The 141053-nt window shown below is 42.6% G+C and overlaps 3 long non-coding RNA genes and 2 other non-coding genes across 5 annotated transcripts; 2 read left to right on the forward strand and 3 right to left on the reverse strand.

Annotated features, from left to right (window-relative positions):
- Window positions 1-1856: 1856 nt before the first annotated feature.
- On the reverse strand, window positions 1857-1963 carry LOC133253574 (U6 spliceosomal RNA). The gene has a single exon (XR_009738349.1). It is a non-coding gene; the product is annotated as a U6 spliceosomal RNA (small nuclear RNA).
- A 9160-nt stretch (window positions 1964-11123) lies between these two features.
- Window positions 11124-25431, reverse strand: LOC133252893 (uncharacterized). Its single transcript, XR_009738119.1, has 2 exons — window positions 23842-25431; window positions 11124-16537 (listed from the first exon to the last, which is right to left on the reverse strand). It is a non-coding gene; the product is annotated as an uncharacterized LOC133252893 (long non-coding RNA).
- Window positions 25432-26354: 923 nt separating this feature from the next.
- Window positions 26355-33572, reverse strand: LOC133252892 (uncharacterized). Its single transcript, XR_009738118.1, has 4 exons — window positions 33237-33572; window positions 32083-32205; window positions 29655-29794; window positions 26355-26497 (listed from the first exon to the last, which is right to left on the reverse strand). It is a non-coding gene; the product is annotated as an uncharacterized LOC133252892 (long non-coding RNA).
- Window positions 33573-39910: 6338 nt separating this feature from the next.
- LOC133252894 (uncharacterized) lies at window positions 39911-46417 on the forward strand. Its single transcript, XR_009738120.1, has 3 exons — window positions 39911-41191; window positions 44542-44702; window positions 44782-46417. It is a non-coding gene; the product is annotated as an uncharacterized LOC133252894 (long non-coding RNA).
- TRNAW-CCA (transfer RNA tryptophan (anticodon CCA)) lies at window positions 40362-40433 on the forward strand. Its single transcript has one exon. It is a non-coding gene; the product is annotated as a tRNA-Trp (tRNA).
- Window positions 46418-141053: the final 94636 nt, after the last annotated feature.

Raw genomic sequence — 141053 nt, forward strand, 5'->3', positions numbered from 1 at the left:
GCTCTCTATATGCCTGACTTGCCAAACAACAGAGAAGGACCCCAGGCAAGGGAGCCCTCTAAGTGCCTGAACAGGCGGAGGTACAGAGAAAGACTGGCCAAAGAGGCCTTCTGATCGCCAGCAAGAAGAGGCTCGAAAAAAGACTCTCATAGGGCCGTAACACCTACATAGCATATTAAAAAGCAGAGACATTACTTTGCCAAAAAAGGTCTGTCTAGTTAAGGCTATGGTTTTTCCACTAGTCATGTATGGATGTGAGAGTTGGACTATAAAGAAAGCTGAGTGCCAAAGAATTGATGCTTTTGAACTGTGGTGTTAGAGAAGACTTTTGAGAGTCCCTTGGACTGCAAGGAGATCCAACCAGTCCATCCTAAAGGAGGTCAGTCCTGAATGTTCCTTGGAAGGACTGATGTTGAAGCTGAAACTCCAATACTTTGGCTACCTGATGAGAAGAGCTGACTCATTGGAAAAGACCCTGGTGCTGGGAAAGATTGAAGGCGGGAGGAGAAGGGGGCGACAGAGGATGAGATGGTTGGATGGCATTACTGACTCAATGGACATGAGTTTGGGTAAACTCCGGGAGTTGGTGATAGACAGAGAGGTCTGGCATGCTGCAGTTCATGGGGTTGCAAAGAGTCAGACATGACTGAGTGACTGAATTGAACTGAACTGAAGGGTCATAATTCCTGCGGTGGAGGCAGTCTGTGTCCCTGCACACTTGGCACTGCCAGGGTCCCCGCAAGCCAAGCAGCTGCACCACCTTCATGCTCAATTCTCACTGGGGCAGAGCTGCCACAGGCAAAAAAAGTCTTGCATCTGCGTGTGCAGGGTCGCTTTGGTAGTGTCTGACTCTGCAACCCTATAGACTGTGGCCTGCCAGGCTTCTCTGTCAGGGAGAAGGGTTCTCCAGGCAACAATACTGGAGTATATTGGCCTATACTGGTTGCCATACCCTTCTAGAGCACTATATTTCCTGCTGCCCTAGCCACCAACTCCCCTGAGTACCTGGTGCTGCCAGAACCCCTGCGACCCAGCAGCTGCACCACCTCCACACCTGGCCCTCACAGGGGCAAACCCAAGTCCTCCATGGCAGCATGGGGAGCAAACCCCAGTGGATGACCCACATGCAGAGGTGGAAATAAAACCACAATTGAAACCCAGGGGCAGTGTGGCTAAGGAAGACCCAAAACCTTCTCATCAGCTGTACAGGTTGCAGATTAAATCCACACAATCAACTAGGCAGACTCTGTGTCTATGGAATATTTAAAAGGTCATTGAGAGCTCCCACAAAGGAAAACACACTAGTTTTGATAGCTGTGGACATTGGAGGCAAGAACACATAGAAGCAGGACCAGATTAGATACTGAGCTGCCCCCAGAGCAGGTTCAGAGATCAGCACAGTGTTGGAAGGCATCCTAGGGAGGTGAGGTGGACGGTGACTCCCAGCGAGGGAAAGGACTCTGACAGCAGTGACTCAAGAAAAACATTTATTATTCTTATGTTTTGACTTGTTCTGTAGATTCTTTTGGATTTTTTTCTTTTTTCCCCCTTCTGCTGTAGTTGTCAATTTTATTGTCAATATGAAATCTAATTAAACTTTTGAGCTTTTTTTTCCTTTCTTTTTCTCAGTCACATTTTTAATTGTTGTTATAAATCTCTGCCTCTACATTGGGCTTTTGCAGTTCTCTGGAGTTTTCCTTTTTTTTCTCTCTTTTTTTTAATTTCATTTTTTTAATTTTTTAAACCTATTATTATTTTTTTTTCACTTTCATCAAGAGGGTCTTTATTTTTTTATTTTTTTTAATTTTTTTTAAATTTTATTTTATTTTTAAACTTTACATAATTGTATTAGTTTTAAAAATATGGAACGCTTCACAAATTTGCGTGTCATCCTTGCACAGGGGCCATGCTAATCTTCTTTGTATCGTTCCAATTTTAGTATATGTGCTGCCGAAGCGAGCACTAAACCTATTATTATTTTTTACATTTATTCCTTTGTTTGCTTTTCCTACTGTTCTTTTCCCCCTTGCAGTTAATTTTAATGTATATAAATCTTTTTATCTACTTCTATTTAACTTTGCACATCTATTCTTTCTTTCCTTTCCTCTCAACATTTTGTTAGTTTTATTTTCATTGCTTTATTCCCCACTTGGCACCTTGCTTTAGTTTTGTTTTCCAGTTTGTGCTTTAGTTAGTTTTTTCTTAACTGGTAAGTATAATTTTTGATTTCCTTTGTTCACCGGGTCAATCTAGTGCATTTTATTTTGTTAGACTGTTTTGACTTTGCTCATGTGTGTATATGTATATGTGTATACTATATTATTTTAATTATTATTTGTCTGATTTTGTAACTGCCATTTGTCTGGGATTCATCTTTGGTTTCTTGTTTTTGGATATTTGTTTTAATCTCACTTAATACCATAACAAACCACTTGTGGAATCTTCGTTCCTGGCCAGAGATCAACCCCTGAGCCTTTGGAGTGGGAACACTGACTCCAAGACCCTAGACTACCAGAGAACTAACCCTGCTGCTGCTGCTAAGTCACTTCAGTCGTGTCCAACTCTGTGTGACCCCATAGACGGCAGCCCACCAGGCTCCCCGTCCCTGGGATTCTCCAGGCAAGAACACTGGAGTGGGTTGCCATTTCCTTCTCCAATGTATGAAAGTGAAAAGTGAAAGTGAAGTTGCTCAGTTGTGTCAGACCCCCAGCGACCCCATGGACTGCAGCCTTCCAGGCTCCTCCATCCATGGGGATTTTCCAGGCAAGAGTACTGGCGTGGGGCGCCATTGCCTTCTCCAGAGAACTAACCCTGCTGCTGCTAAGTCGCTTCAGTCATATCCGACTCTGTGCGACCCCATAGACGGCAGCCCACCAGGCTCCCCCGTCCCTGGGATTCTCCAGGCAAGAACACTTGAGTGGGTTGCCATTTCCTTCTCCAATGCATGAAAGTGAAAAGTGAAAGTGAAGTCGCTCAGTCGTGTCCGACTCCTAGCGACCCCATGGACTGCAGCCTACCAGGCCCCTCCGTCCATGGGATTTTCCAGGCAAGAGTACTGGAGTGGGTTGCCACTGCCTTTTCCGAACTAACCCTAGGCAGTATCAAATAGTGAGAACTCACACAAAGGAAAGCATTTGAATACAAGACCCAGCATCACCCAACTACCAGTAGCACCCTGTGCAAGACGCCTCATCTAAACAACAAACAAAACAAAAACATAACCCAGTCTTCAGCAGACAGGATCACCACCTCACTCAGCCTTGCTCATCAAAGGAAAAACAAGCAAACAAACAAAAACTGAACACAAATCTCACACTATATGAAGCTTACACAAACCACTGGGCCAACCTTAGAAGGGCAGAAACCAAAAGGAAGAAAGAGCTCAACCATGAAGCCTGGGAAAAGGAGACCTCAAACACAATAAATTAAAAAATAATAATAATGAAAAGGCAGAGAAATACTACACAAATGAAGGAACAAACTAGGAACCCAGCAGTCCAAATAAATGAAGAGGAAATAGGCAAACTACCTGAAAAAGAATTCAGAATAATGATAGTAAAGATGATAAAAAACCTTGAAAACAAAATGGAGAAAATGCAAGAATCAATTAACAAAGACCTAGAAGAATTAAAGAATAAACATACAGAGACAAACAACACAATTACTTAAATTAAAAATACCCTAGAAGGAATCAGTAGCAGCATATATGAAGCAGAAGAACAACTCAGTGAGCTGAAAGATAAAATGGTGGAAATAACTTCTGAAGAGCAGAATAAAGTAAAAAGAATGAAAAGAACTGGGGATAGTTTCAGAGACCTCTGGAACAATATCAAATGCACCAACATTCAAATTATAGGGGTCCCAGAAGAAGAAGAGAAAAAGAAATGGTATGAGAAAATTTTTGAAGAGATTATAGTTGAAAATTTCCCCAACATGGAAAACGAAATAGTCAATCAAGTCCAAGAGGCACAAAGAGTCCCATACAGGGTAAACCCAAGGAGAAACACATCAAGACACATACTAATCAAACAAACAAAGGCTAAACACAAAGAAAGAATATTAAAAACAGCAAGGGAGAAGCAACAAGTAACATATAAGGGAAACCCCATATGCTTAACAGCTTATCTTTCAGCAGAAACTCTGTGGGCCAGAAGGAAATGGCAAGATATATTTAAAGTACTGAAAGGGAAAAATCTACAACCAAGATTACTGTACCCGGCAAGGAGTTCATTCAAAATTGATGGAGAAATAAGCTTTTCAGACAAGCAAAATTTAAGAGAATTCAGTACCACCAAACCAGCTTTACAACAAATGTTAAAGGAACTAATATAGTCAAGAAATACAAAAGAAGAAGAAAGATTTACAAAATCAACCCCAAACAATTAAGAAAATGGCAATAGGAACATATATTTCAATAATTACTTTAAATGTAAATGGATTAAATGCTCCAACCAAAAGACACAGACTGGATGAATGGATACAAAAACAAGACCCATACATATGCTGTCTACAAGAAACCTACTTCAGACCTCAAGACACATATAGACTGAAAGTGAAAAGATGGAAAAATATATTCCTTGCAAATGGGAAGCAAAAGAAAGCTGGAGTAGCAATTCTCATATCAGACAAAATAGACCTTAAAAAAGATTACAAGAGATAAGGAAGGATGCTACATAATGATCAAGGGATCAATCTAAGAGAAAGACATAACAATTGTAAATATCTCTGCACCCAACATAGGAGCACCTCAATACATAAGACAAACACTAACAGACATAAAAGGAGAAATTGACAGTGACACAATAATAGGAGACTTTAACACCCACTCACACCAATGGACAGATCATCAAAACAGAAAACTAATAAGGAAACACAAGTCTTAAATGATACATTAGATGAGATGGATCTCATTGACATCTTCAGGACATTCCATCCAAATGGAGAAGAATACACCTTCTTCTCAAGCGCACATGGAACATTCTCCAGGATAGACCACATCTTGGGTCACAAATCAAATCTCAGTAAATTTAAGAAAATTGAAATTGTATCAAGCATCTTCTCCAACCACAAATCTATGAGACTAGATATCAATTACAAGAAAAATGCTGTATGAAACAGAAACACATGGAGATTGAACAACATGTTTCTAAATAACCAACAGGTTACTTAAGAAATCAAAATAGAAATCAAAATATTTCTAGAAACAAATGACAATGAAAACACGACAACTCAAAACCTATGGGATTTAGCAAAAGTAGTTCTAAGGGGGAAGTTTATAGCAATACAATCCTACCTCAAGAAACAAACAAAAAAAAACATCAAATAGACAATCTAGCTTTACACCTAAAACAACTGGAAAAAGAAGAACAAAAAAACCCCAAAATTAGTAGAAGGAAAGAAATCATAAAGATCCAAGAAGAAATAAATGAAAAAGAAATGAAAGAAACAATCAGATCAGATCAGTTGCTCAGTCGTGTCCTACTCTTTGCGACCCCGTGAATCACAGCACGCCATAAATAGTAAAGAGAAACAATAGTAAAGATTAATAAAACTAAAAGATGGTTCTTTGAGAAGATAAACAAAATTGACAAGCCTTTAGCCAGACTCATCAAGAAAAAAAGAGAATAATCAAATCAACAAAATTAGAAATGAAAAAGGAGAGGTTACAACAGGCAATGCAGAAATACAAAGGATTATAAGAGATTCTTATGAACAACAGGCAATACATGGCAATAAAATGGATAACCTGGAAGAAATGGACAGATTCTTAAAAAAGGTCAGTCTTTCAAGACTGAACCAGGAAGAATTAGAAATTATGAACAACCCAATCACAAGCACTGAAATTGAAGCTGTGATCAAAAACATCCCAAAAAACAAAAGCCCAGGACCAGATGACTTCACAGGGGAATTCTATCAAACATTTAGAGAAGAGCTAATGCCAATCCTTCTAAAACTCTTTCAAAATATTGCAGAGGAAGGAACACTTCCAAATTCATTTTACAAGGCCACCATCACCCTGATAACTAAACCAGACAAAGACAACACAAAAAAAGAAAACTACAGACCAATATCACTGATGAACATAGATGCAAAAGTCCTCAACAAAATTTTAGCAAACAGAGTTCAGCAACATCAAAAAGCTCATACACCATAATCAAGTTGAGTTTATTCCAAGAATGCAAGGATTCTTCAATACTCACAAATCAATCAATGTGATACACCATGTTAACAAATTGAAAGATAAAAACCATATGATAATCTCAATAGATGCAGAAAAAGCCTTTGACAAAATTCAGCACCCATTTATGATTAAAACTCTTCAAAAAAAAATGGGCATAGAAGGAACCTACCTCAACATGGTAAAGGTCATATATGATAAGCCTACAGCAAACATTATTCTCAATGGTAAAAAACTGAAAACATTCCCCTTAAGATCAGGAACAAGACAAGGGTGTCCACTTTCACCACTACTATTCAACATAATTCTGGAAGTACTAACTACAGCAATCAGAGGAGAAAACAGAAATAAAAGGAATCCAGATTGGAAAAGAAGAAGTAAAGCTCTCACTGTTTGCAGATGACATAATACTGTATACAGAAAATCCTAAACATAGTATCAGAAAATTACTAGAGCCAATCAGTGAATTTAGAAAAGTTGCAGGATACAGAATCTATACACAGAAATCACTTGCATTTCTATATACTAACAGTGAAAAATCAGAAAGAGAAATTAAGGAATCAATCCCATTCACCATTGCAACAAAAACAAATATCTAGGAATAAACTTATCTAAGGAGACAAAAGAACTATACACAGAAAATTATAAGACACTAATGAAAGAAATCAAAGATGACATAAACAGATGGAGAGATATTCCATGCTCTTGGGTAGGAAAAATCAATATTGTGAAAATGACTATACTACCAAACGCAATCTACAGATCCAACGCAATCCCTATCAAATTACCAATGGCATTTTTCACAGAACTAAAACAAAAACTTTCACAATTCATATGGAAACACAAAAGACCCCAAATAGCCTTGAGAAAGTCTTGAGAAAGAAGAATAGAGCTGGAGGAATCAACCTTCCTGACTTCAGATTATACTACAAAGCTACAGTCATCAAGACAGTATGGTACTGGCCCAAAAACAGAAATACAGGCCAATTGAACTAGCTAGAAAGCCCTTGTTTTTGACAAAGGAGGCAAGAATATACAATGGAGCAAAGACAGCCTCTTCAATAAATGGTGCTGGGAAAACTGGACAGCTACATGGAAAAGAATGAAATTAGAACACTTCCTAACACCTTATACAAAGATAAACTCAAAATGGATTAAAGACCTAAATGTAAGACCAGAAACTATAAAACTCTTAGAGGAAAACATGGGCAGAACACTCGATGACATAAATCAAAGCAAGATGCTCTGTGACCAACCTCCTAGTGTAATGGAAATAAAAACAAAAGTAAACAAGTGGGACCTGATTAAACTTAAAAGCTTTTGCACAGAAAAGGAAACTATAAGCAAGGTGAAAAGACAACCCTTAGAATGGGAAAAACTAATAGCAAATGAAACAACTGACAAAGGATTAATTTCTAAAATATACAAGCGACTCATACAACTCAATGCCAGAAAAACAAACAACCCAATCAAAAAGTAGGAAAAAGACCTAAACAGATATTTTTCCAAAGAAGACAAAACAGATGGCTAAAAAACACATGAAAAGATGCTCAACATCACTCGTTATTAGAGAAATGCAAATCAAAACTACAATGAGATATCACCTCACACTAATCAGAATGGCCATCATCAAAAAGTCTACAAACAATAAATGCTGGAGAGGGTGTGGAGAAAAGGGAACTCTCTTGCACTGTTGGTGGGAATGTAAATTGATACAGCCACTATGGAAGATAGTATGGAGATTACTTTAAAAACTAGGAATAAAAACACCATATGACCCAGCAATCCCACTCCTAGGCATATACCCTGAGGAAACCAATATTGAAAAAGACATGTATCCCACTGTTCATTGCAACACTATTTACAATAGCTAAAACATGGAAGCCACCTAGATGTCCAAAGACAGATGAATGGATAAAGAAGTCGTGATACATATACACAATGGAATATTACCCAGCCATAAAAAGGAATGCATTTGAGTCAGTTCTGATGAGGTGGATGAACCTAGAACCTATTATACAGAGTGAAGTGAGTCAGAATGAAAAAGATTAATATAAGATTCTAATGCATATTTACCAAATCTAGAAAAATGGTACTGAAGAATTTATTTATAGGAGAGTAATGGAAAAACAGACATAGAGAATAGACTTATGGACATCAGGAGAGGGGAGAAGAGGGTGAGATGTAGGGAAAGAGTAACATGGAAACTTACATTACCATGTGTAAAATAGCTAGCCAATGGGAATTTGCTGTATGGCTCAGGAAACTCAAACAGGGGATCTGTATCAATCTAGAGGGATGGGATGGGGCGGGAGATGGAAGGGAGGTTCAAAAGAGAGGGCATATATTTATACCTATGGCTGATTCATGTCGAGGTTTGACAGAAAACAACAAAATTCTATAAAGCAATTATCCTTCAATAAAAAAAATAAATTAAAAAAAAATCTGAAGTCTACTGCAAGAAATTTGTATGCCTAAAACAAGCACACTAAGTACCCTTAACCAGGCTAGGAGGTATAGAGGGCTGTCATCTCCCCCACCCTGTCCTAGGGATGAAGCCCTTCATGATTTCCATGTTAGGGTCCCCAGGGTACCTGGGGGTACTAACAACTTGAATCCAATGTCCGACTCTTTGTGCCCCATGGACTGTAGCCAGCAAGACTACTCTGTCTATGGGATTCTCCAGGTAAGAATACTGGAGTGAGTTGCCATTTCCTTCTCTAGTGAATCTTCCTGACCCAGTGATCAAACCCAAGTCTCCTGCATTGGCAGGTGGATTCTTTACCACTAGCACCACCTGGGAAGCATTTAATGCCTTGACTTATTATTTCATTATTAACTCACATTGCTGGACATGTCCACTCCATGGTGTCAATGGAAAACATAATTGTAACTGATATGACTGGGAAATACTGTATATGTTGCACAAAAAAACCTCACTAATGAATTCATTGTTATGTAATTGAGGCTTCAGAATGCTTTATTTTTTCCAAAAATTCTTAGGTTTTTATGCTCAGAGAATTATAGTGTTTTCTTTTTAATTTTCAGGGAAAAAAAAAAGATAGTTTTAAGTGAAGCATTATCATTTTTTCCACTTAAAAAAAAATGTTTCCCACTCATCAAAAAAATCTCATTTAGCACATTTTCAGGAAAGAGTGAGTTTTAGATATCATCAAGGAATGATTATTTCAATGGGAAGTTAGAACTAGGTCAGCATTCCTACCCAGTGGCATTTTCCTGTCCCTGCTTTAAAAAAATATATTTCTTATTTTATATCAGAGTATATATAGCCAGTAAACAATGTTGTGATATGATAGTTTCTGGTGGACAGCAAAGGGACTCAACCATAGGTATACATGTATCCATTCTCCCCTAAACCCTCCTCCCATCCAAGCTGCCACATAATATTGAGCAGAGTTCCTGAGCTACACAGTAGGTCCTTGTTTGCTATCCATTTTAAATACAGCAATGTCCATCCCAAACTCCCTAACTATCCCTTCCCCACAACTTTGGCCAATAACCGTAAGTTCATTCTCCAAGTCTGTGAGTTTGCTTCTGTTTTGTAAATACGTTCATTTGCATCATTTCTTTTCGGATTCCCTGTACAAAGGACGTCATATGATATTTCTTCTGTTCCCATCCCTTCTGGATCTGCTCTGCTCTCCTCTCCCTTTCTGGCCATTGCAGGTGGATGGGCCCCTGTTGTTATCTCTGTAATACCTTGGAACTCTGGGGCTATGTTACTGTCAACCTTTTCTCTAATGACTGACCCCAGTGGCTAATGTTACTTCCAGGGGAGGCATTTGCAGGCCAAGTATGAGTAATAATAATGTCAGCCGGCAGACTGCACAGTGAAGAATTGATGCAAAGCAAAGACTGGGTCACTGCTTGTAGGAAAGGGCAAGGCACCCCTGCACTTGACCCACCTCTTCTTCCCTCCCTCTCTCCCTTCCCCACCTCTCTATCACACACACACACACACACACACACACACATGCACACGCACACGTGCCTTTCATGCTACAAACTGCAGCATAAGGAGTTAAATAACATCAAAGAAACCAATCCATTTCCCCCTTTTCACATCCTCGAGACCTGGCAGCTGGTAAAGATTGCTCTCACAAGCATCATGTGTCAGTGATAACTCAAATGATCTCATTATTTCCTCATCAAAATAGCATTTTCTAACCTCACTATTGGCAGAAACAGGCTTTTAAAAAAAAAGGGCGGTGGGGGTGGGGGGGAATTGTACAAATCCAACAGTATCTGATTTATTTCTTTTAATCAAATAGCCTGGCTTAGACCAAAAGTGATTACAGCTTTTTGCATCCCCTTTCTCCTCCACCCCCAAATCCTGCCATCTTCTTTTTGATAAATTAGGGAGGTAGTAAACTGCACTTGTTTCTATATAGAATATTTATAGTTACTTGTTAACCCAGGGATTGGCAAAGACAGGTCAAATTCAGTCCACTGACTGATTTTGTACAACCTGTAAGCTAAAAATAGTTTTTCATTTAAAAAAAATTTTCTGGGGGACTTCCTTGGGGGTCCAGGGGTTAAGACACCACACGGCCACTGCAGGGGGTGAGGGTTCAATCCCTGGTCTGGGAACTAAGATCCTACCTGCCTAGTGGCACAGCAAAAAATAAGGAAAAAGAAAGATTCTGGGAAAAAAATTTTTTTAATGTCTTGTGACATGTAAATTGTGTAAAATTCTGATTTTGAAAAAAAAATTCAGATTTTGATGTCTATATGTAACATTTCATACAAACAGCCATGCTTACGACATATTGTTTATGGCTGTTTCTGCACAACAAGAGCAAAATTGAATAGTTGACTGAAATCGAGCAGCCTGTAAAGCCTAAAATATTTACAGTCTGGTCCTTAGAAAAACTCTTCTATCTCCTATGTTAGCCCATTAAAACAAACAAACCAAAAAAAAAAGTATTGTTTGAATGATAGTATTAGGATATATGACATTATTAGGACAGTAACTGCATACTGCAGAACATAAACAATCTTAAATCAAGAATCCAGGGAACTTAGCCATAAAAAGGAATGAAATTGAGTCAGTTTTAGTGATGTGGATGAACTCAGAGTCTGCCACACTGAGTGAAGTAAGTCCATTAATATCATGTATTAATGCACACATATGGAATCTAGGAAAATGGTACTGATGAACCCATTTGCAGGGCAGGACTAGGGATGCAGACGTAGCGAATGGATGTGTGGACACAGTGGGGGAAGGAGAGAGTAGGGCAAATTGGAGATTAGCACTGACATATATATACAGTGCTGCTGCTGCTAAGTCACTTCGGCCGTGTCCAACTCTGTGCGACCCCAGAGACGGCAGCCCACCAGGCTCCTCCATCCCTGGGATTCTCCAGGCAAGAACATTGGAGTGGGTTGTGATTTCCTTCTCCAACGCATGAAAGTGAAAAGTGAAAGTGAAGTTGCTCAGTCGTGTCCAACTATTAGCAACCCCAGGGACTGCAGCCTAGCAGGCTTCTCCATCCAGGGGATTTTCCAGGCAAGAGTACTGGAGTGGGGTGCCATTGCCTTCTCCAATATATACACTACCATGTGTAAAATAGACAGCTAGTGGGAAGCTGCTGGATAGCACAGGGAGCTCAGCTTGGTGCTCTGTGATGACCTAGAGGGGTGGGTTGGGGGGTTATTTCTCTTTTGAAATAACCTGAGTTCTCTCTACCTTGGGTTTATGTGTTAAAATGCGAGCCCAACTCCCCAGACACAGAGGGAGCTTTTAAAATTCAGAAAATAAACATTTTTTCTCTCTCCACAAAGCCTGGCTTTGAAAACTGTAATTTCAATATAGAATCAACAAAGTCAGCTTTTGAAAATCAATGTCCATCAATGACCTTTTTATTCCAGACACTTCCTACCCTCACCTGTCCTGGAGTTTACAGCTTAGCATTCATAGTTCAATACTGGGAGAGGGGACATGATTGACAGGGGTATGAAAAACATATCAACTTGATATTTCAAAATAGTATTCCTGTTACCTTTGCTAAGTGAAAATCCTTGGTAAATAGTTTTATTCTTTTAAAAACAATTAAAGGGACTTCCTTGGAGGTCCAGGGGTTAAGACTCCATGCTCCCAATGCGGGGGACACGGGTTTGATTCCAGGCTAGGGAACTAAGAACCCACATGTCACACAGCACAGCCAAAAAAATATTAAAGAAATCATACTACACCTCAGTAGAATGCTTTGAACTCAGCTGTTGCATTAGTTTGGTCAGGCTACCATAACAAAATACCCTAGTCTGGGTGGCTTAAAGAACACAGATTTATTTCCTAACAACCCTGGAGGTTGGAAGTCAAAGATGTGGGCAGGGTTGGCATCTCCCGAGGCCTCTCTGACAGAGATATGATTCTGGGATGTGGCCAGCGTCTCGGAGAAGTTCTTGCAGAAGGCCACCCTGTGTCCTCACATGGCCTTCCTTCTGTGTGCGCTTATATCTGTGTCTCAATCTCCTGTCATAAAGTAGCCTGTCACAGTGGATTTAGGACCCACCCTAGTGACTTTGTTTTAATCTAGTTTTCGTATTTAAAGGCCTCATCTCTAAACACAGTCACACTGGGGGTCAGGGCTTCAACATATGAACGGAGACCAGGGTTGGGGTTAGGACTGGGGCAGCGGGGTGCAGGGGCAATTCCATCCATAACAGTTGTCAAAGCCAGTATCTCTACTCACCATAGTCTTCCCAGACCTTCTTTTCTTTCTTTTCTTTTTTTTTTTTTTTGCTATGAAGATCTTATATCCCTGACCGGGAATCAAACCCGGGCCCTTAGCTGTGAAAGCACAGAGTCCTAACCATTGGACTGGCCAGGAAATTTACAGACCTCCTTTTCTGAGCCCCTGTGACCAATCCACACTCCATTGTTCTTCTGAGAAAACATCCACCAGCCTGCATTGCCATCTTTTGTTTGCTCGTCCATCTCTCATGTGAGACTGCAGACTCCTGGCCAGAGATCTTAGTCATCTTTGTTGGCATTGGTTCCAGGCACAGAGCTAGAAAGCAGCTGAGTGATGGAATACTGGCATGAGGAGGAAATGTTAGGATTGCATTGTCCGTGGGTCACATTATATTCTTCTCATTCAGAGTGCAACAGCAGACATCTCCAAGGCTGCTTCACATCATATATATATAATGACTCCTTGGGGCTTGGCCAAACCTTCAGATATACGGGCTCCTGATATTGAGCTTTTTACTTTTCTGACATCTTTATTATTTATTTATTTGGCTGTGTCAGGCCTTAGTTGCAGCACTTGGGATCTTTTTGTTGCGGTGTGTGGACTCTCTAGTTGTGGTGCCTAGTCTCGGTAGTTGCCCTGCAATCATAATGCTTTAACTTGGGAATAAAAAGAAATGTAAAATATAATAAAATAAAATGTATTTCAACATGTGAATGTTTGCACATAATTACATTAGAAAGCATATAATAAGGTGTCAAATGCTTGCAGCCATGTTCAATGTTACAAATGCAGACTGAGGCATATAAATTTTATTTACGATTCAAATACCATGCATGGCCTCATCTCCGGTGATGGTAATGAAGTCACTCAGTTGTGTCCAACTCTTAGGGATCCCATGGACTGCAGCCCACCAGGCTCCTCCATCCATGGGATTTTCCAGGCAAGAGTACTGGAGTGGGGTGCCATTGCCTTCTCTGATGAAGTAACTAGAACAGGTGAATTCACTGAGACAGAAAGTAGATTAGAGGTTATTAAGGGCTGGGGCATGGGCTTCCCAGGTGGCTCAGTGGTAAAGAATCTGCCTGCTAAATGCAGGAGATGTGGGTTCAATCCGTGGGTCAGGAAGATCCCCTGGAGAAGGAGATGGGAAGCCACTCCAGTGTCCTTGTCTGGGGAAATCCCATGGACAGAAGAGCCTGGTGGGCTATAGTCCATGGGGTCACAAACAGTCAGACACAATTTAGCGACTAAACAACAACAAAAAGGTCTGGGGGCAGGGAAAAGAGGGAACAATTGGTTAATGGTAAGAGAGCTTCCATTTAGGGTTTTGGAAAAGGTTTGGAATTATACTGTAGCCACCTTGCATGACATTGCAAATGTACTAGAATTGTGTCCTTTAAAAATGGTTAAAATGGTAAATTTTATGTTGTGTCTATCTTACCACAATAATTTTTTTTTCGGTCTTACAAACAAGAGCATTTTGTTTATACACAAACTGGGCTAGATGCTGGTTCAGCTAATTAAGGATAAATGGCCTTTCCTAACATGTATGTCCTGTGGGACATCTGAAAGTCATGCCACACAGTTCTTTGTTGTTCAGGACTGTTCCACACTTTGAAGGGCATCTGGCATCACTGGCAAACCCACTAAATGCCAGCAGGGCTCCCCTAAATGCTCCCACCACATTGCAATAGCCCCTCATGAGAACCACTGAGATTTGGGCAGTGAAATCCAGGTAGTTGGTCTGGGTTGGGGCTCAGCTGGCAACTGCAGTCCTCGTGGGCACTAGAAGCCAACAGAAATCCAGTTGTTTGGTGGACCAACCTGGAGCACCGGGAGCGAGGGGAAGAAGGAGGCGGGAACGTTCTGCTGTTCTCCTCAGGGTTCTGCACACCGGCTCCCGGTTGCTCCCGCAGCAGAAAGATTGCAGTTCCCTCCCAGACCAGGTAGAGAAAGAACCTGGAGCGTCAAGGTCCAGGGTTAAGGTGGGCGCGGGGTCGCGCAGGGCTGAATCAGCCATCCTCGGATGATGCGCAGAGCTGCTGACTGCGAACGCGGCGGTGACAGCTACTATTTATTGAATAGTTAGCAAGTTCGTGACTATACTTTTCAGGTGACTGTAACAATCTCTTTGTTAAGACGAGAAAACAAGCTCCCACAGCCGCAAGGCGCTCAGGAAGTCGAGAGTTGTTGAAACGGGGCAGAGACACTGTCGCGGAGATTACTACCGGGCAGACCCAAACCTGCTTGTTCCGAGTCTCCCAGGCAGACCTCCAAGCCAGGCTGCTGCCAAACTCCATCTCCCTTCCTTTCGCCTGGCTGGGACTTGTTCCCAGCGGGCAGAGGGCCATAGTGCCCTCTTCTCCCCGATTTCTCTAAGCAGGTGATCTGAGTGACGGAGGGGCGCTTAGCCCACCTGCCACCAAGTGTGATGCCATCTCCAGGGTGTAAAGACCTGGGAAGCAGTGCCTTCTCCTAAGACGTACGGAGATCCTAGCGCTGAAAAGATTGTGGTTGATGGACAAGCTGCGTATGGAGCCAGCTTCTTTCCCGGAATGGATGCCAGCCTGTTTGCCAGCAAAGGCTCCTCCCCACGGTCCAGTTTGGGATCTGGGACACAGACGAAGGACTGAATGTCCCTATTGTTACCCCTACCACCACCCCTCTACAGGGAGCCAGAAGAGCCCTCTAATGTCAGTTGCTCATCCACAGAGGATCCTTTGATGTGAACCCTTAACTTCAGCCCTCTCTCTGCCATCTTCCCCGACCCCAGCACTTAGCAAATGGGACTGGCCTGTCCAGTAGGGCCAGTCTTCCATGTTTTGTTCTTTAAGATAGATTTTTTTTAAATTTATCTGTTTATTTATTTTTGGTTGTGCTGGGTCTTTATTCCTGCACGGGCTTTTCTCTAGTTGCTGTGCACAGGGCTTCCATTTCAATGGCTCCTCTTGTTGCAGAGCAGGGGGCTCTAGGACATATGGGCTCAGTAGCTGCATCTCCTGAGCTCTAAAGCACAGGCTCAATAGTTGTGGTGCAGGGGTTGAGTTGCCCCCAGGCACGTGGGATCTTCCCAAGTCAGGGATGGAACCCGTGTCGCCTGCATTGGCAGGCAGATTCTTTACCACTGAACCACCAGGGAAGCCCTTCTGTGTTCTTTTAACCCTAACCCATGCTCCATTGTAATTCATAAAATCATTAGTTACACAGCACTAATAATTCGGGCAACTGTCTCTTTTTTCTTTTTCTTTTTTTTTTAACATTTTCACACACCTGATTTGATCCTCACAACAAACCTTTTTAGGAGGTGTTGTTGTTATTCCCATTCTACAGATGAGGAAATGTGAGGCCCAAGTCACTCGCCTGGAATGTGGCAGAACTGGTCTTGAGTCAAGTCCTCTCATGGTAAAGCCAGTGCCCTCAACAAGGGTTCATGCACCTGCTGGCAGGTCCTCTCAGTGAGTCTCTGGAGAAGTCATTCTGCTTGAGAGCACAGTGGCCAAAGTTCTTCAGCAGCTCCTCCATAAAGTAGCAGGATTTGTTCTTTCTTTGAAACCGTTTAACTAACTTCACCGCCATGAACCTGTTGGAGGCTCTAGAATTTCCGTAAGACTCACAGAGCGGGTATGATGTTCTCTGTTTCCTGAGGCAAAAGCAGAGAGGACCATCATTATCCACAAGTCAGTGATATCGTGGTTATAACAAGCAATATATATATTTGACCTTTGACCCATTTCTAGCACCAAGCTCCTAGTAATGCAAGCCCTAAAAGTTTCTTTCATTATATTAATGAGGTGGCTTTTAGAGAGCCTTGGCTTCCTACTGAAGCGACAGAACATACACACGTAACCTAACCTAAGGGTGGGGACTGGTCGACAGGGGAGCCAGCCACATGATTAGAGGATTAGAGGGTTGGAACCTTTGGTCCCACCCTCTGATTTCCAAGGAGGAAAGAGGGACTGGAGGTTGAGTCAGTTACCAATGACCGCTGATATAATCAATCATGTCTATATAATGAATCCTCAAAAACAAACAAACAAAAAAAAAACCCAAAAGAACAGGGTTCAAAGAGCATCCAGGCTGGTGAACATCTGGCATTGTGGGAAGAATGGCCTCAGAAAGAGCATGGAAGTTCACATCCCTTCTCACATACCTTGCCCTGGGCTGTTCCTGTGTGATGCTCTTTCATAATAAACCAGTGAGCTCAGGAGTCAAAGGGTTTCCCGAGTTCTGCGAGCTTCTGTAGCAAAACTTGGGCTTGTAGTAATCAAGCCCAAGGAGGAGGCCAGGTTTCCAGGTGGCACTAGTGGTAAAGAATCCACCTGCCAATGCAGGAGACATAAGAGACTCAGGTTTGATCCCTGGGTCTGGAAGATCCCCTGGAGGAGGGCATGGCAACCCACCCCAGTATTCTTGCCTGGAGAATCCCATGGTGAGAGGAGCCTAGCGGGCTACAGACCAGGGGTTGCAAAGAGTCAGACACAGAATGAGTAACATATATATTTATATCTATAGGACTTCCTCGAGTCAGGGGCCTCAATTTAGGAGTTAGGCTCCAGGTGGATGGAATTCAGTGTTCTCAGGATCCAAGCCAGCTTGGCTCCCCATCCTGCTATTCAGGTCTTGTTGTGTCAAAATAGAGGGACAAGACCATCAGCTTCATCCCTGAGAGCAATGTACCTAGCTGGGAGAAAGGTTACAATGAACCATGAATCCACAGGGGCAGGTAGGCAAAAAAACCCAAATGAAGGCCAACCAAAGGGGAAGCAGAGTCAGTTCTTCATGGGGTAAGGCCTTGATAACCAGCCTTGTGGGTCAGTAGTTTTTGTAGCTGACAGATTGGAGCACGACACACTACAAATAGCCGTGAGCACCCACAGAAGAGCTCTAATTTCTTGACAACCAGCCAGATTGCTCTTCTCTATTAGACCCCCTCCAGTTGCAGTCAGAGGACCTTTTTTTAATATTTATTTATTTGACTGTGTCTGGTCTTTCTTGTGTCATGTGACATCTTTGTTGCTTGTGGGCTTAGTTGCTCAGAAATTGAACCAGGGTCCCCTGCAATGGCTATTTCCCTGGTGGCTTAGTTGGTAAAGGGTCTGCCTGCAATGCGGGAAACCTGGGTTCAATCCCTGGATCCAATCCCTGGTTTGGGAAGGGAGGAGGAAGTTCCTCCCTAGAAGAGGAAATGGCAACCTGCTCCAGTATTCTTGCCTGGAGAATTCCATGGACAGAGGAGCCTGGTAGGCTACAGTCCATGGGTCACAAAGAATCCCTTGCATTGGAAGGTGGATTCTTAACCACTGGACCACCAGGGAAGTCCCAGAAGACCCAGAGGATTGTGAGGGAGGCAACTATCAGAATGTTCATGTTCTGATTGGTCTCTAGTGTTTCCTCTTGAAATGTTATTATTGTTCCTCCTGAAATCACGGGATTACACCTTGCCAGTATAGATAAGAAAGCTTTTCAGACAGCTTCTAGAATTTCAAGCAGGAAATGCCCCCAGGGAGGAGATTGGTAAAGTTGAGCTACTCTTCTGAAGCTTATATGAAAATTGAGGTATGTACAAAGCATATCTCAAAGTGGGATCCAGCATTGTATTCATTTTTTCTAATAACTTATCTTTTTAGGCTGCACCTTGAGGCATATGGGATCTTAGTTCCAACCAGGGACTGAACCCATGTCCTCTGCATTTCAAGCACAGAGTCTTAACCACTGGACCACCAGGGAAGTCCCCACAATGGTTATTCTTTATCAAATAAATGACATTAGTGATAAATTAATGGAACACTGAGTACAGAAAAAAAAAAACGCACCTACCCTATTCACACTCCAAGTTGAATTGGTTTTCATTTGTTCAAGTTTCTTTTCTATTCATTTCATAGGCATGTATCATTTTTATGGAGCTGAAATCATAGTAGTGGGTATTCTTTTTATCACTTAAAATTAAATCATAAGCACATTTTTTATGTTGTTACAGAGTCTTCATAATTGTTATTGGCTCTGCATAACTCACAAGAGGTTACACTCTATCACTTATCCAATTATCCCTCTACTACTGTTTTTTCAGATTACTTTCAGCTTTTCACTATTATGCCTAATATTGTGTGTGTGCTCAGTCGTGTCAGACTCTTTGCAACCCCATGGACTGTAACACACCAGGCTCCTCTGTCCACGGGATTTTTTTAAGGCAAGAATACTGGAGTGGGTTGCCATTTCTTCCTCCAGGGGATCTTCCCGACCCAGGGATGGAAGCCGTGTTTCCCACATGTCCTGCACTGGCAGCAGGATTCTTTACCACTAGTGCTGCCTGGAAAGCCCAATACCTAATATTACAATGAACATGTAAGTGTGTTACTCAGAGCCTAAGGGAAGATTGTGGGTGAGGTGCAGGGAAATTTTCAGGCAACTCTTAGTAAGAGATGACATGCAATGCAGAGCAGGCCTGCATTGGCCTAGAGGGGAGAGATGGAGAGTCAAGAAAATGGAAAATGAGTGTTTATTTTCTTCTTTTGAAAAGAGGAGGTGAAGAGAAAACTGTCTTATTAATTTTTTAATGTTTATTTAATTGGCTGCACTGGGCCTAAAACAAAGGGCCACCCTCCCATGGTCTGCAGGCTGAGGACTTCCACAACAAGCATGAGCAGAACAGAAGCACATCTGGTCCTTAGCATGCTCGAGCCCCTTGCAGGGGACTCTGAGACCTGATTCGCCGGCTCTAAGCCAAAGACTTAAGGTCACCCAGTTCTGCATGTGGGCCAGGATGCCAAGGACCACAGACATCGCTATGAATGGATCCCTGTCTGTACCCACAGGCCTGAGAGGCTGGGAAAAGTCAAGGGGTTTAGATATTTTTTCTTTTGGATTATTTTCCTAGGAGAGCTTTCTAGAAGTAGGATGACTGGGTCAAAGGGCACCAAAGCTTTTTTCCCTGTGGGATTCCCAGAGCCAGTTCCCAGACCCAGCTGCCATGTTCTTCTTTTCCATCCCGCCTCAGTCCCAAGGACTCAGGGACTCATTTTTGCTTCGTGCCCCTACTCCACTCTACCCCATGGAGCTGCTCCTCGTCCAAGACCTCCCCCAACCCCCACACCCCCCACATACATCTTCCTCCTTTCTCATTGCCTCTGAAGACAAACTCCTGGGGCCATCTCATTTTCATCTAGGGACTCCCTAGTGGTCCTGTAGTTGAGACTTTGCCTTCCAACCCAGGGGGTGCAGGTTTGATCCCTGGTCAAGGAGCTAAGATCCCATATGCCTCGTGGCCAAAAATAAAATAAAATAGAAGCAATATTGTAACAAATTCAATAAAGACTTTAAAAAAAAATGGTCCACATCAAAAAAATTTGTAGGGACTTCCTGTTGGCCCAGTGGCTAAGACTTCACCCTCCCAATGCAGAAGGCCCCAGTTTGATCCCTGGTGGAGGAACGAGATGCCACATGCCACAGATAAGAGCTCTCATAGCACAACTAGGACCCGGCAGAGCCAGATAAATAAATAAAAATAATTTTTAAAAAATCTTTAAAAAAGAAAAAGCGTCTAATGGAAGAATATGGTAAGGGAACAACCAAGACATTCAAACAGGCCAAAGGGTATAAAAACTTGTTTGGATAGTCATAAATTCTCACTTATAATCCTTGATTCTTTGTTAATTACTAGATATCTATTTAAGACATCAGATACTCTTTTTTTTGGTTTATTTTATTGAAGTAGAGTTGATTTATGATGTGTTAATTTTGCTATACAACAGTGATTCAGTTTTACACATATATCCATTCTTTTTCATATTCTTTTCCATTATGGTTAATCACAGAATATTGAATATAGTTCCCTGTGCTATTACAGAAGGACCTTGTTGTTTGCTAAACTCAAACTCCCACTCCCACCCTACCCCACACAGCACCCCCCTTGGCAACCACCAGTCTTTTCTCTGTTTCTGATTTTGTTTGTTTCATGCTATGCTGTGCTTAGTCACTCAGTCATAGCCGACTCTCTGCAACACCATGGACGGTAGCCCACCAGGCTCCTCTGTCCACGAGGATTCTCCAGGCAAGAATACTGGAGTAGGTTGCCATGCCCTCTTCCAGGGGATCTTTCCAACCCAGGGATTGAACCCAAGTCTCCAGCATTGCAGGAGGATTCTTTACTGTCTGAGCCAGAGGCATTCTGGGTATTTATAGTTCTGTCCCTGAGTATATGGTTTAAAGACCTCAAATCTGCACTGTCCTTGGAAAGACCAGCCCCCAAGCCTGCAGCAGCCTGGGAAACTGAGTCCTTCCTCCCTGCATCTGAACTTGGGTGAAAGGACAGTGGAGAGATACCCAGAGAGAATCTTTAAAGCTTTAAAAAAACAAACAGGCTTTGTATCAGTTCACTGGTTACTTCCACACGTAAATGGATTGCCAGCTAAGGGATCAAGTAGCCAAGCAGCAGTACTTTCCTCCTTGTGAATCAGAGACTGGTTACCTATAACTCATCACTGACTCAACAGCCATGAATTTGAGCAAACTCTGGGAGACAGTGAAGGACAGGGAAGCCTGGCGGGCTGCAGTGCATGGGGTCTCAAAGAGTCACTGAACGGATGAACAACAACCTATAACGCAGTTGTCAGACTTGGAGGTTGGGTAGAGTCATCCAGGAAATTCACGGGGCACTGAGGATTCCTCGGGCTGGATTCTGATGCTGTGAGTTGTTTTTTTTTTTCTAACTTCCTGGACTTGTAGGCTCCTCACCTAATCACTCAAAATCAGATTGGGGGGAGCATGCTGGTGGCTAGAGGGTAAAGAAGCTGCCTGCAACCTAGGAGACCCAGGTTTTCTCTAGTTGCGGTAAGTAGGGGCTTCTCATTTGGTGGCTTCTCTTGTTGCGGAGCATGGGCTATAGGGCATCCAGGCTTTAGTAGTTGCAGCCCATGGGTCTAGATGCTCCTTGGCATGTGGGATCTTTTGGACCAGGGATAGAACCTGTGTCCCTTGCATTGGCAGGATGATTTTTATCCACTGTGTCACCAGGGATATCAGTCCTTGTGTTTTGGGGTGTTCTAAATATTTCTCTGCTGGACAATGATCAATAAAGTTAGATAAACCCCATTGACCCTGGTGGATTAATTTCAAATGTGTTTAGTGTTCTTTATGTGAGACAGCCTGGAAGATTAGAAATGACATGGGCTTTGGAGTTGAACAGACCTGATTTGGAATCTTTTTTTTTTTTTTGGAATCTTTTTTTTTAAGGGCTTTATTTATTTATTCTAACTTACAGTGAAGGAAGATCCAGTGCAGCCAAAAATAAATTAATTAATTTAAAATGAAACACACATACACACACAAGAAATCCCACAGTACTAAGAGACTGGAAGTCCAAGGTCAAGGTGTCAGCAGGGTTATTTTCTTCTGAGGACCATGAAGGAAGGATCTGCTCCAGACCTCTTTCCCTGGTTGGTACATGGTCATCTTCTTCCTGTGTCTTCTCATCGCCTTCCCTATGTACCATGTCTGTGTCCAAATGTCCTCCTCTGAAGACACCAGTCACACTGGACCTCGTTTTAACCTAATTGCCTCCTTAAAGATCCTATTTCCAAATGCAGTCCCATCATGAATCCCAGGAATTAGGATTTCAACATATGAATTTTGGGAGGACATGATTCAGCCTGGAACAAGTATCGGGGGAATGATGGGGCATTACGTGAGCAATGTACTCTCAGATGGTTCAGGGAAAACAAGTTCTCTGTATTTCCAACTCTTCTGTAAACTTGTTTTTGTTTAAAATAAAGGGGAAAGAAATGTACCTAAAGGCTGTTCTTATATTCTTTCTATAATATTTTATATGACAACATATTTTTAGCAGAACCCAGGATGTGGGTGTGCTCAGCTTCTCAGTCATGTCTGACTCTTTACAACCCTATGGACTGTAGCCCACCAGGTTTCTCTGCCCAAGGAATTTTCCAGTCAAGAAGACTGGAGTGGGTTGCCATTTTCTCCTCCAGGAGATCTTCCCGACCCAGGGATCGAACCCATGTCTTCTGCACTGGCAGGTGGATTCTTTACTTTATTCTGCACCAACAGTCTAACACAAAATGAAGATAAGAGAGTGATCATGTTTTATAAAGATTCTAATAAAAGAAAAATGTTAATTTTATCCCTGACATGATAACCTTCAGTTATTTTGAAAATGTGCTTCACTGGAAAACTTCATGCCTTGGAGACACCGGATATGTGACATATGGTAAAACAGATCTACATTAATGCCAAACAACACAGTCACAATGGACACGTCTGTTTTGGGTCTCTGCTGGATCTCTTTTACAGAGTTAAGCTCAGGCATTTTGCAGGATCAATGTGTTTATTTCTGGAGTGGCTTCTTACATCATTTTATGGCTCCTTCCACAGGCTACCAGCTGTGTGAGCCTCCCACAGAACCGCAAAGACTATTAACTAGGAACAGAAGGAAAGGGAAGAGATGGGGCAGGGTAAAGGAGAGTTTAATTTCATTTTAACTGGCTTTTGCCAAATTATAACATCATGCCATATGGTGCGTGTGTGATGGTACTGGATCTGGAAAAAGCAGGTGGACTTAAAGGAAGAAGATGGGAGAGGACACAAATGGAAGACTGGCACAAAAAGCAATCAGGGAGAAATGCAGCCCATGGGGGAAACCAGGATGGGATGTAGAGTTGGGATTTCTCTGATGGTACAGTGGTTAAGACTTCACATTCCAATGCAGGGGGTGTGAGTTCAATTCCCTAGTCGGGGAGTTAATATTCCACAAGCCTTGTAGCTCCCAAACCCCAAAACAGAAAAAAATAGAAGCAGTAATACAACAAATTCAATAAAGACAAAAGAGAAAGATGTAGAGCCATCAATGGCTCCACAGGCCTTGGTCTGCAGCCTCTCATCCCTGCTCCCCAAACACACATCCCTAGACAGAAATCCTCTTCAGTGCTCACTTACCGGCTGTGATTCTGTGCTCCAACAAGGTTCCTTGGTCAAAAGCATGTTCCTTATAAGCACCTTGCTCAGATAAACTGTAAAAAAGCAATCCCAATAAGTAAATCATTGGGTTTTTAAAGTTTTTCCTTTCAAGATGTAGCTACACATTCGGCCCTCCAGGTCTGTGGGCTCCACAACGCAGGTTCAAACAAACTAATTTTTTTTAAAAGTTATGTATTCATTTTTGGCCGCGCTGGGTCCTCGTTGCTGCGAGCTGGATTCTCTAGTCGCGGGCCGGGGCGGGGGTCAGGGCGCGGCGGCTACTCTTTGCTATGGTGCGAGGGCTTCTCACTGCGGTGCCTTCTCTATTACAGCGCACAGGCGCTTCAATAGCTGTATTGCGTGGGCTCAGTAATTGCAGGGTGCAGGCACGGGCTTAGCTGCTCCATGGCATGTGGAATCCTCCTGGCCCAGGGATCGAACCTGTGTCCCCTGTATTGGCAGGCAGATTCCTATTCACTGGGAGAAGTCTCAGCCAAACTTACTTTGGTCTGTGGTTGGTTGAATCCAAGGATGCAGAACCCGAGGATACAGAACCCGAGGATACAGAAAGTTGGCTGTACCACACCCTTTACTACAAGAGAGTGGAGCATTCTCTGATTTTGGTATCCGAGGGAGGTCCTGGAACCAACCTCTCATGAACCGAGGGACCAGTGTATTTCAGGAAGAGCAGTGAATTAAGACTTTCTCTTAAGTCTGCAGGGGAGTTGCCTGAAATCAATTAAGTCTGAGAGAAAATGGAAGGGAAAAGGAATCCCGTTTAATAAGAGCAGAGACTGGTTCAGGTGTCCATTCTTTCCTGTTCTCTCAGTGGCTATGGTCTCCCTCACACCAATGGTCAGGGAGGTGGGATTAGGCACCGTTTCACCAGGATCCTCTGTGTGTTCCAGATTTCCATCCTGGATTTCCATCCTGCTCACAATCCCCAATTCAGCTAAGATTTTTATCTGCCCTTTAAAATCCAACTAAAATGTAATTGGATCTATGAAGTCCTCTGCCATCCTCCCAGGTTAACCTCCTTTCTTCTCTCCTCTGTCAGCACCTGATTCTGGCATTTATCTATGTATTTGTCAGATTACATAAGCAGATTGCAAACTCCTTTAGGGCAGACACCTCTTTCTCCTCTTCCATTTCTGACTCCTACTACACTGCCTGGATCACACCCCTTTAACAAACATTTGCTGGATTAAATAGACACAGAGTTAATGAGACTTTTGATTTTCCAGGGGCCTATTTACACATTCTCTTCACACTCCATGTAGGAAGGCATCAAACCAAAAATGCATGGGAACAAACCTCTTCGTGCAGTAAAATAAGTCCCCAAAGTGTGAATTAAAAAGCACTTCCCATTAAAAGGAAAGCACAGATTTAAGAGTAGTAGCTCCAGCCTCACATACCTAGTTAAAATGCCTCTGCCTTTGTGCCCTGGATTTGAAAGTCATGAACTTGAAAATCAGTTCCCCTTTGCTTTGTGAGCTCTGAATTGTGTTTCCTTCCCATTTGATTAACATCAGTGACACCCAGAACAAAGGCAGGAAGGGCTCTGGAGGTGCCCGTGATGTTATCAGTGGCAGCAGGGGGACCAACTTGGGAGCCTGAGCTGGGGCCTGACCAGAAAAGAAAGCACAGTTCGGAGGACTGACTGTATCATTCTTATTTGTCATTTGAATCCAGCTCTGAAAGGTTTGTTTCTGTACTGAAGAGATTTTCAAATCCATACAGTAGAATTTACAAATCCAAATGAGCCCTCTCCCCCGCTATAGCACAGATAATAAGGAATCTGCCCACAGTGCAGAAGACCGGGGTTCGATCCCTGGGTTCGGAAGATTTCCTGGAGAAGCGAATGACTACCCACTGCAGTATTCTATTCTTGCCTGGAGAATTCCATGGACAGAGGAGACTGGTGGGCTACAGTCCATGGGGTCACAAAGAGTCAGACACAACTGAGTGACTAACACTCTGCTCCCTGAGATCCATAGGCTTATTTCCCTGACGTTGTCTTTGTTGATAATGTATTTGGAATTTCTCCCTGGGAATTGCCTCTGATTTGAGTCATTTAAGACTTGCTTTTGAATCTAAAATGGCATTCTCAAGTTGGGTCATTTACTTCCTTTTATCAGACTTCACTCCACATGATTTGGAGCTGGTTTCAAAAATGAAATCTGGGGGTTCCCCTGGTGGTCCAGTGAAGAATCCACCCTGCAATGCAGAGGACTCGGGCTCAAGTCCTGTTCGGGGAACTAAGATCCCACAGGCCTCAAGGCCAATAAGGCGGTACACCACAACGCCTGAGCTTCCGCGCCACAGCTAGAATGTCCATGAGCCACAGCAACACAAGAAGATCCTGCAAGCCACAGCTAAGACCTGACACAGCCAAATAAATAATTAAAAAAAAAAAAAAAACAACTGAAATCTGCTCTAAAATGACAGTGTTATGACCACTGAGGATGTACAAGGAACGCGCCTCTGACACTGACACCCGCAAACAGTTGCCTTTGGAACGAGCCTGGAGAGTGCCACGCTGATGCCACAAGAGGATGCTCATTCAGACACATCAAATCTGGCAGGTTTATTTAAAGGGCAGGTTCCTTGCCTTTATCCGTGATGATGAGCCTATCTGTAGAAAAAGAACAATGATTTGCAGGGGGAAAACAGTAATTATGTGAGATGATGGAGGTGATAACTAATCTTATTGCAGTCATCATTTCACAATATATAGGCGTATCGTATCATCAGGTGTACACCTTAAATTTATACACTGCTATGTACCAATTATATCTCAGTAAAGTTAGGGAAAAAGCAATGTAGGCTATTTTTTAAAAACAAAAGGAAGAAAGGAAGAGAAAGAGGGAAATTCAGGTTCAATTCATAAGAAAAATTTTAGCTATGAATGTATGACCAAAGAAAAAGAAAGATCTTTTTTTTTAACAATATATGAATGGACCCAAGAGCAGGCAACTGAGCCACTCTTGCAACATTAGAAAAATATATTGATTATCAGTGTTTCCTATGGAAAGATTTTCAATTAAGAGGGGAAAATGATGGAAGAAAATTTCACATACTGAGGTATGGGGAAGTCATTCTGGGTTATACAGGATTTAATTTGAAGTTTAGGGTAACCAAAACAATTTACAAGATGTGGAAAGAAACCTAAATATTCATTAACAGGTGACTGGAATAAGAAGATGAGGTATTCATATACAATGGCATATTACTCAGCCGTAAAAAGGAATGAAATTTGGCCATTTGCAGCAACATGGATGGGCTTGTAGAGTATTATGCTAACTGAAATAAGTCAAACAGAGAAAGGCAAATATTGTATGATATCACTTGTACCTGGAATCTAAAAACTACAACAAACTAGTGAATATAACAAAAAGAAGACTCACAGACATAGAGAACAAACTAGTGGTTGCCAGTGGGGAGGGGGACGCAGAGGTAGGGGATTAGGAGTTACAAGCTATTATATATAAAATAAACTACAAGTCTTTGTCATACAAAACAGGGAATATAGCCAATATTATATGATAACTATAAATAGAATATAACCTTTAACATTGTAAGCCACTATGTTGTATGCCTCTAACTTATATAATATTGTACACCAACTCTACTTCAATAAATAGAGTAAAAAAAAAAAAACAGATGCTAAAAGATGACCAAGCATAGGCATAGGAAAGTTTATTGAAGGATTAAAAGTAAAATAAGATATGTTTTGGCACAAATATTTACTATTGAAATTCTGTTTACAGTCATCACTAAGACTTTTAATCACTTGTCTAATAGATATTTTTAAGTTTATAAGAAAGAAGTTGCATCATCATTATTCCTTAATTTCACAGCATTATAAGAAAAGTTCACAAAATACAATTCTGAAAATCGGATATATAAGTAATCATTGCCTATTTTAAAAAAGTGGGAAAGCATGCACAGAGGAGCCATGGGAGCTCATAGGAAGGACGCTGACCCTGGAAGTGTCCTGTTATGTGTGGGGGATGGGCCAAGAGGAGCAGAATGAAGCATGTGGAGAAAGGAAAACTCGTTTTGTAAATATGACAGGTAGCTTGCTTTAAGGCAGATCACACTGCAACATCCTCATCCAACGTAAAATATATTCTAACACTCCAGAAAGACCATATAGCTTCCCAGGTGGCGCAGGTGGTAAAGAACCTGCCTGCCAATGCAGGAGACATGAGATATGGGTTTGATCCTTGGGTCTGGAAGATCCCCTGGAAGAGGAAATGGCAACCCACTCCAGTATTCTTGCCTGGGAAATGCCATGAACAGAGGAGCCTTGAGGACTATAGTCTGTGGGGTTGCAAAGAGTCAGACACGACTGCATGCACATGCACACACTAAGTCTATACATTTTTAAAGACCTTTACGGAAAATGAATCCTCGATGTTTCTTTGTGGCCTACACTGACACAGCAGAGAGAACCTGTAAAGCTAGTTAACTGAATCACTTTAGTCAGTACAAACTGAACTAACTTTGCATTTCCTCAGTGAGGACTAGGCAAAATCAAAGCCGGAGCTGCAAAGTGCTATTTGCACAGACCCTTCTTTTTCCCACATGGCTGTCGTTGAGTTCACATCGCTGTTTATTCCTGGTCATTTATTTCTCCCTGAGCACTTCGACTTGGATTCATTTTCGTAAACTTAAAGCTGCCATTTGGGGGACTTGCTTTTGTTAGTCCAAATGGATGCAGTTCGAAGTGGACTACACTTGGCTGCATCTTTCTAAAAGGAGAGTGACCATTTATCTTGATTGAGCCTAAGTGCAGTACTCTCTGAGTGGAGGGGGTTGGGCTGCAGAGTTTAAGGAGGCTCTTCAAAGCCCAGAATTCTGTGATTCCTTTCTCTAATTTTACATCCCATTCCTCATGTATTTCCAACGCGTTCAGAGACCTATGTGTTCAGTTGCTCAGTTGTGTCTGACTCTTTACGACCCCACAGACCATAGTCCACCAGGCTCCTCTGTCCATTGGATTTCCCAGGCAAGAATACTGGAGTGGGTTGCCATTTCATCCTCCAGGGGATCTCCTCCACCCAAGAATTGAACCTGAGGGTCCTGCGTGCGCCACCTGGAAAGCCCTCAAAGGCACAGAGAATAGAATGTCTGTGCTTAGTCGCTCAGTTGTGTCTGACTCTTTGTAACCCTATGGACTCTAGCCTGTCCGTGGAATTCTCCAGGCAAGAATACTAAGAAAGAAAAAAAGAGAGGGAGGGAGGGAGAGAGGAAGAGGGAGGGAGGAAAAGGAAGAAAAAGGAAAAGAGAGTTAAAAAAAAAAGAAAAGAAACCTCTGATTTTTCTTCTTTCTCATTCCTCACTACTTCCTATCCCTTATTCATTTAAAAAAAAAAAAAAGATGGAGGTGGGGGGATTGAAGTTGTGAGGCCAGGAGGTCCTGGCAGCAAAATGAGAATCCTGTTTTCAGGCTTAGGAGGCTAGATTCTATTCAAATTTGCCCCTAATGGACAAGTCACAACAATTTGGTCTGTTCTCCCAGCTATAAAATGGGATAATAATCTCGGTAAACCCTTTCTTCCATTCTTAGATTGCCCCAAAGATGAATTTTAATCCTATAAAAATCTACTTTGAACACCAAAGTGGAAAGAGCTGCACAGACAAAACGACATAATTACAGAGCTGCTTGGTGAAACAGCTCTTGCCTTCTGACTACCGTGAACCCAGACGACAAATTTTATTGGATTTTCCCGCTTTGTTTCACCACCACTTAATATATGATGCATCCGGTTTCCCACTGAAAGGACCTCGAACTCCTTGGAGAAGTCTGATGTCCTATCTGGGGCTTCCCTGGTGGTCCAGCGGCTGAGACTCCGCGTTCCCAATGCAGGAGGCCCGGGTTCCATCCCTGGTTGGGGAACTAGATCCCACAGGCCAAAACTAAGACCTGTTAAAACCAAGTAAGTGAATAAATAAAAATATAAATATTCTTTTAAAAGACAGCAAAGAAATTAACAAAGACAATAAGGACATTTCAAAAGGACCACGGGAGCTTCAAATAAGCTCCCATTGTTAAAAAATGGGACCGTCTTAGCTTCAAAAAGAATATTAATGAAAACAGTCAAAAATATCAACATTTAAATTTATCAGCTTATAAAATACTTTAAAAGCCTGATTCATGAGTAATATGTTCATTTTCATAAATCTGACAGTTTCACAGGTATATACATTTGAGAAAACCCATCAAGGTAAACACTTTAATATATGTAGTTTATGTCAATTATTTTGTTTGTTGCTGTTATTTAGTCACCAAGTTATGTCTGCTCTTTGGTGACCCCATGGACTGTAGCCCACCAGTCTCCTCTGTCCATGGGATTTCCCAGACAAGAATACTAGAGTGAGTTGCCATTTCCTTCTCCAGGGGATCTTCCTGATCCAGGTAGCAAACCCACATCTCCTGCATTGCATGTGGGCTCCTTACACCTCAATATTAATATATTAAATAATCAAATTGTATACTGTTGGATGATGCTAAAAACCAACTCATTATTTTGAAAATTAGTAAACAAAGGGAGAAAATCAGCATTTTTCTTTCCAATGCAAACTGTACTGAGAATAACCAAATAGTGGATGAAGTTCCTCCCTATACATTCCCATTAATAAATAATGAAGGGATCCCTAATACACTAATGACTGTAGACATAAATCATCAACAACTGCTAACATCACAAAAGACAACCAGACACTATCTGTCTTTTGATGGGTGAAAACATCATCACCTTTAAGCTTGTCAAATCAAATCCAGTTCTGATGTAGGCCTCTAGGTCCAACTATCATTTATAGGAAGAACAGAAGAAAACAGAAGAGACAGTGGGAATTCCACAGGACAAAGCCTGATTTCTTTATACGTATTTATAATCTTATCTATTTATCTTTTATATTTATTTTTGGTTGTGCTGGGTCTTCCTTGATGTGCAGGCTTTTCTCTAGTTGTGGCAAGCGGGGCTACTCTGCAGTTGCAGTGCACAGACTTCTCACTGCAGTGAGCGCTCTTGTTGTGGAGCACAGGCTCTAGGGGTTGGGGGCTTCAGCAGTTGCGCTCCTGGGCTCTAGAGCACGGGCTCAATAGTTGTGGCTTATGGGCTCAGTTGCTTCGAGGCATATGGGGTCTTCCCAGATCAGTGATCAAACCCATATCTCCTGCATTGGCAGATGGATTCTACACCATTGAGCCACCAGGGAAGCTCCAAAGTCTGATTTCTTTACCAAATAAATTACAAGAGAGACGAACCTGTACATTTAAAAGAAATGTAAAAGACATACCAGGGACTTCTCTGGTCTTCCAGTGGTTAAGTCTCTGTGCTTCCAGGGCAGTGGGTATGAGTTCAGTCCCTGGTGGGAGAACTAAGGTCCCACATGCCACATGTCAAGTGGTACGGCAAAGAGCAAATAAATTAACAACAAAATAGAGGCAAATCACCCAACATAGTATGTGAGCCATTTTTAGATCTGAACTCAAAGTCACAAAATTTATGAAATTTATAGAACAATTGAAAATTAAAAATGGATTGGGAATTCCCTGGTGGTCCAGAGGTTAGGAGTCCGCACTTCCACTGCAGGGGGCGTGAGTTCAATCCCTGGTCAGGGAACTAAGATCCCACATGCCATGTGGTAAGGCCAAAAATATAATAAAAAATAAAATTTTTAAAAATGGATTAAATACTTGGTAGTAGGAAATTATTGTTTATTGTCTATGGTGTAATACTGTTATCATGGTTATGGGTTTTTTTTTTTGCACAATCCTTATCTTTTGGAGATGAAATATTTATGATGAAAATGTATGGTACCTGAGGTTTGCATCAATATGACATGGAAAGTAGAAATGGGTAAGGTTGGCCATCAATTCATGGTTAAATAGTAAGTACATTGACATTCATTGTAGTATTCTCCTTATTTCTCTGTTCAAAATATTTTATAATAAAAATATTTTTGAAAAATAGTAATCATCTCTACATCCCCTTGCCATGTTAGCTAACTCTCCATCATACCATCACCCAGCAGAGAAATGGACCCCGTAACATTAACCCCCTGGGGCAATTCACGCCTGTTAATATTTAGAAAATACTTTGAAGCTTAAAGATGAAAGATACCAGATAATTGTAAGGTATTATTACTGTATTAAAATTAAATAAAAGACTCTGTAAATTTGAAAACCCAAATATGATCACTACCTACCTTAAGGTTTGGCTCACATGGAGAATGAGCTTCCTGAGAAATGCCCATAAAAAGCCAATGATCAAAGGTTGCTTCTAACAGCATTCTTTTCCACAGGCAACACTGCCCCTAGGCAGAGCAAATCTGAAGCAAAATTATTAAGGAAATTGAGTTCCCCTCAGTGTTCCCCCATCTTCCTGTTCAGCATACATCTTGGGCTACTCCTATTCCCTCCTCTCTGCCACTAATGAACCCATGCTACACCTGAGCCCTCAGAAGTACCCTGCCAATCAAAACTTCATCCATGTTATTGAACAAACATTGATTGTCTATTCTGTGCCGGCAACACAGATATGAATTAAGTTCATATGGTATGGACAAAGTGCCAGCAGAAGAGAGGGAATAACTAACTCTCTATGGGAGGATCTGGAAGAGTGTCACCAGGCCAGTGACATTTATCCTGCCTTATGAAGGATACGGAGCCTTCAGGTGGAGTCAAAGGAGAAAGGTACTCACGGTGTATGAGCTAGGTTCTCTAGAATCTGAACCAGTAGGATGTAGAGAGATAGGTGTGTGCATGCTCAGTCATGTCTGACTCTTTATGACCCCATGACTGTAGCCCACCAGGCTCCTCTGTCCTTGGGATTTCCCAGGCAAGAATACTGGAGTAGGTTGCCATCTCCTCCTCCAGGGGATCTTCCCAATCTGGGGATTGAACCCATATCTCCTGCATCGACAGAAGGCTTCTTTACCAGTGAGCCACCTGGAAAGCCCATAGAGATACATGGAAAAGGAAACTGATTCTAGGAATTGGCTCATGTGGTTATGGAAGCCCAGAAGTCCCACCATCTGCCCTCTGCAAGCTGGAGGCCCAGGAGAGCCAGGGGTGTAATTCAGGCCAAGTCTTGAAGCTCCAGAACAGGTACAGGAGGACATGGAGGTCCCAGCTCATCAGGGAGAGTGAATTCGCCTCATTTTGCTCTGTTCGAGCTCTCAGCAGATTAGAGGCTGAGATACTAGTCTCTTCCAGAAACATCTCACAGACATGCCCAGAAATAATATTTTACCACCTTTCGAGGCATCCCTTAGCCTGGTCAAATTGGTACCTAAAATAAACCATCGCACAAAGCAAAGACAGTAACACAAAAACATCATAAGATGTGGAGACAGCTTACTTGCAGATGGAGGAGATGCTTTTGGAAAGCTGGGTGGATCAGGTCTTGAAAAGCCGTACAGGGACTTCCCCAGCGGTCCATTGGTTAGGACTCCAAGCTTCCACTGCAGGGTTTGATCCCTGGTCAGAGAACTAATATCCAACAAGCCATGTAGTGTAGCCAAAACAAAGCAAAAGAAAAGAAAGAAAAAGAAAAGTTCCGTACACTGTGCTGAAAACTTTATCCTGAGGGCCCCTGGAAGCTTTTTAAAGGAAAAAAAAATGCTTTGTTGGAATCTGTGTTAGGCTGAACATTTACTCGTCTTTGGAACCTGTGAGATTATAAATTTCTTGCCTGGGCTTGTTCTCTCTTGTAACCCCAGTTCCCAGGACAAAGTCTGACTCTTACAAGGGTCAGACTTAAAGTCAGTCATTTCCCTTTTTTTTTTTTAAAGACACAATAGCTACAAACAATGCTTTGGAAAGGAGCCTGAGGGAGAAAACAATAAAAGAGGCCTCTTTCCCTTAAAATAATTCTAACCTAGCAACAGGAGTTAGTGTGACATTCATTCCCACTTTAGGATGCTGGGATGTCTCTTCTCTAAAGTGTCCCTTAGAAGAAACTGAAAAGGGACTTAGAGGTCAGAGGTCACATCACCAAGCGTAAGTATTAAGGTTCTTGTACAAAGGGGAAGAGAAAAATGTAGAGACTTTCCCAGTGATTCAGTGGTTAAGGCCCTCCCAATGCAGGGAGGGTCCATCCCTGGTCAGGGTACTAGACCCTGCATGCCAGCACAGCCAAGTAAATGAAAACTTTTAAAAAGAAGAAGATCCTGCGTCCTCCCTGGGAAATTAGGTCAGAGGAGGTGCATCACTGGTGCAGCTCAGAGCAGTATTTTCCAAGGAAGTTAGTTTCAGTCTGTGGCAAACTGGGGTGGTTAGACATCTGAAAGGGCTTTCCTGGTGGCTCAGTGGTAAAGAATCTGCCTGCAGTGCAGGAGACCCAGGAGACGAAGGTTCAATCCCTGGATTGGAAAGATCCCCTGGAGGAGGGCATGGCAAGCCACTCCAGTATTCTTGTCTAGAAAATTCCATGGACAGAGGAGCCTGGTGGGCTACCATCCATGGGGTCACAGAGTCGGACCTGACTGAAGCAACTGACCACAGCACACAGTCCACAAACATCTGAAACATCAAGAGTACCACTGGGAATGTGGAAAGAGTTGTTAACTCTCAGAGAGCTCAGGGGTTTCGACTGTCCATAGACCACAGGGAGGAAGTCTCGGTTGGAGGTCCCAAGTTTTGTTTCTCCAAGATAATCTACTTAGGTCCCTTGACGTAACTTGATTCCTATTTTCTGCATTTTTATCCTCCTTATTCACAGACATTTTGAGAACTTTTGTGATGTTATTAATTTATTAGAAATTACTAGCCATGGATAATTCTTTTTTTTTTCCCTATTGTTCCACCATTGACAGCCTGTCATCTGCAGCAACTATAGTTTAGTGACTATGGTGTGTTTGACCAACTTGGACTTTTTCATTGGTTGAATCTGTTTGTGGTTCAGTTGATCTAAACATTGATCATGATGCACAATTGGCATGGTAATCTCTCATAAGTTACAGTCACGCTACACAAAGTTTATAGCACCTTTACTAATTCTGTTGCAAATATACTGGAGTATCTATTGTATTTGTCTGTGCTTGTTTTTTAAATTTTTAATTTAGAAGTCCAGGACTTCCATGGTGGGCCAGTGGTTGAGAGTCTGCCTGCCAAGGCAGGGGACATGGATTCGATCCCTGGTCCGGGAAGATCCCATATGTCACAGGGCAACTAAGCCCACCGGCCACAACTACTGAGCCCACGCACCCTAGAGAGCCTGTGCTCTGCAACCAGAGAAGCCACCACAATGAGAAGCCCACACAACACAAAAAAAAGTTGCCCCCGCTCACTGCAACTAGAGAAAGCCTGCGTGCAGCAACAAAGACTCAGTGCAGCCAAAAATAAAATAAATAAATAACTTTTAAAAAAAAATAAAATAAAAGTCAAAAGTACTGCTCAAATAGTAAAGCAATGGTTTGTTTTTCCTCCTCATTTGAGGAGGAGGAAAGTGAAATAGGAGAAGCCTCCACTTGCCTGCCAGCATCCCCCCCAAACTTGCCCAGATAGCAGCCTGTATCAAGCTTTGGCCCCATGACATCTGATCGCCGCCTCTCAGCCTGTCAGTTTACTCTCCTGCCTTCCCTCCCCACACACCTCGTTTACGTCTGTTTCCATGGTGCTCCAGTCCCCAACTCCCGTGCCACTACAGCTCCAGAGCCCATCCTGACAGAGCCAAAAGGGACAAAGAAGACTTTTGTGGCTGCAGCAGCACAAAGAATACCTCCTATTATGTGGGTTGGTAGTGTTTCAGGGCTAAGGAAAAGTGAAAGTGAAAATCGATCAGTTATGTTTGACTCTTTGCAACCCTGTGGGCTACACAGTGCATGGAATTCTCCAGGCCAGAATATAAAGCCCCGGCTAAGGAAGATCCAAATCATACCTTCTGGTGATGGCTTTCATCCTGCATCTGAATTCTCATGATGCTGTGCTCCCCACTTCCACCCCTGGTTCCTACCTAAGCACCCAGACCTATTAGATCAAGCAACGCTTTGCTGCTCCAGGTCTCCAGCCAGGGCGTGGGCTCTTGCTGAGCGTCCTGGAGGGACATGTGCTAGATCCCCCTGTACTGCCCATCTGCTTAATTTTCAAGCGGAGTCTGCTTCCTGAATCCCCCAGGGCAGCTTGGAACAGCTTGCTTGGGACTTCCTATGTCCACTACTGGGCCACACTGCCTACTCCTGTCCCTGGACAGACGTCCTCAGGTTCCTTATCTAACCCTCTGCCAAGCCTTCCAACATGGGCCCCCAAAGAATCACAAATGAAGACTGTTCCCTCCCCAGGACTTCCCTGGTGGTCCAGTGGTTAAGAATCTGCCTTGCAATGCAGAGGATGCGGGTTCAATCCTAGGTTGGGGAACTAAGATTCTGCATGCTGTGGGGCAAACCACAGCTGGAGTCCGGGCAGTTCACAACAGAAGATGCCAGGTGCCACAACTAAGACCCAAGGCAGTCAAGTAAATAACTATTAAAAAATAAAGTAAAAAGACTGTGTCCTTCCCTTGGTGGGAATGTAAAATAGTGCAGCCATACAGAAAACAATATGGAGGTTCCTCCCAAAATTAAAAATAGAACTACTTTCTGATTCAACAATCTCACTTCTGGGGATATATTCAAAAGAAGCTATGCCACTATCTCAAAGAGATATCTGAACTCTCATGTTCATGGCAATATTGTTTACAATAGCTGAGGCATACAAACAACCTGAGTGTTCATCACTGGGTGAATGGACAAAGAAAATGTGGTCTAGACATAAAAAGCTTCCCTGATGGCTCAGTGGTAAAGGATCAGCCTGCCAATGCAGGAGATGCAAGTCTGATCCTGGGTCAGGAAGATCCCCTGGAGAAGGAAATGGCAACCCACTCCAGTATTCTTGCCTGGGAAATCCCATGGGCAGAGAAGCCTGGTTGGCTACAGTCCATAGGGTTGCAAAGAGTCTGACACAACTGAGCATGCAGCACATACACACAATAGAATATTGTTCTGCCTTTAAAAAGATGGAAATCCTACCATTTGTGACAACATGGATCCTGGGGGACGTATGTTAATTAAACAAAATTAAGAAAAATACTGCATGAACTAGAGGGTAGACAGGAAGTTTTCTCATCACTCACACGTAAATAACTATGTGAAGTGATGGATATGTTAATTAACTTAAGTGTGGCAATTATTTTACAATGTACAGGTATTTCAAAACATCCAGGGAATTACCCAGCAACCCAGTGGTTAGGACTCCATGCCCTCACTGCCAAGAGCCTGGGTTCCATCCCTGGTTGGGAAACTAAAGTCCCACAAGCTGCATAATGCAGAAAAAAAAAATCCAATTATATGCCTTAAATATATACAATTTTTCTCAATTGTACCTCAATAAAGCCAGGGGGAAAATACAATTTTCTTGTTCTAATTGCTTTCCTCCCTTCTAGTCCAAACCTACCCATGTTCCCTTGACTGTCCCCTACCATGAAAATCTCTCCTTCCCTCAAGTCCTCCTATGCTGAAAAGCAGAACTACAGTTTAGTACATAATTATGTCCTTCCTTTATTTGCTCCCTGCCTTGTGTGTGTCACCTCTCACCAACTAATTTGTAAACGCATTAAGTGCAGAGACCAAGCCTCTCTGTCTCGTTCCTATTAGGCTGACTTATTCATTAATTCATCAGATATCTTAGGAGTTACTCGGTCCCAGGCACTGTCGTTCTAGATACTGAGATGCAGGAGGCAAGGTGGCAAAATATACAGGATTCCTGCTCTCAGGATGAAAAGACAGACAACCAAATACTTACACAAATCAATGTAAAATTATGCCAGAGAGCCACTGTGAAAAACAGTATGGCAGTTCCTCAAAATATTAATAAGCGAATTATCAGATGACCCAGCAATTGCACCTCTAGGTGCTTTGTCAGAAGAACTGAAAGTGGGGCTCAAAAACATATTGGTACACCCATGTTCACAGCAGCATTACTCACAGTGACCTAAAGGTGGAAGCGATCCAGGTGTCTGTCAACAGACGAATGCATAAACAAAACGTGGTCTGTCTATACAATGCAATATCGTTATTCAACCTCAAAAAGGAAGGAAATTCTGACACATGCAACAACATGGATGAATCCTGAGGACATTGTACTAAGTGAAATGAGCTGGTTGGACCATAAAGAAAGCTGAGCATTGAAGAATTGATGCTTTTGAACTGAGGTGTTGGAGAAGACTCTTGAGAGTCCCTTGGACTGCAAGGAGATCCAACCAGTCCATCCTAAAGGAAATCAGCCCTGAATATTCATTGGAAGGACTGATGGTGAAGCTGAAACTCCAATACTTTGTCTATCTGATACAAAGACCTGGCTTATTGGAAAAGACCCTGATGCTGGGAAAGATTGAGGGCAGGAGGAGAAGGGGATGACAGAGGATGAGATGGTTGGATGGCATCACTGACTCAATGGACATGAGTTTGAGCAAGCTCTGGGAGTTGGTGATGGACAGGGAAGTCTGTCGTGCTTCAGTCCATGGGGTCACAAAGAGTCAGACACGACTGAGCGACAGAACAACAGTTGTCAAACTCACAAAGACAATGTAGAATGGTGGTTGCCAAGAGCTGAGGGGAGATGAAGTGGAGATCTGCTTTGTGAATGAAAGATTTGAGATGAAAAGAATTCTGGAGCTGGATGGAGGTGACGGTTGCACAACCACGTGAATGTACTAACACTACTGAATCCTGCACTTGAAACTGGTTCAGACAGTCAATTGTATGTTATGTATATTTTGGCACAATTAAAAATCATTTTTTAAATGACCAAACCAAAAACCTTACAATCAGACACGAGAGCAACAAAAGCAAGACCAGGATGCCCTGAGGAAGTGATGCCAGAACTGAGTTATATGTGGAATCTAAAAACAGGATACAAATGAACTTATACACTAAACAGAAATAGAGTTACAGATATAACAAACAAGCTTATGGTTACCAAGGTGTCAGGGGGGTGAGGAGGAGGAAGATTGGGATTGACATACACACATTGTGTGCTCAGTCTCTCAGACATGTCCTACTCTTTTCGACGCCATGAACTGCAGCTCTGCCAGGCTCCTCTGTCCATGGGATTTTCCAGGCAAGAATACTAGAGTGGGTTGCCATTTGCTACTTTAGGGGAACTTCCCAACCCAGGGATCGAACCGGAGTCTCCTACAAGTCACCTGCAGTGGCAGGTGGATACTTTACCACTGCGCCACCTAGGAAGCATGTCATATATACACTGCTGCTGCTGCTGCTAAGTCGCTTCAGTCGTGTCCGACTCTGTGCGACCCCATAGATGGCAGCCCACCAGGCTCCCCCGTCCCTGGGATTCTCCAGGCAAGAACACTGGAGTGGGTTGCCATTTCCTTCTCGAATGCAGGAAAGTGAAAAGTGAAAGTGAAGTCGCTCGGTCGTGTCCGACTCTTAGTGACCCCATGGACTGCAGCCTACCAGCCTCCTCCGTCCATGGGATTTTCCAGGCAAGAGTACTGTATATGAAATAAAAATTAATAAGGGCCTACTATATAGCACAGAAAATTCTCTACCCAATACCCTATAGTGACCTATGTGGGAAAATAATATAAAAAAGAGTGGATATATGTAAATGTATGGGCTTCCCAGGTGGTGCTAGTGGTAAAGAACCCGTTTGCCAGTGCTTCGATCCCAGATTGGGAAGATCCCCTGGAAGAGGGCATGTCAACCCATTCCAATATTCTTGCCTTGAGAATCTCATGGACAGAGGGGCCTGGCGGGCTACAGTTCATGGGGTTGCAAAGAGTCGGAAACAACTGAAGCGATATAGCATGTATGCATGTAAATATATAACTGATTCACTTAGCTGCACACCTGAAACTAACAGAACATTGTAAAGCAACTCTACTCCAATAAAATTTTAAAAAATAAATTAATAATAATAATAAATTAAAACAACAACAGCAAAGTGCAGTGCCTCTGCTGAGATGGGAGATAAGGTTAGCTCGGTAAGATTGCCAAAGTGAGACCTGGCTTTTAGCTTGTCAAGGCTATGGTTTTTCCAGTGGTCATGTATGGATGTGAGAGTTGGACTGTGACGAAAGCTGAGCACTGAAGAATTGATGCTTTTGAACTGTGGTGTTGGAGAAGACTCTTGAGAGTCCCTTGGACTGCAAGGAGATCCAACCAGTCCATTCTGAAGGAGATCAGCCCTGAGATTTCTTTGGAAGGAATGATGCTAAAGCTGAAAGTCCAGTACTTTGGCCACCTCATGCGAAGAGTTGACTCATTGGAAAAGACTCTGATGCTGGGAGGGATTGGGGGCAGGAGGAGAAGGGGATGACAGAGGATGAGATGGCTGGATGGCATCACTGCCTTGATGGACGTGAGTCTGAGTGAACTCTGGGAGTTGGTGATGGACAGGGAGGCCTGGTGTGCTGCGATTCATGAGGTCGCAAAGAGTCGGACACGAATGAGCGACTGAACTGAACTGAGCTAACTGCCCAAAGGGTTCCTTGGTGGCTCAGAGGTTAAAGCGTCTGCCTCCAATGCAGGAGGCCCAGGTTCGATCCCTGGGTCGGGAAGATCCCCTGGAGGAGGAAATGGCAACCCACTCCAGTATTCTTGCCTGGAGAATCCCATGGACCGAGGAGCCTGGTAGGCTACAGTCCACGGGGTCACAAAGAGTCGGCCACAACTGAGCGACTTCACTTTCACTTTCACTTTAACTGCCCAAGGGAAGACGAAGCCTTTGTTATGGTAATAAACGGGGAGTCCTCTGCAGGAATCCGAACTCCACCCGACGCTGGGCACCCCGGCCATAAGAAAGGGCAGGGCGGGAGGCTGAGTTCCCTCCCTAGCTCTGTAGGTGGCAGTGCGCTTGCATCCTTGAGGCGGGATGCAGGCGTGGCCACCCCGGCGCCTTGCTCCAGCCGAGACCAGATCTACCCCCGTCCGCGCTCCAGGAGAAAACGGATCTCTGCAACCATCTCGTACGCTTTCCAGCCGCCCATCCACCGGCCTCTCCTCCTTCAGTCAGCCTGCAAACCTAGAGGCCCGTTTGCAAAAAAAAAAAAAAAATACAGCGTGGAAAAGCCTCCACCGAGTTCGTACAAAGCCCTAGCTCTCTGAATGGATTCTTTGGTTTGTTTTTACTTTAACTGATTTCAGCCTTGAGTCCTGCGCAAACCGCTCTGCTGCTGAGAGATTTAAAGGAAAGGTTCTGCGCCTTTAAGAACTCAATTCAGCTGCTCCACTGACTGAAGCACGCCAAGCCTCCCTGTCCTTCACCATCTCCCGGAGCTTGCTCGGACTCCTGTCCATTGAACCTTAAGGACTCCAGGTCAGGCTAATTCTTCCTCAGCATGTTTGTCATTCAAGCTGAAGTCTCTTTTTGGCTCATGCCACCTGACCCCATCCCCCCAACCAGATGATTTGAGGCTTAGTGGTGACTTGTGCTCTCAGGGTCACTCCATGAGTTATCTCCAGTTGTTCAGTCTCTCAGTCATGTCCCACTCTTTGAGACCCCATAGACTGCAGCACGCCAGGCTTCCCTGTCCTTCAGTATCATCGGGAGTTTGTTCAAACTCATCTCCATTAAATTGGTGATGCCATCCACCCATCTCATACTTTGTCACCCCCTCCTCCTGCCTTCAATCTTTCCCAGCGTCAGGGTCTTTTCTGATGAGTCAGCGCTTTGCATCAGGTGGCCAAAGTATTGGAGCTTCAGCATCAGTCCCGTTCCAATGAATATTCAGGGTTGATTTCCTTTGGGGTTGACTGGTTTGATCTCCTTGCTGCCTGGCCCTTCTGAAAAGGAGTTAGTTCAGAGGCTTAGGGTCCCAGCTGCCTTTGAAGAAGGTAGAGTGTCCTGCTCCTCAGTTAGACACTGGTTCCACAAAACCAAGCTGTTGCCTGAAGTCTTATGAAAAGAAGCACAGAGAGTTGGGGTTCTGGGCTCAAGTTCCCTCTCTACCATTTACCAGAATAAATGCTGTGCTCTTTTGAGTTACAGTCTGCAATGTGGCCCTTCCCCAGGGGTATAATGAGAGGATAGCAGTGCCAGACCCAAACCAAAGAAAAAAATCACTAACCCGGATATCTTGTCTTTATGTAAAATCTTGATATTTTTTCTTTATGCACCACCCCCGCCCCCCCCCCTTTTTTTTTTAAGATCTTTTTGGCCACTCTGTATAGTATGTAAGATCTAGTTCCCTGACCAGGGATCAAACCCAAACCATCTGCATTGGGCGCTCAGAGTCTTAGGCACTAGACCACCAGGGAGGTCCACTCAGAGGGTGATTTTTATTTGTTTTTTATTTATTTTAATTGAATGAAAAATTCTTTAAAGTTTATAGTGCTTTACAATTCTCAATAGTTGCACACACATGATGTCATCTAATCCCATAGTAACCCTTTTTTTTTGGCCCCTGCCCCAAGGTTGTGCCTCCTCCTACCCTCTCCCCACTGACAACCACTAATTTGTTCTCCATATCTATGAGTCTGCTTCTTGTTTGTTTTATTCACTAGTTTGTTGTATTTGTTAGATTCCACATATAAGTGATATCAAACAGTACTTGTCTTCCTCTGTCTGACTTTATTTCACTTAGCCTTATGCCCAAAGAGCAGTTTTAACATGAGTTCTGTGCATATAGATGGTGGAAGAAAGAAAGAAAATGAAACAACATGTGAGAAGAGCATGAGCGTGTAGGTGGAAGAATGATCCCATTTCTTCTTTCCTTTTGGCCCAGGATGAAGCACAGTAGCATCATCACTTCTGTTTCCATCAGTTATTAATGACAGTTTCTGTGTAGGGTGGGAGAAACACAGAAGGGAAAAACAGCTATGTGTCTTCTCCAGAATGAAAGAGAGGAGAGCAATGGCAATTTGCCCCCCTTAAACCTCACACCTCCCTTTCCACCTTTGTGTTAGAATTCTAGTTTTTAGCTGAATACATACTGCCCACCCTAGAGGCTTCATTTTCCAGATTGTCTTACAGAGGTGTGGCTGTGTGTCTAATTTCCCACTGAAGAAATGTGGGACTTTTTAAAAGGGAGAGGATGTTCTTATCTTCTCCCTATTCTTCCATCTTGCTGCCTGGAATATGGATGTGATGACTGGAGCATTAGCAGCCACTGTAGAGCAAGAGGCCACCCTACAGGTAGAGATGGAAGGGGCATGGGTCTCTGATGGTTTTGTGAAGCTGTCCCAGAAGTCCTAGAATGCCTAACTCTATTCTTTTACATGAAAAAGAAATGTTATCTTATTGAAGACTAAATTAGAGGAGGGGGGTGAGGAGTCTTTGTACTTTATGCAAGTGAACCTAATCCTAACTGATAAGATAATTTATGTCAAAACAACATAATCCTATTTTGCTGGGAACTTTCTTTTCTCAATGTACAGCAAGAGACCATGGCCAGAACTAAAAAAGTTCTAGGATGTATCTAACCTTTCCTGCATTATTAAAATGTCACATTCATTCCAGAGACCAGAGCAACTGATAATGTGCCAGGCCTGGAAAAGACCCCACCCAGGGAAGTCTTCCTCTTCCTGTTTCACAGTAACTGAATGAACCAAGTTGTGGTATCAACATTTGAGAAGCTCCCCCATTGCCTCCCCAGCAATGCAACAGAGAAGTAAAATAATCAACTGTCACAGCGCTGATTGGGGGGTGGGGGAGCATGTTAAGTGACATTAGTTTGTGCCAAGTTTTCATGTCCTCACCCTCTTTTAACTTTATGTCAACCTGGTAATAGGTATTATTGTCCTCTGTTGATACATGTGTAAACTGAAATGCACAGAGATGGACCTTCTGACCCTTAGACAGTGAATACTTGGGATCCTGCTCCACAAATTCATGTTGAAAGAATGAATGAAAGCCCATGATTTATTCATTACCTTGCTGAGCATAGATGTAAAAGACAGATGTAAAAAAAAATTCTGATGAATAACATCCTCCTTCCTAATGTATCTTTGAATGCCTGAATGAGAATGACTGTGGGTGGCATCCCAATCCCTGGGTCAGGAAGATGCCCTGGAGAAGGAAATGGCAACCCACTCCAGTTTTCTTGCCTGGAGAATCCCATGGTCGGATGGGCCTGGCAGGCTAAAGTGCATGGGATCTCAGAGTCAGACACCTCTGAAGTGATTTAATACGTACAGTGGTATGGTGAATGTATAGCATGCTATCCAGTCCCTGGAGTCCCTGATTTGGAGACGTGAAAGCACTCCAGCCTGGATCACCACCCATCAGCACCACCTTCCTGTTGGATTTCTGTTCATCTTTCAGCTTCTGAATCTCCTGGTGTCACAGGGCGGTACCTTCTCCAAGTGCCCTCCTGCTCTTGAAAGTTAGTGGTATCCCCAGAGTGGCTCCTTTCCAGGTCCCTGGCACTTCCTAGACCATGAGAGCTCAGGAAGAGGGGATCCAACTCCTGCTCAGAGCTAGAGTCCCCTTTTCTTGTCCAGCTCCCGCAAACTATCATGGTTTCTATGCATGAGACGGTTGGATGGCATCACCAACTCAATGGACATGAGTTCGAGGAAACTCTGGGAGATAGTGACAGTCAGGGAAGCCTGGCATGTTGCAGTCCATCAGATCATAAAGAGTCGGACACGACTGAGCGACTGAATAACAACAGCCAGTCCTCACTCCCCAAAAGCCTAATTTTACTTCTGTTTTTCAAATGATAGGTTTCCATGGCCTATAGCAGAAGATGTTAGGACAGAATCCAAACCCTCAGTAACACGACACGGAAAATACAGATTTGAGAAACAGATGGTCTTACTTCCCAATAAGGGGGAAAAAAATGATTTTACGCAGGTTGGAGTGGAACCAGCGAAGACTTGCCACTGTAGGTAACATTCCAACAAAACTTTGAGGCTATGAGTTATTCTCAGATAAGAAGCAACTTCTAACATTTTTATTTTTAGCAATTCCAGCACTATGTGCCAGTCACATACTTTACAGTGAAGCACTTGAACCCTCCCTCCAACAACCCTACCATGGAATCTACTATTAACTGCACTTGATAGATTTGAAAACAGTCACGTGGGCTTTCTGGGGGCTCAGTGGTAAAGAATCCACCTGCCAATGCAGGAGACACGGGTTCAATCCCTGGTCCAGGAAGATCCCACATGCCATGGGACAGCTAAGCCAGTGTGCTACGGCTACTGAGCCTGAGCTCTGGAGCCAGCAAGCCACAACTGCTGAGCCCGCAGGCCCTAGAGCCTGTGTGCCACGAGAAAAGCCACTGAGATGAGAAGCCTGAGCACTGCAACCAGAGAGTAACCGCCCTACCACGAGAAAAGCCATTGAAATGAGAAGCCTGAGCACTGCAACTACAGAGTAACCGCCCTGCTCGCTGCGACTAGAGAAAAGCCTGCTTGCAGCAACGAAGACCCAGCACAGCCATAAATAAATAAATAAAACTATATTTTTAAAAAAGAAAACCGAGTCAAGTAACTTTCCCAAGATTGAGTCCCACCATTTTGACTCCAGGGCCCCCACTTCTAATCATTATTGTAGATTAGATTATGAAACTTTTATCTGTTGCTATGAGGATTCAACCAGGTGCTCTTTCCTCTATTTATTTATTTTTTCCCTCTGTTTACAATGCCCTCCAGCAACCCAGTGGTCTAACCAGCCCCTACTTACTCAGGGGCCCAGGGCTCAGGTTTAGTCTACTTTGGCTGCTGTAACAAAATACCATAGACTCAGTGGGCTGAACAGCAGAGAGCTATGTTCTCACAGTTCTGGAGGCTGGAAGTTCATGATCAAGGTGCTGGCAGGGTTGGCTCTCCTTGGCTTCCGGAAAGCTGCCTTCCCACTATGTCCTCATGTGGGCTTTCCTCTATGTCCACATTCCCCTGGAGCTTCACTGGTGTCTCAAACAGTAAAGAATCTGCCTGCAATGCAGGAAACTCAGGTTTGATCCCTGGGTCAGGAAGATCCCCTGGAGAAGGGAATGGCAACCCACTCCAATATTCTTGCCTGGAAAATCCCATGGACAGAGGAGCCTGGCGGGCTACAGTCCATGGGGTCACAAACAGCTGGACAGGACTGAGTGACTATCACTTTAATTTTCACTTTTTTAACATCACCCTCAACTAAAAACACTTGCCTTCCCACACTCCCTGGTACCTGGGAGTTGGGTTCTCTGCTGCTTGCAGCCTAGAGGCATTTCTAAGTGCTTTATCTAAACAATCACTACGGGAAACTGAAAGCCACTGCCTCTGGGGATAGCAGATAAGCACTAGGGAAGGAGAAAACATTCACAAAGAAGTGAACCTGGATGCCCACAAGTCATCTTAACTGAGTGTTAAAACCTCAGTTTTCAGGAATCAGAAAAACTGTAAAAACCAGAAATATGGGATTTCCCTGGTGATCCATTGGTTAAGATTTTGCCTTCCAGTGAAGGATATGTGGGTTCAACTCCTGGTTGAGAAGCTAAGATCCAACATTGCCTCAAGGCCAAAAAAACCAAAGCATAAAACAAAAGCAAAGTTGTAACAAATTCAATAAAGACTTAAAAAACGGCTGACTTCAAATTAAAAAAAAAAAAAAACACCTTTATATAAAGGGTGAGATAGAAGTTGGAATTTGCAATATTAAACTAAGGGAAATAAATGTTTTATGCCTCATACTATTATATAGCCAAGGCAAATGTATACATTGAGTCCAAACCAAAATACAAAACCAATGTATTCAGTGGCTCAGTCATGTCTGACTCTGCAACCCCATGGACTGCAACACAACAGTCTTCCCTGTCCTTCACCATCTCCCAGAGTTTGCCCAAGTTCATGCCCATTGAGTAGGTAATGCCATCCAACCATCTCATCCTCTGTTCCCATTTTCCTCCTGCCTTCCATCTTTCTCAGAATCAGGGTCTTTTCTAATGAGTCAGCTCTTCGCATCAGGTTGCCAAAGTATTGGAGCTTCAGTTAGAGCAACAGTCCTTGCAATGAATATTCAGGACTAATTTCCTTTAGGATTGACTGGTTTGATCTCCTTGTTGTCCAAGGGACTCTCGAGAGTCTTCTCCAGCACCATAATTCAAATGCATCAAGTCTTTGGCGCTCAGCCTTCTTTGGGGTCAAACTCTCACATCCATACATGCCTACTGGAAAAACCATAGTTTTGACTGTACAGACCTTGGTCTGCAAAGTGATGTCTCTGCTTTTTAATATGCTGTCTAGGTTTTAGTACTTAAATTAACACCATCATTTTAATATGCTAGATCGTGTTTTACAAGATTAACTCACACTTGTTAATATTAAGGCCCCGTAGCCTCAGGTCCTGCTCTGTATTTCAAATATTCTGTATTTTGTCTTTGGTGAGGCAGAGAACATCTATTTGTGTAATAGGTTGCATGAAATGGCATTAATAATTTCCAAGCTTTGTTTCAAGAGAATCTGACTCCATGGCTTCACACTCAAAAGTTGCCAGTGGGCCACCTTCACTGCCAGTTTAATGTAGTGTCATTTGATGGCTACAAAGCAATTTTGTCCCTTTGAACGGGAAGTTAACATTGTGACTTTATTGAAATATGCACTAAATAAGTATCTAATACAATTATGACTGGAATTGGTTACAGAAAATTTCTTCGTGGTGCATTTACAATTACACATATAGCCAATGATCTCCCACCAAGCTGGCATGGCCTGCCTGACACAGGCCGCACACAGAACATGTGACCACTCTGCCAATACACGACTGATATCCAAGCCCCTGGCTTGTGGAGGGCACAGGTGATGGTTTAGGCTACTCACTTTCCCTGACTGAACTCCCCAAAGATGTTCAGTTATGTCCTATACTGTGACATTAGTTGAGGCAGTCCAGAGAGCATTGAACAACACAGGTCTGAACTGCACAAGTCCACTGATTCAGGAGTTTCTTCTACTAAACACAGTACCTGCGTTTTCATTTTACAGATTTTATTTATTTATTTTTTAAACATCTGCTTTCTTTATATGTATTTATTTTTGGCTGTGCTGGTCTTCGTTGCTGCAAGGGCTTTTTTCTAGCTGTGGTGAGCAGGGTCTACTCTCCAGTTGTGGTGCTCAGGCTTCTCATTATGGTGGCTTCTCTTGTTGCCGAGCACAGGGTCCTGATGTGTGGGTTTCAGTCATTGTAGCACGTGGGCTCTAGAGCACAGGCTCAATAGTTGCTGTGCATGGGCTTAGTTGCTCCTTGGCTGGTGAAATCTCTCCAGACCAGGGATCAAACCTGTGTCTCCTGCATTGCAGGCAGATTCTTTACCACTTGCGCCACCGGGGAAACCTGTTTGGCCTTTACTTGACCTGAATTCAATCTTAAACACAGATTCAAACGTGGACAGTTCTGATGACTGCAGTCCAATGCCAGCATCTTCCCGGGCCTTTCCTTATATATTCACTCCTGTATTGCATAGAATCAACCACTCTCCTCTGCGTCCAACTGTGCCCTGTGCCACCTTCTATCACTGAAGAGGTAAAGGTTGAAAGCTTTCTTCCATCACTCTCCATCAGCTAAACCACAGGTTCCTATTGTCACTGGTGAATCCTGGTTAGTCTTTGTATCCTAGGATCTGGTACAATGTGCAGGAGGGTTGTTGTGGAAAGTTTCTGAAAGAGAAGAAAGAAAGAGGAATAGAAGGGGAAAGAAGAAGAGGGGAAGAAGGAGAAGGAAGAAGGGGAGGAAGAAGAGAAGAACATACTCTCAGCTTTTTCAGAGAGACTTATATTTTGAAGGGAGTTCTAGTCTTATAAATAAGACCCTGATCATGGACTCAGAGCTGCATCTGGCAGGAAGGGGTGTCTGGGGGTGGAGTGGGCGCAGCAGGTGGCGTGTCCTGGAGCCTGTCCACAGTCTGGCTCCCAAGAGGCCACTGTACACAACTCTTCCCAACTCATTTCCCTTTGGGAAACTTGAAAATCTTCCATTTATGCTGCTGAAACTTTCTCAAGAGCCAACTTTCCCAGCACACCATGGGCAACAAGATTTCTCTGTGACTGAAAGCAATGAAGTTTTATATCCCGAGGGACAGAAGACTGTGTGGGGTGCAGAGGGACTCTGGAAGCGGAGCCACGGTCAACCTACCAGGTTCAGGCCAGCCCTGGATGAGTACCACCCATCTGCACATGCTCAGCATCGAAGCCCTGGCCCCAGGATGCCTCTGGAGACACATCTTTACCACCTTTTATCAAAGTCATCATGGAAGCATTCAGGGAGATTTTTGTCTTCTTTTTCGTTCCTGCTTCTGTTAGAAGCAGGCTGATAATAAAATTCACCATGTTAATGACTTACCAGTCCTAACAGCAAACAATCGAACGGTCTCTTTGCTTAATATTTTCATGAGAGAATGTGCACGTGACCTTGAGCTTGGTGCCAGTTACATTTCTATTTACGTGGAGACTGGGGACAATTAGGACATTTATCTCACTTCATCACTAGTCACCCTTTCTCCCAGATTTCCCCTCCCTCTTCCCCAAAGAAATGAAAAAACGTTTTCATTATAAACTGCTATCTGTTGGTGAAAGCAGCTATTTTTAAAAAATGATGTCATAGCATCTAGAATGCTACATTGTTCTGGTTTCAGAAAACGCTCAATGGATTCTTTAGTTCTAGCTGTTTTCACATGTTAAGTGAACACCAAGTAACCTCCCTTCCTTATCTCCTATCTTCTTTTATTCATTTTCAGAACTGTCATCTGGGGCCTAGAGAAACTTCTGTAAGTTTATGTATTTTCCTACCCTTAAAATAATATCCATTTTCATATATTGTAAGGATATAACCATTCTTTGTAGGATTTTAAATTACCATCTTTATAATTCCAACTTAGAAGAACTTTCCTGTTACATCAGCATATATTTAGGCAGCTTTCACTTGTTTTACAAAACCTAAATAAGTCCCACTGAATTATTTTCTATAGGAAATCTTCAGGAATAGAAAGTGCATTTTTAAAAAATTTTTACAAAAAGAAATACAATAACCTCTCCAACCAAAAAAAAACCCAACCACACAGCCACAAATGTTTATTATCTATCTGTACAAAATTGGAGCATTGTCTTTAGAGATCTGTTTTCTAGCTATATTCTTTCCAACAACATGAGGAATCAATTGCACTTTTGCAGGAACAATATTTTATGTGTGAAAAATAAAGAAACTTCAAGCTTAATTTTAACTCAGAAAATAATCTTAGGGTCTTCAATGAGTGTGACCCAAATGCCATGTTTAACATACAGAGTCTCTGTGTTTGTGAGACTGCAGCTACGTGCATATGATAGGCATGAACTAGTGATAAATTGAATTAGTGCTGTGACAAGCTCTGGAGGGACAGCCTGGAAAACTCATGAGCCAGGCAATTAACCTTGCCTGAATCCTCCTCCGTGTGCTTCAGGTTTAATTCACCACACTTCCTCCCCGGTCCTCCAGCATGCGTGCACACACTCATGCTAGCACACACCCCTCTACTCCCTTTCTTTCCAAAGCATTTACTGTACCTCTCAGCATCCACATGTCATGGTTAACATACTTTCCTACATTTATGCCCTTAGCCTCTTGCTTGAGTTGATCCCCAATTCTTCTTGGCTTTAGGTATTGGGTTGGCTAAAAAGTTCATCAGGGCTTTCCATAAGAGCTTACAGAAAACTCAAATGAACTTTTTGGCCAACCCAATATCACCTAGCTATCTCTGAATCTTTCCTAAGTGCAGGGCTCACACTGTCACACCACGAGGACCTGAAATCCAGAGAAAGTCTAGAATTCTCTTCACTAGCTTGTGTTGCTTTCAGATCATGAATCCCCCACTTTTGTGTAAAGATTCCTGCTCATGCCATCTGCCCCCACTCACTGACAACAACTTCCCTCATCCCTTGCTCATTCAAGAGCTATCCTGTGCTATATGGTTATTTTTTATTAATTTTTCTTTCTCTCCGTCTCTCTCTCTCTTGTTTTTTTTTTTGGGGGGGGGGGACATACCACACAGCATGTGGGACCTTAGTTCCCCGACCAGGGATCGAACCTGTGCTCCCTGCAGTGGAAGCATGACGTCTTAACCACTAGACACACCAGGTTAGTCCCATAGTCCTTGTCTTTAAATTGAGTTCGGCCTTTATTTGGATAATTTCAGTGCCTAATTAGATAACCTGGCCAACACCTCAGTTTCTTGGAATTCTCAGCCTCAGTGTCCACCCTTCTCATCCCCTCAGGTATCCATTGCCATGAACCCCCAACTGTTCCATCTCTGAAGTCTGACACGCAAGCATACTCTTATCCTTATTATCCTCCTAGTTGTGAGTGACTATATCTATGGCAGCAAAACCAATTACCTGAAAATGAGTAGCTTAAAACAACACAAATTTATTACTGTACCAGTTTCTAAGAGTCAGGAACCCAGGAGCAGCTTAGCGGGGTGGTCCTGGCTTAAAGTCTCTCTGGAGGCTACAGCCAAGGTGCTCAGCAGAAGTGGAAGCATCTACCTCCTAGGTAAATCACTTCCTTACCAGGCAGGCTCATTCATGTGGGTGGTTGGCAGGGACCTCTGTTCCTAACCACATGGCCCTCTCCATAGGAATTCTTTATTCTTTTTCCTTTTTTAAAATATTTTAGTCTGCCAAGCAGCATGTGGGATCTTAGTTCAACCGGGGATGGAACCCACAACCCCTGCAGTGGAAGCTCCGAGTGTTAACCACCAGACCTCCAAGGGAAGTCCCTCTTTTTGTTTTTGTTTTTCAGTAGGATTCTTGAGTGTCCTTAAGACATGGCAACTCAGTTGCACAAAGCAAGCTTGCCAAGAGAGGGCAAAACACAAGAAAGATACAGCACCTTTTGTAATTTAGTATCTTCTGCTTTTTTTCTATCTGTTAGAAGAGAAACATTAGGTCCAGTCCATGCTCAAGGAAAGGATTCCCTGGTGGTTCAGACAGTAAAGCGTCTGCCCACAATGCGGGAGACCCGGGTTCGATCCCTGGGTTGGGAAGATCCCCTGGAGAAGGAAATGGCAACCCACTCCAGTGCTCTTGCCTAGAAAATTCCATGGATGGAGGAGCCTGGTGGGCTATAGTCCATGGGGTTGCAAAGAGTTGGACACGACTACTCTTGCCTGGAAAATCCCATGGATGGAGGAGCCTGGTAGGCTGCAGTCCCTGGGGTCGCTAAGAGTCGGACATGACTGAGCAGCTTCACTTTCCCTTTTCACTTTCATGCATTGGAGAAGGAAATGGCAACTCACTCCAGTGTTCTTGCCTGGAGAATCCCAAGGACGGGGGAGCCTGGTGGGCTGCCGTCTATGGTGTTGCACAGAGTCGGACATGACTGAAGCAACTTAGCAGTAGCAACCATCCACCTGACCATCACTCAGGCAGCCGAGTGCTGCTGACGATTACCACCAAACAGGAGCAACCTGGTGTTCTGACATGGCCCCTCGGCACATCCAGCGTTCCTTCTGCTTTCCAGTCACCACAGAGGCTGTTTCAACCCTTACCCGGGTCCCTCACACCTCCTTCAACACTAGGGATCAGTCATTCTCAGTTCCTCCCTTCCCATGCCTTGCATGGTGCCTTCATCCTCCTCCCCATTCATCTGAAACCTCCCCACGCAGTCACAGTGGAAGAAGTGAAGAGGTATGTTATCCAAGACCCAGCCCTCCATGGGGGCTTCCCTGGTGGCTCAGACATTAAAGAATCCACCTGCAACGTGGGAGACCTGGATTCAGTCCCTGGGTTGGGAAGATCCCCTGGAGAAGGAAATGGCAACCCACTCCAGTATTCTGGCCTGGTGAATCCCATGGAGAGAGGAGACTGACAGGCTACAGTCCATGGGGTCACAAAGAGTCGGACATGACTGAGTGACTAAACACACACACAACTCTCCATGGAGTAGACACTCAAGGAATATGTCTTTTCAAAAAGGACCTGACTTTCCCTGGTGATCCAGTGGTGCAGTGGAAGACCTCACCTTCCAAAGCAGGTGATCCCTGGTCAGGGAGCTAAGATCCCATGTGGCGGTCAGCCCAGAAACCAAAACAAAAGCAATATTGTAACAAATTCAAGAAAGACTTTTAAAATGTCCACATTTTTAAAAATCTTAAACTTTTTATAAAAAATTAAAAAGGACTTGAACCCTGGATCAGACCTGCCCACCTCTCAAGCATCTTTCTTCCCTGTCTTCAGCTTCCCTTTAACTCCTTCCCACCAGCTTTCCCACAGGCTCAAATCTCCTCTCCCAGAAAAAGCCACCCCTTCCAGCCCACATCCTCCTCAGGTGAACAAGCTGCCACTCTTCATACTGAGAGTTCTAGAACCAGTGACAGAGGTCTCTGCCCTCCCCTCCTCACTCCCCTTCACTTCCGGAGCCCTCTCAGCACCGCTGACTCCCCTCTTGCCAAGGTCGCCTCCACGCTGCTGGTCATCTCCTCATCTTCCTCAAGGTCCTCCCAGCATGGACACCGGAGGCCACTCACACGTAAGAAGTCTCCCCTCAGCTTTCCACGTCCAGCCCTGCTGCAGCCAGGCTCTTGGTCCACCAGTCTGTGGCTGTTTGGGCTTCCTCAGAGTTCTGCCCACAGCCCTCTTTTTTTCTTAGTCTGCATGGCTTAGTCACCTTTGTGGCTTTAAATATCATCCCTAAGCTGAGACATCAGTGTTTGTATTTCCAGCTCCTATTTCTCACCTGAGCTTCGATCTTAGACACACTGTCTTAGGACCTCGTAGGTCCTGAATCTTTAACATGGAGGCAGTCTAGTCAGTGAATCAAAGCAAGGGCTCTGCCATAGTTCTAGTGTTAACTATGCTGCTGCTGAACTGTGGGAATTGGGTATATTATTTAATCTCTCTGTAAGTCAGTCTCCTCAGGGGTAAAGTGGGGGATAATAACAACCCAACTGTTAAGGTAACTGTGAGTAAGTCAGTTCATGCAAAGCCCTTGGCATGGTGCCTGGTGTATGGTACCAGGGCTCAGAAATGGGAGTTATTGGGACTTCCCTCATAGGCTCATGGTTAAGACTCTGCAGGGGGCCTGTGTTCAATCCCTAGTCAGAGAAATAAGATCCCACACGCCACAAGGACCTACTGTACAGCACAAGAAACTGCACTCAATATGTTGTAATAACCTATAATAGATGAGAGTGTAAAAAAAATATATATATATATTTTACTGTGTACCTGAAACTAACAAAACATTGTAAATCAACTATATGTCAATAAAATTTTTTTCTTTTAAATTAGGACCAACCAACTTAAGTATCTATGCCCTGACAAAATAATAAATATATATTAAGAGAAAATAATTTTAATTTTTTTAATTAAAAAAATAGGAGTTATTACTGTGACGATTAAATGAGACAATACAGGTACAGCCTGTGGCTCACAGAAGTGCTAAAGAAAGACTACCTGGTATTATTACAGGCGATGGCACCCCACTCCAGTACTCTTGCCTGGAAAATCCCATGGACAGAGGAGCCTGGTGGGCTGCAGTCCATGGGTTCTCGAAGAGTTGGACATGACTGAGCGACTTCACTTTCACTTTTCACTTTCATGCATTGGAGAAGGAAATGGCAACCCACTTCAGTGTTCTTGCCTGGAGAATCCCAGGGATGGGGGAGCCTGGTGGGCTGCCGTCTATGGGGTCGCACAGAGTTGGACATGACTGAAGGGACTTAGCAGCAGCAGCTGAATGTCTCTCTCCCGCCCTTTCAGTCTCACTCTGACAAGCCTGCCCCTCCTCTAGCATTTCCTCCTTCAGTTAACAGGCCTTAATCTCCATTTCTCTCTCCTCCATCCAAGCAATCACCAAGTTCTATCTGTTGCACCATATTACTCACTAACTGCTCTCTAATCAGTGCACTTCTTCCACCCTGTCCCATCCCATCAGTGTCTCTTCCCCAGATGACTGCAAAGCCTCCCCACCTAGTCTTCTGGCCTCTGGCCCTGCCCCTAGCCAATCCATTCTCCACACTGCAGCCAGAGCCATCAGTCCAAGATGCACGTCCAATCAGGTAATTTCCCTGAGGGCTTTGCATTGCCCTCAGGCTAAAGTCCAACACTCTTAATTAGATTACAAAGTCATTTAGGGTATGAACAGAGTCAATTCCCAAGCTTGGTGACTTTTAGTTTCTCTGCTTTCTCTAGCCTCTGTGTCCTGTACATTCCTCTAAAACCATCTCACCTGGCCAATCCTCTCACACTTGTCCTTTAGTTCTTAACTTGGATCACACCTCCTCCAGGAAGTGTACCCAACTGTCCCCAAGCTAGATTAGGTATTTGCTCCAATTTGCTCTCTCAGAACCATAGTCTCTTCATGTTACAATGATCCTACTGTTAGAATTGCCTGTTTATTTTCTCCCCACCTTTAGCCCACACAGATCACCACATAATGGTTGAATGCATTTTTGAGCAACAAACGAACAGCTGTCCTTCACCCTGAATGGCCTGTGACACTGTTGATGACTCTTACCACAATGTGGGTGGCCCTTTTCCAACCTCTCCCTGACAGCATCTGTGCAATGCATTGGACAGTACAGGTGGGAAGTTGGAAGACTTGAGTGTATGTCCTTTCTGCCATTGACTAGCTGTGCAATCTTGGGTATCAGTTTCCTCATTTAAAAAAAAAATGGAATTGGAGGCTTCCCTGGTGTCTCAGTGGTGGAGAAGTTCCTCTGACAATGCTGGAAGACACAGGTTCAATCTCTGGTCTGGGGATAAGATCTCACATGCCTCGGGCAGCTGGGCATATTGCTCCTCAACTACTGAGACTGTGCTCTGGAGCCTAGGAGCCATGGCTGCTGAGCCAACTTGACATGACTACGGAAGGCTGACCACCCTAGAGCCCATGCTCCACGACAAGAGAAGCTCATGCAATGCAAGTAGAGAGTGGCCCCCGGCTCACTGAAACAGGGGGGAAGCCCTTGAAGCAACAAAGACCCAGAACAGCCAAAAATAGAAATAAAAATAGATAAATAATGGAGTGGGAGATGGAGGGGGCAGTTCAGGAGGGAGGGGACATATGTATACCTGTGGCCAATTCATGTTGCTGTGTGGCAGAGGCTGACACAATATGGTAGAGCACTTGTCCTCCAATCATCGCATTTTGTTCTATACTTCTCAATATAGTACAATTATAATCTTTGATAATTATTCATTACTCAAAAAAAAATTAACATTGAAAACAAATTTTTTTAAGTGAGATCACAACTTCTCTGGTGGTCTAGTGGTTAAGACTCCATGCTTTTGCTGCAAGGGCGCTGGTTCCATCCCTGGTCAGGGAACTGTATCCCATATTCAGTGCCGCAGCTCAGGCCCCCCATCCCCCGCCCCAAACAAAAACAAAAACCCTAGAGATGAAAATCTTTAAAAATAAATGAAAGAAACTACTCTGATGGTCCTGGAAAAGGCAATGGCACCCCACTCCAGTACTCTTGCCTGGAAAATCCCATGGACGGAGGAGTCTGGTGGGCTGCAGTCCATGGGGTCGCTAAGAGACGGACACGACGAGCAACTTCCCTTTCACTTTTCACTTTCATGCACTGGAGAAGGAAATGGCAACCCACTCCAGTGTTCTTGTCTGGAGAATCCCAGGGGCGGGGGAGCCTGGTGGGCTGCCATCTATGGGGTCGCACAGAGTCGGACACGACTGAAGCGACTTAGCAGCAGCAACAACCCTGATGATCCAGTGGTTAAGAATCCGCCTTGCAATGCAAGGGACGTGGATTCAGTCCCTGGTTGGGGAACTAAGATCCCATGTGCCACAAAGCAACTAAGCCCATGTGCCACTAATAAATAAATAACTATGTATAAAAACCTAAAAACCAAAATGATTTATCCATTCAAGGTTATCCTTCATCATCTATGCCTCTTGTCTGGAGAAATACAGCCCTCCTGCTCCAAGCCTGGCATGGCCTCAGATACTCTGCTGGGGTTGTGTGAACCAAATCCAGCATGCCCAATTACTAGATCTAATCAGTTCAGCGGAAGGCAGATTCTGCAGGATGGAACCATTCAGTGTGCAAGCCCAAGTGAGTTTTAAGAATGACAGATTGATTTTTGCTTCCTGAAAACAAATTTAAATTGATGAGACCTTAATGAATTCTTTCTCCCATTCCTGGGGGGGTTCCCATAATGCTTTAATCACACTGTGAATAAGAACTGTGTGCCAAGTTCTCTAATACTGAGAAGGCACTGGCTTTCCCCTGCTGAAGAATTGTGCATTTGCTAACAGAGAACAATCTCAGGGTCTAATGGAAACTGTCTGTTTCCACTTTAATCATCAAGGACTCTCTCTCCAACTTCTCGGAAGTCAACTGACCAACAAGAATTTATTTGGTCCGAGTTATCTGTATCATCCTAGGTTCCTGGTGGGGAGTAAGAGGGTATAATCCACTGCTTGTCATTCATTCCTTCATTCAACAAGTATGTATCGAGCCCTGCTGCTGCTGCTGCTAAGTCGCTTCCGTCGTGTCCGACTCTGTGCGACCCCATAGACGACAGCCCACCAGGCTCTCCCATCCCTGGGATTCTCCAGGCAAGATCACTGGAGTGGGTTGCCACCTACCTCTGTTCAAAGCACCATTCAAAGGTTTTGGGGTACATTATAAAGAAAATAGAAAAAAAAATCCTATCTTTCTGGGGGCATTCTATTTGAGAGAGACAGAGAAAAAACAATAAATCGAATGAGTGAATTATATGATATAAATAAGAAAGTTTTAAGTGTTGTGGAACAACTGTGGAACAAGGGAGTTCAGAATGAGGCATCAACTACGAATGTATGTGTGTGTGTGTTCAGTCATGTCTAACTTTTTGCAACCCCATGGACTGTACCCCACTGGGCTCCTCTGTCCATGGGATTCTCCAGGCAAGAATACTGAAGTGAATTGCCATGTCCTTCTCCAGGGGACCTTCCTGACCCAGGGATCGAAAATGCATCTCTTGCTTCTCCTGCGTTGGCAAGCAGATTCTTTACCACTAGCATCCCCTAGGAAGCCCAGACTATAAATATCAGTTTCAAATAGGGTACCTGACTTGATTAGGCATCTTGTCAACCTCAGCTGATTAAAACCATGCAGCCCACATTGGGTCAGTGGAGCAGCTGAGATGAAGAAAGCAGCTGTGAGTTCAAGAGATGAGCTGCTGCTGCTGCTAAGTTACTTCAGTCGTGTCTGACTCTGTGCGACCCCAGAGACGGCAGTCAACAAGGCTCCCCCGTCCCTGGGATTCTCCAGGCAAGAACACTGGAGTGGGTTGCCATTGCCTTCTCCAATGCATGAAAGTGAAAAGTGAAAGTGAAGTCAGCGACCCCAAGGACTGCAGCCTTCCAGGCTCCTCCATCCATGGGATTTTCCAGGCAAGAGTACTGGAGTGGGGTGCCATTGCCTTCTCCGCAAGAGATGAGAGAAGCCAAGAAAATCTAAAGTGGCACAAAATGTATCTCTAATACACCACTGATATGCTGGAGCCAACCAGTACCAGCTCACTAGAGCCAATAAAGCATGTTCTTTCCCAGTTTGGTGTTGTCATGTTGGTATCTTGCAATCGGCCATGATAAGCATATTTATATCACAGAAGTTGGCAAAGGCTTACAAATCAGGGCTGTATTTATTAAAAAAATTTTTTTTTAATTTAATTTATTTATCTTTGGCTGCACATGGTCTTTGCTGCTGTTGTGGCAAGCCGGGGCTGCTTTCTCATTATGGTGACTTCTCTTGTTGCAGAGCTCAAATTCTAGGGTGCACAGGCGCAGTAGTTGTGGCACATGGGTTTAGTTGCCCCTCAGGCTTAGCAGCTGCTCAGCCAGCATGTAGGATCTTAATTCCCAGACCAGGGTGTGAACCTGTGTCCCTCACACCAGCATGCAGATTCCTAACTACTAGACCACCAATAAAGTCCAAATCAAGGTTTTAAAAAAAAAAAAAAATCAGTACTGGTTGTTAGACATTTCTCAGCATACCCTTTGAGTGGATCCCACCCTCCAACCACACCCAAAAGGAATGTGAATGTTTGCCCTTTGTAATAAGCACAGAGGGCAATTAAGGTAATACTTATAAGGAGAGAACACTGTAGCTAAGTTTCAGGGGAACCTTTTGGAAGAGCATCTCTTGAAGGAGGAGCAGGTAGAATTTGCCTAATGGAAAGGAGAGGACACAGTGGTTAAAAGCAGATTGCCTGGAGAATTGGGCTGATGAGCAGACACCAAACTGACACTGAATTCAGCTTCTAACAAGGTGGGATGATGCTTTCTAAAACTGAATTAAAATTATCTTGTCTCTCACGCCCCCACCAAAATCATTCCTATCTCTCTGAAAGCTTTGCAAACCTTGATGAACAGGGTCCACATGTATCTTTAGGAATAGAATGTGGGCTCAGCATCTGTTTGATTGGCACTCTGAATTTTTCTCCATGGAAACATGAGCTGGTAAATAGAAACTAGAAAGCTGAATATCTGGGTTCTTTTCCCATCTCTCTAACTTCTTGGCTTAGTAACATCAAGCAAGTTAACTCACTGCTCGATTTCCCCCACTTTAAATTTATAAATTCACATTCCTCACTCATTGATAGATAAAGATGTACAATATCATCTTTGGGAAATATTCCAAGCTCTTTTAAGAAAGACATAAACAGTGACAAGCTTATGAGAAATGGGATCATTTTCTTTTTATTCCAAATATGAATAGAAACATCCTCGAAAAGCTCAAAAAGGGAGAAAAATCTTTATTAAATGTTTTCATTGCCAGAAGAGCCTTTTTATTCCATCCTTTCCCTTTTCAGACCTTAAATTTGCAAAAAGAATGCCCACACCAGGCTGTGATTAAACTGGCCTCCAATCTCCTGTTCAGAATATCAGGCTATGCAGTACAGCGTGAAGGGGGTGCCCTGCTCAGGCACCGTGATTCAGCGTGACATTCATTCTCTTTCAAATTCTCTAACTTAGCATCATTCCTCTTCTGTGACACCCCAACCTAGATGACCCCAAACTAAGCAATTTGCTTAGTTTCAACTTATACTGGTGCCTCAGGCATGGTGGGAGAAGAAGACCACACCACTTGACAGATTGATTACCTTTAAATTCTTCATCATCAACATCAGGTTGGCATTCAAGGCCCACTCAACAAGGCTACTATGCTTTTCTGATGAGATTATTGATCCTTCTCCCCACAAAAACAACTGTGTAACTTCACATCTCCCTTCACCCTCAGCTAATAGCTGTCTTGGTCAATATAGGCTGCTACAACAAAAAATATCATAGGGTGGATGACTTAAATAGTAAATATCTATTTCTCACAGTTCCAGAGGCTGGGAAGTCCAAGATCACTCTCCTTGGGCACAGAATTTACATGGGCACCAAGAAATCATGTGACCCCATGGACTGTAACCCCCAGGCTCCTCTGTCCATGGGGATTCTCCAGGCAAGAATACTGGAGTGGGTTGCCATGCCCTCCTCCAGAGGATCTTCCCAACCCAGGGGTCGAACCCAAGTCTCCCAAATTGCAGGCGGATTCTTTATTTATCTGAGCCATCAAGGAAGCTCCAGTGTTTTAATACAATATGTTAAACAGACAAAAACAATACCAAAAAAGTGATGAACAAAAAATAACATTTTTTTTTTTAGTTGTACCTCGCAGCATGTGGGATCTTAGTCCCCGGACCAGGGATCAAACCTGTGCTCCCTGCAGTGGAAGCTTGGCATCTTAACCAAAGGATGACCAGGCAAGTCAACACAATTTTAAGTAAAGATTCAAACCTTTACTTTCACGACACTGCCTCACTCACCTTACCCTAATCCTGATGTTGTTTCCAATAAAACTTTATAAAACCAGGCAGCTGACCTATGGACCATAATTTGCCATTATTTTTTTAAAAAATATGAATCTCAGAGATTTCCCTGGCAGTCCAGTGGTTAAGACTCCATGCTTCCATGGTAGGGGATGAGGGTTCAATTACTGGTCAGAAAACTAAGATCCTGCAGCCAAAAATAAATTTTTTTTTATTAAAAAAATATATGAATCTCAATTTCTGAAGCTTTTGGTGAACTGTTGAAATTTGCCTCACCCTCCTCCCAGCCCTGTGGGGGACCCTTCTATCACTATCACGAAGATCTGCTAAGAAGCCTCCAAGAACTGAGTGGGGGTGCCCTTTTGCCTGAAGGTAATGGACCAACCCTGGAGGGGAGGAAGGATTCTGAACTCAGTACAGAGTCTGTCAATTAGATGGTTGCTTCACCAGGTTGGTTCAAGCACCCCTCCCTTATGGTCCCCCAGCAGCCAATGAACACTTTGCAAGCTGCATATGCATGTATTATGTTTCATTGCAGCATTTATTTGTAGGCTATGCACTCCGTGAAAGCCAGATTGTGTCCTGATCCTTGACTCTGGTGCCCGAGGTATTGTAGATGCCTGGGGTGCCTGGGAATTCAGAACTTCACATTTTTATCCATGTTTTGGGCTGTCAACTCATGGACTGAGTTCTACTGACTACCCCCTCAGTCTGCAGAGCTGTTTGGTGGTTGTTCTTGTTTCAGTTCAGTTCAGTCACTCAGTCGTGTCTGACTCTCTGCGACCCCATGAATCGCAGTACGCCAGGCCTCCCTGTCCATCACCAACTCCCGGAGTTCACTCAGACTCACATCCATCGAGTCAGTGATGCCATCCAGCCATCTCATCCTCTGTTGTCCCCTTCTCCTCCTGCCCCCAATCCCTCCCAGCATCAGAGTCTTTTCCAAAGAGTCAACTCTTCACATGAGGTGGCCAAAGTACTGGAGTTTCAGCTTCAGCATCATTCCCTCCAAAGAAATCCCAGGGCTGATCTCCTTCAGAATGGACTGGTTGGATCTCCTTGCAGTCCAAGGGACTTTCAAGAGTCTTCTCCAACACCACAGTTCAAAAGCATCAATTCTTCGGCACTCAGCCTTCTTCACAGTCCAGCTCTCACATCCATACATGACCACAGGAAAAACCATAGCCTTAACTAGACGGACCTTTGTTGGCAAAGTAATGTCTCTGCTTTTGAATATGCTATCTAGGTTGGTCATAACTTTCCTTCCAAGGAGTAAGCGTCTTTGAATTTCATGGCTGCAATCAGCATCTGCAGTGATTTTGGAGCCCAGAAAAATAAAGTCTGACACTGTTTCCACTGTTTCCCCATCTATTTCCCATCAAGTGATGGGACCGGATGCCATGATCTTCGTTTTCTGAATGTTGAGCTTTAAGCCAACTTTTTCACTCTCATCAAGAGGCTTTTGAGTTCCTCTTCACTTTCTGCCATAAGGGTGGTGTCATCTGCATATCTGAGGTTATTGATATTTCTCCCAGCAATCTTGATTCCAGCTTGTGTATATTCCAGTCCAGCGTTTCTCATGATGTACTCTGCATATAAGTTAAATAAGCAGGGTGACAATATACAGCCTCGACGTACTCCTTTTCCTATTTGGAACCAGTCTGTTGTTCCATGTCCAGTTCTAACTGTTGCTTCCTGACCTGCATACAGATTTCTCAAGAGACAGGTCAGGTGGTCTGGTATTCCCATCTCTTTCAGAATTTTCCACAGTTTATTGTGATCCACACAGTCAAAGGCTTTGGCATAGTCAATAAAGCAGAAATAGATGTTTTTCTGGAACTCTCTTGCTTTTTCCATGATCCAGCGGGTGTTGGCAATTTGATCTCTGGTTCCTCTGCCTTTTCTAAAACTAGCTTGAACATCAGAAAGTTCACGGTTCACATACTGCTGAAGCCTGGCTTGAAGAATTTTGAGCATCACTTTACTAGCGTGTGAGATGAGCGCAATTGTGCGGTAGTCCGAGCATTCTTTGACATTGCCTTTCTTTGGGATTGGAATGAAAACTGCCTTTTTCCAGTCCTGTGGCCACTGCTGAGTTTTCCAAATTTGCTGGCATATTAAGTGCAGCACTTTCACAGCATCATCTTTCAGGATTTGAAATAGCTCAACTGTTCTTGTTTGGAGGGTGGTAATTAATAGCTCCAGAAAGAATGAAGAGGCTGAGCCAAAGTGAAAACAATGCCCAGTTGTGGATGGGACTGGTGATAAAAGTAAAGTCCAATGCTTTAAGAACAATATTGCACAGGAACCTGGAATGTTAGGTCCATGAATCAAGGTAAACTGGAAGTTGTCAAACAGGATATGACAAGAATGAACACTGACATTTTAGGAATCAGTGAACTAAAATGGACCCGAATGGGCGAATTTAAATCAGAGACCATTATATCTGCTACTGTGGGCAAGAATCCCTTAGAAGAAATGGAGTAACCCTCATAGTCAGCAAGAGTCTGAAATTGCAGTACTTGGGTGCAATCTCAAAAATGACAGAACGATCTCTGTTTGTTTTCAAGGCAACCATTCAATATCACAGTAATCTGTCTATGTCCCAACCACTAATGCCGAAGAAGCTAAAGTTGAACAGTTCTTTTTTTTTTTTTCCCTTTTATTTTTTATTTTATCTTTTTACTTTATAATATTGTATTGGTTTTGCCATACATCAACATGAATCCACCACGGGTGTACACATGCTCCCCATCCTGAACCCCCTCCCACCTCCCTCCCCATACCATCCCTCTGGGTCATCCCAGTGCACCAGCCCCAAGCTTCCTGTATCATGCATTGAACCTGGACTGGCAATTCATTTCACATACGATATTATACATGTTTCAATGCCATTCTCCCAAATCATCCCACCCTCACCCTCTCCCACAGAGTCCATAAGACTGTTGTACACATCTGTGTCTCTTTTGCTGTCTCATACACAAGGTTATCATTACCATCTTTCTAAATTCCATATATATGCGTTAGTATACTGTATTGGTATTTTTCTTTCTGGCTTACTTCACTCTGTATAATAGGCTCCAGTTTCATCCACCTCATTAGAACTGATTCAAATGTATTCTTTTTAATGGCTGAGTAATACTCCATTGTGTATATGTGCCACAGCTTTCTTATCCATTCATCTGCTGATGGACATCTAGGTTGCTTCCATGTCCTGGCTATTATAAACAGTGCTGCGATGAACATTGGGGTACATGTGTCTCTTTCCCTTCTGGTTTCCTCGGTGTGTATGCCCAGCAGTGAGATTGCTGGGTCGTATGGCAGTTCTAATTCCAGTTTTTTAAGGAATCTCCACACTTTTCTCCATAGTGGCTGAACTAGTTTGCATTTCCACCAACAGTGTAAGAGGGTTCCCTTTTCTCCGCACCCACATTTATTGCTTGTAGACTTTTGGATAGCAGCCATTCTGACTGGCATGAAATGGTACCTCATTGTGGTTTTGATTTGCATTTCTCTGATAATGAGTGATGTTGAGCATCTTTTCATATGTTTGTTAGCCATCTGCATGTCTTTGGAGAAATGTCTGTTTAGTTCTTTGGCCCATTTTTTCATTGGGTCACTTATTTTTCTGGAATTGAGCTGCAGGAGTTGCTTGTATATTTTTGAGATTAATTCTTTGTCAGTTGCTTCATTTGCTATTATTTTCTCCCATTCTGAAGGCTGTCTTTTCACCTTGCTTATAGTTTCCTTTGTTGTGCAGAAGCTTTTAATTTTAATTAGGTCCCATTTGTTTATTTTTGCTTTTATTTCCAATATTCTGGGAGGTGGGTCATAGAGGATCCTGCTGTGATTTATGTCGGAGAGTGTTTTGCCTATGTTCTCCTCTAGGAGTTTTATAGTTTCTGGTCTTACATTTAGATCTTTAATCCATTTTGAGTTTATTTTTGTGTATGTGTTAGAAAGTGTTCTAGTTTCATTCTTTTACAAGTGGTTGACCAGTTTTCCCAGCACCACTTGTTAAAGAGATTGTCTTTTCTCCATTGTATATTCTTGCCTCCTTTGTCAAAGATAAGGTGTCCATAGGTGTGTGGATTTATCTCTGCGCTTCCTATTTTGTTCCATTGATCTATATTTCTGTCTTTATGCCAGTACCATACTGTCTTGATGACCATGGCTTTGTAGTAGAGCCTGAAGTCAGGAAGGTTGATTCCTCCAGTTCCATTCTTCTTTCTCAAGATTGCTTTGGCTGAAGTTAAACAGTTCTATGATGACCTACAAGACCTAGAACTAACACCAAGAAAGATGTCCTTTTCATCATGGGGGACTGGAATGCAAAAGTAGAAAGTCAAGAGATACCTGGAGTAACAGGCAAGTTTGGCCTTGGAGTACAGAATGAAGCAGGGCAAAGGCTAACAGAGTTTTGCCAAGAGATTGTACTGGTCATAGCAAACACCTTCTTCCAACAACACAAGAGATGACTCTACACATGGGCCTCACCAGATGGTCAATACCAAAATCAGACTGATTATATTCTTTGCAGCCAAAAATGTAGAAGCTCTATACAGTCAGCAAGACTGGGAGCTGACGGTGGCTCAGATAATAAACTCTTAATTGCAAAATTCAGACTTAAATTGAAGAAAATAGGAAAAACCACTAGACCTTTCAGGTATGGCTTAAATCAAATCCCTTACGGATTATATAGTGAAAGTTTCAAATAGATTCAAGGGATTATATCTGATAGAGTGTCTGAAGAACTATAGATGGAGGTTTGTGACATTGTACAGGAGGTAGTGATCAAAACCATCCCCAAGAAAAAGAAATGCAAAAAGGCAAAATCATTGTCTGAGGTGGCCTTACAAATAGCTCAGAAAAGAGGAGAGGCAAAAGGCAAAAGAGAAAAGGAAAGATATATCCATCTGAATGCAGAGTTCCAAAGAATAGCAAGGAGAGATAAGAAAGCCTTCCTCAGTGATCAGTGCAAAGAAATAGAGGAAAACAACAGAATGGGAAAGACTAGAGACCTCTTCAAGAAAATTAGAGATACCAAGGGAATATTTCATGTAAAGATGGGCACGATAAAGGACAGAAATGGTATGGACCTAATAGAAGCAAAAGATACTAAAAAGAGGTGGCAAGAATACATAGAAGAACTATACAAAAAAGATCTTCATGACCCAGATAACCACGATGCTGTGATCACTCACCTAGAGCCAGACCTCCTGGAGTGCGAAGTCAAGTGGGCCTTAGGAAGCATCACTAGGAACAATTCCAGTTGAGCTATTTCAAATTCTAAAAGATGATGCTGTGAAAGTGCTGCACTCAATATATCAGCAAATTTGGAAAACTCAGCAGTGGCCACAGGACTGGAAAGGGTCAATTTTCATTCCAATCCCAAAGAAAGGTAATGCCAAAGAATGTTCAAACTACTGCACAATTACACTCATCTCACACACTAGCAAAGTAATGCTCAAAATTCTCTAAGTGAGGCTTCAACAGTATGTGAACCATGAACTTCCAGATATTCAAGCTGGATTTAGAAAAGGCACAGGAACCAGAGATCAAATTGCCAACATCTGTTGGGTCATAGAAAAAGCAAGAGAATTCCAGAAAAACATCTATCTCTGTTTCATTGACTAAGCTAAAGCCTTTGACAGTGTGGATCACAACAAACTGTGTAAAATTCTTCAAGAGATGGGAATACCGGAGCACCTGATCTGCCTCCTGAGAAATCTGTATGCAGGTCAAGAAGCAACAGTTAGAACCAGACATGGAACAATGGACTGGTTCCAAATTGGGAAAGGAGTATGTCAAGGCTGTATATTGTCACCCTGCTTATTTAACTTATATGCAGAGTACATCATGTGAAATACCAGGCTGGATGAAGCACAAGCTGGAATCAAGATTGCTGGGAGAAATATCAATAACCTCAGATATGCAAATAACACCACCCTTATGGCAGAAAGCGAAGAGGAACTAAAAAGCCTCTTGATGAAAGTGAAAGACGAGAGTGAAAAAGCTGGCTTAAAACTGAACTTTCAAAGAACTAAGATTATGGCATCCAGACCTATCACTCCGTGGCAAATAGATGGGGAAACAATGGAAACAGTGAGAAACTTTCTTTTCTTGGGCTCCAAAGTTACTGCAGATGGTGACTGCAGCCTGAAATTAAAAGATGCTTGCTCCTTGGAAGAAAAGCTATGACCAATCTACACAGCATATTAAAAAGCAGAGACCTTACTTTGCTGACAAAAGTCAGTCTAGTCAAAGCTATGGTTTTTCCAGTAGTTATGTATGGATGTGAGAGTTGGACTATAAAGAAAGGTGAGTGCTGGAGGATTGATGCTTTTGAACAGTGGTGTTGACGAAGATTCCTGAGAGTCCCTTGGGCTACAAGGAGATCAAACTAGTCAATCCTAAAGGGATTCAGTCCTGAATATTCATTGGAAAGACTGATGCTGAAGCTGAAGCTCCAGTAGTTTGGCCACCTGTTGTGAAGAATTGACTCATTGGAAAAGACCCTGATGCTGGGAAAGACTGAAGTCAGGAGGAGAAGGGAACAACAGAGGATGAGATGGTAGGATGGCATCACCGACTCAACGGACATGAGTTTGAGCAAGTTGGTGAGGGAGTTGGTGAGGAACAAGGAAGCCTGGCGTACTGCGGTCCATGGGGTCACAAAGAGTTGGATACAACTATATTGGAACTGAACTGAATTCGTACCTGACCATGTAGGTATGAATTAAAAGAGCTCTAAAGTTAGAGTCCAATGTTGAGGCACCACCACCTCTAATGAGGAGCTTCAAGAAGCAACACAGCATCAACATAATGTAAGAGCATCCATAGTTGTGAATGGGACCGATTTTTAGAACAAGAGTGAGCCTATGGAGGAAGCAGGATCGGCCGTTCTCTCTGCCTGACAGAACCAGGACTAGCCTAGCATTTGGGGCTAAATGGGTATCTGATGCTCTCAGACAAATCGGAGATGCCTCCAGAGGGAGGTGTATTTCCTGCTAAGTTGGGCATGTGGGATCTTGAATGCTTAATTGGCAAAATAGAAAAGAGTTGATCATGTTCGCGCACCCAAGTCGCTGACCCAGGTCATGCTAGCTTCAGTAGATATTCCTTGGAAGTTGGACGAATGAATGCATGTTGTCATCTTTTCTGTCTCATTGTCTGGATTGACCTTTTAACCTAGAGCAGGGGTCCCCAATCTCTGGGATGATCTAAGGTGGAACTGATGTAATAATAAGAGAAGTAAAGTGCACAATTAATATAATGAGCTTGAATCATCCCGAAACCATCCCCACCGCCCCCCACTGCAATCTGTGGAAAAATTGTCTTCCATGAACACAGTCCCTGGTGCCAAAAAAGTTGGGAACCACTGCCCTAGAGTAGGTACCGGCTATTAGAATAGAGGGGCTGGGCGATGAGAAGGAAGAGCTTCTCTTGGAACCATAATGATTATATCCACTAGCTACTGACCTCCATTCAATGAAAGAATTTCCTATCTTTTTCAGTAGGGACTAAGTATTTACACATCTTTTTTGCTCAAATCAGCAAATATTTATTGTACACTTATGCAAAGTGTACCTTTGCTCCAAAAAGAAATTGCCTATTAAAGCATTTGGAATTCATTCTCACTCATGTTTCATTACTATGCAGGATGAGTCATAGATCTGCATCTCTGTGGTATTGAGTAAAGAGGTTACAGTAGAATACAGCCCACGTATTTGAATATCCAGATTTTCTTCTTTGTTTAGACACACAAAGGTTCTTTCACAACCAATAATATCCCTGCTACCATAAAGATGTAAGGATCTAAGAGGGGCAGAACCGGGTTTTATGGAGTCTCAAGCTTATATAATTCAGGGCATTCAGAACCTCACATATTTATGCATGTGATAGAGAAGAAGTATAGAATTTAAATTAGGTATGAAAATGAACATTTAATCCAAATAAGAAAAGTCACAACAAATAGCAATCTTTTAAAGCTGATACCCCTAGGAAAGTAAACCCCCAAAATCCAGAAAAGGTAATACAGTATTTTTAACAATTTGCTACCTATAACACGTTTTCCCTACATTTTTTTACTTCATTATCTTTGGTCACACCTTTACCTGACAGTGATTTGTAATATAATTTATAGAGAGACTAGAAAGATAAACCCCTGTTTTTTTCCTAACATCAGTTTTTGAAAATTTTTTTTCATCATTGATCATTCCAGTTTCTTAATCTGTTATTGAATTTTAAAAGTCTTTTATGACATTTCTTTCATACAAGTGATAGAATTTAGAAGAATTTTCCAGACTTAACCCTACATTTCAAGGCTTGTTTCTCTTCCACCCTCCTCCTGCTTTGGGGCTGGGTGTGGTGAGACCCACTTGTGTCGCAAGTCTGTCCACACACCTCCATGTGACCACACCTGGATGACCATCAGGAACTTCAGTAGACATGAAAGTAACTGTGAGCCAAATAAATATATCCCACTAAACCTAGGTTGATCCCATTAAACCTGAAAATCAATTTCCCTTTAACTGGATCACAAGAATACCATGGTCATTCCAACACCACCAACACGAGCAGACCTGTGACAGAGGGCAATTTCTTAATCAACCTTATCTTTCCCACATCCTTGGTCCAATTTCTGCAAATTTCCTGCTTTTTCTGTTGTCTCTCTACTCTTTTTTTTTATGTTTATTTTATTTATTTATCTATTTGTCTGTCCCAGCTCTTAGTTGCAGCATGTGTGGTTTTTAGTTGTGGCATGTGAACTCTTAGTGGGATCTAGTTCCCTGATCAAGGATTGAACCAGGGCCTCCTCTTTTGGGAGCGTGGAATTTTAGCCACTGGACCACCAGGGAAGTCCCTGTCTACGACAGTTATTTTTTCCCTGGCATTCTCACCGTGTACCCTAGCATGGTGTGTGCATGCATGCTAAATCGCTTCAGCCATGTCCGACTCTTTGCAACCCCATGGACTGTAGCCCGCCAGGCCCCTCTGTCCATAAAATTCTCCAAGCAAGAATACTGGAGTGGGTTGTCATGCCCTCCTCTAGGGGATCAACCAACCCAGGACTGAACTCACATCTCTTATGTCTCCTGCATTGGTAGGCAGGTTCTTTACCACTAGAGCCACCTAGGAAGGCCCCTAGCATGGTGGTAGGTTCACTTTCTTATGGAAAGCCCTGTCCATCCAGAATGATCATAACCCACTTGGAGTCCAGGGCCCAACACTCTCCCCTCAATTATACTTGACTTAGTGGTTTATAACCTGGTTACCTCCTTTTAGGAATACTTTCAACTACTGTTTATAGACCCATTATCTCAAAAATTTCCTAATCATGACACTCAACATGTTAATTAATGACATTCAACTCATTGCATCTCAAATATTCTGCAATTTACAAATTATTCACCATCCCTTCTATTTTTCTTTCTCTCTTTCTATTTTGGCCACATTTCAAAGCATGTGGAACTTTCTCAACCAAGGATCAAACCCATGCCCTCTGCAATGGAAGCACAGAGACTCAACCACTGGACCACCAGGGAAATCATACCATCCCTTCTTAAAACTCTTCATTTACGTTCCATACTGCCTGCATCCTATTTCTCCTATTTACCTCCCTATTTCTCAGTTTTCTTCCCTAGTTTCTTTCCCTAATAATGCCTTAAATTTAGGTCATGTTGGTCCTTCTCTTCCAAACAACCTCCCTTAGCTTTAACTACAACTCTTCAGTCTACAACTGTGGCTCTGATACTTCTCCCAGTCTCTCACAGGAATGTTCAGCCTGGTATCAGACTCCACGTATCAAAGCTGAACTCCTGATCTGTACCCACCAAATGCTCTGCCTCATGTGCTCCCCTTTTTCCATTAAGAGCCTAATCACTCACCTTGGGCTAGACAGCTCTAATTTTCTCCCTCCATCCTTCAGCAAGGGCTTCCCTTGTGGTTCAGCTGGTAAAGAATCCTCCTGCAATGCGGGAGACCTAGATTCTATCCCTGGGTTGGTAAGACCTCCCTGGACAAGGAAAGGCTACCCATTCCAGTATTCTGGCCTGGAGAATTCCATGGACTGTATAGTCGCAAAGAGTCGGACAGGACTGAGTAACTTTCACTTTTCATCCTTCAGCAAACTTGTTAGATCTGATGATGTCAAACCCAACTCTGCAACATCCCTACAACATCGCCCCCATCCAGTTTCCATGGCCATCTCCCCAGTCCAAACCATCAGTGGACTTTCACGGTGGTCCCCTCATTGATTTCCCTGCCTCCCAGAGTTCCTCATTCTAATTTTTCTTGCATACTGTTGACTTTCATTTGTCTACAATACAGATTAGCTCGTGTCATTTTTGTTTTGGTTTGTTTAAAAAACTTTTATAGTTAGCAAGGAAGATCTCCACAATATGCCTCAATTAACTTCCCTGCTGCCTTAAACCCCCAGGTACATCAAGAACCACTCAGTGGTTAAAAATCTGCATGCCAATTCAGGAGACACAGGAGACATAGGTTCTATCCTTGGGTTGGAAAGATCCCCTGGAGGAGGGCATGGCAGCCCACTCCAGTATTCTTGCCTGGAGAATCCCCAGGGACAGAGGAGCCTGGTGGACTATACTCCATGAAGTAACAAAGAGTGGGACACAACTTAACAACTAAACAACAACAACAAACAAACAAAGATCCAGCCACCTAACCACGCTGGCCCTCCTCAGGCCTTGCCCACGCTGTCCCAGCAGTTCCAGCCTCCCCTGTCCTCCCGAACCACCTTTGCATCCTTCAAACCAACCCACGCTGGCCCTCCTCAGGTCTTGGCCACACTGTCCCATCAGTTCCAGCCTCCCCTGTCCTCCTGAACTGCCTTTGCATTCTTCAAATCAACCAATCTTCTTTCTTTCCCCCAATATTATTGAGATATAATTGACATACAGCCCTGTATAAGTTTAAGGTAGGCAGCATAATGATTTGATTTACAAACATCATAAAATCATGAGCACAGTAAGATCAATGAACATCTATCATCTCATCCAAATACAAAACAAAGGGGAAAAAATATGTTGTGATGATAACTCAAGATTTAAGAGTTCTTTTAACAACTTCCATATGTAACATACGGTGGTGTTAATTACATTCAACATATTCTACGTGACATCTCTAGGACTTCTTTACCTTCTAACAGGAAGTTCATACCTTTTGACCAGTTTCATCCAATTCCCCTTCCCTCTACTCCTCTCAAATCAACCAATCTTCTTAACTTGAGAAATCATACTCTTCTCAGGCTACAGTGTTGGTCTGGAAGAATGTCAATGTTTTTCATGTCATATATATTTAGATAGAGACCTTTCTCCCCATGAAGCAGTGATTTTTTTCAAAACCAAGTCATGGGTATCCCTCTTACTTGTTTTTCTTCATTCCTGGCACTGTGCCTCTGCCTGGGAAACTTAAGATCACTGTGGAGTCTGTGATTCAGAATCTTTGGGGACAGTGTGACTCACTGTGGCATAGCCGAACTGCTCAGGAGAAAGGGCCCTGGGTTCGCCATTGAAGAGGCTCAAGTTTAAACCCAAAGGACACCATTCTTTAATGGGGCAAATTCCTAAACGTACTTCATACTCAGTTTCCTCATCAGTAAAATCAGAATAATTGTAACTTTCAGTTTAGTTTAGTCAGTCGTGTCCGACTCTTTGCAACCCCATGAATCGCAGCACGCCAGGCCTCCCTGTCCATCACCAACTCCCGGAATTCACTCAAACTCATGTCCATCGAGTCGGCAATGCCATCCAGCCATCTCATCCTCTGTCATCCCCTTCTCCTCCTGCCCCCAGTCCATCCCAGCATCAGGGTTTTTTCAAATGAGTCAAGTCTTCTCATGAGGTAGCCAAAGTATTGGAGTTTCAGCCTTAGCATCAGTCCTTTCAATGAACACCCAGGACCAATCTCCTTCGGGGTAGACTGGTTGGATCTCCTTGCAGTCCGAGGGACTCTCCAGAGTCTTCTCCAACACCACATTTCAAAAGCAGCAATTCTTCGGCGCTCAGCTCTCTTCACAGTCCAACTCTCACATCCATACATGACCACTGGAAAAACCATAGCCTTGACTAGACAAACCTTTGTTGGCAAAGTAATGTCTCTGCTTTTGAATATACTATCTAGGTTGGTCATAACTTTCGTTCCAAAGAGTAAGCGTCTTTTAATTTCATGGCTGCAATCACCATCTGCAGTGATTTTGGAGCCCTAAAAAATAAAGTCTGACACTGTTTCCACTGTTTCCCCATCTATTTCCCATGAAGTGATGGGACCAGATGCCATGATCTTCGTTTTCTGAATGTTGAGCTCTAAGCCAACTTTTTCACTCTCCACTTTCACTTTCATCAAGAGGCTTTTTAGTTCCGCTTTACTTTCTGCCATAGAGTGGTATCATCTGCATATCTGAGGTTATTGATATTTTTCCTGGCAATCTTGATTCCAGCTTGTGCTTCTTCCAGACCGGCGTTGACCACACGCCCAAGGTCAGGGGAGGTGGCCGAGAGGAGCAACCCCACGTCCAAGCAGTGGTGGCTGCATGGGTGCAGAAGGGCCGAGGAGCTACTCCATGTTCAGGGTCAGGAGGGGCGACCTCATCCAAGGTAAGGAGCAATGGCTGCGTTTTGCTGGAGCAGCCATGAAGAGAGACCCCACGTCCAAGGTAAGAGAGACCCCATGTCCAAGGTAAGAGAAACTCGAGTAAGACAGTAGGTGTTGCGAGCGGGCATCAGAGGGCAGACACACTGAAACCGTAATTACAGGAAACTAGCCAATCTGATCACATAGACCACAGCCTGATCTAACTCAATGAAACTAAGCCATGCTGTGTGAGGCCACCCAGGACGGGCGGGTTATGGTGGAGAGGTCTGACAGAATGTGGTCCACTGGAGAAGGGAATGGCAAACCACTTCAGTATTCTTGCCTTGAGAACCCCATGAACAGTATGAAAAGGCAAAATGATAGGATACTGAAAGAGGAACTCCCCGGGTCTGTAGGTACCCAATATGCTACTGGAGATCAGTGGAGAAATTGTAACTTTACAAAGCTTAAATGACATAACAGGCACAGGAGCGTTTGGACCTGGAAGCTTCTCAAATGTATTTTTTTAATATTCCTTTATTTGGCTGCACTGAGTCTTAGTTGTGGCATATGGGATCTAGTTCCCTGACCAGTGATTGAACACAGGGCCCCTTGCATTGGGAGGGTGAAGTCTTAGCCACTAGACCACCAGGGAAGTCCCTGGAAGCTTCTCAGATATTGATTGGACTGCCTCATGCTGTCACCACCAAGCCCAAAAGTTCAACTTTTGTTTTTAGCCTTGGAAATATATTATAGTCTAAAAAATTACTTTGGAATGAAAAACACCCCAAAAATCTTTAAAGAAATCACAGTGAGGGAATAAAACTAGTAGCTAACACAGTGAAGTATAACAAGTGTTACAAACCCTTATTATAACGCTTACCATGTTGTTTGGTCACTCATTTGTGTCGGACTCTCTTGCGAATCCAGGGACTGTAGCCTGCAAGGGTCTTCTATCCATGGGACTTTCCCAGCAAAAATACTGGAGTTGTTTGCCATTTCCTTCTCCAGGGACTCTTCCTGGGGAACCAGGAATTGAATCCACATCTCCTGCTTCGCAGGCAGATTCTTTACTACTGAGCCACCTGGCTGTGTCTCTACCATAACACTCTTAAGGAAAAGACCATGACATTTTGTCCTTAGCATCCAGCTCAGTGCTTGACATGGGGAACACTTTCAGTGTATATTTACTATCTATCTGAAGGACAATTTCACAATCTTTTGCAAATAAATTACACATACCCTTTGACCTGAATATTTCACTTCTAGGAATTTATCTTATGGATATGTTGCACAAGTACAAACAGAGAAGTCCAAGAAAATGTGGTTTGTGGTATTGTTCATAGTTGCAAACCAAAAGAAAAAAAGCAAACAAGAGATACCTCAAATATCCAAAATTAGAGGTTCAGTTAAATAAATAAATGCATGCACACCAAGAAACATTTTGTATCGTTAATAACTGTGAAGTGGACCTCTAGGTACTGTTGTGAAAGGGTATCTAATACACATTGTTAAATTAAAAAAAAAAGATACAAACACACATACACAAGTGTATGAGCTTGCATGTGCAAGAACAATTTCTTGAAGGATATACAAGAAACTCTTTTTAGTGGTAACTTCTACAGAGCGGGGCCAAAGAATCAGAAGAAAGAGGAAGAATTTCCTTGCTTACTGGTAACTTCCAAAACAATTTAAACTTTTACCATGAGCAGGAACTAAGTTTAGAAATTTGTTTGTTTGTTTGTTTGTTTTGGCTGTGACATGTGGCTTGAAGGATCTTACCTCCCTGACCAGGGATTGAACCTGGGCTCCAGCAGTGAAAGCGCCAAGTCCTAACCACTGGACTGCCAGGAAATTCCCGAAATTTTTAAATAATAAAGTAAACCAATAAATATTTGCCAGGCAACTCTACTGTGAGATTGTCTGGGTAACATGTGTTTGATTATTCATTTCCATCAGCGAGATAAAGCAAGTGAGGTGCTGAAGCGCCTTTCTTTTCCCTTGATGTGAGTTCAAAGACCACAGGAACTTTCTGGAACAGTCAGTTGCACAATAGGCGTTTCCAGTGGTTTATCAATGTCACTAAGGGATCTAGATGCATTTATAATCCCACCCAGAAGAGTCTGTTGCGGTTTGTTCTTTGTGATCAATTACCAGCCCCATCTTCCAGCCTGTTAGCAAGAAAGCACATCCTCTCCAGAACAAAAGGGGAAAGTGCCTTTGCTGATTGTCTCCGCAGACTTCTTGCTCTTGGAAGCCATGTGGCTGCCTTAACAGTTGTCCCACAGCTGGCACTGCATAAAGGAGAGGGATCTACAGCACCAAGTGATGGCGATTAATTTTAAGCTGCCATGGAAAATGTTTTTGCACTTTAATGCCAGAGTACTGTGTTATTACTATAGGTCTGATGCTCCCTTGCCAAAGTGATGTATTTGCTCTCAGGATGCAAAATGAACACAGAAAGCTCTCTGGTTGGCTCCCAGGAGCATCTTTTGGAGAAAGGACAAAGGCAAAACCACCAAGCCAGCCAGGTCCCCCACAGCCCTCTCCCACATGCCTGTCTCCCTTCCTTGGGCTGGAGGAAACCCTAGTTGTTTCCTATGCCCTTACGATTATCCACAAGGGTCTCAGTCTGCCCTCTTGGGCCATTTGGAAACCCCAAATAGTGATGGGCACTCCAGAGAACAAAAGGATACAGGAGATCAAGATTCACTATAAAGAAACAAAGTTGCTGACAGTGTAGAAACAGGTGGAAGAGAGCATGGGGACCAAAATCAAGCAGTACACAGACCATGTGGGTCTGAGTCAGAGACAAAAATTCACTCTCTTGTTTAGTCACTAGGTTATGCCTGACTTTTTTTGACCCCATGGACTATAGTCCACCAGGCTCCTCTGTCCATGGGATTTCCCATGTAAGAATACTGGAGTGGATTGCCATTTCCTGACCCAGGGATTGAACCCCCATCTCTTACATCTCCTGCATTGGAAGGCGGATTCTTTACCATCGAGCTACCTGGGAAGCCAGCCACTGCCATGCCCAAATACACCAGGGGAAGAAGGGTGGGGAGAAAGAGAGGCAAAACACTGACTAGCTTTTGCATTTCAATAAAATATTTATTTCTTGCATAAGCTGTCAGCAAATTAGATCAAAGAGCTGTCAGTTTATAAAATCCTGCCACTTATGAAGAGAACAAACTTAAAATATCCTTAGTTTAAAATAACAGTCACCAAGAGGCAGGATGGATTTTGGTAGTTAGAACACATCTAGGAACTACAAGAGAGCACAAAACCCAGACACTCCGAACATTTCCTTTACCGCACTTTATCAAGCCCCCTTTTAAAAATGTAAGGAAGAAAATCATAGTAATAATAATAAACTGCTATTTATTGAGATCTTACCCTGTGCCAACTTTGCAAAATTTTTATATTTAGTCCTACCACATGGGAAATATAGTTATTCTCATTTTTTCAGATGAGACATCTGAAAATCAGGGAACTTGCTAATACACTAGAAGGAAGCAGTGAAGACCACCCTGTTCACTAGACCAGGCTACCTCCTGGGATGTACTATCTAGAGGGATACACGTCATGGTTAAACAAACAGCCTACATTCTATTTTTTTTGTTTGTTTGTTTTACTATTTTTGTTTGTTTGTTTTTGTTAAACAGCGTACATTCTAAATGAGTTTCAGATTCAAATATTTCTTTTAATTGTGGCCTTATTCAAGCCTGGGCATAATCTCTGGTGGTTCAGATGGTAAAGAATCTGCCAGCGATGCAGGAGACCAGGGTTCAATCCCTGGGTTGGGAAGATCCCCTATAGGAGGGCATGACAATTCACTCCAGTATTCTTGCTTGGAGAATCCCATGGACAGAGGAGCCTGGCAGGCTACAGATAATGGGGTCGCACAAAGTTGGACACGACTCAGCGAATACCACTTTCACTTTCAAGCCCTGGCAGAACACAGGTCCTAATTTGTGCCATAAAAAGTACGGTCCTCTACTGTATAGCACAGCGAACTCTGCTCAATATTATCTAACAACCTAAATGGGAAAAGAATTTGAAAAAGAATAGATACATGTACCAGTATAACTGAATCACTTTGCTGTACACCTGAAACTAACATTACTGAACTACAGTTCACTTCAGTTCAGTCGCTCAGTCGTGTCCAACTCTTTGCAGCCCCATGGACTGCAGCACACCAGGCTTCCCTGTCCATCACCAACTCCCAAAGCTTGCTCAAATTCATGTCCATTGAATCAGTGATGCCATCCTACCATCTCATCCTGTCGTCCCCTTCTCCTCCTGACTTTAATCTTTCCCAGCATCAGGGTCAAGAATGAGTTAATTCTTCACATCAGGTGGCCAAACTATTGGAGCTTCAGCTTCATCAGTCCTTCCAAAGAACACCCAGGATTGATCTCCTTTAGAATGGACTGGTTGGATCTCCTTGCAGTCCAAGGGACTCTCAAGAGTCTTCTCCAACACCACAGTTCAAAAGCATCAATTCTTCGGCGCTCAGCTTTCTTCATAGTCCAACTCTCACATCCATACATGACTACTGGAAAATCTGTAGCTTTGACTAGATGGACCTTTGTCAGCAAAGTAAGGTCTCTGCTTTTTAATATGCTGTCTAGATTGGTCATAGCTTTTCTTCCAAGGAGCAAGCATCTTTTAATTTCATGGCAGCAGTCACCATCTGCAGTGATTTTGGAGCCCAAGAAAAGAAAGTTTCTCACTCTTTCCATTGTTTCTCCATCTATTTGCCATAAAGTGATAGGACTGGATGCCATGATCTTAGTTTTTTGAAAGTTCAGTTTTAAGCCAGCTTTTTCACTCTCTTCTTTTCACTTTCATCAAAAGGCTCTAGTTCCTCTTCACTTTCTGCCATAAGGGTGGTGTCATCTGTGTATCTGAGGTTATTGATATTTCTCCCAGCAATCTTCATTCCACCTTGTGCTTCATCCAGCCTAGCATTTCACATGATGTACTCTGCATATAAGTTAAATAAGCAGGGTGACAATATACAGCCTTGACATACTCCTTTCCCAATTTGGAACCAGTCCATTGTTCCATGTCTGGTTCTAACTGTTGCTTCTTGACCTGCATACAGATTTCTCAGGAGGCAGGTAAAGTGGTCTGGTATTTCCATCTTTTGAAGAATTTTCCACAGTTTGTTGTGATCTACACAGTCAAAGGCTTTGAGCGCAATCAATAAAGCTATACATTGCAGATCAGATCAGATCAGTCGCTCAGTCGTGTCCGACTCTTTGTGACCCCATGAATCGAAGCACACCAGGCCTCCCTGTCCAACACCAACTCCCGGAGTTCACTCAGACTCACATCCATCGAGTCAGTGATGCCATCCAGCCATCTCATCCTCTGTCGTCCCCTTCTCCTCCTGCCCCCAATCCCTCCCAGCATCAGAGTCTTTTCCAATGAGTCAACTCTTCGCATGAGGTGGCCAAAGTAATGGAGTTTCAGCTTTAGCATCATTCCTTCCAAAGAAATCCCAGGACTGATCTCCTTCGGAACGGACTGGTTGGATCTCCTTGCAGTCCAAGGGACTCTCAAGAGTCCTCCAACACCACAGTTCAAAAGCATCAATTCTTTGGCGCTCAGCCTCCTTCACAGTCCAACTCTCACATCCATACATGACCACAGGAAAAACCATAGCCTTGACTAGATGAACCTTTGTTGGCAAAGTAATGTCTCTGCTTTTGAATATGCTATCTAGGTTGGTCATAACTTTCCTTCCAAGGAGTAAGCGTCTTTGAATTTCATGGCTGCAGTCACCATCTGCAGTGATTTTGGAGCCCAAAAAAATAAAGTCTGACACTGTTTCCACTGTTTCCCCACCTATTTCCCATGAAGTGATGGGACCAGATGCCATGATCTTAGTTTTCTGAATGTTGAGCTTTAAGCCAACTTTTTCACTCTCCACTTTCACTTTCATCAAGAGGCTTTTTAGTTCCTCTTCACTTTCTGCCATAGGGTGGTGTCATCTGCATATCTGAGGTTATTGATATTTCTCCCGGCAATCTTGATTCCAGCTTGTGTTTCTTCCAGTCCAGCGTTTCTCATGATGTACTCTGCATATAAGTTAAATAAGCAGGGTGACAATATACAGCCTCGACGTACTCCTTTTCCTATTTGGAACCAGTCTGTTGTTCCATGTCCAGTTCTAACTGTTGCTTCCTGACCTGCGTACACATTTCTCAAGAGGCAGGTCAGGTGGTCTGGTATTCCCATCTCTTTCAGAATTTTCCACGGTTTATTGTGATCCACACAGTCAAAGGCTTTGGCATAGTCAATAAAGCAGAAATAGATGTTTTTCTGGAACTCTCTTGCTTTTTCCATGATCCAGCGGATGTTGGCAATTTGATCTCTGGTTCCTCTGCCTTTTCTAAAACCAGCTTGAACATCAGGAAGTTCACGGTTCACATATTGCTGAAGCCTGCCTGGAGAATTTTGAGCATTACTTTACTAGCGTGTGAGATGAGTGCAATTGTGTGGTAGTTTGAGCATTCTTTGACATTGCCTTTCTTTGGGATTAGAATGAAAACTGACCTTTTCCAGTCCTGTGGCCACTGCTGAGTTTTCCAAATTTGCTGGCATATTGAGTGTAGCATCATCTTTCAGGATTTGGAATAGCTCAACTGGAATTCTATCACCTCCACTAGCTTTATTTGTAGTGATGCTTTCTAAGGCCCACTTGACTTCACATTCCAGGATGTCTGGCTCTAGGTCAGTGATCACACCATCATGATTATCTGGGTTGTGAAGATCTTTTTTGTACAGTTCTTCTGTGTATTCTTGCCACCTCTTCTTAATATCTTCTGCTTCTGTTAGGTCCACACCATTTCTGTCCTTTATCGAGCCCATCTTTGCATGAAATGTTCCTTTGGCATCTCTGATTTTCTTGAAGAGATCTCTGGTGCTGCTGCTGCCAAGTCGCTTCAGTCGTGTCCGACTCTGTGTGACCCCATGAACGGAAGCCCACCAGGCTCCCCTGTCCCTGGGATTCTCCAGGCAAGAACACTGGAGTGGGTTGCCATTTCCTTCTCCAATGCATGAAAGTGAAAAGTGAAAGGGAAGTTGCTCAGTCGTGTCTGACTCTTAGCAACCCCATGGACTACAGCCTACCACGCTCCTCTATCCATGGGATTTTCCAGGCAAGAGTACTGGAGTGGGGTGCCATTGCCTTCTCCGGAAGAGATCTCTAGTCTTTCCCATTCTGTTGTTTTCCTCTATTTCTTTGCATTGATCGCTGAAGAAGGCTTTCTTATCTCTTCTTGCTATTCTTTGGAACTGTGCATTCAGATGTTTATATCTTTCCTTTTCTCCTTTGCTTTTCACTTCTCTTCTTTTCACAGCTATTTGTAAGGCCTCCCCAGACAGCCATTTTGCTTTTTTGCATTTCTTTTCCATGGGGATGGTCTTGATCCCTGTCTCCTGTACAATGTCACATTGCAATATAAGATTAAAAGTTTAAAAAAATGAAAATAAAAATTTAAAAATAATAGTCCTTGAAGCTATTCAAATGCTGGCTACAGTAAATCAATAGGAGAAGCTGAACCTGTGCCCTGAGTCAAAAGCATTGCTATGTCTCATGTTAGAGTTTGATGGAAGGAGGGTGAGAGCCAATTATGTATATTTTGCCCGCTGTAGTGGAGGTGATTGGGTGGTTTAGTTGCTAAGTCATGTCCGACTCTTGCAACCCCACAGACTGTAGCCCACCAGGTTCCTCTGTCTGTGGGATTTCCCAGGCAAGGATACTGGAGTGAATTGCCATTTCCTTCTCCAGGGAATCTTGCCGACCCAGGGATCGAACCTGCATCTCCTGCCACCAACTGAACCACCAGAGAAGCCTGCCTGCTACAGTATCCATAGCTATTTTCTTATCCAGAGGCTTAAGCTCCCTCATAAGGTGGTAAGAGAGTAAGATGACATGTTGTGCACCATCTCTTCACTAGCTCTCTCCTCTGGGCTCCAGAATCGTAACCAGTGCCTTTGGATGCCCCAGCTCACCCCATCCAGAACTGAACTCCACTTCCCTGCAAATACCTGCCGCTTTCCCATCTGTGTGAATAGCCTTTCCTGCTTCCCAAGGGCCTGAGTCAGTAACTGGGGTAAGATCCCTAACTTCCCATTCCCCACATCTGACACTCACCAGATCATGTCAGTTTTATTCCTTAATGTCTCAGACATGTCCATTCTGCCTTGCCTACTCTATGTCTCTCCCACTGCTACACTCACCCACTAACCAACCTCACATTTTTTCCCTTGCCCTGTCCTAACCATCCTGTGCATTGATTCCAGAGAAAAAGTTCTAAAGAGGAAGTCTAGGGAATTCCCTGACAGTCCAGTCATTAAGACTTGGTGCTTTCCCTCCAGGGGCCCAGGTTTGACCTCTGGTCAGGGAACTAAGATTCTGCAAGTGGTGCAGCAGGCCCCCCGGCAAACCACCCCCTCTCCCCACCGCTCCCCACCCAAACAGTAAATCTAACCATGGCATTCTTCTTAAAACCAAATGATCTTCCTATTGCCTGCTCCCAGTATTTTTTTTAACAGCTTCATTGAGATATAATTCACATCTCATACCCATTTAAAGGACACAGATCCAAGGTTTTAGTATATTAACAGAGTTGTATAACCATCAATATGATCCATCTTAGAACAGTGTCATCACCCATGAAGAAATTCAAGGGACTTCCCTCATGGTCCAGTGTCTAAGACTCTGAGCGCCCAATGCAAGGGGCCCAGGTTCAATTGCTGGTCAGGGAACTAGGTTCCACATGCTTTTACTAAGAGTTGAAATACTGCAATAAATATCCTGAGTGCCACAACTCAGACCCAATGCAGCCAAATAAGTAATCAAATATATATTTAAAAAGCAACTCCGTACCCATTGGCAATCACTTCCCATTTTTCCTCAAGACTTGGAAATCAACAGTCCACTTTCTGCCTCTATGAATTTGTCTGTTGTTTTGACATTTTGTATAAATAAAATCATACAAGATGTGGTCCTTTAGGACTGACTACTTTCACTTAACAATGTGTTCAAGCTTCACCCATGTCGTAGCAGGTATCAGAATGTCATCCCTCTTTTAAGGCTGAAATAATATTTTATTTTGTTTAGCTGTTCATAAGGTGATAGGCCTTGGGTAATTTCTACCTTGGATCATTAGGAATGATGCTGCTGCGAACATTCACATACTGGTCTTTGTATGGATGTATCCTTTTGTTTCTCTTGGCTAGATATAAGAGAAATAGCTGAGTCAAATGGTTACCTTTATGTTTAACTTCTTAAGAAACTGTGAAACTGTTTTCCTGTTTTCTAAAGTAGCTGGGAATCTTAACCACTGGAGTGCCAGGAAAGTCCCACTGGTCTTGATCCTTTACTAACATGGACGCTCACTGAAGGTAAGGATTATGCCTTTCTTCCCCGACCTGAAATTGGCGTCTTGGAGGTTCCCAATAAATATTTGATAAGCATATAAAGTCCCTGGTGGTCACGCCTCTTCTTTATGAGATTAAAGCTGTGGTGCAATGGTCCAGAGCTCTGTTCTCCTTAAGAAGATCATTCCCAAACCATCTTGGAAAAGCACAATCTGATTTTAAAAATAAAACATTTGTAGTTCCTTCCTAATTCTGTTTTGCTCAGGCTAATAATAAAATGAGCTGGCATTTCTTGGGTATATATCAACTGACAGTAGAGGGAGCCAAGCCAAGAACGTGTTAGGTGACGGCTAGGAATCTCGACGCGATTAAAAATAGACCATGTGTAATAATAAGAATTGAAAATTACTCAAATGACCAACAATTAGGAAATAGTTAAATTCTGGGATTAGCTAGACAGGTAAGTAGTTAGATGAATAATATTCCCATTAAAATTATAAATAGGGAAAGGGCTATTCAAAATAATCCTAAAAATAAGACTAGAACCCCAGCTAGAATCAACACATGGATTACAACTATGCAATGTTGTGTATGTACAATGACAATGACCAAAACATGCTGTGTCATAGAATGTAATGAATAGTGTGTGTTTTACAATGAAACTTAGAATTCTGTTTTTTCAATGTTTTTCAGCTTTTGCTATAAAAATCAATAATTGTGAGGCATTGTATCCAAAGTGTGTGTCATAAATTGAAACTATTCAGCTTTTCTAAGGTACCTAAGGGCATGTTTTGTAATTTGTTGGATATACATGATGCATTGCATTCCTTTAATTTAAAAATATATATGTACAAAAATGTGTGTGTGTCAAGTTGTTGCAGTCGTGTCTGACTTTTTGTGACCCCATGGACTGTAGCCCGCCAGCTCTTCTGTCCATGGGATTCTCCAGGCAAGAATACTGGAGTGGGTTGCCATTTCCTTCTCCAGAGGATCTTCCCAACCCAGGGATCAAACCTGCATCTCTTATGTCTCCTGCACTGGCAGGTAGATTTTTTTACCACCTGCACCACTTGAGAAGCCCAAATATATATGTGTGTGTGTGTCTTTCAAATGCTCTCAGAGAAGACAAAATGTTTTCACTTCATTATTGCACTTTGCCTCCATATTTCTAGGAGTCAGGTAAACCAGCGCTATGGTGTTATCTTCTTTATCAATTTAACTTTGAACATGATATGAAACAGATTTGTAAAGCCATTGACTCAAGGTGATAAGTTAGCAAGGATCAGAAGCAAGACCAGAACCCAGGTGTATCAGCCCATGCACAAATCCTTAATTCTGCCCAGAAACCCAAGCCTGGGATGACCAGGATGAGAGCAGCAAAGGCTCACTTCACAGACTTGGAACCTGGAATGTTCTTTCCTGAAGGACTTTGCATAGCATCCTTCAAAAGGAGATGCTCAGATAATGTGTTTTTCAAGGGATCAATGCATTGGTGGGTCCATCAGTGAGCAGGAACTTAACAGGTGGACACTGATGAGCAGAAACGCTTCAGTACATTTGGTGGTGTCAGTCTTCACCAGACTTTTTTTTTTTCACCAAACTTTGGCTACTAATTAATATTTTTCCTCTGTGAATATTACATCCATTCATTTATTTGTTCAGGAATTGATTATTAGGCAACTACTATGTGCAGGAATGGGGCTTCCCTGATAGCTCAGTTGGTAAAGACTCCACCTGCAATGTTGGAGACCCTGCTTCGATTCCTGGGTCAGGAAGATCTGCTGGAGAAGGGATAGGCTAGCCGCTCCAGTATTCTTGGGTTTCCCTTATGGCTCAGCTGGTAAAGAATCCGCCTGCAATGTGGGAGACCTATGTTCGATCCCTGGGTTGGGAAGATCCCCTGGAGAACGGAAAGACTACCCACTCCAGTATTCTGGCCTGGAGAATTCCATGGACTGTATAGTCCATGGGGTCACAAAGAGTCAGACACGACTGAGCTACTTTCACTTTCAGACTTTCATGTGTAGGACGCTGTGTCAATACCTCACCAAGTTATAGAAATAGATACTATTTTTACCTTCAATATATTTATCATCTAATAGGAGAATAGGATTTGTATTTCAAAAATCACTATAATTCTTGGCAGAATATGAGATTAAGAGAGGACAGACAGTGTTCAAAGAGCCCAGAGAAGAGAGAAATGGCATTTAGTTAAAGAATAGAGGCAAGCTTCACAGAAACATGGCATTTTGACAGGACCCTGAATGACAAGAAACATTTCACAAAAAGACACGGGGGAGGACATTTCAGGAGACGCAAAGCGTTTTAACAAAGGCACGAGACGAACATTTTCGAAAAAGTGAGGCTAAGAAACATGCAGGACTTCCCTTGCAGTCCTGTGATTAAGACTTCACCTTCCATAAAATGGAAACAATATGATTATCTTTGTTAGATGCCTGGTCAGGGACCTATGATCCCACATGCCTCCAGGACAAAAACCTAAAACATAAAACAGAGCAATATTGTAACATTCAATAAAAACTTCTTTTGAGAAAAAAAAAATCTTAAAAAGCAAAAACCACTCATTTTCCCTAGAGAAGCACATTTTGGCTAAAAGGTGTTCTCTTTTTCCAGGGTCGTTTTTTTCCGATCTCTTCGTCTAAGAGCAACGCTTTAGTCCCCTCATCTGACTCAAGCAGGTGCTAGGACTCAAGCCCCAGCTCCACAGGAATGTAGTGTGAGGGCTTGTCTGTTAATTTCCTCTCTTTTATGAACAAGGTAGAAAGTATTATTAGCCCTGCTTTCCAGCCAGTGCAAAACAAAGGTGCAGAGACACTGGGAGCTTTCTCAAGGTCACAGGATGAGTCAGCTGGAGAGAAACCCTAGAACAAGGGCTGCTCGTCTCTAAAGGAGGCTGCCCCAGGAACAGCATGTTCCCACCCAGAACTCCAGCGTCTGCAGTGCCTTTTCCTAGCAAATCAGCACGCACGGCAGACAGGATTTCGTTCCCTCAGCGCCCACTGAAGTCCTGCGAAGGCATGTTTACACTCTTTTCTCAGACAAACTAAAAGCCCCCAGGGTATCCTAAGCAATTCACCTAGAGCAAGTGACATGTCAAAAGTCACACCGAGGATTGACCCAAGCACTGTGTGCTTTCGACTCTTGTTTTGGGACTGATGGCCAGCTAAAGAGATGGTGGGGTGAAGGTTGAAAAGTGGCATCTTAAGACTTCAGCTCTGATCCCGACTCTATTGCTTGCCTACTTTGGGTTTTGCAATCACTCAATCCCATTGAACCTCAGTTTCCTCATCCATAAAATGGAAACAATATGATGTCTGTGTATCTGTTCTCCAGGAGAATTTGTTTTTCATTTCGTGGGGCTTGCATTCTAATGCCTCAACATGCATCTTTTTTAAATGTTTATTAACTTATTTGGTTGCACCAGTTCTTTGTTGTGGCAGCGAATTCTTAGTTGCAGTATGTGGAATCTAGTTCCCTGACCAGGGATTGAACCTGGGCCCCTGCATTGGGAGCACAGAGTTTTAACCACTGGACAACAAGGGAAGTCCTTCAACATGTATTTTTAAATGCTAAGAAAAAAAACATCTGGAAAACAATTCACAAATCCATTAAAAATTTAAGAGGAGGAGAATGGAACTGATTGGCTTCTATTTGTACCCAATGTACTTCTATTTCATTTGGAATTGCTTAAAATGACCTAGGCAAACACATAAAAGGATAAAAATAATAGCAACCTCATAAATTACTGTATAAAAAGTCCTGACTAGCACAGTCATGGCTAAAGACCTCCTTCTCAATAAAAGTTAGTTTTACATATAAAAGCTAACCATTATGTCCTCTAGTGAAAAAGAGATGAAATCAAGAAACAAGAAGAGAATAACACAAAGTTTCTCGTAAGAGCTAAATTCCTTGGGAGACAATGAATGGAGGAGAATAACCAGGACCCTGGCTTTGAAAAAAAGACCTGGTTTTGCAATCACAGCCACATACGCATTCTGAGCCCTGGAAGAGCCTCCCTAGACCTCGGTTTTCTTATCTGTCATTGGAGATAAGAATTTTCATCTCATAGATTTACAGTGAGGATTATATGAGACAAACATAAGAGCTGCTTGAGAGGGCACTGAATGTTACGTGTGGTGTGCACCGCAGAAATAAAAACATTGCACACACCCACAGAGCTCCTGTTTTACCTGCTTCCAGAAAGTAAGGGGTTCTTGTAGATTATGTTTTTTTAATTTATTTATTTTTGGCTGAGCTGAGTTTTGTTATTGTACTCAGGCTTTCTGTAGTTGCAATGCTCAGGCTGCTCATTGCTAGAGGCTTCTTTTATTGCAGAGCATAGACTCTACAGCTATCAGCCTTCAGTAGTTGCAGCAAATGGGCTTAATCGCCCTAAGGCATGTGGAATCTTCCCAGACCAGGGATCGAACCCATGTCCTCTGTATTGGCAGGTGGATTCCTATCCACCAGACACCAGGGAAGTCCCCTATATTTTTTTATTATTATTTTCTGTTTTTATCTTTTGGTTGAGCTGCCAGCATGTGGGATCTCAGTCTCCCACCCAGGAACTGAACCCATGCCCCCTGCGTTGGAAGCATGGAGTCTTAACCACTGGACTACCGTGGAAGTCCCTGTAGGTTATTACAGAACCATATCATGAAAGATCCTTTTAAAAATATTTTCTGTTGTATCCTTGAAAGCTCCTAAAGGACAGGGCTTTAATTTTCTCACCATAACAACCACAAAATGGTAATCATGTGAGGTAAATGGCTTCCTCAGTGGCTTAGCAGGTAAACAATCCTCTTGTAATGCAGGAGACATAGGAGATGCGGGTTCTATCCCAGGGTCAGAAAGATCCCCTGGAGGAAGAAAATGGCAACCCACTCCAGTGTTCTTGTCTGGGAAATCCCGTGGACAGAGGAGCCTGTTGGGCTATAGTCCAAAGGATTGCAAAGAATTGAACGTGACTGAGCGACTACACACACACACATGGGGGAAAGGGTGTGTAAACTAGCCTGGCCATGGTAACCAATATATATACATATTGTACATATATATTCACAATATATATGTGTATTGTACACTTTAAACTTAAGCAATAGTATCTGTCAATTACACTTCAATAAATCCGGAAAGAAAGGTTCTAACAGAGATGAAGCCAAGAAAACACCTTGAAAACCAGCCACAGTGGATCTACTTTTCCGTCTTTCTGATGTAGACAGGCTTTTCAGGCCCGCATACTTGTGGTCAAATGCTGACCTCAGTGATCCCCTGGTGCTTCCTGGAGAGACTGTTTACTCTACCGCAGCCTCTATGTTTAAAGAGCCATAAACTCAGCAACGATAGACAGAAACATACATACTCTCCTCGGGGTTTCTTGTTCTGAGTCAAAGAATTTTTCCTGCGTGAGAATCTGGCCTGCGTGCCCTGTCGAGTGTCCCTGAGGTCTGTTTGTAGAGAAAACTCAGAATCAAGGTGATTTTTGTCAAAGCGGTTGGCTTTCTGTTTCTTCACCTGTGAAACGAAGCAGCCTCCTTGTCCCAGTGGCATAAAGTCTCGGCTTGTTGTGAGATGTCCACAAGACAAGGTATGTGACAGTGCTTTGCAAACCGGAAATAGTAAACCATCCAGGAGAAAATGCACAAGGCAAGTTGAGGTACCAAATACTACAAGTGTGGGATCAATTTTTTTCTTTTAATTTTTCTTTATATTTCGGCCTCAGCATGTGGGGGATCTTAGTTTTCCAACCAAGGAACAAACCCGGTCGCCCCTGCATTGGAAGTGCAGTCTTTACCTGGACCACGGGAGAAGTACCCCATGGGATCAATTTTCTTGTCAAAGGAGAAATTGTGTGAAAACTTTCCCCCCAAAAAATAAGTATTTTTGCTTTTGAACTTTATGAATTTGCTTTGCCCCAAGCCTACCACTCCTTTGATCCTTAATCTCAATTTTAGGCTTTCAATTTTGTTTCAGAGCTTCTGCCTGTGTTTCCATGGTGTAATCATCTCTCCACTTTCCTCCTCTTCTCTTTGCTACCCTGGGCATTTCCAGGCAGCACATGAAATGGAGGAGCTGAACTTCTCCAAGGAAGCAGAGGGGGAAGCCAGTGGTTGACCCTTTCAGCTTCCTTGTTAATTCCGTCTCTCAATGATACCACAAAGGATGACAACAATTTCCTAAGAACTCCTGTCTTCTTTATTGAGTGTTTCTGTGGGTCAGTTGTTATTGATTAGTTCCTAAGTTGTGTCCGACTCTTTTGCGACCCCATGGACTATAGCCCACAGGTTCCTCTGTCCATGGAATTTCAGGCAAGAATATTGGAGTGGGTTGCCATTTCCTTCTCCAGGGGATCTTCCTGACTCAGGGATCAAACCTGTGTCTTCTGCATTGGCAGGCAGATTCTGTACCACTGAGCCACCTGGGAAGCCCTCTGTGTACCAGACACTGAGCTAAATGCCTTAACCCCAGTCCCACTTACAATCCTAACAGTCTACTAGAGAAGGCTTTAATTATTTCACAGATAAGGAAAGTAAGGGTCTAAGTTAACATTTAAGTGATTTGTTCAGTTACACAGCTAATTAATGACAGAGGTGTCAAATTCAAGTGCCTCTGATAACCAAGCCTTTAGCCACTGGACCCCACCACCTCCAAGGCAGCTAAAATCTTTGTATGACCTGGAGGAAATCTCACCCCACCATGAACTCACAGTCACAAGCCTGAGACCTCCTTTTCTCTCATGATAAAACCCTGGCTGATTCCCGCCTCTCCTATAAGACCCAGTTCAAGAGATGCCTTTGTTAAGGAACACTTGCTGATCTCCCCAGGCTGACTTAGAGAACCCCTCCAGGTTCTCACAGCCTTAACATGATGAATTTTGATATTTCTCTCTTTTCTTTTTTTTGGCCACATATAAAGGCATGTGGGATCTTGGTTACCCACCAGGGATGAAACCTGGGCCCCTTCAGTGGAAGCACTGAGTTCTAACCCCAGGACCACCAGGAATGTCTCCAGGGAATTTTTATATTTCAACAGTGGGTTTACTTGTGTTTCTCCCACACAGCCTGATCAGCAACCAATAGGTAGTGTCTGAAACTTTTTGTACAACCCCAGTGCTTAATTAGTGCCTGGTACTGATTAAGCAGCCCTCCGTACTTGTCTGTTGAGTGAATAAATGGATTAATATATAATGAATACATGAACAGCAACAAAAGCTACAACAAAGAACAAGCCAAAGCTCCTCCTTACTTCTTGTACCCTCATCCATATCGATGCGACCAACCAAGTAGCATGAAATCCATTCAACAAAGACTTATTGAGCCATGGGGCAGTGTAACTGAGCCCTGGCACCTTACATCAGACTATCTTAGAAGCGAGGACCCTGGGCACAAATTTCTTTGTCTGTAAAAGGAGTATAATAGTCCTGCCTTTATCACCACATTGCCATAGGGTCAAATTGCAGGATGGATATGAAGGCACTTTGAAAACTGTGGCGTGATAAGCAAACAGGGGTGATCGTAATTCAATAATTATTATGTACAAGGTACTGCGTCAGGTCTCAAAGGAGGACTTCAAGAAGAGGGAGCTACTGCCCCCAGGACACTCAGGCATAATGAAGCACTCGAGGGACTGTGAAATAAGGCAGAAAGTAATGAAAGAAGTTCAAAGACTGCAGGGTCTCAAAGGAGGGAGAAATCAGGGGTCAGGGGTCAGGACAAGCCATCTTATAAGGCTGTGGGAGCTGAAGGAGGCTTGATGACAAGGTCCCCATCCTCCGGCCATTTGTAGTCATCTGCATTTATGGACTGAAGCAACTTAGCAGCAGCAGCAGCAGCAGCATTTATGATCACAGGCAATGTCACTGCAACTGAAATCATGTTTGAACGCAGAGAGCTTTTCTAGAGTGTAGGTAGAGAAGGCATCAGAGACCTGGATCTTGCTGAGCAGGTGGGTTTCAGGTTAGGGGCTAGGAGGAAATGAGTTCCTTACAGGGAGGAGATTGGACACAAAGCAGGGCTGAGCCTGAAGGGTCTGGGAGATGCTGAGGAGAGCGGGGGTCACTGGGCTTCCATGAGTCCTCATTCCCTGACCTTGGGCAAGGCATCAGAATCATCTGAAGTACCACCAGTGGGTTGGATCAATAAGTCCATTCAGCACTCACTGTATATATGGCCTGTAGCTCAAGGGGATATTCTGGGAGATCCTCTGATTGTCCTATTTGAATGCTCACTAATCTTTAGTGATTAGGAAGATAAATTATAACCCATTATGGAATCATCATTCATGAAAATTTATTATCCCTATCTGCAACTATAGATAAAAACCTCCCCCGGAAAACCATCTCAAAGGAAAGTTCTGTAATAGAAAGATGTTTCCATGGGTTCTCAGGTGGCTGATAGAAAAAGAAAAAAAAATTTTTTTGTTATATAAAAAGCAACCCTAAAAAAAAATCCCCAAAACCATAGAGGTAGAAAGCAGATCAGTGGTTTCCTAGAGCTGGGGGTGGGAATGAGGAGTGACTACAAATTGGCACAAGGCAATGTGGAAGTGTTTGAAATTTACTTTACAATTGGTGGATTTTATGAGATACATGTTACATCTCATAAAGTTTTTTTTTTTTAACCTCCTGTCCATACCCATAAAACATTATTCTTTATCAAGAAAGATATGGGAAGGACAGGAATGAGAATAGGAGGAAACTCTGCATTGTGTTAGTGGAGAAACGTTTCAAGGACCTGGGGATGTTCCTTCCACCTGGAGAGCTGAGACAAAAGAGGAGAGAAAACCTAGAGGCAACTTGTGGCATGTCAGAGAGAATGAGGAATGCTCTTTTGAACCTTGAGGACCCAGGCCTTGTGGGCAGCGTAGGTGGGCGTGGGGCTGAGAGGAGGGCATTTCATGCAAGGGGATGATGTGAAAAAGATGCAGGATGGAACATGGAAAGGTGTTTGGGCAACTGGGTGTTGGTGGGTTTGCCTGGAACATTGCTGTGGGGAACTTTGAAAGAAGGCTGGAAAGGGAGCTGAGAATCCCATGGATGGAAGCTTCCGGATGCCCAGTCAAGGCCTTTAAGACCCAAATTTACAACAGGACTCACCCTCAGTCTCTAGATCCTTCCTGGGGGAAGCTGATAACAATGAAAGTTGCAGCTTATTCTGAGAGGTAGAGAGCCATCCGACCCTGGAGGAGTTCAAGCCTCGGTCAGATGCCCTGCTATTGGATGTTGCAGGTTTTCCAACAATGGATGAGGTCATGGAGTATCAGAGATTTAAGGCCCTTTCTCTTCCTCAGAGTTTCTGACTCTACAAACTGGATGACATGTGGGTTTGCCCCAGACATTAGGAGAACTGAAAGAACATACCAGGCTTTTGGCCCTTTCCTTCCCAAAAAGTGTGACTACAAAATTGTGCAAAAATCTTTTTACAAAAGCCAGAACATGGAAGCAACCTAGATGTCCATCGACAGATGAATGGATAAAGTTGTGGCACATATACACAATGAGATATTACTCAGTCATAAAAAGGAATAAAATTGGGTCAGTTGTAGTGATGTGGATGAAACTAGAGTCTGTCATACAGAGTGAAGTAAGTCAGAAAGAGAAAAGCAAATATTGTGTATTAACACACATATGTGGAATCTAGAAAAGTGGTACTGATTAACCTATTTGCAGGGCAGGAATCGAGATGCAGACACAGAGAATGGACTTGTGGACATGGAGGGAAGGAGCGAGGGGATGAACTGAGACAGTAGCACTGACATATGTACCCTGGGCTTCCCTGGTGGCTCAGAGGTTAAAGCGTCTGCCTGCAATGCGGGACATATGTACCCTACCATGTGTAAAATAAAGAGCTAGTGGGAAGCTGTTGTATAACACAGGGAGCTCAAGCAGGTACTGTGTGATGACCTAGAGGGATGGGTGAATGGGAGGGTGGGAAGGAAGTCCAAAAGGGAGGGGACTGTGTATACTTATAGCTGATTCATGTTATACAGCAGAAGCTAACATGACATTATAAAGCTATTATCCTCCAATTAGATAAATAAATCCATAGGAAAAGGTTCCCCAGTGGCTCAGCAGGTAAGGGATTTACCTGCAGTGCAGGAGACACAGGAGACTTCGGTGACTTGGAAGATCCGCTGGAGAAGGAAATGGCAATCCACTGCAGCATTCTTACCTGAAAAATCCTATGGACAGAGGAGCCTGGCAGACTACAGTCCATGGAGTCACAGACAGGACTGGGCGACTAAGCACATCCACAGGAAAAGGGGGAACATATTGTGCCAAAAGATCCAGTAACTAAACTAAAGAACTAGACATCACAGTTCATGTTATGTTCCTTCCCCCAGGAAGGATCTAGAGACTGAGGGTGAGTTCTGTTGTATCTTTGGGTCTTTAAAGGCCTTGACTGGGCATCCAGAAGCTTCCATCCATGGGATTCTCAGCTCCCTTTCCAGCCTTCCTTCAGTAATCCCCACAGCAATGTTCCAGGCAAACCCACCAACATATAGCTGCCCAAACACCTTTTCAAGTTCCATCTTGCATATTTTTCAGGTTATTCCCCTGCATGAAATGCCCTCCTCTCAGCCCCACACCCACCTACACTGCCCACAAGGCCTGAGTCCAGTTGCTTCTTGCCTCTGTCCCACAGGTGAGATGGTCATGGAGCTGTGTCCTGGGAGGGCCTCACTGCAAGCCGTCCACCAGTGAAGGCTGAAGCTGGCCGTGGGAGGCAGAGGCTACAGAAAGTCCGGGCTGAATTTCAAAGTGGAGACCAGAAATCCAAAATAAGTCAAAGCTTTGGCACAGGATTAGGGGATCTAAGAGTCTTCCCTTGTGGCTCAGATGGTAAAGAAAACACCTACAGTGCGGGAGACCCGAGTTTGATCCCTGTGTCAGAAAGATCCCTTAGAGAAGGGAATGGCTACCCATTCCAGTATTCTTGCCAGGAGAATCCCATGAACAGAGGAGCCTGGAGGGCTATAGTCCACGGGATTGCAAAGAGTTGGACATGACTGAATGACTAACACGTGTTTTTTTTTTTTAATTTTTTAGTATTTCTATTTATTTATTTATTTGGCTGCATTGAGTCTTAGTGGCAGCATGTGGGATCTAGACCCCTGACCAGGGATGGAACCCACGCCGCCTGCATTGGGAGCCAGAGTCTTAGCCACTGGACCACCAGGGAAGTTACTATTTATACATTATATGTAATATTAAGAAAGTCAATCTTCAAACAGAATAAAATTATATTATCACCATTTAAAGAGTTTGCTTATGTTATTATAATTTTTCTTTGAGTTCTAAGGTGTATTCTCTTTTTAATCTTAATTAAAATGCTGCCCTTATTGAAACTGTAACAGCTGTGGAAACATCATTTCATAATTTTAGGCAAACCAGAGAGAGATAATTGTAATTTCTCATCCAAGGATTTCATGAACTGACTTACTGAGTATTCTCCAAAAGGTATCTTCTTGATCTTTGAGGGTTTTTATTTTCAAACTTAATAGAAAAAACTGGAAATGAAGAGACTATATCTTAGAGGTTTTTAAAACTATAATATGTTATAAAAATTTAATTTATATTTTTCATAGTCATTAATCTATTATCTATAGAAAAATTTTACCTTCTTTAGATGCTACTAAATAAAAGCATGTCAGCCACAAAATCCACATGCAATACATATATAATAAATGAAATAAATTGATAAATTTCATTAGTTACATCCTTCCTGAAAACCAAACCTACTATTGCTTTTCAACCTTTGGTGACACGATTGGATAGCTTGTCAGATTCAGGTTCATTGCATTCTTGGAAGAAATAATTGTATCTTTTGGAGTAGAAGACTGCATGAATTTTAGATCCAGTTCTTGGAAATTTCTCAATAATCAATATGGGATAACCAAGATCCATGTATTACCTTCTCTCATCTCACCTCCAATATTGTTTTTCCACAAAGAGGTTAGCCTTGTAGATGAATGGGTTAAGACCAACAGCATCAGTCTTGTCACAGAATCAAGGAAGTCCAGACAATGTGTGCTCTTGGTATAGTTGGGTTGCATTTGTTTTTTCTTTTTCATTTTTTTAGGCCGTGCTGTGCAGCACTCAAGACCATAGTTCCCATGCCAGGGATGGGACTTGCACTGGGGGTGTGGAATCTTAGCCACTGGACCATCAAGGAAGACCCTAACTTGTAGTTTTTAAATCACTGATTAACCAGTTCTTGCCATCTTTAAAAAGAAAAACTGCCTCCTGATTCCAATTCAATACATGCCTTAATAGCTCAGGAAGCTTCCACCAAAAGAACTCATCTTTAAAGAAACATTTTTTCTTCTAATTGTAAAGAAAGTGGTTGTCGTTCAATTTCTGTCACGTCCAACTCTTTGCGACACCGTGGACTGTAGACTGACAGTTTTCTCTGTCCATGGGATTTCCCAGGCAAGAATACCAGAGTGGGTTGCCATTTCCTTCCGCAGGGATTCTTCCTGACCCAGGGATTGAACCCAAGTCTCCTGCATCTCCTGCATTGGCAGGTAGATTCTTTACCACTAGCAATACCTGGGAAGCTCCATTGCCAGAGGAGAATTCACATCTGGGCCCAAGGACAATGGTCGCATTTTCTGGATTTTAAAGTTGCTAATGACTCTCATTTTGAGCACAGAAGTTCTTTCCACTAGGAGGCTATGAAAGGAGTCCAGGTACCTTTGTGCTACCAGGTAACGGCAACCCACTCCAATATTCTTGCCTGGAGAATCCCAGGAACAGAGGTGCCTGGTGGGTACAGAGTCAGATATGACTGAAGCGAGTTAGCACGCACATCTTTGTGCCAACACCACCTCATTTTCTTCTAGACTTGTGCTATTAGGCAGAGGAACAGCTCCAGAAGCAGCAGCTTGAAGGATCAGAATTCAGAGAAGAAGCGAAAGTGAAAGTCGCTTAATCGTGTCTGACTCTTTGCGACCCCATGGACTATATACAGTCCAGTCCATGGAATTCTCCAGGCCAGAATACTGGAGTGGGTAGCCTTTCCCCTCTCCAGGGGATCTTCCCAACCCAGGGATCGAACCGGCATCTCCTGCATTGCAGGCGGATTCTTTACCAATTGAGCTATGATGGAAGAAATTTCACTCCAAACTTCTCTTGAATAATTTAACCCAGAGTGCTTTGTTCCTTTTCAGTCTTCAGCTGGCTTTTGTTCCTGCTTCATACATATTCAGGTATTTCCACCCCCAGCATTCCTGAATATCTCTGACACCAGATCTCAGGGATCACTCCCTCCTCTAAATTCCTTATTATCTGTACCTCCTATTTAATGATATATATTATTGTAAGCAGGAAAAGCAAAATCTGACTCTGTGTTGGATTTGTTTCTTTCACTTTGTTGTTGTTGTTCCGTGGCTAAATCGTGTCCAGCTCTTTGCAACCTCGTGTACTCCAGTTCATCAGGTTCCTCTGCCCTCCACCATCTTCCAGAGTTTGCTCAGATTCATGTCCATTGAGTTGGTGATGCTCTCTAACCATCTCATCCTCTGCCACCCTCTTCTCCTTTTGCCTTCAATCTTTCCCATCATGAGAGTCTTTTCCAACAAGTGGCTCTTTGTATCAGGTGGCCAAAGTATTGCAGCTTAGATTCAGCATCAGTTTTTCCAATGAATATTCAGGATTGATTTCCTTTCAGATTGACTGGTTTGACCTTCCTTGCTTTTCACTATGTTTGTTACTATAATCATTAGAAGGATGCACTGTCTGTAGCTGTAAGCATACAGCTATTCACTAGCTCTAAGCACTGTCTGTAAGCTGTAAGCCTGCCTAAAGGAACCCTGCCCTGATGCCTTTGTTCAGCTCACAGGGAGACTTTCTTACCCTGCCCACCTTGAATGGCTGCCAGAAAGAAATTAGCACATATTCTCCCCGATGCTGGCCAAGCCAAGAGATACTTTGCAAGATTTATGGCCTTTTTACTTTATTTTCTCACCTCCTAAACTGGTATCCAGACCCTGATTAGATGGTACTCTAGGACATTGGGCTTCCCCGGTGACTCAGATGGTAAAGGGTCTGCCTGCATTGTGGGAGACCCGGGTTCAACCCCTGGGTTAGGAAGATCTTCTGGAGAAGGAAATGGCAACCCACTCCAGTACCCTTGCCTGGAAAATCTCATGGACAGAGGAGCCTGGTAGGCTACAGTCCATGGGGTTGCAAAGAGTTGGACACGACTGAGAAACTTCACTTTCACTAGGACATTAATTCACCATCTTCCAGACACCCAGCTTTCTGAATAAAGTTGCTGTTCCTTGCCTCCATTTATTGGCCTCTCTTGCAGGGAGCTGACTGAGCTTGGATTCATTAACATTATTACTCAGCTCTTCATAAAAATTATCTGATTTACCAATACCAATTGTATTGTCAGATCCTTGGAGGAACACAAGCCAACATGTTTCCAGATGTATTATTACTGCTGTCGATGAAGGAAGGAGACCCCTTCCAGGGTCTGAGAGTGGGCTTTTGTCTAACTCTCAGAAATGAATTGTCTGAGGAGACACACGTGCTGACAAAGCAAGAGACTTTGTTGGAAAGGGCTGCCTGGGCAGAGAGCAGCTGAGTAAGGGAACCCAGGACGACTGCTCTCCCACGTGGATCTCAGTATCAGGTTTTATGGTGATGGGGTTAGTGTCCAAACTGTCTCTAACCAAGAATCCTGACTCAAGGTCCTTCCTGGTAACACATGCATTGCTCAGTCAAGATAGATGCCAGCAAAGAGGATTCTGAGAGGTGGTAGGTCATGTGGCATCTCCTCGTGACCTTTTCCAGCTTCTTCTGGTTGGTAGTGGCTTGTTAATTCTGTGTTCTTTGCCAGGACCTCTTGGCATAAAACAACTCATGTGAATGGTTACTGTGGTGCCAGGCCAGGGTGGGTGGTTTCAGTCCGTGTTTCCCCTAACATAGCTATTTATTTTTTAATTTTCTTTTTTCTTTTTTCTTTTTTAATTAATTTTATTTTATTTTTAAACTTTACATAATTGTATTAGTTTTGCCAAATATCAAAATGAATCCACCACAGGTATACATGTGTTCCCCATCCTGAACCCTCCTCCGTCCTCCCTCCCCATACCATCCCTCTGGGTCGTCCCAGTGCACTAGCCCCAAACATCCAGTATCGTGCATTGAACCTGGACTGGCATCTCGTTTCATACATGATATTTTACATGTTTCAATGCCATTCTCCCAAATCTTCCCACCCTCTCCCTCTCCCACAAAGTCCATAAGACTGTTCTATACGTCAGTGTCTCTTTTGCTGTCTCGTATACAGGGTTATCGTTACCATCTTTCTAAATTCCATATATATGCGTTAGTATACTGTATTGGTGTTTTTCCTTCTGGCTTACTTCACTCTGTATAATAGGCTCCAGTTTCATCCACCTCATTAGAACTGATTCAAATGTATTCTTTTTAATGGCTGAGTAATACTCCATTGTGTATACGTACCACAGCTTTCTTATCCATTCATCTGCTGATGGACATCTAGGTTGCTTCCATGTCCTGGCTATTATAAACAGTGCTGCGATGAACATTGGGGTACACATGTCTCTTTCCCTTCTGGTTTCCTCAGTGTGTATGCCCAGCAGTGGGATTGCTGGGTCATAAGGCAGTTCTATTTCCAGTTTTTTAAGGAATCTCCACACTGTTCTCCATAGTGGCTGTACTAGTTTGCATTCCCACCAACAGTGTAAGAGGGTTCCCTTTTCTCCACACCCTCTCCAGCATTTATTATTTGTAGACTTTTGGATCACAGCCATTCTGACTGGTGTGAAATGGTACCTCATAGTGGTTTTGATTTGCATTTCTCTGATAATGAGTGATGTTGAGCATCTTTTCATGTGTTTGTTAACCATCTGTATGTCTTCTTTGGAGAAATGTCTATTTAGATCTTTGGCCCATTTTTTGATTGGGTCGTTTATTTTTCTGGAGTTGAGCTGTAGGAGTTGCTTGTATATTTTTGAGATTAGTTGTTTGTCGGTTGCTTCATTTGCTATTATTTTCTCCCATTCTGAAGGCTGTCTTTTCACCTTGCTAATAGTTTCCTTTGATGTGCAGAAGCTTTTAAGGTTAATTAGGTCCCATTTGTTTATTTTTGCTTTTATTTCCAATATTGTGGGAGGTGGGTCATAGAGGATCCTGCTGTGATGTATGTCAGAGAGTGTTTTGCCTATGTTCTCCTCTAGGAGTTTTATAGTTTCTGGTCTTACGTTGAGATCTTTAATCCATTTTGAGTTTATTTTTGTATATGGTGTTAGAAAGTGTTCTAGGTTCATTCTTTTACAAGTGGTTGACCAGATTTCCCAGCACCACTTGTTAAAGAGATTGTCTTTAATCCATTGTATATTCTTGCCTCCTTTGTCAAAGATAAGGTGTCCATATGTGTGTGGATTTATCTCTGGGCTTTCTATTTTGTTCCATTGATCTATATTTCTGTCTTTGTGCCAGTACCATACTGTCTTGATAACTGTGGCTTTGTAGTAGAGCCTGAAGTCAGGCAGGTTGATTCCTCCAGTTCCATTCTTCTTTCTCAAGATCGCTTTGGCTATTCGAGGTTTTTTGTATTTCCATACAAATTGTGAAATTATTTGTTCTAGCTCTGTGAAGAATACTGTTGGTAGCTTGATAGGGATTGCATTGAATCTATAAATTGCTTTGGGTAGTATACTCATTTTCACTATATTGATTCTTCCAATCCATGAACATGGTATATTTCTCCATCTATTAGTGTCCTCTTTGATTTCTTTCACCAGTGTTTTATAGTTTTCTATATATAGGTCTTTAGTTTCTTTAGGTAGATATATTCCTAAGTATTTTATTCTTTCCGTTGCAATGGTGAATGGAATTGTTTCCTTAATTTCTCTTTCTGTTTTCTCATTATTAGTGTATAGGAATGCAAGGGATTTCTGTGTGTTGATTTTATATCCTGCAACTTTACTATAATCATTGATTAGTTCTAGTAATTTTCTGGTGGAGTCTTTAGGGTTTTCTATATAGAGGATCATGTCATCTGCAAATAGTGAGAGTTTTACTTCTTCTTTTCCAATTTGGATTCCTTTTATTTCTTTTTCTGCTCTGATTGCTGTGGCCAAAACTTCCAAAACTATGTTGAATAGTAATGGTGAAAGTGGGCACCCTTGTCTTGTTCCTGACTTTAGAGGAAATGCTTTCAATTTTTCACCATTGAGGATAATGTTTGCTGTGGGTTTGTCATATATAGCTTTTATTATGTTGAGGTATGTTCCTTCTATTCCTGCTTTCTGGAGAGTTTTTATCATAAATGGGTGTTGAATTTTGTCAAAGGCTTTCTCTGCATCTATTGAGATAATCATATGGTTTTTATTTTTCAATTTGTTAATGTGGTGTATTACATTGATTGATTTGCGGATATTGAAGAATCCTTGCATCCCTGGGATAAAGCCCACTTGGTCATGGTGTATGATCTTTTTAATGTGTTGTTGGATTCTGATTGCTAGAATTTTGTTTAGGATTTTTGCATCTATGTTCATCAGTGATATTGGCCTGTAGTTTTCTTTTTTTGTGGGATCTTTGTCAGGTTTTGGTATTAGGGTGATGGTGGCCTCATAGAATGAGTTTGGAAGTTTACCTTCCTCTGCAATTTTCTGGAAGAGTTTGAGCAGGATAGGTGTTAGCTCTTCTCTAAATTTTTGGTAGAATTCAGCTGTGAAGCCGTCTGGACCTGGGCTTTTGTTTGCTGGAAGATTTTTGATTACAGTTTCAATTTCCGTGCTTGTGATGGGTCTGTTAAGGTTTTCTATTTCTTCCTGGTCGAGTTTTGGAAAGTTGTACTTTTCTAAGAATTTATCCATTTCTTCCTCGTTGTCCATTTTATTGGCATATAATTGTTGATAATAGTCTCTTATGATCCTTTGTATTTCTGTGTTGTCTGTTGTGATCTCTCCATTTTCGTTTCTAATTTTATTGATTTGATTTTTCTCCCTTTGTTTCTTGATGAGTCTGGCTAATGGTTTGTCAATTTTATTTATCCTTTCAAAGAACCAGCTTTTGGCTTTGTTGATTTTTGCTATGGTCTCTTTTGTTTCTTTTGCATTTATTTCTGCTCTAATTTTTAAGATTTCTTTCCTTCTACTAAGCCCGGGGTTCTTCATTTCTTCCTTTTCTAGTTGCTTTAGGTGTAGAGTTAGGTTATTTATTTGACTTTTTTCTTGTTTCTTGAGGTGTGCCTGTATTGCTATGAACTTTCCCCTTAGGACTGCTTTTACTGTGTCCCACAGGTTTTGGGTTGTTGTGTTTTCATTTTCATTCGTTTCTATGCAAATTTTGATTTCTTTTTTGATTTCTTCTGTGATTTGTTGGTTATTCAGCAGGGTGTTGTTCAGCCTCCATATGTTGGAATTTTTAATAGTTTTTCTCCTGTAATTGAGATCTAATCTTACTGCATTATGGTCAGAAAAGATGCTTGGAATGATTTCTATTTTTTTGAATTTACCAAGGCTAGCTTTATGGCCCAGGATGTGATCTATCCTGGAGAAGGTTCCATGTGCGCTTGAGAAAAAGGTGAAATTCATTGTTTTGGGATGAAATGTCCTATAGATATCAATTAGGTCTAACTGGTCTATTGTATCGTTTAAAGTTTGTGTTTCCTTGTTAATTTTCTGTTTAGTTGATCTATCCATAGGTGTGAGTGGGGTATTAAAGTCTCCCACTATTATTGTGTTATTGTTAATTTCTCCTTTCATACTTGTTAGCATTTGTCTTACATACTGCGGTGCTCCTGTGTTGGGTGCATATATATTTATAATTGTTATATCTTCTTCTTGGATTGATCCTTTGATCATTATGTAGTGACCTTCTTTGTCTCTTTTCACAGCCTTTGTTTTAAAGTCTATTTTATCTGATATGAGTATTGCTACTCCTGCTTTCTTTTGGCCCCTATTTGCATGGAAAATCTTTTTCCAGCCCTTCACTTTCAGTCTGTATGCGTCCCCTGTTTTGAGGTGGGTCTCTTGTAGACAACATATGTAGGGGTCTTGTTTTTGTATCCATTCAGCCAGTCTTTGTCTTTTGGTTGGGGCATTCAACCCATTTACGTTTAAGGTAATTACTGATAAGTATGATCCCGTTGCCATTTACTTTATTGTTTTGGGTTCAAATTTATACACCATTTTTGTGTTTCCTGTCTAGAGAATATCCTTTAGTATTTGTTGGAGAGCTGGTTTGGTGGTGCAGAATTCTCTCAGCTTTTGCTTGTCTGAGAAGCTTTTGATTTCTCCTTCATACTTGAATGAAATCCTTGCTGGGTACAATAATCTGGGCTGTAGGTTATTTTCTTTCATCATTTTAAGTATGTCTTGCCATTCCCTCCTGGCTTGAAGAGTTTCTATTGAAAGATCAGCTGTTATCCTTATGGGAATTCCCTTGTGTGTTATTTGTTGTTTTTCCCTTGCTGCTTTTAATATTTGTTCTTTGTGTTTGATCTTTGTTAATTTGATTAATATATGTCTTGGGGTGTTTTGCCTTGGGTTTATCCTGTTTGGGATTCTCTGGGTTTCTTGGACTTGGGTGATTATTTCCTTCCCCAGTTTAGGGAAGTTTTCAACTATTATCTCCTCAAGTATTTTCTCATGGTCTTTCTTTTTGTCTTCTTCTTCTGGAACCCCTATGATTCGAATGTTGTAGCGTTTAATATTGTCCTGGAGGTCTCTGAGATTGTCCTCATTTCTTTTAATTCGTTTTTCTTTTATTCTCTCTGATTCATTTATTTCTACCATTCTATCTTCTAATTCACTAATCCTATCTTCTGCCTCTGTTATTCTACTATTTATTGCCTCCAGAGTGTTTTTAATTTCATTTATTGCATTATTCATTATATATTGACTCTTTTTTATTTCTTCTAGGTCCTTGTTAAACCTTTCTTGCATCTTCTCAATCCTTGTCTCCACGCTATTTATCTGTGATTCCATTTTAATTTCAAGATTTTGGATCAATTTCACTATCATTATTTGGAATTCTTTATCAGGTAGATTCCCTATCTCTTCCTCTTTTGTTTGGTTTGGTGGGCATTTATCCTGTTCCTTTATCTGCTGGCTATTCCTCTGTCTCTTCATCTTGTTTAAATTGCTGAGTTTGGGGTGTCCTTTCTGTATTCTGGCAGTTTGTGGAGTTCTCTTTATTGTGGCTTTTCCTCGCTGTGTGTGGGTTTGTACAGGTGGCTTGTCAAGGTTTCCTGGTTAGGGAAGCTTGTGTCCGTGTTCTGATGAGTGGAGCTGTATTTCTTCTCTTTGTTCAGTCGCGCTCCTTTCGAAGAGTTGGATTGCTTTTCTGGGTGCCTGATGTCCTCTGCCGGCATTCAGAAGTTGTTTTGTGGAATTTACTCAACGTTTAAATGCTCTTTTGATGAATTTGTGGGGGAGAAAGTGTTCTCCCCGTCCTACTCCTCGGCCATCTTGGCTCCTCCTCCTTGTTAATTTTCTATTATAGACTGACTTCTCCCTTCCACCTCTCACTCCCTCCTTTGACCCTGAATCTTCAACTTTAGACCAAAAAAGTTTTCACAGGTGCATTCAGATGAAAATGAGGCAAGGAACAGAGAGCTCCTGCTTTACCGGAATGAAGGCAGCCCCAGAACTCTGGATTGGGGTCCGCAAATAATGACATCAGAAGTTTGGTGGTGGTGGTTTGGTCGCTAAGTCGTGTCTGACTCTTTTGTGACCCCATGTATGTTAGCCCAGCAGGCTCCTCTGTCCCTGGGATTTCCAAGGCAAGAAGGAGTGGGTTGCCATTTTCCTCTTCAGGGGATCTTTCTGACTCAGGAATTGAACCCAGGTCTCCTGCATTGCAGACAGATTCTTTACCAACCGAGCCATCTGGGAAGCCCAGAGTATTTCAGATCAAACCTGAGTTCTAAAGTTAGGACTCTATGTATCTACAAATGGCTTCCATGAACTTTTGTTATTGTTGTTGTTAAAGTAAACAAATGTTATTGTGAGGGGTCCAGTCTACATGTAAAAAATTCCTCTAGAATAAAGACTTGGGACTTCCCTGGAGGTCCAAAGGTTAAGACTCTGCCCATCCACTGCAGGTGGTGTGGGTTTGATCGCTTGTCGGGAAACTAAGGTCCTTTGTGCCTAGTGATGCGGCTGCAAATTTTTTTAAAAAGGACTTAATCTAAAACGTTTATTGGGGAGGGAGGTTTAAGAAGGAGGGGACAGATGTATATGTATGACTGATTCATGTTAATATATGGTAGAAACCAACACAATATTGTAAAGTAATTAGCCTCCAATTAAAAATAGATTAAAAAAATTTTTTTAACTCATTTATTGGAGGTCATTCCTCCATTCTCAGTAACAGAGCTGTTTTCGGTCTTATCCATCAAATGGACAGCAGCTGACTTTTCCTCACATTCCCTTTATGCGTAGGAGGCCCACCAACATGTTTATAAATGACTCTAGTACGAGTGGAGGTAGCTAGGATCAGGGAGCACACACCATGTGCTGTGAAGTCCTAGAGAGGAGATTGCTTTATCTTTTATTCAGATTATCTGTTCTTGCTTTGGGCATAGAATTGTCTTTAAAAGGTTATTTAATTCACACTCCCAGGGAATTCTGGGATCTTCGTTTCTGTCTGGCCTGTCTGACCACTCCCAGTGTTGGCAGATTACCATGTGTGAGGCTTTTCTGCCCAAGGATGCACACCAAGAGTGGTCAGGACATGTCCTGCTGGTGAGATGGATCTTCCAAAGATGTGTCAGAAAATTTTCCTCCCACTCCCTTCTTCCTTCTTCATTGAATGTAATGTCTTTTTTTAATACATTTTTATTTTTGGCTGTGCTGGGTCTTTGTTGCAGTGCTCGGGCTTCTCCTTGCAGTGTCTTTTTCTGTTGCTGAGCATGGGCTCTAGGGTATACAGGCTTCAGTAGTTGCGGCGTGTGAGCTCTGTAGTTGTGTCTTGCTGACTCTAGAGCATAGGCTCAGTAGTTGTGGCACATGGGCTTAGTTTCTCTGCAACATGTGGGATCTTCCCAGACCAGGGATCAAACCCACGTCTCCTGCATTGGCAGGTAGATTTTTTACCACTGAGCCAGCTGGGGAAGCCCCAAGTGTAATGTCTTGAATTGCCAAGGCAGGTCCAACTTGATAAGGCACAGGATAATATGAATGTCATACAACTGGAGAACAAACCCCGGTGGAGATGGTGATGGAATTTACACTGTAGTGTATCCTCTTTTATTTCTTTCTTCTGTGATTTCAGATAAGTTAAACTTACAGAGTTATTCTGTTGGTAAACTTACAAGGGAATTCCAAGTTCATCTACATCATGAATTCTGAATACTGGCCAAAAAAAATCTTACTCTTTTTATATATAAAGCATAAATGTACATACAGTTCATAAACATATACAGTATATCTGGTGGTATGAAAATTCTATAAGAAAGAAAAATTAGGAAAATATATTTTTAAAAGGGCTCCTTAGGGATGCGGTAATGAAAAAACAATCGAGAGACACTAACAGACCAGTGTCTTCAGACGAATTAAATCAGAATCTAGGCATGGAATCCAAGCAATACTCTTTTTCATTGTTTTTGGCTGAGATGCATTGTTTGTGGGATCTTAGTTCCCTGACCAGGGATTGAACTCAGGGGCCCTGCTGTGAAAGTGCTGAGTCTTAACCAATGGACCACTAGGGAATTCCCAATAGTATTTTTTAAACTATTTCTATTTTCTTAAAAAATTTGTTTATTTATTGAAGTATAGTTGATTTATAATGTTGTGTGATGTTCAGGTGTTCAGGTGTAGACCAAAGTGACTCAAACACATATATACATAGATATATTTACATATGCATAAAAGAATATATGTTGAGGTGTAGAACAAAGTGATTCAAATATATATATTTTTATATATATATAATATATATATTCTTTTCTCAGTGCAATCAAAGATTTATACTCAGATTTGATATTATTCTAAAAAAAAGTTTTTTCAAGGGAAGGTGTAACTGTAAAATGTCAGTACTAGAATTAAGTCCCGTAAGTTTGTTTTGAGGTGGAATGTGGCCAGGGTAGTTCTCAGGTTGTGCTAGAGCAGCACTTTGTTACATGGAAGACAGGTTTTATAAGCAGCCTTTGAATCCAGCCAGTCAAGTGTAATGGAGAAGGCAATGGCACCCCACTCCAGTACTCTTGCCTGGAAAATCCCATGGATAGAGGAGCATGGTGGGTGGAGTCCATGGGGTCGCTAAGAGTTGGGCATGACTGAGCGACTTCACTTTGACTTTTCACTTTCATGCATTGGAGAAGGAAATGGCAACCCACTCCAGTGTTCTTGCCTGGAGAATCCCAGGGACAGGGGAGCCTGGTGGGCGGCCGTCTATGGGGTCGCACAGAGTCAGACACGACTGAAGCGACTTAGCAGCAGTAGTAGCAGTAGCAGCATTCTTTTTCAGATTCTTTTTCCTTACAGGTTATTGCAAAATATTGAATGTAATTCTCTGTGCTATACAGTAGGACCTTGTAGGTTATCTGTTTTATATATTTCTACTGTATATTTTCTATATTTCTACTGTAGTAGAAAAATCCACAGCCAGGTTTGCAAACCACTGACCCAAATCAACTCCCTATTATTCCATGGAAAACTGAGGATCGAAAAAGGAAAATAACCAAACCAGACAGAAGTAGGGTTCCTCTTGACTACCACGCTAAAGTTGTTTTCACTGTGCTCTAGTGTCTTTTCCAATTTTATTTTCTCTGCTGTCTTGTGAGGCTTTATTACATACTAGCCTGTTGATGGTTTGTTCCCTATTTTTAGACCAAACTTTATCCGACAGTTTGAGTAATAATGTATGACTCTTTGTAAAAATTGAAAATGTACTACATGCATGTGGTTTTGAAAAATTCGAATAGAAAAAGTACATTATGAGAACTAAGTTTCTCTTTTTCAACCCCGACTCCAGTCTCCCAGTCACCAATCCACTTCCCCAGATGCAGGCTCTGTGCCAAGTCTCTTGTTTATTTGTCCAACAAATTTCTGTGCCTCCTTCTATCCCTTTTAAATAATGAAAGCACTTGATAATTATACAGAAAAAAAAAAAATGCTCAACTTAGAGCTCCCAAGTATCTACACTTCTAGCTCCAGTGTCTCTTTTTCAGGGTTTGCTAATGACAACTACACATCCTTTTCCAAGAGTGAAAATAACATCATTTTGAACAGCGCTATGATTATACTTTCATTTTATACTGAATTTGCTTACACCGGAAATGTCCCAGCTATAAAATAAGACCACAACAGGCTGTCTTATTGTCCTGCCCTAAGGCAGCAGTCTTTGTAAGTTTTCCAACATTTCACAGAACAATTGATTTAACAGAGGAAAAAAACCTTGCTGATCACAGATTTCCTTTTCTTTCTTTTCTGGCTTTTTTTGTTTTGGTTTGGTTTTTGTTGTTGTTCTAAGAGCAAATTCCTTTAAGCACAAAATTGATCAAACTCCTGTATAACAGATATATTCAGTAAACTGTAAAAGGCATGGTGGCCTTTCAAATGCATATAAGCATATACTATCCTTGTCGGATAACTTGGAGAGTTTAACTATTGATTCCTCACTTTAGTAATGAATCTTCTTTTTTTTTTTTTAAGAGCATCTTTTTGTCTTACCAGGATATTCCTGTTGTCCCAAAAGTAACCCAAGGCAGTGACAGGCTGTAGACTCTTCTTCTAGGCTGATGACTAATCTCCAAAATTCTGTTCCTTTTCTCCACCCAACCCCCAACTCCGAAGCGTTACCCTAAGGAGAAAAAAATTGTTTTTTAATTCTTTGGGAGAATAAATTTTAAAAAACCATTCTCTTGGAATTTATCCCTACCCAGAACATGCTGACATAGAAGTGATAATGGTTAAATTTAGAAAGTTCTTTCTCAAATCAAAGAATACTCAAGTTGAGAGGGAAAACAGAGCTCGAGCTCTCCTGTTATTTCATTTTACAGAGAAGGCAATTAAAGATGAGGGAGGTTGACTGGTGTGTCCAGGGTCATGTGGGAAAACTCACTCCATTTTCTTGGTAAATAGTTGCTAGGTAGGGACGTCCCTGGTGGTCCAAAAGTTAAGACTACCTTCCAGTGCAGAGGTGAGGGTTCGATCCCTGGTTCAGGAGCTAAGACCCCACATGCCTGGAGACCAAAAAAAAAAAAAAACAGAAAAGAGAAATAATATTGTAATAAATTCAATAAAGACTTAAAAATAGTTCCTGGGTGCCGACTCAGAGTCCAGCACAGCCCAGGCTTTGGGGCCCAGCAGTTGGTATGTTCCATTAGGATGTGAGTGGCAGTGCCAGCGCTGGAAATCAGGTTCTGTCCTTCCCCACCCTCTGTCGCAGTCCCCTGGGGTGGTGGTGGGGAGACCTCTGGCCTTGCCTCCTAAGAGGATCAGCACTCACAGCGATAAAAATACTACAGTTTCCAGGAAGATGGAACTTCACTTTTCTCAGTCCCTTCTGGCAGGAATCTAAGGTCATTTGGGAGGAAGCCAGGGACGTGAATGTGTCCTTATTTGTAGAGATGATGCCACATCCCAGCCCCCATAGGACACAAGCCTTGGGTGACTTATAGATACCCCCTGTAGTCATGGTCACACATACCCTTGAAAGTCAAGAGGGGAGCAGGGCTAGAAATGGCCATGGCACCCACGGAACACACCCAGCTGACCTACTCAGGGATTACAACAAGGCTTTGTCTCCTCTAGAAACATGCTGGAGACAATTTAGCCACAAACAGAACATAGCCCAGCTATCTGACTTTCAACCAACGACTCACTTGTTTCTGAAATATCTATTTATTTTAGCTTCATGACTTAACAGCAATAGTGTGAGGTAAGATGACATGAATCACTTAGAGCCTTTCAGATGGTGAAATACCAGCCTCAACAAGAAAAAATAAAACAAATCGTACAGACAGGCACAAGGCGTGCACGTGAGCACATGAAAAAATGCACGTGTGTGCGCACACACACACACACACAGAGCTAAAACTCATCCTCACAAAAATAAAATCTGACAAGAGGAAACTTGACAGGACACTAATTCTGAAATACCTATATGAATGAGTATTCATTCTGTTAAGAAATTCCAAATAAAGGAGTGAGCCTTAAGGACATTATGCTAAGAGAAATAAGCCAGTTTGAAAAAGACATTTATGGTATGGTTCACTTTTATGAAACATCTAGATTATTCAAATGCATAGAAACAGAAAGTAAAATGGTAGTTGCTGGGGGCCCAGGGGGATGAGGAAATGGGGAGTTGTTTTTTCAGCAGGTACAGAGTTTCAATTTTGCAAGGTGAAAAAGTCCTGGCGATGATGACACAACATGAATATATTTCATAATGCTGAACTGTACTCAAAAATGGTTACAATGGTCAATTTTACGTTATGTGCATTTCACAATTGAATTTTTTTCAAATAGAAAAGAAGTAATACTTTCCATCAAGAGTTTTCTATCGTATCTGAGGTACTATACATAGGTAACAGGGAGGTAAATTAAGTCCTTGAAGGCCTGTGAGTTCAGTTGACGAAAGCCAGAACTGCAAGAGAGAAGACAATGTTCATTTACATAGGTGCTTAGGAGCGCACCTAGAAAGTTGTTGTTGGGTCGCTAAGTCGTATCTGACTCTCTACAACCCCATGGACAGCAGCATGCCAGGCTTCCCTATCCTTCACCATCTCCTGGAGTTCATTTCCTGGACATGCTCAAACTTGTGTCCATTAAGTTGGTGATGTTATCCAACTACCTCATCCTCTGTTGCCTCCTTCTCCTCCTGCCTTCAATCTTTCCCAGTGTCAGGGAGGCTGCTGAGAAAGGTGCAGTTCTGGCTTCTCCTTCATTCAGTCTTTCCTAAAATCTGAGATCCCCTGGCTTAGAAGTTTCAAGTTACCTTAAAAATTTTATATGAAAATATAAATTTCATACCTGTAGGTCTCTATGATAACAACAATTGCTTCTGGAGGAAAGTACTGGGAGAATCTTCAACATTACCTTTCTTTGGCTTGAATTTTTTTTTTTTTTGGTATGTGCCCAGATTAGCTTTTTTGTACGTGTGTTTCTGGTTTTTGTTTTTGTTTTTTTGCAGTTGAGATGTTAGATCCCTGTGTGTGTGTTAATCGCTTCAGTCATGTCCGACTCATTGTGATCCCATGAACTGTAGCCCACCAGGCTTCTCTGTTCATGGAATTCTCCAGGCAAGAATAGGAGAATTGGAGTAGGTTTCCATACTCTAGTGAATCTTCCCAACTCAGGGATCAAACTTGGGTCTCCTGCATTGCAGGCAAATTCTTCACTGTCTGAGCCACCAGTTAGATCCCTGACCAGGATGCAAACCTATGCCCACTGCAGTGGAAGTTCAGAGTCTTAACGGATAGACCACCAGGCAAGTCCGCAGATTACCTTTACCATGGTAAACGTGTATCCTTTCTAACCAGCACATTCCTTAGACCATTATAATTTACCAAGTACTTTCTTATTCATGATTTCACCAATACTCTGAACATCCTTACCAAGAAAGCAATACACTGAGCTAATCCTATGTTACAGATGAAGATGGTGAAGTACAGAAATAAAAGGCATGAAGAAACATTGAAAATTAGAGCCAAAATTAGGATCCAAGTGTTTAAAATATCTTTATTATGAAAAATTTCAAATGTTACAAAATAGACAATATTATAATAGAATCTCATGTATCCATCACTCCCACCCCCTACTCCATCATTATTATATGTGTGTGTATATATATATATATATATATATATTTTTCCCCCCCTCAGGTAAAATGTATATTGAAATGCACAAATCTTATCTGGATCCTTCCCCCATCCCCCAATTCCAGTCTTGTTTGGCAGAAATCTGGCTCAATTGCCTCCCAGATGTAAATGCTATTGACGGATTTCCTGCTGTTTCCTACAGGGAGTTGAATCATCCTTCCCTCGATTTAGGTTTGCTTAGAAAAGAGGAATGCCTTTGTTTTCAGTGGAAAAGTATATGGGTACCAAGTCTGGCTGCTGCATTGTTACCCATTCACAAGTGCAACCCAGGAATGCTTTCTTGAAACTGTCCCCTTGGCCATTAGTCAAAAGCCTCCCTTCAAAATGGAAGGTCAGAGCCTCTTAGCCCTGTTCCACCACCAGCCAGTCTCACACCCCTCCCCTAAGCGCTCCCCACTCTGAGTCGGCTCTTTGAAAGTGAAATGAAAGTGTTAGTGTCCAACTCTTCACAACCCCATGGACTGTAGCTCGCCAGGCTCCTCTGTCCATGGAAATCACCAGACAAGAATACTTGAGGGGATAGCCATTCCCTTCTCCAGGGGATCTTCCCACCCTGGGATCAAACCCGCGTCTCCTGCATTGCAGGCAGATTCTTTACCATCTGAGCCACCAGGACTCTTTGGGCCACCAGAAATCCACTCAACAATGCTCATGTAATCAGCCCTACTACGTGCCAGGGATTGCCTAGGCTGGACTTCATCTCCAAGCGACCCAAACATGTAAGACTCCCATTTCCCTTTAAAAGCTGGAAAAGAAAACATAAACTTGTCTTCCATCTTGTTGCAGGAGATGAGTCAGCAGAACAGGAAATTCTCCTCGCACAAGCCCTTCTGATCCTGTGGGCTGGGTGTGTGTGGTATCGAGCAAGGGCTGGGAAGGGAACCGGCTTCTCTCCTAGAACCACTTTGAAAGGTGAACAATGCAAGTTGGCCAGGATGCTTGGAAGCATTGACACACACCTCACCAATTAAAATGGTCCCGACATGTTTGGGGGAAAGCTGAAGGGCTTTCTAATTAGGAGCGGGACAAATAAGGAAACTAGCTGTTGCCAAAGTCTAGGTGACTTCAGGATGAGAGGTTGGAGGAGTTACCTCCTGTGAAAACTGAAAATGCACCTGAGCAGCAAATACAGAACGTTTGAGGGAAAAACCCTTTAAAGTGGGGTTCAAGGAAGTCCCTTACATGCCACCAAAGTGGTGCAATTAGGCACGCAGTCGTGAATTACAGAAGGAAGGGGAGCTGTGGGCATTGGAACTGGACCCTCTGGGGCCTGATCTCTTAACAACAGAGCAAAGTCCACAGAGAGGACCCAAGCTGCTGCCGCGGCTCCACTCCTCGCCAGCTGTGAGCCTGGGAATAAGTCATTTAATCTCTGCGGGCCCCAGTTTTCTCCTCTGCAGAAAGAAAGTTAAACATGATAAGCTCTTCCATCTCTAAAATATTGTTTTAGAATATTGTTTTAAAATATTGCAGCTCCTCTGCAAATGCAAATAGATTGAGCATTAACTCCACTTTTTCCTTGCCTTTCATTACTTTTCCAATGAGATCATGAGGGCTGTTAGCAAAAGCAGGACTGTTGAAAATAGCTGTTCTGTGGGAATCAGGCACTGGGTGCTGTGTGTGTGTGTGCGTGTGCGTGTGCGTGTGCGTGTGCGTGTGCGTATGTGTGTGTATGTACATTTCTTTGGGGTGGGGCCGTGAAGGGATGTGGGGGGAGGCGGGGGTGGGGTGGGGGGTGGGGAACACATTCAGCCAGCTCTCCATGTTTTCAGCTTTGCAGAAAAATAAATGCAGCCAAGATTGAGGAGTGAGATTTTTGCATATGAGAAGGAGATGGGGGAGGAGTCACCGCGCTGAGATTCCAGCACTGGATTAAAAAAAAAGGATGAAGACGCAGTTAGGAGGGTAGGCTGCCAAGGAGCCAAGAAGTAAAAATATGCAGGGTTTTTTTTAAATAGGGTGTAGCCAGAGCTGGTTAAATCCTACTCTTCCACTCCGACCGGCCTTCCCCCTCACCCCACCCGGCCCCATTCTAAATTCTTTCAAGGCTCGGCTCCCTTCCCCTCCTCCCCCGCGGAGAAATGATATAGCAGTCAGGAGGAAGTGACACATTTTCCTGCTTGAATGGAGCAGGCCTTGCAGCAGGCTCTCGGCAATCGTCAGCAGCCTTATCTCACCCCGGCCATCGCAGGCGCCTGGTTCCTCAAACAATGCTTTCCTCTGGCTGAACCCTGGGTGATGACTCTAACGCCTAGGAAAGCTCCGTGCTCAGAGGTTCAGGGCACCCCGTGCAAGGTTTGAGTTCCTTGCCAGTGCAACTTCCACGTCAATAATCCAGCACAGAGGATCATGCCTAAGGCTTTGTGAGACCGGTGAAGGGGACCTGGGGAAATGCAAGATCCTAAGGAGGTGGACTAGTAGAATCCCATCACTGGGAGTCCTAGAGACCTGAGTTTACATGCCAGCTGTGTCATTTGGGAGCTGTTACTTTGGGCAAGTTTCTCAGCCTCTCTGAACCTCTGAATCTTCCTCTATAAGAGGAGGGATATTGGTAATAATAGAGCTTCACTGGTGGCTCAGTGGTAAAGAATCCACCTGCCAGTGCAGGAGACACAGGAGATGTGGGTTTAACCCATGGGTCAGGAAGAAACCTGGGGAAGGAGACGGCAACCCACTCCAGTATCCTTGCCTGGGGAATCCCCAGGAGAGAGGAGCCTGGCAGGCCACAGTCCACGGGGTTGCAAAGACTCACACATGACTGAGTAACTAAACAACACTAATTGGTAATAATAACTGCCTTGAAGGTTAGAATGAAGTTTTCATAAGGCAGCAGGTGTGATGTGCCAGGGGAGTAGAATAGACAGACGTCCATTCTTGGGACTAACCTGGTGGTCGAATGGTTGAGACTTCATCTTCCAATAATGGGGCGTGGATGGGGTGGTGCAGGGGTGCAGGTTTGATCCCTGGTTGGGGAGCTGGGATCCCACAAGCCTGGCAATCATAAAACTGAGACATAGAGCAGAAGCAATGTTGCAACAAATCCAATACAAAAAAAAAAAAGGGTCCACATGAAAAAAAAAATCTTAAAAAGAAAAAGAAGTCCCTTCCCCTCCCACCTAGGATTCCCTCCACTTACCAGTCCAACCCACAGTACTATTTGCTTACCCCTTAATGGCACTTTTTATTAGTACCTTCCAGCTTAGCAATTAATTTCATGCCATTGTATTATAGTTTAATCATAGAGGCCTTAGTGACACTGAAAACTTAAATCAGCATTCCAATCTTATATCTCATTAGCAGCTCTCAAATGACTAACTAATTGCTATAGTAACAGAATCATAAAACTACAGAAAAACAGAGAGTGATGTAAAAAGCATCATGGGCAAGAATGGCTTCTGGTCCTCCCTGTTTCTACTTGTATTTGTCCTGCCTCATGTGTATCTCTACTATATAGAATTTATCTAACTGTGTTGTAATAATGTGTTTCCATACTTGTCTCACACTAGACTAAAGGCACCTTGAAGACAGAGACAATGCCCCTTTTATTTTTGTATTTCCAGAACTTAACAAAATACACGATAGGTATGTAATAAGTTGGGGGCTTCCCTGGTGGCTCAGTGGTAAACAATCCACTTGCCAATGCAGGAAACACAGGTATGATCCCTGGGTCAGGAAGATCCCCTGGAGGAGGAAATGGCAATCCACTCCAGTATTCCTGCCTGGGAAATCCATGGACAGAGGAGCCTGGTGCGATACAGTCCGTGGGGCTGCAAAAGAGTCACACACAACTAAAGTGACTGAGCATAAGCACATGTAATCACCTAATGATTACTTTTGAGAAATGGAATATTTCCTGCCATATCAGTAGAAAGGATGTCACGGTGACCAGCAGTTACAGCCCTCCAATGTGAGCATGTGAGCCCTGAGAGAACTAAGGAAGGAAAGAATACCTGCCATCAGACAGCAGTCGCTCCCTATGGTGAGTCCTGAGGAAGCTCAGGATGTAAAAACACAGGGTACTGGCCCTAGAGAGCTAAGGTGCATATCAAAGGGATGATTTCAGTGAGCCCAGACTCTTGCATATTCCCATACATAGAAAAGCGCGAAATTTATGAGCTTGAGTTATCTACTTTCCTCTAATTAACAATAAGTTTTTGATGTTCAGACTACCTGCCCTTTGCTGCAAAACTTCTATATAACCTGGCTCCTTCCCTTGCCTCCAGAGAGCAGTCTTCAGGGTTACTTGAGATGCTGTCTCCTGGGCCTGAAGTCCTGAAGATTCCCACTAAATAAAACATAATTTTCAACTTTTAGGTTGTGAATATTTTTCTGTGTATGACATGATATAGGCATATTTTATTAATTACAACACACAACCACACATATAATTAAAATCCCTAATAATTTGTGAGAAGGAGGTTGCAACACACACAGTCATGTACGACTCTTTGCAACCCCATGGATTGTAGCCCACCAAGCTCCTCTGTCCATAGGATTTTCCCAGGCAAGAATACTGGAGTGGGTTGCCCTTTCCTTCTCCAGGAAGGTTGTGAATATATTTTAGGTCCACAATTTGAACACACCATTGAACTAGTAGATTTGGTCTTATTCTGTCCACTGATGTAGCTTATGCACAAAGAACAGTATTTGGTATGCAGCAAGCATTCTACTGACAGGTACCAGAAGAAGGCCTGGGACCTTCCCGGGCTGCATTTGTCATCTACATAAGGTTGGTTCATCGAGGTCCATTGATTGAATTTGTGGTTCTCAAATCCTAGTTCTCCATTGGGTTATAGAAGAATCACAATGGGATTTTTTTCTGGCTGCTCTGAGTCTTAGTTGCCACGTGCAGGATCTTTTAGTTAAAGCATGTGGAGTCTAGTTCCCTGATCAGGGATCGAACCAAGGCCCCCTGATTTGGGAACATGGAGTCTTAGCCACTGGATCACCAGGGAAGTCCCCAAGAAGGTATCTTAAAAGACAGATTCCCAGACTCCATTTCTGAATGATTCAGGAGGTCTCAGTTAGGACCTATAAATTTGTAGTTTAAAAGAAGAGAGGAAAATAATAAAAAAAGAGAAAAGCTTTCCAGATGACTCATACAGGACACAGTGTAAGCCTCATTATTCCAGGTACTTCTAACAGTTCTCAGGTAGTGTGATTTGATACACATTTTGACTGTTTTCAAAAAAACTACAGATCAGGACTTCTCTGGTGGTCCAGTGGTTAAGAGTCTGCCTTGCAATGCCAGGGACTTGGTTTGATCCCTAGTTAGGGAACTAAGATCCCACATGCTGCAGGGAAACTAAGCCCTCAAGCCACAGCTGTAGAGTCTGTGCGATGTAACACAAGACCTCCGTGTGCTGAAACTAAAACCCAACACAGCCAAATAAATAAATAAACAAAAGACTACAGGTCATCAGAGTGGTTTACTAGGCTGATATAATGTGAATAATATAGAACTTGATTTAAACAAATGGTACTTTAGGCAGACTAGTGATTTGTTGTTGTTCAGTCACTCAGTCATGTCCGACTCTTTATGACCCCATGGACTGCAGAACCCCAGGCTTCCCTGTCCTTCACCATCTCCCAGAGACTAATAATTTGTACCTTTTAAACAGATGTGTTTTTTTATATAACATATTGAGTGCGGTTAAAGAGGAGTTCATTTTTTTAAACAAATAGATACATAGTGTATACCTCTTTGTGTTCAAAATAATAGATTTATGAGACCTTTTTTCTGAATTTCTGAACCAGATAGCTTCTTAGAAGGCAGAGAGCATAGTTTCCAATTTAAATAAAAATAAATCATTCCAGGTAAACAACACAGTGTCATCCATTATTCAGACAACTGTCAACTGACTGCCTTCAAGGCCAGGGGAGGACCTGAATAAAGTTGTATCTGGGCCTTACACGCATGTGCCACAAAAATGCTAAAAGAATAAGGGTGGAGGGTTTTGTTTTTCTCCAAACAATACACTCTCCTTTGGTGGTGCGTGCATGCTCAGTCACTAAGTTGTGTCCAACTCTCTGCAATCCCATGAACTGTAGCCCACCAGGCTCCTTTGTCCACAGGATTTTCCGGGCAAGAATACTGGAATGGGTTGCCATATCTTCCTCCCAGGGATCTTTCAGACCCAAGGATCGAACCCGTGTCTCCTTCATCTCCTGCATTGGGAGGCAGGTTCTTTACCATTGAGCCACCTGGGAAGCCCTGTCCTTTGGTGGTAGCAGGACTGATTTATATTTCATCAGTTCAGTACGAGACCTGTTCTCATGGGGTGGGATTATTCAACTCTACTGCGGTGGTGGTTGAATACACCTTTTATACTGATGTCCCAAGTAGCCAGTTGGCTCACTGGTACGTTAGTTCTCATCACCTGAGAGAGACTAATCAGATCACAAAAAGGCCCCTTTTATGTCCCCACACATATTTCTTCTCTTTCTCTCCCAGGTCAATTTTTAGACTTCATCTGTTACATTACTACCAGTGGGGGGTGGGGAGTGCTGGAGCGGAGGAGGGAACCAGGTCTATTTTGAACTGGATCAAATTCTCTCTCACTGAGTAGTCAGGACATCCTCCAAAAAAACCAACTAACTGAAGGGAAGAACCCAAGGAGTCCTAGAGATTCGGCATCTGTCAGCAGTGCGATCCAGAGGGAGAATCAGAAAGATGTGCGTATAGAAATGCAAAGCCTTCGAGCAGATATGTAAACAAATGTGGTGACAGCCACGTGGGGACAATCATCTGTTGACTTATCCCAGCACCTTTATAGTTTTTCTTCATTTTTCTTTTCTATTTGAATGAAAAATCTTGTGGCTTTTACATTGTCACTGAACAACAGCAACAAAAAACCTGTGACATTTCACAACACCTAAGCTATTCCGTCAACTTTTGACAGTTCTATTATGTTTCTGACACTTGCAGAAATGTTTTCAACTCTCCTGGGAGGCTGAGGTTGTCACATGTCTGCCTTTCCCCATGCTTTGTTTGTGTTGCTCTGTGACTTCTGGTGGCAACACAGGCAGATAAGATCAGTAACCTGGCTGCAGAGTTTCCCCAGGATTTTTTGTCTGGTGACAGAGGAGAGCGTGTCCTTAGGGATACTGGAGAGAGAGATCTCCTAGATGTCATTGATAAAACCAGTGTAGGCTATTGAGTTGCAGAAGAAAGTTCAGGATTTCACGGTGAAACTCCAAATTGCAAAGCTTCAGTTGACCAAAAAAAAAACAAAAACGAAAGCAACATGAATGAATACTGTAGCACTTTCTGTGAATTTTTAGGAGCTGGAGTGACATGATGGAGCTCACAGATATTTTAGATTTGACCCAACAGTCAATTTCCCTGAAAGGACCTGACGCTCACCCTAAAGAATACCCAAGTTCTTCCTCCTGTGAGCTGTGAAGCACATCTCCAAGCCCGGCCTGGAGGCGGTAGGTACTTGGGTAACCAGTAGGACCTGTATTTAGCGTGGAATCATTGATGGTGTGCCAGTGGATGGGGGTGGTATGAAATGGCACTCTTATCATGACTGTGCTGTCAGGCTTTCTGCAGAGGAATTCCGTCCCGTGACAAAGAAGCATGGGGATGAGTCTACAACGTCAAACCAAAGCAGCCTGCTTGTCATGTTCAAGGTGTGGAGTAATTGATCTGCCTTTCTCCCAAGGCCTGTCTTCCATGAGCCCTTAGAAGGAAGGTCACCTTCTCAGCAGCAACTGATGAGTAGAAATTCTTGGTAAATAAATAGAAAAAGAGCACATTTCATCGCTTCATACTCCAGTTCCTTCAACCACGGTGTTGTCATCTTAGTCGTACTGTTGTCCCCAGAGATCTCTAGCCCAACAAAAGCGGTCATGAGAAAGAAGAGCATGACTTGCTTTGCAGCAGTGAAAGGTTTTCAAAAAAGATTTTGTTATTGGTTGTTCACCTGACCATTTCTTTTTTAAAAAATCTGTCTTAAAAATTATTTATTTTTTTTACTTGGCTGTGCTGCATCTTAGTTGCAGCACATAGCATCTTCATTGCTGTGTGTATGAGTTCAGTTCAGTTCAGTCGCTCAGTCATGTCTGACTCTTTGTGACCCCATGAACTGCAGCACACCAGACCTCCCTGTCCATCACCAACTCCTGGAGTCCACCCAAACCCACATCCATTGAGTTGGTGATGCCATCCAACCATCTCATCCTCTGTCACCCCCTTCTCCTCCTGCCCTCAATCTTTCCCAGCATAAGTTGCAGCATAAGGGATCTTTAGCTGTGGCATGTGAACTGGTGGTTGCAGCATGTGGGGTCTGGTTCCCTGACCAGGGATTGAACCCAGGCCTCCTGCACTGGGAGCTTAAAGTCTTAGCCACTGGACCACCAGGGAAGTCCCATCGGTCATTTTGTTTCTGTGACACTTAGTTAAAGATGGACCCTGGAGTCACACTATCTATGTTTACATCTCACTTCTGTCTCTTATTAGCTGAGAGACCTCATCGAGTTACTTATAGTCTCTGTGCTTCGTTTTCTTGCCTGTGCAATGAGAGTGATGGTCCCTCCCTCCTAGGACTGTTGGAAAGCACAAATGAGTTAATGTACATCAAGGGCTTAGATCGCTGTCTGGCACTGCTGGTAAGTGCAAGGTCAATATTTGCTGTCCTGTGTTTTTGTTGTTCCCTCCTGAAAGTGCTTCATTTTCACTGGGCACCGGCCATGCTGTTGCTTCACATGACACACCTGTGGGACAGAACAGGTGGCATTAACCCTGTTTCATCAGAGCAGAGGACCTAGAAAATATACATTGCTTTCTTGTGAGTGATACTTTTTTCAACCAGGAGCAATGACTCCCAATGTCTATCCTTGAAAGGGCCAATATTCTACCGATATAAGGATATTCACTATTCTAAATTGTGTTACTTAGTTGCTAAGTTGTGTCTGACTCTTTGCAACCCCATGGACTGTAGTCTGCCAGGCTCCTCTGACCTTGGCATTCTCCAGGCAAAATTACTGGAGTGGGTTGCCATTCCCTTCTCCAAGGGATGTTCTCAACCCAGGAATCAAACCTGAATCTTCTGTGTCTTCTGCACTGGCAAGCGGATTCTCTACCACTGATCCACCAGGACTTTGTACCTTTTCTGTGTTTGGTACAATATACTCTTTAAGCTAATAATTGTCTTTCACCTCATGTCACTAAGAAATGTATTTTTCAACTTCTGCTTAAAAAAGACTTCATTTGACTCAGAAGTTATAACAGAAAAAAAAAAAAAAAGAAAGAAGCAAAAGAAAACCTTTGCTGGATTATTGAACTCCATCCAATCTCATGACAGTATGCTTTACCGAAAGAGCAAAAGACAAAGAGGAGGTGGTGACCAAAAAAAAATTTTTTTAAGCTGATTTTGAAAAGGTAGATGACTCAGTTAAATCTGCATGACGTCCAGAGACAAGGCAGAAACATCTAAGGAGGGATGTTCCTTTCATCGTAGGAGGTGAAGAGTAAGGTGAAGACTGAGTAGGTGGGATTGAGCAGTCAAAAAACAAAAAGTTTTTTCCTGTAGTCATAATTTTAGAACTCAATGAGACCACTGAGATAGTCAAGTGCCATTTCTTTCATTTTATAGATGAGAAAGCAACCCAAACTGGTGCCCTTGCCTCAGATCTCAGCTTGGAGTAGTAGGATCAGGCACAGGGCCCAGATCTTCTGAATTCAGTGTTTTCTCATCTTCTGTGATGCCAGGCTGATTGGGGTTTCTATGGCCGAAAGAGATCTGGTGAACAGAGAAAGCTAATGTAACTCGTTAATAAGGTGACCATACACCTTATCATCCAAACCTAGGCACTTTTGAGAGGAAAAAGAAAAAACAAACAAACAGGCAAACCTAGATTTATTTCCCTTTAAAATCCATTTGCCATTATTTGTCATTTGATGTTATCTGTCACCATATTCGGAGAAGGCAATGGCACCCCACTCCAGTACTCTTGCCTGGAAAATCTCATGGATGGAGGAGCCTGGTAGGGTGCAGTCCATGGGGTCGCTAAGAGTCAGACACGACTGAGCAACTTCACTTTCACTTTTCACTTTCGTGCATTGGAGAAGGAAATGGCAACCCACTCCAGTGCTCTTGCCTGGAGAATCCCAGGGACGGGGGAGCCTGGTGGGCTGCCATCTATAGGGTCGCACAGAGTCGGACACGACTGAAGTGACTTAGTAGTAGTCACCATATTAATAATTCTACCATCAATGATTCTGGAGAGTGGCTGTTAGTATCTTTTCAATGCCCTTCAAGTCATCTGCCAGCTCTTTCCATTGAGAACACTAAGTTGTCAATCAAAAGAAGAGTTGGCTGGGGACCTACTTGGTGGTTCAGTGGCTAAGACTTCATGCTCCCAATGCAAGGGCCAGGGTTCGATTCCTGGTCAGGGAACTAGATCACACATGCCACAACTAAGTGTTTGCATGCTGCATGCAACTAAACAAAGAACAAAGATCCCAAGACTTGGTGCAGCCAAATAAATGCTTAAAAAGAAAAAGAAAAAAAAATCAAACTGGCTGGTAACTCCTGTTATTGCTCTTTTTTTCCCTCTTTCATCTGGACCCTAGCATTCCAAGGCAGTAACACGTGGACTTTTCTGAGAGTGGTTTCATGAATACATCTTCCTTGGTAGTAAAATCTCAGATGTGTGTCCTGTACCTCCTGCTTCACTTCTTTCCTGTGGAGTTTATGGTTATGAAACCCTCACTCTGTATGAAGTCTCTCTGAGTTGACTTCTCTTTCCCAGAGATGCAGTGTTGCTTCCCAGATGAGTGCACTTGTTCTCTTTCCCACCAGAGGTTTTCTTTTCTTTTTTTTGAGGTCCTCTTTTTGAGAAGATGGTGTTTCAATTTCTGTATGTTTTTTGCTTGTTAAAAAACAGGGCTGGGACTTTCCTGGTGGTCCAGTTGTTAAGAATCTGCCTTTCAACGCAGGGAACACAGGTTTAATCCCTGGTCAGGGAACCAAGATCCCACATGCTATGGGGCAGCTAAGCCCAGGAGCCACAGCTAGAGAGCCTGAGCGCTGCAAGGACTCGGTCTGGCCTTGCACTCTGAAGTGCACACACCACACCACAACCAGGGAAGCACACGCACTGCAACAAAGACCCAGCGCAGCCAAAAATATTTTTAAATACATCAGTTCAGTTCAGTTCAGTCGCTCAGTCTGACTCTTTGCGACCCCATGAATCGCAGCACGCCAGGCCTCCCTGTCCATCACCAACTCCCGGAGTTCACTCAGACTCATGTCCATCGAGTCAGTGATGCCATCCAGCCATCTCATCCTCTGTCATCCCCTTCTCCTCCTGCCCCCAGTCCCTCCCAGCATCAGAGTCTTTTCCAATGAGTCAACTCTTTGCAAGAGGTGGCCAAAGTATTGGAGTTTCAGCTTTAGCATCATTCCTTCCAAAGAAATCCCAGGGCTGATCTCCTTCAGAATGGACTGGTTGGATCTCCTTGCAGTCCAAGGGACTCTCAAGAGTCTTCTCCAGCACCACATAAAAATATACTAAAAAGGTGAAAAACAAAACAAAACAAAAACAGATCTGCCATGAGGTGGATGAAACTGGAGCCTATTATACAGAGTGAAGTAAGCCAGAAGGAAAAACATCAATACAGTATACTAACGAATATATATGGAATTTAGAAAGAAGGTAACAATAACCCGGTGTACGAGACGGCAAAAGAGACACTGATGTATAGAACAGTCTTATGGACTCTGTGGGAGAGGGAGAGGGTGGGAAGATTTGGGAGAATGGCATTGAAACATGTAAAATATCATGTAAGAAACGAGTTGCCAGTCCAGGTTCGATGCACGATACTGGATGCTTGGGGCTAGTACACTGGGACGACCCAGAGGGATGGTATGGGGAGGGAGGAGGGAGGAGGGTTCAGGATGGGGAACACATGTATACCTGTGGCGGATTCATTTTGATATTTGGCAAAACTAATACAATTATGTAAAGTTTAAAAATAAAATAAAATTAGAAAAAACAAAACAAAACAGATCTGCCTTCTTTCCAAATTAGGCTCTGTTTGATTAGGGCTGGATTTCAATATCTGCCAAATCTTGGGCAACATCAGTGGGACCTCCAGTCAGATTTCTGTAGGTGCTAATTCTCATGAGTTAAATTGTTGGCTTTTACCCTTTGGGGACCTTCCAAGAACAGACTGCTGTCTTATTATTATATCTCTCTTGCACCACCTGGGTTTTCCCCCAAGGGGTCCAATGTAGTTACCATACTCTGAGATGTTTGATAAGCCTTTATGATCTCACTGCATTGATATGGAGTGAATTGCTAGTATAAAACTTGTGAGACTGGCTTTTGGGACTCCATTTCTCAGCATGGTTGGGACCAATTGGGAACAGGAGTCAGTCAACACAACCCCTTTAAAATATTTAGATCTCAGTTATTAATACTTCATCATCCACCTAGGTGTTGCTGTCTCACCTTCAGATTTCCTAACATAGCATCTGGTTAATTCAATGATCTTAAATGAGCAACTTACCAAGCACTGGTGCTCTTTAGTCAGTTGGCTGTTACTGTCCTTTTGCTAAACGGAAATAGCTTAAGTCTATTTATTGACCTATTTTTGGCTGCCCTGGGTCTTTGTGGCTGTACACAGGCCTTCTCTAGTTGCGATGAGCAGAGGCTGCTCTCTAGTTGTGGTGCATGGGCTTCTCATTGCAGTGGCTTCTCTCGTGGCGCATGGGCTCTAGGACTCGGGCTCAGTACTTGTGTCCTACAAGCTTAGTTGCCTCTAGGCATACAGGACCGTCCTGGACCAGGGATCAAACCTATGTCACCTGAATTGGCAGGCAGATTCTTAACCACTGGACCACCAGAGAAGTCCCAAGCCCATTTATTCTTTATCTGTGGCATTCTTTTCCAATTTTGTTGGAGTTCCAAAGAATAGCAAGGAGATGAGAAAGTCTTCCTCAGTGACCAATGTAAAGAAATAGAGGAAAACAACAGAATGGGAAAGACTAGAGATCTCTTCAAGAAAATTAGAGATACCAAGGGAACATTTCATGCAAACATGGGCAAAATAAAGGGCAGAAATTGTATGGACCTAACAGAAGCAGAAGATACTAAGAAGAGGTGGCAGAATACACAGAAGAACTAAACAAAAAAGATCTTCATGACCCAGATAATCATGATGGTGTGATCACTCACCTAGAGCCAGATATCCTGGAGTGCAAAGTCAAGTGGGCCTTAGGAAGCATCACTATGAACAAAGCTAGTGGAGGTGATGGAATTCCAGTTGGGCTATTTCAAATCCTAAAAGATGATGCTGTGAAAGTGCTACACTCAATATGCCAGGAAATTTGGAAAACTCAACAGTGGCCACAGGACTGGAAAAGGTCAGTTTTCATTTCAATCCCAAAGAAAGGCAATGCCAAAGAATGCTCAAACTACCACACAATTGCACTCATCTCACACGCTAGCAAAGTAATCTCAAAATTCTCCAAGCCAGGCTTCAATAGTACATGAACCATGAACTTCCAGATGTTCAAGCTGGTTTTAGAAAAGGCAGAGGAACCAGAGATCAAATTGTCAACATCCGCTGGATCATCAAAAAAGCAAGAGAGTTCAGAAAAACATCTATTTCTGCTTCATTGACTATGCCAAAGCCTTTGACTGTGTGGATCACAATAAACTGTAGAAAATTCTTCAAGAGATGGGAATACCAGACCACCTGACCTGCCTCTTGAGAAATCTGTATGCAGGTCAGGAAACAACAGTTAAAACTGGACATGGAACAACAGACTGGTTCCAAATCGGAAAAGGAGTATGTCAAAGCTGTATATTGCCACTCTGCTTATTTAATTTATGTGCAGAGTACATTATGAGAAATGCTGGACTGGATGAAGCACAATCTGGAATCAAGGTTGCCAGGAGAAATAGCAATCACCTCGGATACGCAGATGACACCACCCTTATGGGAGAAAGTGAAGAGGAACTAAAGAGCCTCTTGATGAAAGTGAAAGAGGAGTGAAAAAGTTGGCTTAAAACTCAACATCCAGAAAACTTAGATCATGGCATCTGGTCCCATCACCTCATAGCAAATGGATGGGGAAGCAATGGAAACAATGACAGACTTTATTTTGGGGGGCTCCAAAATCACTGCAGATGATGACCACAGCCATGAAATTAAAAGATGCTTGCTCCTTGGAAGAAAAGTTATGACCAATCTAGCAGAGACATTACTTTGCCAACAAAGATCTGTCTAGTCAAAGCTATGGATTTTCCAGTAGTCATGTATGGGTGTGAGAGTTGGACTATAAAGAAAGTTGAGCACCAAAGAATTGATACTTTTGAACTATGGTGTTGGAGAAAACTCTTGAGAGCCCCTTGGAAGCAAGGAGATCCAACCAGTCCATCCTAAAGGAAATCAGTCCTGAATATTCATTGGGAGGACTGATCCTGAAGCTGAAACTCCAATACTTTGGCCACCTGATGCGAAGAACTGACTCATTGGAAAAGACCCTGATGCTGGGAAAGATTGAAGTCAGGAGGAGAAGGGGACAACAGAGGATGAGATGGTTGGATGGCATCACCAACTCAATGCCACGAGTTTGAATAAACTCTGGGAGTTGGTGATGGACAGAGAAGCCTTGCATGCTGCAGTCCATGGGGTTGCAAACAGTTGGACACGACTAAGTGACTGAACTGAACTGAACTGATTGCTACCTTATCACAGTGTCATTTTGATCAGCCTCTCCCTCCAGGCACAAAGCAATATTTTCCCCTGAATGAGTTTCCTGGGCCAGGAAACCTATAGTGGGGTTTATGTCTATGTGTGCTTAATCATGTCTGACTCTTTGCAATCCATGGACTGTAACCCACCAGGGTCCTCTAGAGTCCATGGAATTTCTCAGGCAAGAATACTGGAGTAGGTTGCCATTTTCTTCTCCAGGGATCTTCCGACCAGAGATCCAATCTGATTCTTTAATCAAAGAGGCTAAATTGTTTTGGCTATTCGAGGTTTTTTGTATTTCCATACAAATTGTGAATAGCCAAAGCAATCTTGAGAAAGAATGGAACTGGAGGAATCAACCTACCTGACTTCAGGCTCTACTACAAAGCCACAGTTATCAAGACAGTATGGTACTGGCACAAAGACAGAAATATAGATCAATGGAACAAAATAGAAAGCCCAGAGATAAATCCACGCACATATGGACACCTTATCTTTGACAAAGGAGGCAAGAATATACAATGGATTAAAGACAATCTCTTTAACAAGTGGTGCTGGGAAAACTGGTCAACCACTTGTAAAAGAATGAAACTAGACCACTTTCTAACACCATACACAAAAATAAACTCAGATTAGATTAAAGATCTAAACGTAAGACCAGAAACTATAAAACTCCTAGAGGAGAACATAGGCAAAACACTCTCTGACATACATCACAGCAGGATCCTCTATGACCCACCTCCCAGAATATTGGAAATAAAAGCAAAAATAAACAAATGGGACCTAATTAACCTTAAAAGCTTCTGCACATCAAAGGAAACTATTAGCAAGGTGAAAAGACAGCCTTCAGAATGGGAGAAAATAATAGCAAATGAAGCAACTGACAAACAACTAATCTCAAAAATATACAAGCAACTCCTACAGCTCAACTCCAGAAAAATAAATGACCCAATCAAAAAATGGGCCAAAGAACTAAATAGACATTTCTCCAAAGAAGACATACAGATGGCTAACAAACACATGAAAAGATGCTCAACATCACTCATTATCAGAGAAATGCAAATCAAAACCACTATGAGGTACCATTTCACACCAGTCAGAATGGCTGCGATCCAAAAGTCTACAAATAATAAATGCTGGAGAGGGTGTGGAGAAAAGGGAACCCTCTTACACTGTTGGTGGGAATGCAAACTAGTACAACCACTATGGAGAACAGTGTGGAGATTCCTTAAAAAACTGGAAATAGAACTGCCTTATGACCCAGCAATCCCACTGCTAGGCATACACACTGAGGAAACCAGAAGGGAAAGAGACACGTGTACCCCAATGTTCATCGCAGCACTGTTTATAATAGCCAGGACATGGAAGCAACCTAGATGCCCATCAGCAGATGAATGGATAAGAAAGCTGTGGTACATATACACAATGGAGTATTACTCAGCCATTAAAAAGAATACATTTGAATCAGTTCTAATGAGGTGGATGAAACTGGAGCCTATTATACAGAGTGAAGTAAGCCAGAAGGAAAAACATCAATACAGTATACTAACGCATATATATGGAATTTAGAAAGATGGTAACAATAACCCGGTGTACAAGACAGCAAAAGAGACACTGATGTATAGAACAGTCTTATGGACTCTGTGGGAGAGGGAGAGGGTGGGAAGATTTGGGAGAATGACATTGAAACATGTAAAATATCATGTAAGAAACGAGTTGCCAGTCCAGGTTCGATGCACGATACTGGATGCTTGGGGCTAGTGCACTGGGACGACCCAGAGGGATGGTATGGGGAGGGAGGAGGGAGGAGGGTTCAGGATGGGGAACACATGTATACCTGTGGCGGATTCATTTTGATATTTGGCAAAACTAATACAATTATGTAAAGTTTAAAAAAAAATACAAAAAAAAAAAAGAGGCTAAATTGTTGAGGCAAGTACTTGTGATGGATGGAAATCTTCTTAAGTTGGAAAGGACTCTGGCAGCAGACATAGGTGGGGCACTCGATAGCATCCTCTTGTGACCTTCCAAAGAACCACAGATTTTTCCTTTTGCAGTTTGGTGGGGATTGTGAACTTTGCTATGGTGGAGGAGGTTAGGTTGTGGAGGTGGGTGCTTCAAATAGCATGTGCAAAGAGGTGCCTCAGCTAATTTCCCTTGCCAAAAGCAATTTTGAAGTTTAACTTTTGTTGTAGTGTTATTGCCTTCCAAATTAAGAAGTTATTAAATTTAAATTTTTACTGCAAAGCTACCAACATACCATGTCAGAGAGGTTTTTGCAGGTCTATTAAGTGTAAGCTGGATGTGATTCATTAAGCTTTCAATTTTCTCTAAAGCCATCTTCATGTGTTGGTGGAAGTGTTTTTAAGCTTTTAGGGGGCGAAAGGGGAGTCTGTTCTAAAGGTGATGGGGGAACCTCCCTGGTGGTCTGGTGGCTAAGACTCCAAGTTCCCAATGCAGGTGGCCCAGGTTTGATCCCTGGTCAGGGAACTAGGTCCCATATGCCGCAACTAAGAGCTTGCATCTTGCAGCTAAAACCCAGTGCAGTCAAATAAAAAAAAAAAAAAAAAGTAAAGATGAGAGGTACACTCATATTAGACTATTATTTTGGAGCTTCATAGGTGAGTTTATGTACATTGGGGCTTCCCTCACAGCTCAGTCAGTAAAGAATTTGCCTGCAATGCAAGAGACTCAGGTTCGATTCCTGGGTTGGTCAGGAAGAGCCTCTGGAGAGGAAATGGCAATCCACTCCAGCATTCTTGCTTGGAGAATCCCAGGGACAGAGGAGCCTGGCAGGCTAGAGAGAGTTTATATGTGTTACCCTCATGGAATTTTTACTTGACCAGTTCTAGTTTGAGTGTTTTGTTGTTGTTTGTTTTGGCTGAACTGGGTTTTAGTTGCAGCACATGGAAATTTAGCTATGGCATGTGGGATCTAATTCTCTGACCAGGGATCGAAGCCAGGGCCCCTGTATTGAGAGCACAGACTTTAACCACTAGATCACCAGGTAAGTCCCAGTTTGTTTTTAAAGTATGTATTTGAGGATGTATCTTCCGTAAGTATTCTGGACAAAATAAGATATCAAGGAAAATAGCAGAGAAATAAGCAGCTGGGTGGGATGACAGGAGAAACACTAGATTGAGTGGATAGAGCCCAAAACTGGTTCACAGCTCCCAGCCTCTCCACTAACCAGCTGGGTGACCTCAAACAAGCTGTCAGCATTTAATAACAAATGCCTTTATCTCTTAGAACCCCAAGGTGTCCTCATTTATCTTATGAACATCTTTGAGATAATATACATGACAAAGCTGTTCAATGCAAAATATTATTGCTGATTTTGTTGTCATAAATAATAATGTGAGGTTTGAAACCTGAATTGTGGTAAAAGCGGAGATGAGCAGGGTTTCAGCTCACTCAAATACTTGCACAGTGAACGTAGGAAGACCTGCATTGGCAATCCTTGCCCCCCACCCTTCAGGAGTTTTCAGTGCTTAAGGCAGACTCATTGTTGGACCAGTGTTTGAATTCAGGAGTGCTATTGTTGAGGTTGGACACTGGCAAATGTGTGTGTCAATATCAAAGGCTATTTTCTGGATGGTTAGATGACAATTAAACTGACTGTTGCTGAAGGGCCTTGAAGCAACATGGACTGAACTTGGATATGGTTGAATAGGATTCAGTAATCAATATTAGAGAACCCCCAGGTTCTTGAATGTATCAGACCCAATGAAAGTGAAAAGTGAAAGTGAAGTTGCTCAGTTGTGTCCAATTCTTTGCGACCCCATGGACTGAAGTCTACCAGGCTCCTCCGTCCATGGGATTTCCCAGGAAAGAGTACTGGAGTGGGTTGCCATTTCCTTCTCCAGGGAATCTTCCTGACCCAGGAATCAAACCCGGGTCTCCCATATTGTAGGCAGACACTTTCCCATCTGAGCCACTGTAATTACCCAATAGCTTATCAGACCCAATAGCTTATCTAAATAGTGTGAAACTGATGAATAAAAAGTCTATTCATCCTATATCAAAGATCTAGGATTTGGGGTTGAGTGTTCCATGGCTAAGAATGTGTGTAAGTAAGGAAATATATGTAGGTAAGAACTCACAGGGACTACCCTGGTGGTCCATTGGTTAAGAATCTGCCTGCCTGTGCAGGAGATGCAAGAGACATGGGTTTGATCCTTGGGTCAGGACAATCTCCTGGAGAAGGAAATGGCAACCCACTCCAGTATTCTTGCTTGAGATATCCCATGGACAGAGGAGCCTGGGGGCTACAATCCATAGGGTCACAAAGAGTCAAACACAACTGAATGACTGAGCAGCAGCAGCAGCCAATGAAGGGAACAATGGGTTTGATCCCTGGTCCAGGAAGATTACTCATGACTCGGGCAGCTAAGCCCGAGCACCATAACTACAGAGCCCCCATGCCTCAACTAGAGGATAATCCCACCACTCACTGCAACTAGAGAAAGCTCATGTGCAACAATGAAGAGCCAGCACAGCCAAAAATAAGTAAATAAAAAAAAATTTTTTAAAAAGAACTCATGGAAGAGCTGCTTCATCAGTGTCGTTGATGAATCTGGTAGAAGGATGAAAAGTGAAAGTGAAAGTAGCTCAGTCGTGTCCGACTCTTTATGACCCCATGGACTGTCCATGGAATTCTCCAGGCCAGAATACTAGAGTGGGTAGCCTTTCCCTTTTCCAGGGGATTTTCCCAACCCAGGGATCAAACTCAGGTCTCCCATATTGCAGGTGGATTCTTTACCAGCTGAGCCATAAGGGAAACCCAAGAATACTGGAATGGTAGCCTATCCCTTCTCCAGCAGATCTTCCTGACCCAGGAATTGAACTGGGGTCTCCTGCATTGCAGGCAGATTCTTTACCAACTGAGCTATCAAGGATGAAGGACAATGCCAATTCTCCTGCCAGAGGGCTCGGAAGAACAATTAGCACTCAAGAATTTCTTATGACTTAACTACAGAATGCTCTGAGTTAGATATGCATAGGACAGGATAATGGCAATGTATTAACAATAAACTTAATATAACAGATGTCCAAACTGAGGTTGAAGCACAGAAACAATAACCTAAGTAAGTTCTAAAGTACATTATCAAACGTTGGAGCAGGGTCGTGGATGGATGTCTGGGGGTAAATTATGGAAGCAACACTGACTGGCAAGAGGGTTAGAAACGAATAAGTAACAGCTTCAAGCATGTCCAAATCAACCTTTATTGCAACTCAAAAACAACGTCAATTTGTAAGCATTGATACCTTTCGATGTTGTTTAGTCATCTTTATTCATGACCACACATGTTCAAACATCACTATTTTGCCATCTAGATAGGAAAAAGATTCATACCCAATGTATAGGCTTGTTTTAGTAAACATCTTAAAACTGAAATTTTTTTTGGCTGCTTGGAGTGGCTTGTGGGATCTTAGTTACCCGACCAGAGGTGGAACCTAGGATCCCAGCAGTGAGAGCGTAGAGTTTTAACTACAGGACCACCAGGGAACTCCCCTAAAATTGGAATTTTAAAATATAAAGTTCAGACTTATTATGGAGATGAGGCTCATCATAACTGAAATACATCAATGCAATGAAACACTTTGGGATAAAAATACGCCAATTAGGAAGGAAAGCAAATAATCTCTGTCAGAGATTTACTTATGTAGGAACGTTGCTGCCCAGTGAATGGACAGTGGTGTGCCAGTAAATGTTTAGCAACTTTTTCCGACTTTCTGATGTGGGATGGAGGGAACCCTAGCATTTGTTTATTTCTGAGGTGTAAATGTTCCCATCAAGGCCAGTTTCCAGTTCCCTTCAAATACAATAGACATAAATAAGCCTAGTAAATAGTAAGATGTAGTAGAAAAATTAGGAAATGATGACATTTGAATACTTATTACTTATTACCATCGTTTATAACTTACGTGATTTAATTGTAAAGTTTTATTATTTATTTATTTATTTTTGGCCACTCCAAGAGGCATCCAGGATGTTTGTTAGTTCCCTGACCAGGGATCGAACCCACGCCCCCTACAGGGGAAGCTTGGAGTCTTAACCACTGGACCACCAGGGAAGTCCATCTAATTTATTTTTAATAATGGCTGTTTTTCTTTTTTTAACAACCAGCTCACAAAACTCCTGAAAATTTTAACAATCAGCTCTTAAAAGCCAGTGTAAGCAACCACAGCAATGAGTGAAGGAACATCAGAGTACTTTTAGGGCAAGATAAAAAAGGGGGAAAAAAGGAAGGAAGGAATAGCAGTGAAATATTTTTTTACTTATAAGAAAATATGGAGAAATGTGAGTTTAGGTTCTTCATTTAAGTTACTTCACTATCGAATGATTATACTCAAATAACTCTGGCTCATGGATCAAAGTCTCTTGTCCCCTAAGTTTGGTGATGTTTCAAGTTAGATCTTTTCTGCTGAGGATTCACAATGTACTGTTGACCCCTGAATAACACACGTTTGAACTGCACCGCTTCACTAATTGGCAGATTTTTTTTCAATAGTAAATACTACAGTACAACACAATCTGTGATTGGTTGAGTCCATGGCTTGGAAACTCAGATGGGAGGAGATGCATTTGCAGAGGGCCGACTACAAGCTAAAGGCAGATTTTCAGCTGTGTAGAGAGTGGGCACCTCTAACCCAGTTGCTCAAGGGTCAACTGTATATTTAAAAAATCACGCAGTAAAGAACCCATTTATATCTCATGTTCCCCAACGTTTTTGACCATAGAATCCTTTTTTTCCCATAGAATATTTAAAATCTTGTGGAAAATAGGTAGAGGAACACTGCTTTGTACTTCTGCTGTAAGAAGCCTGACCTTCAACATTTGCTATTAATGATTTCCATCAGACACTTTATAGCATGTTGATCAAAAGTGTGGATATACTAAATCAGTGATTCTCAAATTTGACTGCACATCAGATTCACCTAGAGGATTGACTGATTGATAAAAACTGTATATATGTAAGGTATACACTATGGTATTTTATACACAAAGAATGAAACAATTACTACAATCTAGCTAATGTATCCATTGCCTCACATAGTTACTGGGGTGTGTGTGTGTCTGTGTGTGTGTGATGAGCGCATCTGAAATCTACTGTCTCGGCAAAATTTTTTTTTTGGCCATACCAAAAAAGATCATGGCATCTGGGATCTTATAGCAGTTCCTGGACCAGGAATCGATCATACCTGTGCCCCCTGTAGTGGAAGTGCGGAGTGTTAACCCCTGGACCACCAGGGAAGTCCCTAAATATATTATTAACTATAGTCGTCATGCTGTACATTAGATCTCCAGAACTCATTCATCCTATATAACTGCAACTTTGTACCCTTTGACTAACATCTCTCTATTCCTCTTTCCCTCTGCAGCTGCTGCTGCTGCTAAGTCGCTTCAGTTGTGTCTGACTCTGTGCGACCCCATAGACAGCAGCCCACCAGGCTCCGCCGTCCCCGGGATTCTCCAGGCAAGAACACTGGAGTGGGTTGCCATTTCCTTCTCCAATGCATAAAAGTGAAAGTGAAGTCGCTCAGTCGTGTCCGACCCTCAGTGACCCCATGGACTGCAGCCTTCCAGGCTCCTCCATCCATGGGATTTCCAGGCAAGAGTACAGGAGTGGGGTGCCATTGCCTTCTTCCCTTTTCCCTCTAGCCCCTGGCAATCACCATTATACTCTCTGCTTCTGTGAGTTTGACTCAAAGTTTTAGATTTACATATAATTGACATCATGCAGTATTTTCTTTCTGCACCTGGCTTTTCACTTAGTATAATGTCCTCCAGTTTCATCTGTATTGCTTCCAATGGCAGGATCTCTTTTTCAAGGCTGAATGATATTCCTATATACATATCACATTTTAAAAATTCATTCTTCTGTTGACAGACTCTAAGATTTGTTTTGGAGTTTGGCTATTATGAATAATGTTGCAATGAACTTGATAGCACAGATAATTCTTTAATTAATTTAATTCCCCTTGGATATATACTCAGAAATGGGGTTGGTGGATTGTATGGTTGGAAGCTTCTTAAGAGACCTAGTAAATCAAAATATTTGGAGTTGGAGCCTGGAAGCTCTCTTTCTAAGAGGCTTACCCTGTTAGATATATGAGCCAGCTATATTATCTTTGGTTGTGGTAGTCCACTTTTTGGTAATAATTTGTTAATGTGTAATGTACAAATTTTTGAGCATGTAATGTGACTGATAATCATGAAATCACAGGGCTCTGGATATAATAACTTATAAATGCCTTAAGACAATATAATTGAAATCTTTTTTTTTTTTGGCTGCACCAGGCAGCTGCTGGGATCTTAGTTCCCCAACCAGGGATCAAACCCATGCCCTCTGCAGTAGAATTGTGGAGCCCTAACCACCAGACTCTGGCCACCTGATGCGAAGAACCGACTCATTGGAAAAGACCCTGATGCTGGGAAAGATTGAAGACAAAAGGAGAAGGGGACAACAGAGGACAAGGTGGTTGGATGGCCATCACTGACTTGATGGACATGAGTTTGAGCAAGCTCCAGGAGTTGGTGATGGACAGGGAAGCCTGGCGTGCTGCAGTCCATGGGATCACAAAGAGTCGGACACAACTGATCAACTGAACTGAACTGAACTGAACTGAACTGAATCACCAGACTGCCAGGAAATTCCTTGATATCCTTTTTTAAAAAACATTTTGTCACCAAATCTTAAGGTGAAAAATCTTTGGAATAATTCTCTCGAAAGAATTACAACTACATGGCTTTTTAGACTTTCTGTACAAATTAATTGTCATTTCTATGAATTGATCACCAAACTATTACCAATAAAATCTCAATTATAGGAACTTCCCTGGTAGTCCAGAGGATAAGTTTCCAAGCTCCCAGTGCAGGGGGCCCGGATTCAAGCCCCGGTCCCACATGCCACAGCTAGAAATTCTGTGAGCCTCAACAAAGACCCGGCAGCAGCCAAATAAATAAATAAAATATTTTTTAAGGTATCACTTATGAAGGAGAAAAAGATAAAACTTTCTATTTATTTATTCAAATATTTATCAAGTTCCTACTATGTTCCAGAGAATACGTATCAATCCAAAAGATGAGCCATTGGGAAGAAAGATTAAGGAGTTGTGTATTAACACCTATGCATGTAAAAGGGCCTAGATCACAATATTTTTTTAAAGACTTTTTGATGTGGGCTATTTTTTTGTCTCTTCTGACTTTGTTACAGTATGGCTTCTGTTTCATGTTTTAGTTTTTGGCTGTGAGGCATGTGGAATCTTAGTTCCCCAATCTGGGAATCAAACCCATACTCCCTGCATTGGAAGGTAAAATCTTAACCAGGAAAGTTAATCTTAACCACCAGGAAAGTTCCCCAAATTACAATATTTGATTATCAAGTCCAGTGGACTCCTGGCAATACTAATGGAAATAGAGTTTGCACAGAAGAGGGCAGGTAACGGTTTTACTCAAATGGGTAATTGTTGGGCCTGAATTGTTATATTTATTTCTGAGCATCTCTGTATGATACATTTGGAATAATTAGATTTTATACAGAGGATATTGACTGAGATAATGCACTGATACATAGACCAAATCTGGATAAAGGAAGGAAGCTTTGAAGAAGTCAAGTCGATTATTATGGAAAAGAGAAAATGTGGGAGATGTAGTTCTATTCCAGTATCTAAACCATATTTGTGTTCATGTTGAAGAGGTCCCCTGTGGGAGGGCCAGAGTTTGCAGAATAAAGCTGCAGTGAGGTATTAATACATTTCTGTACAATATAGGGAAGAATGACTTAGTGATTATAGCTATCTAAAAATAGAATGGATTTTAGTTTTTGGTTAATTGGAAGTTCCTAAGCAAAGACAAAATGAACACTGGAGGGCATCTTGATAGTGAGTTCTACATCTTGAATGTTGTGGAATGAATAGTTTTGGGAAACTGTCTTTCAGGCCAAATTTGTAAATATTAAGAAATTACGTAAAAAAATGCTGACATCTGCTTGTAATGGGCTTTCCAGGTAATGCTAGAGGTAAAGAATCTGCCTGCCAATATAGAAGATATAAGAGACTGGGGTTTGATCCCTGGGTCTGGAAGATTCCCTGGAGGAGAAAATGGCAGCCCACTCCAATATTCCTGCCTGGAGAATTCCATGACAGAGGAGCCTGGCGGGCTATAGTCCATGGGGTTGCAAAGAGTCCGTCGTGACTGAGAGTCTGAACATACGCACCACTTACAATATTCCCTGTAAAGTCCTTGAACCTGCTCCATATCAGAAAGCATGACCCTGATGGGTATGCCAGAATTTTAAACCATATTATTTTTCTTAAATTCATTTTATTCAAACATAGTTGATTTCTAATGTGTTAATTTCTGTTGTACAGCAAAGTGATTCAGCTAAGCACATACTCTTTTTCATATTTTTACCATTATAGTTTATCACAGGATATTGAATACAGTTCCTAAACCAAATCATTTTCTAATCAGGAACCTCTCTCTTTCATTTTTATTTATTTTTTGGCCACACTGCATGGCATGCAGGATCTTTCCAACCAGGGATCAGACCTGTGCCCTCTGCAGAGGAATCTTAACCACTGGACAGCCAGGGAATTCCCAGGGACCTCTCCTCTCACCTTTGAGTTGATGATCTTTCCTGACACCCTCAGTCCTAATCGCCTAGAGGAAAGGAGCATCTAAATAGTGCCACTTCTATTTGCTGAGGAGGAAGTTTGTGTTCATCTTAACTCCTAGGAAAAGAACAACTTTCAAGTGATTCTCCCCTCATCACATAATTCTTTAAAAAGCCATCTTGCAAAAACCCACAGATAAGTCTTGTTATCTGTGTCCTACTGGTGAGACTGTGGTTGTCCTTTGTGTCTTTCAGTTCAGATTGTAAGCAAAACATGTCCAGGCCTTACAGTCTTTGTAGGACCCCCTCAGGAAAACCCAGAGGGAATTTTCCTCTTGGTGTAACTAAGCCAAACCCAGTTCTGCTGGCAACTATTACTTTGTACATCTTACATGTGGTCAGTTGTTGATGTTCTGGCTCAGGCTCACATGGAAAAATGCTTGCATAATAGCATATGGTTCATGTGAGTGAGGGAACGGTGCCCTATGGGATTCTCTTGGGTAATATGTATTCAGGGACATAGGACCACTGGAAGTAGTGGGGATGACTACCTATAAGCAACTTACATATTTAACCAATTACTGCCTAACAAATGTAGATTGGTATGACCAGGATAATTTGTAAAATGTCTCTTTCTTCCAGGATTAAGAAGGGTGAGTGACAGCAATCAGAGCAGAAAAAGAAATAAAAGGAATCCAAATTGGAAAAGAAGAAGTAAAACTCTCACTATTTGCAGATGACATGATCCTCTACATAGAAAACCCTAAAGAGTCCACCAGAAAATTACTAGAAATAATCAATGACTACAGTAAAGTTGCAGGATATAAAATCAACACACAGAAATCCCTTGCATTCCTATACACTAATAATGAGAAAACAGAAAGAGAAATTAAGGAAACAATTCCATTCACCATTGCAACGGAAAGAATAAAATACTTAGGAATATATCTACCTAAAGAAACTAAAGACCTATATATAGAAAACTATAAAACACTGGTGAAAGAAATCAAAGAGGACACTAATAGATGGAGAAATATACCATGTTCATGGATTGGAAGAATCAATATAGTGAAAATGAGTATACTACCCAAAGCAATTTATAGATTCAACGCAATCCCTATCAAGCTACCAACAGTATTCTTCACAGAGCTAGAACAAATAATTTCACAATTTGTATGGAAATACAAAAAACCTCGAATAGCCAAAGCGATCTTGAGAAAGAAGAATGGAACTGGAGGAATCAACTTACCTGACTTCAGGCTCTACTACAAAGCCACAGTTATCAAGACAGTATGGTACTGGCACAAAGACAAAAATATTGATCAATGGAATAAAATAGAAAGCCCAGAGATAAATCCACGCACATATGGACACCTTATCTTTGACAAAGGAGGCAAGAATATACAATGGATTAAAGACAATCTCTTTAACAAGTGGTGCTGGGAAATCTGGTCAACCACTTATAAAAGAATGAAACTGGACCACTTTCTAACACCATACACAAAAATAAACTCAAAATGGATTAAAGATCTAAACGTAAGACCAGAAACTATAAAACTCCTAGAGGAGAACATAGGCAAAACACTCTCCGACATACATCACAGCAGGATCCTCTATGACCCACCTCTCAGAATATTGGAAATAAAAGCAAAAATAAACAAATGGGACCTAATTAACCTTAAAAGCTTCTGCACATCAAAGGAAACTATTAGCAAGGTGAAAAGACAGCCTTCAGAATGGGAGAAAATAATAGCAAATGAAACAACCGACAAACAACTAATCTCAAAAATATACAAGCAACTCCTACAGCTCAACTCCAGAAAAATAAACGACCCAATCAAAAAATGGGCAAAGAACTAAATAGACATTTCTCCAAAGAAGACATACAGATGGCTAACAAACACATGAAAAGATGCTCAACATCACTCATTATCAGAGAAATGCAAATCAAAACCACTATGAGGTACCATTTCACACCAGTCAGAATGGCTGCGATCCAAAAGTCTACAAATAATAAATGCTGGAGAGGGTGTGGAGAAAAGGGAACCCTCTTACACTGTTGGTGGGAATGCAAACTAGTACAGCCACTATGGAGAACAGTATGGAGATTCCTTAAAAAACTGGAAATAGAACTGCCTTATGACCCAGCAATCCCACTGCTGGGCATACACACTGAGGAAACCAGAAGGAAAGAGACACGTGTACTCCAATGTTCATCGCAGCACTGTTTATAATAGCCAAGACGTGGAAGCAACCTAGATGTCCATCAGCAGATGAATGGATAAGAAAGCTGTGGTACATATACACAATGGAGTATTACTCAGCCATTAAAAAGAATACATTTGAATCAGTTCTAATGAGGTGGATGAAACTGGAGCCTATTATACAGAGTGAAGTAAGCCAGAAGGAAAAACATAAATACAGTATACTAACGCATATATATGGAATTTAGAAAGATGGTAACAATAACCCGGTGTACGAGACAGCAAAAGAGACACTGATGTATAGAACAGTCTTATGGACTCTGTGGGAGAGGGAGAGGGTGGGAAGATGTGGGAGAATGGCAATGAAACATGTAAAATATCATGTAGGAAACGAGTTGCCAGTCCAGGTTCGATGCATGATGCTGGATGCTTGGGGCTGGTGCACTGGGACGGCCCAGAGGGATGGTATGGGGAGGGAGGAGGGAGGAGGGTTCGGGATGGGGAACACATGTATACCTGTGGCGGATTCATTTTGATATTTGGCAAAACTAATACAATTATGTAAAGTTTAAAAATAAAATAAAATTGGAAGAATAAAAAAAAAAAAAGAAGGGTGAGTGAAAACACCCACTCAATTTGTGATATGACCTGGAGGTTCAGCAGTAAAGAATCCACCTGCCATGCAGGAGACATGAGTTCGATCTCTGGGTAGGGAAGATACCCTAGAGAAAGAAATGGCAACCTACTCCAGTATTCATACCTGGGAAATCTCATGGACAGATGAGCCACAGTCCATGGGGTCAAAAAAAGTTGGACATGACTGAGTGACTCAACAACAACAACAAAGCAGTAAGGAGCCAACAAGTCACCATTTTTCTTCCTAAACCAGAGAGATGTGTTCATTCATCCATCAATCCAACAAATTATGTGGCTGATGATACGGAGATGATTAAAACAAATCTCCTGCCCTCACAGAACTCAGTCTAGTAACAGACACATATTTAGGTAATTCTAACATAATCAAGATGCTTACTCCTTGGAAGGAAAGTTATGACCAACCTAGATAGCATATTCAAAAGCAGAGACATTACTTTGCCAACAAAGGTCCGTCTAGTCAAGGCTATGGTTTTTCCAGTGGTCATGTATGGATGTGAGTTAGACTGTGAAGAAAGCTGAGTGCCAAAGAACTGATGCTTTTGAACTGTGGTGTTGGAGAAGACTCTTGCGAGTCCCTTGGACTGCAAGGGGATCCAACCAGTCCATCCTGAAGGAGATCAGAACTGGGTGTTCATTGGAAGGACTGATGCTGAAGCTGAAACTCCAATACTTTGGCCACCTCATGCGAAGAGTTGACTTATTGGAAAAGACCCTGATGCTGGAAGGGATTGGGGGCAGGAGAAGGGAACGATGGAAGATGAGATGGCTGGATGGCATCACTGACTCGATGGACATGAGTTTGGGTAAACTCCAGGAGTTGGTGATGGACAGGGAGGCCTGGCGTGCTGCAGCAAAGTCAGACACGACTGAGCGACTGAACTGAACTGAACATAATCAAGTAAGAGAGAAGTGCATTAGATTTTATGAGACTGTTTCAGAAGGACACCTAACACAGCTGAAGGTGAAAGGGAGCAGGATCCTATGGTCCTTGCCACATCCCTTCCATTCCCCGAGTCCTCAACCTGTCTTTTGTCTGTGGAAAACTTTAGTCAAAGAATAAATTTAATCAGAGACCTAAGAAATAGGGAAACAAAAGAAAACAATCAAAGGAGACTAAATAAGAATAACGTACTCATTAAGCATAGTTAAGGACTTTTAGTTCTTTCTGAAGGGCCATAGATAATATTCTGAGCCATAGCCTGTAAGCTGTCTTATAGATATTCAAACACCATGTGGAGACATTAACTACTTGATAACCAGAGTATACCCAGGACGAGCTGCCACAATTCCAAGAACTGATCACAAAGAAATGGGAACAAATGATCCTGGAACTGAAGATTAACTGTACCTAAAACAATCAAGATGACACACTGCATTGAATTTTTGTATCTTTCAGGTAGCTGAAAGATATACAGGGTGGATTTTTAGTTTGGGTTTGTTCATTGGTTAAGCAAGAAATACTAATGTAGAAATGGAGACATAATACAACACTGCAACTGTTCCATCTAGAGGGATTTTTAAATTTGCTTTTTGCTAAGATGGTAAAGAATCCGCCTGCAATTCAGGAGACCCAGGTTCAATCTCTGGGACAGGAAGCTCCCCTGTCCAGTAATCTTACCTGGAGAACCCTATGGACAGAGGAGCCTGGCATGGTTATAGTCCATGGAGTTGCAAAGAAGAGTTGGGACACAACTGAACGACTAACAGTTTACTATCAAACTCCTCTGCAGATCAATGAATCAGGCAGTGGGCTTTCCTGGTGGCTCAGTGGTAAAGTGTAGGCCTGCCAAAACAGGAGACACAGGTTTGATCCCTTATCTGGGAGGATTCCACATGCCCTGGAGCAACTAAGCCTGTGAGCCACAACTATTGAGCTTGTGCTCTAGAGCCCAGAGCCACAACTGCTGAAGCCCAGGGCTCCCTAGAGCTAGTGCTCCACAAGATAAGCCACAGCAAAGAGAAGCCCAAGCTCGGCAACTAGAGAGTAGTCCCCACTCCCGCAACTAGAGGAAAGTCCCAGCAGCAAGGAAGACCCAGTACAGCCATCCCCCCGAGCCCCAAAAAAGAAGAATTAGGCAGAAAGTGGAAATATTGTAGAGGAGGTGCAAATAATCATAAACTTTTCTTTGGTCTCTGAATGCCTTATCACCCCTTTCTGCCTTAAAGTCAAATCCTGGATGTTTTTCGAGGTGTTTCTTATGTGGAAATCGTGATTCTCTATTCTGTTGGAGTATTGCAGAGACTGAAATATGTAATATGTATGTTTTTAGGGGCTGCATGCATCATTAGCGCATCTTTTAAAGAAGTACGCATCCTCTCTGGGCTGATGAGGGGTGTTTCCAGTTTATTTTTATTCTTAAACCTTCTAACTCCACTGAAGATGCTCTCAATACAAATCTAATAATACTGGCAGCTCACGTTTATCACGTACTCA

Source organism: Bos javanicus, chromosome 8, assembly GCF_032452875.1.
Source record: "Bos javanicus breed banteng chromosome 8, ARS-OSU_banteng_1.0, whole genome shotgun sequence".
Taxonomy (NCBI): domain Eukaryota; kingdom Metazoa; phylum Chordata; class Mammalia; order Artiodactyla; family Bovidae; genus Bos; species Bos javanicus.